The sequence below is a fragment of the Mustela lutreola genome, chromosome 2 (assembly GCF_030435805.1).
Source record: "Mustela lutreola isolate mMusLut2 chromosome 2, mMusLut2.pri, whole genome shotgun sequence".
Taxonomy (NCBI): domain Eukaryota; kingdom Metazoa; phylum Chordata; class Mammalia; order Carnivora; family Mustelidae; genus Mustela; species Mustela lutreola.
This window is the reverse complement of record NC_081291.1, coordinates 66407502-66545601: the sequence shown is the minus strand read 5'-3', so window position 1 is coordinate 66545601 and position 138100 is coordinate 66407502. Positions and strand designations below refer to the sequence as shown.

Below are 138100 nucleotides of genomic sequence, written 5' to 3'. Positions count from 1 at the left end.
CAGGAATTTGTGGAACTTTAAGAAGACATCTAATATTTGTGTCATTGTGATGTGAAATGGTGAGTATTGGAACTGTAGTCCAGAATAATTCTTGAGAGGTCCTTCAGCACAGTGGTTTTATTAAAGCATGGGGATAGGACCCGTGGGGGGAAAGAGGTGCACTGGCGTTGTGACGAATTATACTTTGGAGTTAAGAGAAGTAAAACAAAGGAAGTTTCCAAAAGGATTTTCATATTTAAAGAAGATTGGATCTTAGAGGTCAGGTTAGTATTAAGATAAGGTTGCCTTTTGTGTTTAGCATATTATCACTGAGGCAGCTAAGCTCCTTGAAGTTTACTCTGCCTGTCCGAAGTACTTGTCAACGAGCTATAAGTCATAAGATTTAATTTTATGTACATTTCCTTAGCCTTTGTTCTCCACATCAACTGGAATCCCAAAATTAGAGGAGAAAGAAGGTGGGGCTTTAAAAGTATTCAAGTAAGTATGGCTCAGTATTTTCCAAATATGGCAAAAGACCTAAGCCTACAGATTCAAGAAACTCATCAAATCCCAAACAAGATACTCACCCCCCCCGCCCCGCCAAAAAATCCACTCCAAGATACATCATAGTCAAACTTCTGAAAACTAAGGACAAAGAAAAAATCTTGAAAGCAGCCAGGGAGAAATGATACCTTCCCTATAATGGAAAAAGATTTTGAATGACATCAAATTTCTCATTGGAAGCTTTAGAGAGCAGAAAAAGTGACACAATATTTCCTTTCCTTTTCTTTTCTTTTTGGCACAACATTTCCAAGTGCTGAAAGAAAAGTGTCAACTCAAAATCCTATATCCAGTGAGAATTGGGAATAAAAAGAACATGGACATTCTCAGATGAAGAAAAACAATGAGAATTTGTCAACAGCAGAACTACCCTTAAAAAGTCACTACTGGAGGGCGCCTGGATAGCTCAGTGGGTTAAGCTGCTGCCTTCAGCTCAGGTCATGATCTCAGAGTCCTGGGATCGAGTCCCGCATCGGGCTCTCTGCTCGGCAGAGAGCCTGCTTCCCTCTCCCTCTGCCTGCCTCTCCATCTACTTATGATTTCTCTCTGTCAAATAAATAAATAAAATATTTTTTTTAAAAAGTCGCTACTGGAAGTTTTAGAAAGAGAAATTAAGTGATTAAAAAAATGATTGAAAAAAGAATCTTGAATCAAGAAGGAAGAACTAAAGTGTAAAAAAGTCTTTAAAAAGTTAATATGCTTTCCTTCCTTATTTGAGTTTTCTAAATGACATCTGATGGTTTAAGCGAAGAATTAGTGGTTGTGTGCACGATAAATTAGGGAAGTTGGTAAGTGTAGTTATAATTTCTCCTTCAAGTAACTGCATAATGAAAAGAAGAAATGAAGTGACAGCTGGCCAGGAGGAGGGGCTCTGTGGTCACCATGATTTCCTTTTTCCTCAAAAGATTAAAGCCCATCAGGCCCAGTCTAGTGTCCCCTCCCAGTCTAGTGTACCCTGTCCCACAACACTCATTCATTGTCTGATGTGATTCTCAATTTATGTTGAAGAAATATTTAAGACCGTTATAAACAGGGGAAAGTAAAGGGACTTAAAGGAAAGAGACTTTTTGTTTTGTTTTGTTTTAAATTTTTTATTTTTTATAAACATATATTTTTATCCCCAGGGGTACAGGTCTGTGAATCTCCAGGTTTACACACTTCACAGCACTCACCAAAACACATACCCTCCCCAATGTCCATAACCCCACCCCCCTTCTCTCAACCCCCCTCCCCCCAGCAACCCTCAGTTTGTTTTGTGAGATTAAGAGTCACTTATGGTTTGTCTCCCTCCCAATCCCATCTGGTTTCATTGATTCTTCTCCTACCCACTTAAGCCCCCATGTTGCATCACCACTTCCTCATATCAGGGAGATCATATGGTAGTTGTCTTTCTCTGCTTGACTTATTTCGCTAAGCATGATTCGCTCTAGTTCCATCCATGTTGTCGCAAATGGCAAGATTTCATTTCTTTTGATGGCTGCATAGTATTCCTTTTTTTTTTTTTTTTTAAGATTTTATTCATCTAAGAGCGTCTGGGTGGCTCAGTGGGTTAAAGCCTCTGCCTTCGGCTCAGGTCATGATCCCAGGGTCCCAGGATTGAGCCCCTCATCAGGCTCTCTGCTCAGCGGGGAGCCTGCTTCCCCTTCCCTCTCTGCCTGCCTCTCTGCCTACTTGTGATCTCTGTCTGTCAAATAGATGAATAAAGCCCTTTTTTAAAAGATTTTTTTCTGTCTGTCGTATTTAAAAAAAAATCTTTAAAAAAAGGGCTTTATTCATCTATTTGACAGACAGAGATCACAAGTAGGCAGAGAGAGAGAGAGAGATAGCGGGGAAGCAGGCTCCCTGCTGAGCAGAGAGCTGGACATGGGGCTCGATCCCAGAACCCTGGAATCTGACCTGAGCCAAAGTCAGAGGCTTTAACCCACTGAGCCACCCAGGCGCCCCAGGAAGAAATTTTTGATATCTCATTGAAACTGGTAATGTCAACACAAGTAGAATTGAGATAAATTATACACAGATAATATTATACTGAGTGCCTACTAAATATCTATACAAAGGAATACTCTCCAAACACTGTCAATAACTCAAAATAAAATTCTACTCAAAATAACCAAAATTATTTGGAGTGCCTGGGTAGTTCAGTCAGTTAAGCATCTGCCTTCAGCTGGGGTCATGATTCCAGGGTCCTAGGATGGAGCCCCGCATCAGGCTCCCTGCTTGGTGAAGAGCCTGCTTCTCCCTCTCCTTTTGTCTGCTGCTCCCCCTGCTTGTGTTCTCTCTTGGTCAAATAAATAAATCTTTGGGGGAAAAAATAACCAAAATTACAGAAATGGAGAATAGATTAGTCAGCTGTTAGGGCTGTTGGGGAAAAGGGTCAGTCTATAAAGAGGTAGCCAATAGAAATCTTGTAGGTAAGAGTTTTGTATCCTGATTGTAGTGATGGTAACACAGATCTCTACATGTGATAAAGAGGCAAGGAATTGTACACACACACTGTACCAGTGTCAAGTTCCTGCTTTGATATTGTATTACAGTTACTTAAGAGGTATCCATTGGGGGAAATTGTATGAGAGGTTCAGAAACTACTCTGTACTATTACTGCAACTTCCTGTGAATCTATAATTATCTCCAAAGATTTTTAAAAAATTTTAACATAAAAATGAAGTAAAAAAATTATGCAATGATCAAAGCTTACTTTTCTATCCTGCCTCCTTCTGCCCCATTTCACCGAGATGTAACTAGCATATAGTACTACATAAGTTTAAGGTATACAGAATAGTGACTTGACTTACATACATTGTGAATGATTACCACAGTAAGTTAACATCCATCATCTCATATAACATCCATCATCAAAAAATATAGATTTTTAAAAAGACTTTTTTCCCTCTTAGGATCCACTCTAACAAGTTTCATTATACTATACAGCGTGTTTACTATAGTCATCATGTTGTACACTGTATCCCCAGTGCTTGTTTATTTTATAACTGGAAGCTTGTACCTTATGACCACCTTCACCCATTTCCTCCTCCCCCAACCTCCCACCTCTGGTCACTGCACATCTGATTTCTAAGAGTTTGGTTCTTTGTTTAGATTCCACCTTTAAGTGAGATAACATAGTGTTTTTCTCTGTCTGATTTCACTTAACATAAAGCCCTCTAAGTCCATCCATGTTGTCTCAAATGGCAGGCTTTCTTTTTCAAAATGGCTATTTCATTGTGTACACACACACACACACACACACACACACACACATACCACTTCTTTACCCATTCATCTATCAGTGGGCACTTAGGTTCTTTCCATGTATTGGCTATTATAAATAATGCTGCTATGAACATGTTAGCGCAGATATCTCTTTGACACAGTGTTTTCATTTCCTCTGGATATATACTCAGAAGTGGAATTGCTGCATCATAGGGTAGTTTTATTTTTTGAGAAATTTCCATACTGCTTTCCATAATGGCTCGGCTATGGCCAACAGTCCACGAGGATTTCCTTTTCTTCACATCTCTGCCAGCATTTATCTTCTATCTTGTTTTTTAAAAAATGCCCTTCATTATAAAAATGATCCCTGACAATATATACTTATGTGTAAATAAAAGTCTTTGTATTTCCAACTAGCAATTTATGTTGGGAAAATGAACCAAACTATATTTTTTGAGGATCTACTTATTATATTGATCGTGATAAAAAGCAGAATTCAAACATAAACAAAACAGGGCTCTGTCCTCAAGGAACTTAAAGCCCAAGGAATCAATGCACAAATGCAGGAAAACGTTCATAACTCAGGAGTTAGACAACACAGCCCCTCCATAACAGATACTCTGGCTTGTGCCAGAGACAGTTCTAAAGGCAGGCTTCTGTGGGCCAGTCCTTAAAAACCCCCCACGGAGGAAGATAACCTTGAAGTGGGTTTTGAAAAGTGAAGATGGTGAAGCCAGAGATTCAAGCAGTAAGGGAATAACTTAGACAGATGGTGAAAGTGAGAGATACATTGGGGGCTGGTGGACTGGAAGACAAGACCCTCTGGGTTCAGTGGGGAGCCCCTGCTATGCAGGCTGCAATTGGGTGCATGTATCTGCGCAGGAAAGGGCTAAACAGAGTGTGGAGATTATTTTAGTGATTGCCGTGCAGGACAGATCAGGGAATTGGATAAGCACAGTGGTTAATTACTGCTTCAGACCACTGCATAAATAAGAATAAGAAATGAAGTGACTGCTGGTTGGGAGGGGCACCTCTGGGACCCCCAGAATCTCCTCAAACCTCAGCAGGCTTATTCCAGTGTCCCCTATCCTAAGCACTCATACATTAATTCAACCTGCAACTACCTAACCCTGAGGTCCTGAGGTTTGAGGAGTGGGCCAAGTTCAAGGACCCAGGAGGCAAATCTCACATGGTCCTTGTTGTATTAGGTTCTTCTGAGTATCCATAAGTGAAAATGAATGTGTTGAAAGACTACCACTCTTATCTACTTCATTACCTCCTTCTCGAGTAGCACTATCCAACAGAAACAGATAAGCCACATATGTATTTTTAAATTCTCTAGTAACAATGTTAAAAAAGGTATAAAGAAGTAGGTGAAATTAACTTTAAAATATATTTTATTTAACCCAATATATCTAAAATACCTTTTTAACATACAATCTATATGAAAACTATTGATGAGATTTTAACTAGTTTTCATATTAAGTCTTCAAAATCCAGTGTATATATACACTTACAACACATCTCAAGTTAGACTAGCCATATTTCAAATGCTCAATAGCTACACAGGTGGCTAGTGGTTACCATACTGGACTTTGTAGCTATAAAACCTTGCTACTCAAAGTCTGGTCCCTGGACCAGTAGCATTGACATCAATGTTAGAAATAAAGAATCTTGGGGCGCCTGGGTGGTACAGTGGGTTAAAGCCTCTGCCTTCAGCTCAGATAATGATCCCAGGGTCTTGGGATTGAGGCCCGAGTCCCGCATCAGGCTCTCTGCTCAGTGGGGAGCTTGCTTCCTCCCATTCCCCCACCTGCCTCTCTGTCTACTTGTGATTTCTGTATGTAAAACAAACAAATAAAATCTTTTTTTAAAAAAGGGGTGCACCTGGGTGGTTCAGTGGGTTAAAGCCTCTGCCTTCGGCTCAGGTCATGATCTCAGGGTCCTGGGATGGAGACTGGTGTCAGGCTCTTTGCTTGGCAGGGAGCCTGCTTCCCTCCCCCTCCCACCCTCTGCCTGCCTTTCTGCCTACTTGTGATCTGTCAAATAAATAAATAAAATCTTTAAAAAAAAAGAAAGAAAGAAAGAAAGAAGGAATCTTAGGCCCCACTCCAGAAGTAATTCATTAGATTCTTTACTTTAATAGGATCCCTGAGTAATCCACAAGTACAAAAATGGAACAGTTCTGCCTCACACATTAGAGAAGAGAGATATATGGTGCTTTGGCTATTCAACATCAACACTTCTCCTAGTCATTGAAGTTGCATGCCATGATTTAACTCAGTCCTGGCTCCAGATAGAGATCTAAGCCAAGCAGCACTTCTCCTTGGTGCTGAGCACTATGGTTGGTTCAGGCATTTCATATGACCCAACAAGAGTCAATGAGACCCAGTGAATCCTTTGATAGATTCATTTGATAGAATCCTTTGGTAGATTGAATGAAAAAGGCCGTGCATTCTGGAGCCATTTTTGAGCATGATGGGAGAGCCTGCCTGCATATATATGAAGCCTGTGAATGGAGGAAAAACCAGATACTGATGATCTCATTTGGGTTCCTGCTTCAGGGCTTACAGCTTGACTTTTCAGACTTGTGAGCCAGTAAATTACCTGTTTGTTTAAACTTGTTTGGGTTATGTGCTAGTTAGGTATCTGTCTCCTCCTCCACTTCTCCTCTCCTGGTTCTCTACCAGGCTCTGTGCCTCAGGGTATTGACCTTCAAGGATTACATCAATAGGCTCCCTTTGCCCTCTGGTTTTCTACGGAGCTTGGCCAATGGGAGGTACCAGCAGCAGCTCAGAGAGTAGGAAGAGACTGAAGCCGGGATATTTATTTGCTTGCCTCCCTCCTTGTGAGCTTGCTGAGGGCTAAATTAAGGCCTTTCTATCAAAGCTACTCTCAGGTAGCTTTCTCCTTCACTTACTTTCTCTGGTTCTAGTAGTCCTCTGTCTCCCTACTCCTTTATGGCCTACAGTTGTCTGCTCCCCAAGGTTGTCAGTCCTGCACTACTGCACATTCCTTCTGGTTTCCCTTTTCCCTGACCATGACTCTGCAGTAAGTTCCTTTATCAAACTCTCCTTGAGGCATCCATTTAGAGTGTGCCTTTTGGGATCTGACTGGTACAGTAATTAGTATCAGGAGTGGTCTTAAAATAGGATTCCGGTCAACTAATCTTTGACAAAAGAGGAAAGAATGTCCAATGGAAAAAGGACAGCCTCTTTCAATAAATGGTGTTGGGAAAATCGGACAGCCACATGCAGAAAAATGAAATTGGACCATTTCCACATGAAAATAGACTCAAAATGGATGAAGGACCTCAATGTGAGAAAGGAATCCATCAAAAATCCATCAAAATCCTTGAGGAGAACACAGGCAGCAACCTCTTCAACCTCAGCCGCAGCAACATTTCCTAGGAACATCGCCAAAGACAAGGGAAGCAAGGGCAAAAATGAACTATTGGGCTTTCATCAAGATCAAAAGCTTTTGCACAGAAAAGGAAACAGTTAACAAAACCAAAAGACATCTGACAGAATGGGAGAAGATATTTGCAAACGACATATCAGATAAAGGGCTAGTGTCCAAAATCTATAAGGAACTTAGCAAACTCAACAACCAAAGAACAAATAATCCAATCAAGAAATGGGCAGAAGACATGAACAGACATTTTTGCAAAGAAGACATCCAGATGGCCAACAGACACATGAAAAAGTGCTTCACATCACTCGGCATCAGGGAAATACAAATCAAAACCACAATGAGATATCACCTCACACCAGTCAGAATGGCTAAAATTAACGAGTCAGGAAATGACAGATGCTGGTGAGGATGCGGAGAAAGGGGAACCCTCCTACACTACTGGTGGGAATGCAAGCTGGTGCAACCACTCTGGAAAACAGCATGGAGGTTCCTCAAAATGTTGAAAATAGAACTACCCTATGACCCAGCAATTGCACTACTGGGTATTTACCCTAAAGATACAAATGTAGTGATCCGAAGGGGCACATGCACCTGAATGTTTATAGCAGCAATGTCTACAATAGCCAAACTATGGAAAGAACCTAAATGTCCATCAACAGATGAATGGATAAAGAAGAGGTGGTATATATACACAATGGAATACTATGCAGCCATCAAAAGAAATGAAATCTTGCCATTTGCAACAATGTGGATGGAACTAGAGGGTATTATGCTTAGCGAAATAAATAAATCGGAGAAAGACAACTATCATATGATCTCCCTGATATGAGGAAGTGGAGATGCAACATGGGGGGTTAAGGGGGTAGGAGAAGAATAAATGAAACAAGATGGGATTGGGAGGGAGACAATCCATAAGTGACTCAATCACACAAAACAAACTGAGGGTTGCTGAGGGGGAGGGGTGTTGGGAGGGGGGGTGGGGTTATGGACATTGGGGAGGCTATGTGCTATGGTGAGTGCTGTGAAGTGTGTAAATCTAGTGATTCACACACCTGTACCCCTGGGAATAAAAATATATGTTTATGTTTATAAAAAATTAAAAATTAAAAATTTTAAATTTTAAAAAAAGGATTCCATGGATAAAAAATGGTACACACACACACACACACATATACACACACAATGGACTATTATCCAGACCTAAAAAAGAATGAGGTCTTGCCATTTGTGGCAACATGTTTGGACCTAGAGGGTACTATGTTAAATGAAATAAGTCAGAGAAAGACAAATACCATATAATTTCACTTACATGTGGGATCTAAAAAACAAAACATATAAACAAGCAAACAACAAATAAACAAAAGAAACAGACTCATAAATGCAGAGGACAAATGGGGGGTTGCCAGAGAGGGGTGGGTAGGAGGATGGGTGAAACAGATGAAGAGGATTAAAAGTACAAACATCCAGTTATAAAATAAGTAAGTCATGGAGCTAAAAAGTACAGTATAGGGAATATAGTAAATGATACTATAATAACACTATACAGTGACTGATGGTAACTTCACTTACTATGGTGAGTACTGCATAATACATAGAATTATTGAAAAAAAAAAAAAAAAGAAGATTCCAGAATTGAGTTGCCCATATATTTGAGGAAGACATGGATAACCTCCTTGTTGTGGTGAAATGGGACCCTGGCAATCCATAACATGCAGTGTCATCACTGCATCACTGTGCATGGCACGGGATAAAGCACAGGTAGAGGAGAATAAAGACAAGAGGAGATTCAAGATTTAACCAACTTGAAAAACCTATCACAAACTGTGTATTATCTAGTCCAGTGAGCCACAAAATTGGAGAGGCATATCAGCCTGCCATTATAAAACAAAAATGTGTATACACTGGGCAGATCCAAAGGCACAGAGAACTACTTGATTTCTCAGGCACCCAACACCTCTGCCCGATTTTATCTCCTTCAACATTCTACCAATGCCCTCAAGAGAAACAAATAAGGTCAGTTAGTGGCAGAAAAGAAAGTACAGCCTTCTCTTCCAGAAGCAGCCAGAGTGTTGCACCACAGCCCACTCTGGAGTGGCTCCAAAAGCCTGGAGTGAAGAGATGTACAGTGAGCAGTACTCTGCTACAGATCTAGCTAAGGCTTAGATCTACCCTGATGTGTGGGGAGTAACTAATAGGCTGGCCAGCTGGTCAGGAATTTACAAAGAATAAGATCAGAAGACCAGGGACAAGGCAGTCAAAAGAAAGGTGGACTTCTTGCCATCCACAAAGGATAAAGATACTCATGTTACACAAAAATGCTCATCCAAAGGAAAAAAAAAAAAGAAAAAAAAGAAATGCTCACCCACGAGCTTCTGTTGTAGATGAGGCTTTCAATAATCAGGAGGATAAGATGACCCAACCCGTGGAGATCAGATGGCCTCTTCCTCAGATACTCTGATGCTTGGTCAATGGACCCGCTTAGAAAGTGGCCATGATGACAGGAAAGGAGACAATGATGGGCTTAACAATATAGACTTGCCCTCACCAAGCTCATCTGGCTACTGCCAACGTCTTCTGTGTGTGTGTGTTGGGGGGGAGGATTTTAACTACAAATTCAAAAATTTTGATAGTTATAACTTTATGCAGCTTATCTATTTCTTCATAAATGAGATTTGAGAGTTTTTCAAGAAAATGCATCCATTTTGGGTACCTGGGATGGCTCAGTCAGTTAAACACCTGCCTTCAGCTTAGGTTATAATCTCAGGGTCTTGGAATCAAGTCTCACATTGGGCTCCCTGCTTAGCAGGGGAGTCAGCTTCTCCCTCTCCCTCTCCACACTCATGTTCTCTCTCTCAAATAAAATCTTTAAAGATGCATTAAAAAAAAAAAAAAAAGCATCCAGGGACACCTGGATGTGGCTCAGTGGGTTAAGCTGCTGCCTTTGGCTCAGGTCATGATCCTAGGGTCCTGGGATTGAGTCCTGCATCAGGCTCCTTGCTCAGTGGGGAGCCTGCTTCTCTCTCCGTCTCTGCCTGCCACTCTGCCTGCTTGTGCACGCTCTCTCTCTCTGACAAAATCTTTTTTTAAAAAAGTATCCATTTCATTTAAATTGTTAAATTTATTGTTATTAAGTTGTTTATGAAATTTCTAAATTATCCTTTCAATATCTGTAAAAACTGTGATGATGATGTCAATTCAGTCATCCCAGATATTGGCAATTTGTGTTTTCTACACATTTTCTTGATCAAAACTACAGGTTTAATAACTGTAGGGATCTTTTTTTTTTTTTCTCAAAGAATCAGTTTTTGGTTTCATTGATTTTCCTCTACTTTTTCTTTAGTATTTCACTGAATTTCTCTCTGGTTATTATTTCTTTTCTTCTGTTTATTTTGAGTTCAAATTACTCTTTTCCCCCAATTTATTAAGATGGAGGCGGAGGTCATTGACTTTTGACTGATCTTCTGTAAATAGAACGTTTAGTGCTACACATTTCCCCTAATACTGCTGCTGGGTGCCCAGCATGTTTATTCAGAAGCTGTGTTGAGCCCAGCAATGGTACCACTGCCACAGGGACCAGCCAGCCACCCAGGTACTGAACCCCTTTCAACATGTTGGGGAAAGTTATTTGTCTTTATAGGAGTAGACACATAGCACGGGTATAGATTTGCCTCCCCTGCCTAAAGCATTTCTGCCAGAACCACCAGTTTATGGGATTGCAAAATGCCTTACCTCTTGCCACATTTATCTCACACGATGTTGTTTCCATCAAAGGGACACATTTTATTGCAAACCAAGAGGGAAAGTGGTCTCACTTAGAATTCTTAGAATTCCTGGTCTTACTACATGGTCTATCACCCAGAAAGAGCTAGTTTGGTAGAACAGTGGGTTGGCCTGTTTAGATCTCAGTTTATAACCTTAAGAATCAGCAGTCAGTCTACGGAGCCATCTCCCCATAGCCAGAATGCATGGCTTTGGGAAATAGGGGTAAAGGGGGGGGGGTGACCCTCCTCACTGTTACACCCAGAGCACTACAAAGAAATCTTTGTGCTTCTCATCTCTGCAAACTTGGGCTTTGTGGGTTTGGAAGTTCTAGTGTTAAAGAGGATGGTTCTTCCAGAGAACATATCCATAGTTCCATTAAACTATTAGGAGAAACTGCCTCCTGAGTGATAACACTGTGGCAGACAGTGTCCTCAAACTCTAGCTTCCTTTTCTTTCTTTGGGAATAGAACTCCAGAGTTTTAACTGGAGTTAATATGGCCACCCTGCTGAAGACCACAGACTAGATTATCATTTATAAGACATTTATTCCTTCTCTTCTCTCTTCCCTTCGTGAGCGTATACTTTCTGTCCTACTGATGTTGAGCTTGGGTATGTCACTTATGTGGGCCAATGGTATGTTAGCAGACATGATCCAAGCAAAGGCTTTAAATGTGCTTGTGAAATTGGTGGGCTCAGGCCTTCATCTTGCCATTCTGATTCTGGACGGGGAAGTGCAGAAGTAAAAGGATTCATACCTCTGCCAGGTCACCGATCTTGCTCTAAGACAACCTTCTCCACATAGCTTCTAACCTATGTACATGACTTACCAAGGTGTATGTATGCTGCTATTACCATGAAAGTCATTACTGTGAGGAACGCATGGCCAGGGAGCTTGCTGGTGGCAGGAGGATGACAGATACATCCCAGAGGATGAGATCTGAACCAAAGGTGCAGAGAGCCATGTCCAGTTGAATCCAACATAGACTAGCCAAACACCAGTTCATCCGTAGACTCGTGAATGAGAAGTTAATGCTTACTATGGGCTGCTACTGGTATTTGTGGTTGTTTGTTACACAGCATTTTTGTGGCACAGCCAACTGAGACCCTAAGTGTGGCCATGTGACTGTATTTTGGGCATCAGGATGAAAGAGAAAGTTATATGTGCAACTTTTAGTTCATGACCTTCACAGAAAAGTGTGTGCCCTCTACTTTTCCTCTTCTTCATGCTGCAGAAATGTGTGATGGGAGCTAAGAGCTGCATGCCGAGTGTGAGAGACACAAGGTAGGAAGGGCCTGGGACCTCCACACTATGGCAATGAACTATCAGCATAGGACTGCTTATACTCAGACTTTTATATCAGAAAGAAACAAATTGTAATTTTGGCTACTGTTGCAGCAGGAATGCTAGCACCCTAATGCAGCATTAGGTTTTCAACCAGTAGCAACCAGGAGGTCCTGAGAAAATGGGTTGTTGCAAGCCCCCTGCAGTATTCATCCAACCACAGTCCCACCATGCCTGCTGCTGGTCTCCTCCTTGCTCTACTGTGGTTCCTGCTCATTTTGCTGTTGACCACTGTACCCAAGGTCTGCCTCGAATCACTGCTGCCCCTGTCACAAAGGCCCCCATTTCCTGCAGCACTGCTAGTGGTAAGGGTCTATCTGGCTTGACTGAAGGGCTAACTGTAACTGGACACTTTATGTGCTTGCCCTATAGTCTAAAGCACAAAAAAAGTTAAAGCAGGGATGCATGTCTAAAGCACAAAAAAAGTTAAAGCAGGGATGCATGTTTATCCGATAAATTGGAGGTGCAAAGACAATGGAGCATCTTTGTTTTCTATAATCTAATCTTTCTCATAAGCACCTGCCCTGCTGGGTGCAAAGGGGAGATTTAGATTTGCCAGTAAATAGTAGGTGGGATTAGTTTGGTTCAAGCAGTGTCTTTGGGGGTAACTTGGTTTCTCTTAAGTAAATGCTGCTTCTCTTTCCCCTTCCCCTTCATCTTTTCCAGATGGTTATCTAGGAGTATGGAAAAGGAAAGGCACAAACATAACTGTGTGATAGAAGGAAAGAACTGCCTTGGATCCCTTTGAGTAGGTCCTTGTACTATCCTCTGGTTCTGCCATGAAATACTGGGTCTGATTCCTGAGTTCCTATAATTATCTGCTGAGATGCAGTGGGCCTAATCTGGTCTTTGGAGTGTGATGCCAGTACCCAGAATTGGTGTCCATGGTCCCAACATTTGCCTTCTGCCAGAAAGTCCTCCCTCTAAAGGCTTTTCATACTAGGTCTCAGTGCAAGCCTCTACAACACTTCCTTGTGTCTTCATGGGGCACAGTGAAGCTTTTGATCTCCTGCAGAACAAGTATAGGTTGTCAGAGACTGGGTATGGTATCCTGGTTTTCACTGGCCTAGATTCTGCCCTCCATTGCTGCTAAATTATTGTTCCTACAGTTTTTTTGGTCATGATGCAAAGCCAAGTGCAAGGCTTCTCCTAGCAGCCTACAGCCTCCCTCATGCCTTACCTGGGGAAGTGGTCCACAAGCCTTGGATGTTCTTGGATTCTTCATAGTCTCTGTATCTGTCTCCTATAGTTTCCTCTGGTCAAGATCTGGATGGACTGGGGAGGATGGACAGGGGAAAATAAGAACCCTGGAGCCTGCCTGCCCTCCTTCCTTTCCCTCCTCTGTTTCTCCTGTCCACATGCTTGCAGATTAAAAAACACAAGTGTTAATTTTATTTCCTCTTCCTTTTTTCCAGGGCAGTGACCCTTACGGTCTGGACACCATAGGTAGGTGGAGTTTCATCCCTGCAGTATGGAACAGGCACCATGCTCTGAGTGAATTAGGCATGACTTTTGATATAAGGGCTGCAGGGCAACTGTGAACTAGGGCTCTCTGAGAACTATTATATTGATAGTCGATCCCCTGAATGTTACCTGTTAAAAGGTTAAGACGCTCTGCTGGGGTGTTTGGTGCAAGCACCGAGCCTGGTTGCTGGCTTTTGTTTTGTGGGGTACCAGAAACATCAGTTCTTCTCTTTGTCAAATATTCACAGTGCAAATTCCTTTCTATCCTTTCTACATCCAGGGGTATGGCACAAAGATCTGCTCCCTTACCCCCCAGGCAATCTGTGGGCACATTCATCTCCTGGGAGTACCTTTCCTACAGCCTGGCTTACTTAGCCTAGAAGAATGCCATATTTGTATGTGCCCTTGCATATGCACCTGCTTCCCCAGCACCCTCCAGGGGGTTCTCGGCATTCCAACTTTGTTTTTCAAGGTCTCCCTGCCAGGTGAAATGTAACACCCCATGAGCACATTTACAGATGAAGTTACCCAACTCCTTACTGAGAAAGGCTTATTCCTATCTGTGACAGTCTCTACAGCTTTACTTTCTGAAGACCGGGTGTGTGTGTGTGTGTGTGTGTGTGTGTGTGTACACGCTCTTGCAACATGTGCAGTTAGTTCCTCTTTGTTTCCCTGCTCACAGGCTGTTCCCCAAGCCTTACCTGCCACACAGGAAGGCCTATGGGAGTGCCAACTGTTTTATAGTAGTGACCACTATGCTACCGAATCTTTAACTAATGTTCTCTCTGGGATTTGGGTGGGTTAAAAACTTTAGCAGAGCATACTGTAGTACACTTTTATGGAATTCTATGTAAGAAGTCAAGGTGGGCTTTATTATCTTCATGTCCAACTAGATGCTCTATGGGAGGATGGCATGGGGACAGGGCTAATGGGGTTAGCACTTACAGAAGAGAGATCAACTTTCCCCCCTAAGACTGAACCAGAAGAGTCTGTTAATAGTAGGATAACACCTTCTCTGTCTGCTGGATGAGGTGCTCAGACTCTGCTCTAAGATCATGGGGAGCCCTCCCTCTGTCATGGTTTGCTGCCATTCACTGGTGAAATAACACCAGTTCTGGGAGCCAGGTCCCTTTGGATGATGGGAGGCAATTTTCTCCTTAGGCAGACTGCTGACGGAGAACAGTTCATAAATGTCTGGGCACTCCATTTGATAGGGCATTTTTGTCCCCATTTCTTGGGTCCTAAATATTCCAACTCAATGTCCAGGCAGTCGGTAGCCTAAGTTTGGTAGACCTGAAATCTGCATTAACTTTTTCTATTTGGGTAGTAATGGCAAACAAGCCTTCAAAATTCCCTGAGAATCAAAGAGAAAGACTTTATTTCCTCCATCAGATTTTGCAATCAGAAATGAGACAGAGCCCGGGGCAGCAGGGGGGCAGCAGCGGTATGCTGTGAATGACATCACACACACGGTGGCGGAAACCTGTTTGTCCTGAGTAAGCAGACCTGGGTCAGACATACAACAGGCACTGCTGCTCAGCTTCCATCTCTGGAAAGCTTTCTTGCTTTATTCCCACCAGCTAGTAAAGGACATCCATTACTTATTCAGCACTTACAACAAGGCAGGTACTGTGCTAGGCATTTCCAAGAATTTCTGGAGGCAAGTTCCCCAAACTTGCTGAGTTTGTTTCCTCATCAGTAAAACTGGCTTAAAAACCTCACAAGGCTATTTTACTGGCTACCTGAGGTATTTACTTCCCTTAGCATGTTGTCTGGCACATTATGAGCATTTAAGTCTAGTTGTTGCTATAAAGATTTTATTGGGCTTTGTATCGGAATTTATATTAGGAAACTAGGCATTAAGTTCCAGGCTGTCTGAATCCATTCAGTTCCTGAGTTCAGAGAGGGAAGGATACTAACTTATCAGAAGATAAATGAGTATTAGGTTTCTGAGTTTAATAAGAGATACCTATATTTTTAAATGTTTTTTTAATAAACTACAGCTACCCTCAGAGATTCTGAAACCCCTACCTGAGGTTGAGAAGTAAAATGGCATACACCTTTGTGCAAACTTTCCCAGAGAGAAATGTGGTTCTTCGTACATTTCTAAACCATCATCATGCTGGCAGAGCTTAAGGTGGGCAAAAAAGCAAAACAAAATACCAAACCCAAAACTCCACAAAAATCCTTTACTTCCTTTCTAGTGAGAGGGTATTCCATACTCCTAATGTGTGACCCACAACCTAATCTGAAATACAGAATAATCATAAAAAGAGAAGACTATGGGTCCATGGCAGCACAGGCTCAATGCCCAGAAATGATTTGGGTGAGGCGGAGAGTGTACATGACTTTGCTCAGGCCTGGAACAATCTCAAAGCATTCAAAGTGGAGGTGGACCATCAGCCGAAGCTGATAGAGCCAGCAAGACTTGGACACATGGACAAGAAAGGTGGCGTCCCTGAAAAGAGGACCAGTCTGAACAGAGGGGCCAAGGGAGGCACAGTGAAACCAGGTTGAAGAGCGTGTTGGAAGTCCCCTCAGTTTTCAAGAAAAAAACAGATCGTGGGGTACCAGAAACATCAGTACTTCCTGATATGAGAAACCAAACTTCAAACTACAAAATATACTTTTTTTTTTTTTTAAAGATTTTATTTATCTGACAGACAGAGATCACAAGTAGGCAGAGAGGCAGGCAGAGAGAGGGGGAAGCAGGCTCCTCACCGAGCAGAGAGCCCAATGTGGGGCGTGATCCAGACCCTGGGATCATGACTTGAGCCAAAGGCAGAAGCTTTAACCCACTGAGCCACCCAGGTGCCCCATATGAAATATACTTTTAAAAGAGCACATATACAGATACAAATTTGTAACCCAAATTTTGAAAGTCTTCTGCGTACCCGCCCCTGGTAGCATCCCTCCCCTTTCCCTACAGCCAATCACCAAACTTGATTTTTTTGGTTTCCTTGCTTTCTATAAGTATCGAATACAGAAAAACTTATTCATTTGGGCCTACTTTTGACCTTTTTGTGAGTGCAGTCATAAGATATTTGTTCTTCTGTTACTGTGTTTCTACTGTTTTGGAGATTCCTCTGAGTTTTTTAATATCGTTGTATTAAGTACCTTTACACTGTATAGTACCCATTCTATAGAAGCTTTTACATCCCATTTGAGTGACTTCCTTTACTTAGCTAATTATTATAAAGCATACTGATATAATTATTTTTATATATATTACTTGGGATATATGCACAGGAGTTTATTGAGGATATAGACCACGGAGTGGAACTGCTGGGCTATGGGGGAAGCATAGGTTCTACTTTTCTAGGTAATACCAACCTGCTTTCCAAAGAGTTGTCTCAAGTGACATTCCAACCAGCAAAGTCATAGTCTCTGCTGCTCTTCATTTTGGCCAATACTTGCTGTTCTCTGGCTTTTGAATTTTGCGCAGCTGGTGAGGGTGAAATGGCACCTCACTTTAGATTTAATTTGCCTTTCCTTGATTATTACTGTGGCTGGGGTTTCTATTTCTGGGCCTCCAAAATACTGTTGCGGAACCAATCTTAATGAACTACTTCAATAATTTATATCATTAGTGCTATAAATTATTGGAATGTTTTGTTCTTACAGTTATAACAATACACATAAAGCAAATGTGTATTGCGCCCCCAAACATCTCCCAGACCTTATTCTCACATATATGTATGTTATAGACTAAACATTTGTGTCTCCCCCAAATTCATATACTGAAATCCAAAACCTGAATGTGCTACTAGGATTACCTATGGAAGGCAATTAGGTCATAAGGGTGGGGCCCTTAAAAATGGGATTAGAGCTTCCTCCTGCTCTCTGCTCTGTGCCATATGAGGAAACAATGAAAAGACAACCATCTACAAGCCAGGAAGCAGGCTCTCACCAGACACCAGATCTGCCAGCACCTTGATCCTGGACTTCCTAGACTCCAGAACTGTGAGAAAAAGATGTCTGTTGTTTAAACAAGCAGTCTATGGTAATTTGTTGTAGTAGCCCAAACTAAGCAATGCTGAAATCTCATTTATCTACAGCTTGCTTGTTTACATTAATTGTGGACCATCTCATTTCAGTATGCATGGACGTACTTCATTCTTTCTAGCTGCTGTGTAATAGCTCATGGTATGGATGGCCCATAATTTCACAATCTTCTCTTTATTAGTTTTTTTGAGCATGTACTATTTGGATTTATAAAACCCAGTGTGCACAAAAGCATATTCCTCCTACTCCTCTTCCTCAGGAACTCAGTAGCACTGGCCTGGAGCCAACCAAAGTTAGCGAATGCAGTAGAAACTGACCAGATGCTCACCACTGCCATTTCTTCTTCCTGAACACACCAGAAGCCATGTCCCAGTTTCCTTGACTTGGGTTGGGGTCAGACAACTCAGTCTGACCAACACCACATGAGAGGAAGTAACAGAATTTCCAGTGTTTGCTACCTTTCATGGTTTTCTCAAAGAGGCCCTAGAAGATGCTGCCACAAGACATTACATGCCAAAATCTCCAATTCTCTGCTTGAAGGAGAGGAACTAGGAACATCTGCATTAAGAAATAAGCTTTTGGGTTAAACCAGTCAACTTTTGGGGCTGTAATTTTAGCTAGCATTAATTATAACAATACACATATTTCTTATGTATCCTGAAATGTTTGAAGTAATAAGCAGTTGCCAGTCCTCTATCAATGAACACGTAGATTATTTCTAGCTTCTCCCTATTACAATGATGCTATAATAAACATTCTAATGAGGTAGGTTTTTAGACATATTAAACCCTTAAGTGAAATGGAGCAGGCACCTAGGAACCTGTTCCACCTCGATGAGGTATTTCCTATCTCTTGCTTCATTCGGCTGGAGCTCATCAAGTTGGCAGCATGGTGCCAGTCTGGCTGAGCCTCAAGCTACTCCCTGGCTCAGAATCCAGCTGATGCTGAGATTCGCCCTTCTGCACAGACTGACTTTTTTTTTCCTATAGTAACCTTTGCACCGACCTACTTCTTATATGCTCTGAGGGCCTGTCCCCTTGGACATTCACTTCTTGGGTAAGCCAAGAGATCAGCTTCGCACCAGGCTCCACACTCCTAGTTTGTGCATGTCTCCTGTAATCTCATGCTCCCACCATGCTGGAGTAGATGCTGTCTACACTATTTGGGATTACTCTGGAGTTTGCTTTCAGAACATTCTAGTACATGGGGAAGATTGCTTGTGTCTGTTGCCTGAGTACATTCTCCTGACTTCAGGAGCATGTTTTTTCCCCAGCACTGGGCTGGGTAGAAGTACAGGAGCATTAATCCCCTAAAGAGGGAAAGGAGGTGGTGGGTAAGTACCTCAGCTACCTTGCCTCTGCATGGGACAATTCTGGGATGTGTTTCTGTTTCTCAGACAGTTCAGAGCATGATTGAGCCTATATGGTAACCCCTCATGAATTCATCCTTTAGTGATTTTCCTTCCTGTCTCACTTCTCCACTCTGTCAGAGTGCCTCTTGGGGATACTTCCTAAATAAACTATTTGCATCCAAATCCTGGTTTCAGTGCCTGATTTTGGGAGAAACCAAAACTAACACAGAGTCTTCTTTGAAAATGTGAGGAAAAATATGGTCTCTTCCCCCAGGGAAATATGTCATACTTTCAAAAAATTTAGGTATGATTTGGTGAACTTTTGATATCAGGGCCAGGCTTCCAGAATCACCTAACTTCTCTCCCTCCTCCCACTCCTCATCTTCCAAAACATTACTGAGGGAGCCATATACAAGGACCAGCAGCAGGATACTAACAGGAATGAAAGTATCACTTTAATAGCTTCAAAAGTGCCTAAAACCCCTTTACCTATTTAAAATACTCTCTGTAGGGGCGCCTGGGTAGCTCAGTGGGTTAAAGCCTCTGCCTTCGCCTCAGGTCATGATCCCAGGGTCCTGGGATTGAGCCCTGGGATTGAGCCCAGGCTCTGCTCTGCAGGGAGCCTGCTTCCTCCCCTCCTCTCTCTGCCTGCCTCTGCCTACTTGTGGTCTCTCTCTCTCTGTCAAATAAATAAAAAATCTTAAAAAAAAATACTCTCTGTATGAAAGGCTTCCTCTAGAGTTTTCTCAAAAAGGGTGTTTGCCAAACTCCTTAAGTATTTTCTAGCACGGTATACACATGGTCTCCGACTTACAATGGTTTGACTTACAATTTTTAGACTTCATGATGGTACATTCTACATTTGGTTGAAACTACTTCAAATTTTGAATTTTAATCTTTGCCCAGGCTAGTGCTATGTGGGACAATCCTGTCCCATTAAGCTGGCCAGTGGCAGATGTCACAGCTCCTAGTCAGCCACATGATCACCAGGGTAAACAACCATACACTTACAACTATCCTGTACCCATACAGCCATTCTGTTTTTTTACAGTATTCAATTATATGAGATAGTCAACAATTATAAAACAGGCTTTGTGTTAGATGATTTTGCCCAACTCTAGGTGAATGTAAGTGTTCTGACCATGATTAAAGTAGGCCAGGCTAAGCTATGATGTTCAGCAGGTTAGGGGTAGGAAGCACATCTTCATTAACAGTATTTTCAACTTACGATGGGTTTTTTGGGACATAACCCCATCATAAGTTGGGAATCTGTACTGGCCTTTTCTGCATGATGCTTTGCAATGATTTACATATTTGCTTAGTTATTTACTATTTCTCTACTAGACTATATGCACCATGAAAACAGTGACTAAGTCACTTTGTTTACCACTGTATACCTGGAGTTTATGACAGTGTTCTCACATGAAAGATACGCCATACACTAAGAACGAGGTTGAGGTTTGGGCTCCTGGGCTCAAATGTCACCAATTCCTTGCTCATTAAGAACATGGAATCTTAATCTCTATCAGGCCACATGGAGAAAGCCCTGGAGATAGCCAAAATTAAATGACCAGATCTGCAGAGCAGATTCTGGTTCAACTACACCATCAGTCTATGTGTGGAGGAGGGAGAGAACTTACTGATGAATGTATAGTGAGTGACTCTCTCCCACCCACCAAAAATGTGAGTCAATTCATAAACTATTTTCACTATTAGGTTAGTAGCTCCTTTCCATTGGGGAAGGGGGAGGGAGGAAGGTGGGCAAAATCTCTCCCTCAAGTATATACTATTCTGCATATAATTTCAAGGGAGTAAAACAAAACAACAACAAAAACCTTACACAAACTTCTGAAGTCTGTCCATGGTCCATGCAGGCTAACAATTCCAGGTTAACAATCTCTATGGATTTTTTTTTTACTGGTACAAACCTCGAGATCTTTAATCTTTACCATCAGCTTTAGCTCCTATCTGATATATTTGATCCTCATCCCTCTTCTCCCTGCAAAAAGAAGGGCAACACATGGCAGTAAAGGTGTCAGTGGTGATGGCTGAACCCAATTGCTACAGCAAGGCCTGTGTTCTGCTTTCAAACTTGGGCAATGGCTCTTTGGCTGTCACTGGAATATTCCACCTTGTCAATTTCCACCTGTTGAAATCATGTTACCTTTGCAGGGCCTGGTACGAATGCCACCTTTTCCATGAGACACGTTCTCCAATTCCACCAACCAGGTGGAAACTAACAGTTCCACTCCTGCGGCTCCTAGTTGAGAACTTTTGTTTTGTGGTCATCGGCCCTTCTATGGCTGAGCTCAGCACAGGGCTTCCGGGCCTGGCAGGTCTCGGAGAAGGCCTCCTTCTCTCAATGACTACTATTGGCCTGAAATATGTTCAAGAGGGAACAGTTTCGCACCTGGCCCAATTCATGCCGATACTCTTTCTTCCATTTTACCAAGCGCGCTCAATTTTCACCTCATTTATTTCTCCAATGGACCCAAGTGGTCAACCTGAGAAAACTCAAGTTAGGGGAGGTCACACAAAAGCCGAGGCCCTTGCAACGATGTCAAGCCACAGGGACCGAATCTCACTTGTTTAATGGCCCAAGCCGCGGCAGGAGAAAAGGCCCAACTTTTCGAGCCCCGCCTCGAAAAGACAGGTGCTTCTTTGAGCTCTGGACTCAAAGCTGACTGGACAAGAACTCCCTCCCTGCCCAATAAAGTGACAAAGAGGGCGGCGATAGACGCTGCAGAGAGCACTTCCGCCTTGAAAAAGGTGTCGTCAAGGGGCAAGCTTCCAGTTCCATTCCTTCCCACTGCTCAAGGCCTTTCTTCGCGGGCTGTGGTCCACACCCCAAGGCTACCACACCCAGCTGCGCCCTCCAGCTTCTCCACACCCTCCGGAGCCGTTTGCACGTCTCGAGGGTGTGACGGTTACGCCGTGACATCACTCCAGGAAAAGGGCAAATCGACCAAGGTACTGGCGATCTTCATGCGGCCCCGGCGCCAGGAAGCGCGCGAAGAGTCTGGAGGCGGGACTAACTTTGACTGATGTCCACACCCACACATTGCCTTTCCGATCCCTTCTCAAACAAACCAATAACTGAGAGGACGGAGAAGGCAACGTGCCCCAGCCGCCAGGAGTGGCTCCGCCCCATCCATTGGGTCGTCTTTTGGTCGCCATGATTAGTGTGGCTGCCACTTTCTAGCTACTTTGGGCTCTCTGGCTATCTCATACTCTCTCTGAATTCCTTCTTGAGCCTTTGTTCCCTCTCACTGTCAACTTCCACTTTCCCGGGATTCTTGCTAGCTCAGTGCCTCTACAGCCACACTTGAGATGGCGGCCGGAGGCGGGGCCAAGGCGGGGCCTGCCCGGCGCGGTGACGTCAGCGCGCTGCGTGTCGGCAGGTGGAGGGAGAAGGGAAAGTTTGGCCCGTGCGTGGGCTAGGGTGGAGGGCGGGACGGAGGGGCTGGGCCCAGGCGAATACCCTGTCGCTGCTGCTGCGGAGGCCGAGGCCGGGACCTGAGCCGGGCAGGGAGTGCCGGTCGCCGAGGAGCAGGAGGCGAGGTCCGCCGGAGCTTCAAGCCCCCGCCGCTCTGCCGCGCGGTGACCCCGCGCCCAGACGCCGTCCGACCCGTGGTTGTTCCCGAGGCGGTTGGTGGGGGCGCGGCGGCGGCGGCGGCGGCGGCGGCGGTTGGGGGTGGGGAGAGGCGCGGCGAGGAGACTAGAGGTCAGCGAGTTTGAGGGAGGATCGCGAGCCGTGCAGCCGTCATGTCCGAGGACTCGAGCGCCCTGCCCTGGTCCATCAACCGGGACGATTACGAGCTGCAGGAGGTGATAGGTGAGCGCTGGCGCCGCTGAGGGGGGAGGCGCCGCGCTGGGCGGCGGGTGACACGCGGGAACGTGGGGACCCGCGGGAGCTCGGGGAGCCCAGGACTCACGGATACTCGTGGGCGCTCGTGGGGCCCGGGATTTGTAGGGCGCGTGGGTGAGGCTCTGGGTTTCTGCAGCGCGTGCGAAGCCGGGAGGGGATTTTGCGGCTAGCCTGTGAGGCCGGCGGGATGGGGTTGGAGCGGCTCGTGAGAGATTTAGATAGTGCCAGATGCTTGAACCTGAGCGATAGATGGGTTTGAGAGGGGAAGAAAAGTGCAGGCACAGGACAGGCCTTTAGCAGGCTGGGTGAGAATTAGGCTGTTGGAATTGTGGGCACAGCCACCTATTTGGGGGATTGTGGGACGGGGGTTTGAGTTCATTCCCGCGCGGGTGTGAGATCACTTGAGTGCTCACGAAGTGCCAAACATTACTGGGGTGGAGCTGGGGATTCTCTCCGGATGAAGCTGAAGGTACCGGGCACCGAGACAACGTAGGCACAACTTCCCACTGTTTGGGAGTGACTTTCTGGTCAAAGAGGTAGACATTGAATAACCAGACAAATGAAAAGAATTTCAAGGTTTGGCAAGTGCTAGAGAGTGACCTGAGGACCTAGTTACTGTGATTTCAAGGAAAATTCGTTTACGGAGGCATTGACATTTAAGTTGAGCGCTGAAGGATGAGTCGTCTTCGGATTCCAGGGAAGAGTTTTCCCTGTTGAGGGAGGAGGAAGTGCAAAGGTCCTGAGGAGAGAAAGAGCTTGATGTGTTTCAGGACCTGAGGGAATACTGGCACGGATAGAAAGGGGATCTTATCAAGTTTAGTAAGGATTTTGGAATTTTATTCTAAGTGTATTGGAGGGCTTCAGGCAGAGACAGGACGTCATCTGAGGGATCTGGCTGCTGTGTGGAGTGGATTTGAGGTCCAGGAATACCAGTTGGCCGAGACCAAAAATTGCACAAAGGTGGATTGTAATTCTCAGGCACAGTGATGGGGGGAGGGTGGGGATTTGGGATGAGGGGAGTATTTGTTGGACAACAATAATCCAGTGACTTTAGAAATCAAAAGGGGGTGGGTTTAGCTACACAGAAGCTCAATCTCACTGACATGAGCAGACCCCTCTGTATTGGAGGAAGGAGATTGTCTGCTTTGCTAGATCAGCATCCTGTCCTAAAATTAGTTTTATAACAAAGACTGGCTGAAAGATCTTTAGCTGCCTTAGAGGTGTGTTTATTGCAACGTGGCTATATTTCAGAGAAACTTTATCTCATATATATATATATATATTTTTTTTTTTTTTTTCTTTCTTTCTTTTTTTGCCTCTTGTTTCAAAACAAATCTGGGCTAAGTTTTATCTGAAAGAAATCACATCTCTTTCCTTAAGCCACATCGTGGGTGTCCTTTCTGGATATTTGACATACACTGGTTGGTTCTAAAGACAGCTCACAAGGTGTCTGTCTTGATTGATTGCTTCTGGGACCCTCAGTCAGTTTCACACTGAAGAAAGAAATTAAGTGAGAGATTTCAAAATGATGTCTGAAAAGTAAAGAAAGGGGATCCTGATCATTGTTTTAGGAGAGAATTTTGCTTCCTTTCTGGGAAGGTATACATCTTTCTGTGGTCATTTTTTATACCTAGCCATTAAGGTGGCATAGAGTTCCAGATGCTTAAAGACTTATTAATTTGGGCTTCTCAAGCCAATAGGGTGTCTGTAAGTGGGCAAAAGAGAGTCTTAGTCCTCTGGGATTGGGTTAGTTTTCATCTCATTCTTAAAGTGGGCCATGCTTAAAAGGTTACTCCAGTATGATTTGACCACCTTAGGTTTTTTGTTTCGTTTAAATTTTTAAATTTTTTTATAAACATATAATGTATTTTTATCCCCAGGGGTACAGGTATGTGAATCACCAGGTTTACATACTTCATAGCACTCACCATAGCACATACCCTCCCCAACTGACCATCTTAGTTTTAAAAGGAACTTTACTGAGGTATTATTTACTGCTATAAAATTCACCTATTTTTAAGTACAAAATTCTGTGGTTTTTAGTAGATTTACTGTGGTGTGCACCAGCCAGCATAATCTAGTTTTAGAGTATTTTCATCACCCAGTAAGATCCTTGTGCCTGTTTACAGTTAATCCCTGTTCCCACCCCCCAACCCAAGGCAACCACAAATCCTTCTGTCTCTATAGGTTTGCCTTTTCTGGACATTTTTCTATAAATGAGATCATATAACATATTGTCTTTTGTGTTTGGCTTCTTTCACCTCGCATAATATTTCGTCATTTGTAAAAACAATTTTACTGGGTTACAATTTCTATACCACAGTCCACCTGTATAAGTGTACAATTGTATAATTTTTTAGTAAATTTACAGAGTTGTTCAATCATCCCTACAGTCCAATTTTAGAACATTTCCATCATTCCAAAAAGATGCCTCATGTCCATTTGCAGTAACTCCCTGTTCCCACCCCCTGCTACAGGCAACCACAAAACTACTTTCTGCTGCTATAGATTTGCCTTTTCTGGATATTTCATGTAAATATAATCATATGATATGTGACCCTTTATAGTGGTTTCTTTGACTTGCCATGTTTTCCGAAATTCATCGATATTATAGCCTGTTACCAGTACATTATTCCTTTTTAGTGGATACCATGTGATGAACATTGGCTTGTTTCTGCTTTTTGGCTATTTGGAATAATGTTGTTATGAGCATTCTCTCAGCAGATCTTCATGTGAACATGTTTCCTTTTCCTTGTGTGGAATTTCTGGGTCAGTGGTAAATTTATGTTTAACTTTTTAAGAAACTGATAAACCTTTTCAAAATGACTCATTTTTCATTCCCACCAGGCATGTATGAGGGTTCCTATTTATCTTTGTCAGCTTTGTTGTCTTTGATTATAGCCATCCTAGTGGGTATGAAGTGGTATCTGGTGGTTCTGTTTTGCATTTCTTTAATGACTAATGATGGTGAGCGTCTTCATGTGCTTATTTACTAGCTTTTCATCTATCTGCTTTGGTGAAAAGTCTATTCAAATGTTCTGCCCACTTGGGTTGCCCCTGGGTTATTTTCTTATTGAGTTATAGGCTGTGTGTGTTTGTGTTCATTTGGTTGTCAGTCCTTCACCTGATACATGATTTCAAGTATTTCTTCCCCTGGTCTGTAGCTTGTGTTTTCATTTTCTTAATAGTGTCTTTTAAAGCAAAGGAGTTTTGAATTTTGACAAGTTTTAATTATCCCTTTTTCTTTATTGATTGTACTTTTGGTGGCGTATCTAAGAAATTTTTACTAATCCAACTTCACAAAGATTTTCTTTCCTGTGCTATCTCCTAAGTCTTAACAGTTTTAGCTCTTACATTTAGACCTTAAAGACATTTTGAGTTAATTTTTTAAGGTATGGTGTGAGGTAAGATGAACCATCTTGTTTCACAGATGAAGACAGTGGGGGCATAAAAAGGTAAAATGACCTTCTAAAGTCATAGAGCTAATTACTGGCACAGCTAATACCTGTGTCTAACTCTCCTGTTGCCTAATTCAGCATCCTCGTTCTATGTAGAAATTTGATTGGTTTTTGTATATAAAATGGAAGATAATAGTCATAGTCTGAAAGTTTAAGTAAAATTAATTAAGGGAAATATTCTTACAATGAAGGATTAAGGGAACTATCCTTACAATGAAAGATCAAATAGGAGCAGATATTTTGAAGGTGACCCTTTTGGATGTAGTAGAATTTTTCTTTTGTGTATCCTATTTTAGTTTTAAATGTCACCCCCTCATTTGTAAGTTCCTGAAAGTTCCTAATATCCTTCCATTCCGCTCCCAATAGGGAGGGGAAAAATTTTTTTTCCTTGAACTGTAGCTTATTATTTATTATTATAGATAATGTATTATATAATGATATACAATATATACACTATATACAATAATATTATATTACATATGTAATGTTATAATAATATAGCCTCAAAAAGCAGGTTTTTTTTTTTTTAATTAGTAAATTAATTTATTTGACAGAGAGAACAGCAGGCAGAGGGAGAGGGATAAGTAGGCTCTCTGCTGAGAAGGGAGCTGCACATGGGGCTCGATCGCAGGACCCTGGGATCATGACCTGAGTTGAAGGCAGCCGCTTAATCGACTTAGCCGCCCAGTCACCCCAAAGTCGTGTACTTATTCTGTGTTTGCTTCTGTGCTGAAATGTTTGGAATAAATGTTTGGAATAGTATTTTGAAATAAGCTATAATCTTCAAAATGAATCTTTGTGATTTCTTCAGATTACACGTAATTTTTTCAGGAAACACGTGATTGGCATTCAGAAAAAAAACATTTGGGGATCATTTGAATTTTCTCTTTTCAAAGAATTGTATTTTAAGGCAGTGGTTAAATGATGCCTCCTTTCTGATCAAAGCACGTGCATTTATTTGAAATGTAATTTTTTTTTTTTACACTTTCTACTTAGCCTGTAGTATTTGTAGGGTTGGTGCACCTGGGTGGCATAGTCGGTTGGGTGTATGACTTTTGGTTTCTGCTCAGGTCTGATATCAGGGTCATGGGATTGAGCACCTCTTCAGGTTCCATGCTCAGAGCAGAGTCTGCTTGGGTTTCTGACTCCTTCATGTGACACCCCCCACCCCCTACCCTGCTGTCTTTCTCAAATAAATAAGTCTTTTTTTTAAAAAATTTTATTTATTTATTTAAGAGTGAGAGTACTAGTCTGGGGTGAGAGGCAGATGGAGAAGCAGACTCCCTTTAGCAGGGAGCCTGACATGGTATGGTACTTTGTCCCAGGACCCTGGGATAATGGGTCATGGGATCATGACCTGAACTGAGGGCAGATGTTTAACTGACTGAGCCATCCAAGCATCCTGAATAATTTTTTTTTTTAAGATTTTTTTTGTTTATTTGAAAGAAAGAGACACAGCGAGAGAGGGAACATAAGCAGGGGTAGTGGGAGAGGGAGAAGCAGGTTTTCTGCTGAGCAGGACAGTGGGGTCATGATCTGAGTCGAACGTAGATGCTTAACAACTGAGCCACCCAGGCATCCCTATCCCTAAATCTTAAAACATATGTATATATTTGTAGGGTTATTTGCTTCTCACATTGTGTTTCGTGTTCTCTCTTTTTGGGAAAATCCTGTAGTGAAAAGAAAAATTCCCTTCCTAGAAAAGCATACAAATTGGGAATTCAAAGGATTTCCTTTTAAAGAATTGTATCATCTTAAGCATACTTTGGCAAGATTTGAAGTTCTTTAGTATGATTACTTGTAAAAGGTGTTAGTAGTATTGTCAGTATCGCTTACTCACCTTTTCAGTGTTTTTGAGCTCCTTCCTAACCATTATTATAGTATTAGAATTTCTGACCAGGTGTTGTACTATATTTGACATATTTTGAAGCAGCTGGAAGAGTATGGTCTTAAGGTTGTGCTGACCTAGATTCAAATCCTGGCTTTACCTTTTTGTTACCTATGTGATCTTGGGCAATTTATATAACTGATTTTAGTGTCAGCTTTTTGTCTATAAAATCGAGATAATGGACTTAAATTATTGAGGCTGTTATGTAGATGAAGCATAATTTTGTACAGAAAATGTTTAGTTTGCATTGAATACTTCTGTTTTAAAAAATTTTATTTATTTATTTGACAGAAAGAGATACCACAAGTAGGTGGAGAGACAGGCAGAGAGAGGAGGAAGCAGGCTTCTCCCTGAGCAGTGAGCCTGATGTGGGGCTCCATCCCAGGACCCTGGGATCATGACCTGAGCTGAAGACAGAGGCTTTAACCCACTGAGCCACCCAGGCGCCCCTCTTTATTTTTTCTTTAAGATTTTATTTATTTATTTGATATATATAGAGAGAGATCCCAAGTAGGCACAGAGGCAGGCAGGAGGGGGAAGCAGGCTCCCTGCTAAGCAGAGAGACTGATGGGGGCTCGATCCCAGGACCCTGAGACTATGACCTGAGCCGAAGGCAGAGGCTTAACCCACTGAGCCACCCAGGCGCCCCCACACTGAACGTTCCTTAACATAATGGTTTTTGTTATCTCTTTTTTTCTCTTCCTTATGTTTTGTAATTTTTGATATTACCGTGAAATATGAAATACTGTGTGATTTGTTGTAATGCTTATTGGAACATCACTGCATCTTTTTTTCCCTAGATCTTTATTAAAGTTTAGATGGATTTCAGGATTTACAGTGGACATGATAGTATAGCTTTATAAGACCCTGCTACCTGTGATATTGTCAACAATATTGTATGATGGCAGATAGAGAAAACAGTCTGGCAGTGACTGTGCCATGTGCCTTTTATTTTTCTACATTTTGAAAAATCTGCTTAAGTATTCACTGTTTACCTTGGATTAGATTTAGAAAATTATTCATTAAGATCTGTTTTTAATAAGGTATGATTTACCTAGCTTTGATATTTGGTGAGGGCAACTCATTAGCTTTTTTTTTTTTTTTTAAGATTTTAATTTATTTATTCGACAGAGATCACAAGTAGGCAGAGAGGCAGGCATTGAGAGAGGGGGAAGCAGGCTCCCTGCCAAGCAGAGAGCCCAATGTGGGGCTCAATCCCAGGACCCTGGGATCATGACCCGAGCTGAAGGCAGAGGCTTTAACCCACTGAGCCACCCAGGTGCCCCCATTAACTTTATTCTCTGCCTTCCTCTCTCGTTTTTTATTTTCTTTATTCACTAGCCACACATTTTGATGTCCGAAAGTAATGGTTGTCAATTCCAGGTTGTCAGATTCCAGGATCTCACCTCGAGGCTCCATAAATGTGAAAGACATGCTCTATCAATAAAATGATGCTTAATGCTTAGTGTATTTTCTCCCCATGTTGGGAGACTTCACTCTGGTGATATTATCAGTAAAGGCCAGCGTTGGGCCAACAAGTTCATAGGGCTGTATCAGGTAGGGCTTGCATTGGCTGCATGTGATGGATAACATATAATAGTGGCTTAATAAAGTACCTTTTTCCCCTTCTGTAACTGGAGTGGCAGCCTCTGTGCCCTAATTAAGCACGCAGGCCCCTAGTTTCTACTCCACTGCACTTAGCACGTAACTCTCATTCTCATAGTTGCAGCATAGTTGTACTCCTAGCCTCATTCTTGTGTTCCAGGTTGGAAGAATATGGCAAAAAGACAAAGGCATGTGATGACTGAGTTGGCTCCCTTGCAAAGAACTTTCTTTACTGGAAGCCTTACCCAGTGACTTCCATTTCTAGTTTATTGGCCAGAACCATGTAACTTGGTCATTTGCAAGGGAGGCTATGAAATAAAGCTTGCTGGGCACATTATTACTTCAAACAGAATAGGTTAAGTTTCTCTTATTAAAGAAGGAAAAATTTTATGTTGGATAGGCAACTAAAAATGTTGGCTTTGGTGGTATTTAAAATTAAAATAGTTAAATAATACATTACGAGTAAATAATTTAACCATAGTAAACAGTTAATAAATGTTAGCTTTAATCTAAGCAGGCAGTTGCTTACCGGTTAAGAGCATGGTATTGAGTCATCATGTATTTCTGGTTTCTAGACCCAACTCTGCCTCTTACTAGTTTATGACCTAAGTCTTATTTTTAAAATAATAATTATTATTGTATTAGATGAAAAAATTGAAATGCAAGTAAAGAAAGTTTTCAGCATAGTACTTGGCACACAGAATAAGTGTTTGATCCGTGTTAATGCTCATGATGGTAATAATGAGCTCATGCCCATGAAGACTGGGCCACTTTTGTGTTTGCTCTGCCTTAAATGAGTAATTTTTTCCTTGAAAATCTATGTCACTGCTTGGCCAGTTCATCTAGTCAGCAAGTATTTATTGAACTTCTGTTGTGTGCCAGGTACTGTTCTGGATGCTTGGGATACAGCAGCAAAATCCCTTTGGGATACAGCAGACGTAAATCCCTTTTTTATGGAGTTTAGAATCTAGTGGGGATAAAGGGCAAAAATCAAGCAGGGAAAGGGGTTGGAGACTGCTAGGGGTAGAGGTGAGTTTTTGTTTTGTTTTGTTTTAAAGATTTGTTTATTTTAGAGAGAGAGAGCGGTGGGAGGGGCAAAGTGAGAGAGTCTCCAGCAGACTCCGCACTGAGTGCAAAGCCCAACCAGGGCTTCATCGCAGGACCCTGAACCCAAATTAAGTCAGAAACCCAACCCATGGAGCCACCCAGTTGCCCCTAGAGGTGAGTTTAAAATAAGTCAGGGAAGTCTCACTGAGCAGATGACATTTGAGAAAAGACCTGAAGGAATTGGAGAAGTGAGTATTGTGGTTATCTGCAGGCGGCTTGCTCCAGGCAGAGGGAGCAGCAGAAGTGAACGCCTGAAGTGGAATAGAAGCATGCTCATGGGACTAAGGAATAGGAGGCAAGAGTGGCTGGAGCAGAGTAGAACGAGGTGTGGAGGCAGATGGGAAGAGACCAGAAGAGTAAGGCGGTACGGTTGTGTGGTCCTGACCATAAGATGGGGTGAAGCCATAGAAGTCATTATGGGTACCTGGCTTTTGCTTTGAGTAAGAATGAAAATCATTACAGGGTTTTGAGCAGGGGATTAAAATAACTGTGTTTCAGAAGGATAACTCAGGCTTCTGTGTAGAGAATAGTTTTGTAAGGGTGCAGGGGTGGAAGGAGAATTTATCCAGTGGAGAGGGGTAGTATTGGAGGTGGTGACAAGTAATCAGATGCTGGATATAATATATTTTGGAGTTAGACAGTTGCCATTGGTTTAGATGTGAAAAGATTCTAAGCGTTTTGGCTGGAGCATCTGGAAGGATGGAGTTACCATCAGTTGAGATGGGAGATTACCAGAGTGAACAGGGGACAGAGAGATGATTCATTACAAAACCATCATGCTGTGTGAATAATTACTCAAAGCATATGGCAGTGTGTCTTATTTTCATCTTTGTATGGAGAGAATAGCATGATTTTCATGATGACTATTCTTACAGCTGTTTTACCAGCTCTAGGAGCTTTAATTTTCAACATGATGCTGATAAGAGAAAAGGGTTTTCAAAATTACAATTTCCTTGTATTTTCCTTGAATCAGGTGACAAGGTGACAGTGCCTTAATCATCTTTCAGAATGAAGAGTCTGGCCTGGCCTTTTTTTTTTTTTTTTTTAAAGATTTATTTATTTATTTGACAGAGATCACAAGTAGGCACAGAGGCAGGCAGAGAGAGAGGAGGAAGCAGGCTCCCCGCTGAGCAGAGAGCCTGATGCAGCCCGATCCCAGGACCCTGCCACCATGACCTGAGCTGAAGGCAGAGGCTTTAACCCACTGAGCCACCTAGGCGCCCCTGGCCTAGCTTTTTAATTGAATGCAAAACCTTACTAAAGAACACTTTAAAAAAACTAAAAAATAAAATAGAAAAGAACACAAAATCTTTAGAATATGTATCTGTTGTAATGATGGCTGGCCAAAATTTGGAGGAAATTTATTTATTTATTTTTCCTCATGCTTAGGAATAATATCCATTTTTAACTTTCTTTCTTTTTTTTTTTTTTTCCAAAGATTTTATTTATTTATTTGACAGAGAGAGATCCCAAGCAGGCAGAGAGGCAGGCAGAGAGAGAGGAGGAAGCAGGCTCCCTGCTGAGCAGAGAGCCCGATGCGGGACTCGATCCCAGGACCCTGAGATCATGACCTAAGCCACAGGCAGCGGCTTAACCCACTGAGCCTCCCAGGCGCCCATTTTTAACTTTCTTTCTTAAATTTCTGGGTCTTCTAAAGTGGCCAGATACTAAAAATTTTTTTAGTCCTCGTCATGCCTTTGGGCATCTCCTTTCCTGTCTTGAGGGATGAAGTTACCCAATTTGAAGAGTTTTAGGAGAAAGGTCATTCATATTTTTGTATACTTAGTCCATTCTGTATGTAATGTATGTTAAGACTACAGTTTAAGAGCTCACTAGGCGGGGTGCTTGGGTGGCTCAGTGGATTAAGCATCTGCCTTTGTCTCAGGTCACTTGGTCCCAGGGTGCTGGGATCAAGTCCCACATCCAGTTTCCTGCTCAGTGGGGAGTCTGTTTCTCCCTCTGCCTGTTCCACCCCCAGTCTGCTTGTGTGCGTGCTCTCTCTCTCACTCACTTTCCCTCAAATGAATAAAATCTTTAAAAAAAAAAAAAAAGAGCTCACTAGGAGATGACAGAAGAGTAGAAGAAATGGGGAGGTAGGGAGCGATGCAGGGAGGATACAAAACTGTGTAAAGTATTGAAAGTCTGAATTAGGGTGTATTATTGGAAACTGATTTACATTTTCCATTATATTATTCTTAATATTAGTCCCATGCTTAGTATAGGGCATTAGAGCAGTAGCTTTTACACTTTTAACTAAAACGTTCCTAAGAGATCTCTTTTACAGTTGCATGTGTATTTATACTGAAGTAAAAAGTTAATACAAAATACCATTTACTTTTACTATGTGCTATGCATGCTGGTATTTTCTATTTGACTCTCTTCACTCTAAGAAAAATGATGGTTGAAACTCTGTAAATTGACTTGTAGTTTTTTGTTTTGTTTTGTTTTCATTTTTGTTTTCATTTTGTTTTAAGATTTAATTATTTATTTGTCAGAGAGAGCACAAGCAGACAGAGTGGCATGAAGAGTCAGAGGGAGAAGCAGGCTCCCCACTGAGCAAGAAGCCCAATGCAGGACTCAATCCCAGGTCTCTAGGATAATGACCTGAGCCAAAGGCAGCTGCTTAACCAATTGAGCCGCCAAGGCCCCCTTGAAATGTAGTTTAAAATTTTCTCATAAAGGAACATGCTTTAAAGAGTCGAGTATTTTAAAAATTTGTATCTCTCTCTTTTTAAAAAATAATTTATTTTATTTTTATTTTAAGTAGGTTCCACAGCTAACTTGGAACTTGAACTCAGGACCCTGAGATTAACAGTTCCGTGCTCTACCAACTGAGCCAGCCAGGGGCCCCAAAATTTGTGTCTCTAATCCTGTGTTTTCAAAGTCTTTTAAAAAATTGGTGAATAGGGGCGCCTTGGTGGCTCAGTGGGTTAAGCCGCTGCCTTCGGCTCAGGTCATGATCTCAGGGTCCTGGGATCTAGTCCCGCATCGGGCTCTCTGCTCAGCAGAGAGCCTGCTTCCCTCTCTCTCTCTCTGCCTGCCTCTCCATCTACTTGTGATTTCTCTCTGTCAAATAAATAAATAAAATCTTTAAAAAAAGAATTGGTGAATAGTTAAAATGATTATAAAGACATTTTAAAGGTATTCTTCCCTAACCTCTTTTATCTACATTATTGATATTTTCTGTGAGTAAATTTTTTTCTAATGAAGATAGAACATCATTAACTGTTCTGAATTAGTGGTATTGAGTTTTTACTGCATTGCCATAAGACTTTATGTTAGAACTTCAGAGTATTTTTCAATTGCTGAATAATGTTTTGGTATTTGGGGAAAATAATACGAAGGTCAATGAAAGTGATTTATTGTTAGCATGGTGGAAGTAGAGCCTGCAAGTCTCTTTTTATCATTAAATGTGGGAAATGCTGATGACTTTGTCTTTTGGCCTTTTATTAAATCACATCTTGCCTCCAGGGAGATTTATTAAATGAGTGATTCTTTGTGTAAAGGAAAGGTATTTTAGCGTGTAGACAATTATGATTGATAATACCTCGGTTTAGTGTTTCATTATTAATGAAATTAATTCTGTGTTTAATAATGACTAGGAATTAATAACAAGTGAACTCCCCAAATTGCTATGTCTGTATTTTTAATGCCAGCATGGTATTTGTTTATGTATCATATGACATTAGTATATTTAAAGCTAGTATTTCAGATTTTGTATAAATACACAGTAAATAATCAATGCTTGATTATCCTGGGGTAGAGTAACTGGTTTGAGAGTTAATGCCAATTTAAAAGAATACCACTAGGTAGCACATTTGCAAAAATTGAAATGAAAAAGCATCAGGGAATACATTTACATATTAGAAGACATCTGTTATTAGGACTGAAGGTACCCTGTAGAGGCCTCATTGTGTCTTCTGTGACTTGAGAATGCCTCTCATCTTAGCCTGACAGATACGTGACCTGCATGATTAGCGTCCCTCCTCTGGGGTTTCCCAGAGTGAGGCAGTAGCCTCTCATTGAAGGCAAGAGAGTTGTTAAATGTTCTAAAGGGATTCCATGCAGAAAGAACTTGAAAAGGAAAGGATGGGAGTGGGAGAATAGTTACTGTACTGCCTAATTCTGTCGCATACTCATGTGCAAAACAAAGGGAGTTCAGTGAAGAAGCAGACTGCAAACTATTTCAATAGAAGCCTGTTGGAACCTTCTTATCAAGGAATATGTTAGTAGTTCTAAGCTTTTGTCAAAATAATTCAAGTACACTATTGGATAATGTCATTGAATACACATGTGTTCTTGAATATTGGATTTTATTTGGATTTTGCATGTCATGAACTTTGTGCATAGTTTTGCTTAGTTTGTTATAGATGTAATTTGGGTTTATCTGTTTCAGTGTTGACTATGGATGTGTATAGCTTTGGTCAGGGACTTTCAAATGGATTTTGGTATAACAAATTCTGTTGAATTATACAATTGTATATGTAAGTTGTTTTCAAATTTTAATATCTGTAGCACATTTATATTATTAGAAATCTGATTTTATACTTAAAGAGATTTTTTAGTAACAGCTTTATTGAGATATAGTGTACATACTATGAAATTTGCCCCTTTGAAGTGTGAAGTTGTGTATTCATAGAGTTACGCAATCATCACCACTAATTCCAGAACATTTTCATAGCTCTTGAAACTCCATATCCATTAGCTGTACTCCCTATTTCCCTCTTCCTCTAGTTTCTGGCAACCTCTAATCTCTTTTCTGCAGATATGGATTTGCCTATTCTGGATATTCTACATAAAAAGAATCACACTAATATGAAATGTTGGGGTCTGGGGGCAAACGGTCAAGAAAGAATTCTTGAGACTTCTTCATTGCCAAAAAAGTGTGGTTTTATTAAAAACATGGGGACGGGACCTCTGGGCAGAAAGAGATGCACTGGAATTGTGAGGAGTGACTGATTATATAGTTTCAAGTTGGAAGGGAGTTAGGGATAGCATATCCCTAAAGAATTTGGATCCAAGGTTTCCAAGACCTTGAGGGGCTAGCTTTGTTAGGAAAAGGTCATTTACTACTGTCCAGTGAAACTTTAGTCATAAGACTCTTTAGATGTGTATCAGTGGGCCATATGCTTGAAAGATGATTGCTAACGTATATCTTGGGGGTAGAGATAAAGGTAGTTTCTAAAGGGATTTTTACAGGATCCTAGAGGTCTGGCTAATGTCAAGCTAAGGTTGCCTTTTGCCGTAGCAAAGTATTAATAACATTGAAGCAGCGAATAAGATCCTTGAGGAAGGTCCGTCAGCCTGTCTCAAGTAGGGCTGTAAGTTGTAAGGAACTTTAATTTTTTTTCTTTTACCTTTTGTGTCTGGCATATTTACTTAGCGTGTTTTCTTGGGTCATCCATGTTGTAGCGTGTATCGGTACTTCGTTCTTTTTATTGCCTAATGGTATCATTGTATGGATATACCATATCTGTTCCTCAGTTGGAAATTTGGGTTGTTTCCATTTTTTGGCTTTTATGAGTAATACTGCAGTAAACAACTGTGTGAAAGTATTTGTTTTTTGTTTTCTTGAGTATATACATAGGAGTTGAAGTGCTAGATTGTGTGGTAATCTATGCGTAACATTTTGAGAACCTGCCAGACTCTTTTCTGAAGCTAGTACATTACTGTACAGCCCTACCAGCAGTATAGGAGGTTTCTCTACATCCTTACCAACACTTGTTATTGTCTTTTTGATTATAGCCATGAAATGTTGTCTTGCTGTGGTTTTGTGAAGAGAGTTTTAAATTGAAAACTTCGTATTACAAAGTGTTAGTTACTGTAGCTTGTGTGTTAATTTTTATTCTGAAATATTTGAGGGAATATATAAGAACAGTAAGTAGTAATTAATGAAATAACTTTTAACACTGAAATAAATGATAATTACAGAGGGTAAATTTAAAAGACTGTGATGTTTGAGACTGACTTTTTTGGATATTTCACTACTGTTAGACCATATAAACAAAGGTAATTCTCAGTTCTTAGTCTTTTTTCATTCCCATAGTCTGGTGTTCATGTAAGTTGACTTGTAACTTGAAAATGATTTCAAAATCATTACCAAACTTTTTTTCTTTCCTAGAAAGAAATTTCTGAAATTTCCTAGAAATCCAGGTATCTCTGGAGGATTTGAATATTTCATTTTAAGATGATGTGGTATCTCTTGGTCTCACTCTGATGGGGCCCCCAAATGTGGTATGACAACCAGGTAGAAGCCAGCAGGGCAGTGAAAGGATTCACCCAAGACAGAATAAAGGAGACAGAAGTTTATTGAATATACCACAAAGGAGAAGCAAGATAGAGAGAGGGACAAGGGAGACGGGCAAGGACGGAGGGGTAGAGATTCACACACACACGTACAGAGACACAGTGAGAGATGGAGAGATGGATATAAGTAGATAATGGTTAGTTAGAGCCTATGGGTATTTTGATGTGGGTCACCCAGGGGCTTGTGGGTCACTGTAGGCCCTTTCTACATTCCATTGCTCAAGTTTGTTTGCCTAAAAGCGATCTCTACAGATGATAGAAATGGAAATTATTTCTTCTAGTAATATACATAATAGTATGACTTGTAAATTGGGGAAAATGGACATTTAAGGACAGAATACTGTGTATTTTTGTCTTCTGCTGATGATAAGCTCCTCCTCTCACTCTATCTCTGTTAACTACTCTTAATTGTTCCTGTGAATTTTTTCAGAAAACTTTAACACATATATCCTTTTGTAGAGTGTTTTTCTCTTCGATTTTTTCCACTTAGATATTTAAGTTTTAAAGCCCCAGGTGTTAAATTGCCATGTACTTAACTTAGATGACCTAATTAGCTCTTTTTTTTTTTAAAGATTTTATTTATTTATTTGACAGACAGACCACAAGTGGGCAGAGAGACAAGCAGAGAGAGATGGGGGGGGGGGCGTTAGCAGGCTCCCCGCTGAGCAGAGAACCCAGGACCCTGAGATCATGACCTGAGGCGAAGGCAGAGGCTCAACCCACTGAGCCACCCAGGTGCCCCTAATTAGCTCTTTTACAGACTGTCATATGGTCTTATTAAAGTTAGTACCTCATTCTCCAAACTGAATGCTCTCCCTGAGAATGTTTAAGTAGTATTTCCTCCCAAATATTGAAGTGTTGCATTTTACATGAAGCATTGTGCTCAAAGTTATTTTTCTTAATATACTGTGCAGTACATAGAGCACTTTTTCTTTCCCTGTTTTCCCTTTTGCCTACATTTTATCAAAATGTAGGAAGAGGACGAGAGAAAGGAGGAAGAAATGTAATGATTGGGGCGCTTGGGTGGCTCAGTGGGGTTAAAGCCTCTGCTTTCGGCTCAGGTCATGATCCCAGGGTCCTGGGTTCTCTGCTCAGCGGGGAGCCTGCTTCCTCCCCTCTCTCTCTCTGCCTGCCTCTCTGCCTACTTGTGATTTCTTTCTGTCAAATAAATAAAATCTTAAAAAAAAAAAAAAGTAATGATTGCTCATTTTTCCTTTTTTTAGTGTTTACAATTCAGTTTTCTTCAAGGTTGAGTATTTGTACCAGAGAATGTTTAGTCTGTGTTCATACCAATGATTACGATAGTGAGAAACCCAATTTGAATGGAATGGGTATAGATGGGGAGTTGGTGAGGGTAATTTTTCCTCATGTGTTTTGGTTAAGATTTAAGTACCTTAAAAGCATTATAAACCTGCCTTATGCCAAATATTTGAGACACAGCAATGTCTTTTAACAGTTTAAACATCTAACAAAAAGATAAAGGGTGAGGAAATGAACAATAGTGACATTTATTGAGCATTTATGTGCCCCCGGCACACAGGCAGGACATGAAGACTTAACTCTGCTAAGGGCAGTGGGGCTGAAGTTTGAATCTAAGTGTGTTTTCCATGGAGCTTCCTGAAGTTGGGTGAGTTACCAGTTGGGCTTTCAAAGGAGGGGCCAGTATGGATTAATACATAGAAAGCAGAGTGAATGGCTTCTACAGAGGCATGGAGATGGGGATAAATAAGTTGCATCTGGAGTGTGGAAAACAAGTTAACTTGTTCATTTATCCAGTGGTATAGTGTCAGGTAGCTGCTATGGTTGAGGGATCTGATGAGTGACGTTATGCAAATTGTGTTTGAAGATTATGTTATTAATGGCCAGAATGGGTTGAGGCCTGGGCTTTTTTTTTCCCCCAAAACACAGAACTTAACTAAAATTTTAGTAGTTATATGTATACTGTACCTATTTGTATATGTGTGGTCTGTATAGTTCTATGCAGTTTTATTACACATGTGCTTTTGTGGAACTGCCAGTAAACTCAAGATACTAAACTTTATCCCACCACAGAGTTCCCTCAGGCTACCCCTTGATAGCCATACTTAACCCCTCTTTGTATATCCCTATCCCTTGACAACCACTTATCTGTTCTCCATGGTTTTTGTTATTTCAAGAATGTTATATACAAATGGAGTCCTGAAAAAGTGTAACTTTTTGAGATTGGCTTTTTTTACTCAGCATAATGCCCATGAGGTTCTTTGAAGTAATTGTGCGTATTAGTAGTTTGTTCATTTTTCTTGCTGATAGTATGGATGGTTCTGTTCTGTATGGATGGTTCTGTTCTGCCAATACTGCATTTTCTTGTTTACTCTCTATCATAAGTCTTAAAAAAACTCATCAATCAGCATTTATTCTTTGAGAACCCAATGTGTGTTTTTTTATTGAGATATAATTGTCATGGAGTATCCTCTTAGTTTCAGGTGTACATTATAGTGATTTGGTACTTTATCCTTTTGAAGCAATGATGAGTCCCGTTATCTATTGCCATGTAAAATTATTACAATTTGACTGACTATATTCCCTATGCTGTACTTTATATCCCCATGACTTATTTATTTTATAACTGAAAGTTTGAACCTATAATAAGTCTTGAAATTAGATATTATGAGTCCTTCAACTTTCTTCTTCATAATTGTGTTGGCTATTCTAGGGCCTTCTCTTTTCATATGAACTTTAGAATGAGCTTGTCTGTGTACAAAATATCTTGCTGGTGTTTTGATAGGAATTCATTAAACCTATATATAGTCATTTTGGGGAGTATTGACATCTTTAGTGTGTTGAGTTTTCTAATACACGAACATAATAAGTTTCTCCCAATTTTTATATCTTCTTTGCTTTCTTTCATCAGTATTTTACATTTTTTAGCATACATATCCTCTTCATATTTTGTTGGATTTATACTTTAGTATTTCCTTTTGCGGGAGCAGTTATAAATGATGCTGTGTTTTAAAACTTTGGTTTCCACTTATTTGTGTTTGCATATAGAAATGAAGTTGATTTTCATGTTGATCTTGTATCTTGCAATGTTGCAAAACTGTCTTATAAGTTCTGGGAACTTTTCTTGTGCATTCCTTGGGATTTTCTGTATAGACAACGACACCATCTAAAATAAGGACAGTTTTATTTTTCTTTTCCAATGTGAATGCCTCTTCTTTCTTTTTCTTGCCTTGTAACGAAGGCTAGGATTTCTAGTACTGTGTTGCTTATGAGTGATGAGAATGGACATCCTTACCTTTTTCTCAGTCTTAGAAGGAGGGTATTCAGTCATTCACCATTAAGTATGTTGTTTGCTATAACTTTGCTATAACTTTCCTGTAGGTATTCTTCATGAAGTTGAAAATCCCCTCATTTCCTAGTTTTCCTAGTTTTTATTATGAATGGTGTAGAATTTTTTAAAAATATTTTTCTGTGTCAGTTGATAGGATCATACGATATTTTTCCTTTAGCTTATTGGTATGTATTGCATTGATTTTTTAAAAATATTATACCAACCTTACATACTTGGAATACATGTTACTTGGTTGTGGTGTACTAACTATTTTGGATTCAATTTGCTAATATTTTTGTAAGGATTTTGCAGCTAAATTCGTGAGATATACTGGTCTGTAGTTTTTTTTAATTCTTGTGATGTCTTTGTCTGGTTTTGGTATTGGTAACAATTGGTTTCATAAAATGAGTTGGGATGTGTTCCTGCTTCTTCCGTTCCTGGACAAGGTGTAAAATGGCAGTTAATTCTTCTTGTCAGTGTTTGGTAAAATTCTCCAGAGAAACCATCTGTGCCTGGGGAGTTTTTCAAGAACTTTTAAATTACAAATTTGATTTCTTTTTCTTTTTCTTTTTTTTAAAAGATTTTATTTATTTATTTATTTGACAGAGAGAGATCACAAGTAGGCAGAGAGTTAGGCAGAGAGAGAAGGAGAAGCAGGCTCCCCACTAAGCAGAGAGCCCGATGCGGGGCTCGATCCCAGGACACTGGGATCATGACCTGAGCCGAAGGCAGCGTCTTGATCCACTGAGCCACCCAGGTGCCCCCAAATTTGATTTCTTTAATAGTGTTTTTATTATTCAGGTTACCTATTTTATCTTGAGTGAGTTTCGATAAGTTGTTTTCAGAAAATTGGCCCATTTTTTTTCTAAATTGTGGAATTATGAGCTACAGTTTTTTTGTTGTTTGTTTGTTTTTTAAGATTTTATTTTAAAGTAATCTTTACACCCAGTGTGGGGCTCAGACTTAAAACTCTGGTTTCAAGAGTTTTATGCTCTACCAACCTAAGCCAGCCAGGCACCCTGAGCTAAAGTTTAAAGTTGTTTGTAGTATTCTCTTACCTTTTTTAAGAAATTGAGGTAGAAGTTGTATAACATAAAACCTACCATTTTAAAAGTGTACATTTTATTGGTTTATAGTATATTCATGGTATTTTGCAACTGCAGTCTAATTCCAGAGTATTTTCATCACCCCAGAAAGACATTCCTTTCCCATTAAGCAGTAACTTCCCATTATCTTCTTTCCTAGCCCCTGGCAACTAGTAATATATTTTCTGAATGGATTTGCCTGATGGGACATTTCATATAAATGGAGCCATACAGTTTGTGATTGGTTTATTCCACACAGCATAATGTTTTCATGTTTATCCATGTTGTTGTGTATATCAATACTCAGTCTTTGGTTCATGGTCCTATCACTCTGACCTCTACTTCCATTATCTCATCTTCTTCACTGACTTTCCTGCCTTTCTCTTATAAAAGAAAGACCCTTATAATTTTCTTGGGCCCACCCAGATTATCCATTATCTCATTCTTTTTTTTTTTTTTTTAAGATTTTATTTATTTATTTGACAGAGAGATCACAGCAGGCAGAGAGGCAGGCAGAGAGAGGGGAAGGGAAGGAAGCAGGCCCCTGCTGAACAGAGAGCCCGATGCGGGACTGGATCCCAGGACCCTGAGATCATGACCTGAGCCGAAGGCAGCGGCTTTAACCCACTGAGCCACCCAGGCACCCCATTATCTCATTCTTAATTTGACTTAATAACAGGTACAGAGTCTATTTGCAGTATAAGGTAACGTTAACAAGTTTCAAGGAGTATGACATGGGTATTTTGTGGGAGGCCATTATTTTACCTACTGCATGGACTTTAGATTTTTTATATTATCCACTGCTCCCTGAGGCTCTGTTCTTTTTTTTTTTCCCCAGTCCATTTTCTCTTTCTTGTTTATTTTTTATTTTATTTTCGGGGGGCTTGTCAAATTTTATATCAAGATAATGTTTAACAATATACACTTTTTTAAGTATAGGAAGAGATAATTCTAGCTGCTTGGAGAAACAAAGGAGTAAGTTGGAATTTACTGACAGCTTTAATTTATTTACTTAATTTATTATGTTATGTTAGTCGCCATACGGTACTTTTTTTTTTTTTTTTTTGTTTAAAGATTTTATTTATTTATTTGACAGACAGAGATCACAAGTAGGCAGAGAGGCAGGCAGAGAGAGAGAGGAGGAAACAGGCTCCCCTCTGAGCAGAGAGCCCGATGTGGGGCTCAATCCCAGGACCGTGGGATCATGACCCAAGCTGAAGGCAGAGGCCTTAACCCACTGAGCCACCCAGGCGCCCCTCACCATACGGTACTTTATCAGTTTTTGATGTAGTGTTCCATGATTCATTGTTTGTGTATAACATCCAGTGCTTATTGTAATACGTGCCCACTTCAATGCCCATCACAGGCTCACCCATCTCCCTATACCCTCCCATCTAAAACCCTCAGTTTGTTTCCCAGAGTCCTCAGTCTCTCATGGTTTGTCCCCCGCTCTGATTTCCCCTCCTTCATTTTTCCCTTCCTTCTTCTTCTGTCTTCCATGCTATTCCTTATGTTTCACATATAAGTGAGTGAAACCATAGATGAGTAAACTGTTGATCTTGTCCTCAGGACTGAATTTATCCTCCTTCATCTCCACTGTTGAACCTATATACATCACTATTTTTATTTTGGAAGTTGCATATTTCAGTTGTATACATAATTTCCATTTGGTAGTTTTTTAAAAAAATAGCTTCTGTTTCTTTGCTGAAATATTCTATTTTTTTTTTTTTTAAAGATTTTATTTATTTATTTGACAGAGAGAAATCACAAGTAGATGGAGAGGCAGACAGAGAGAGAGAGGGAAGCAGGCTCTCCGCTGAGCAGAGAGCCCGATGCGGGACTCGATCCCAGGACTCTGAGATCATGACCTGAGCCGAAGGCAGCGGCCCAACCCACTGAGCCACCCAGGCGCCCCTCTATTTTTTTTATTTGAGAGAATTCTTGATTATTTATTGAAGTATTTTTATGAAGATAGCTTTAAGATTCTTGTCAAGTAATTCCAGATTGTGGTTCATTTTGGTGTTGACATCAGTATGATTCTGTTTCTTACTCATGTGTGTTTTTCTTGGTGCGTGATTTTTTAAAAAAATTTTATCCTGGACATCTAAGATATTAATATGAAGAGAGTCTTTATCCTGCTTAAGTCTTCTATTTTAGTAGGCACTAACTCTATTTAGGGTTAGTGTGTAGGTTCTGGCCTGCTTTTGGGAGCTGTGTATTTCCTGTGATAATTTAGTTCTCAGAGCTTTTGCAGTGCTATTCTCTTTATTTTTCTGGCATCACAGAAGCTCTGCTTGATTTTTACAGGTGTTGCCTGGGCTGACTGGTGGTTTGGGTCCCCATCTCTGCTACTGCTAAGGGCAGGTTGGCTGGACATTGCCCCAAGTGTGGCAGATCTGGGCCACTGCTGTCTGGGGTGGAGACCCTGCTGATGCCGATGTTGTAGTGAATTAGGGTCCCCTGATATCCTGGATAGGGCCTGGGGAGTCCTGGGGAGGGTCTCTCTCCCTTCTAGGTCTCTGCTAAGCTAGGTCTCTGCTAATACTTTTACAGCCCTTTGTCCAGAAAGCAAGATTTTCTCTTTTGTCTATTTGTGTTGGTGGTTCTGGTTTCAGGCTGTTCATGGATTTGTGGGAGATAAGAGGAAAACCCAGTGAACTCACAGTGGTGCTTTTCCTTACATGGAAAGGCCCTTAACTCATCTACTTTCTTTCCACCTGTTAGGGTCATTGTATGATTGTTAAGTTATTTCTAGGGTATTCAGTTGTATTGAGAGGAGAGGAACAGGGAAGTGCGAGCCTGTGCCATCATAATCTAGAATTGGAACTGTAGCCATTTTGATTCTTCCTCCCTGCTGGTGTTTATTAGGAATTCTATGAAATGGTCAAGGCTTTGGCTTTTATTGACCGATACCTTACTTTTTAGGGTGTTATCTGTTGTTGAGTGTAGGAACAAGGTAAGAATTATTCTCTTGTTTATTTTATTATTTATTTTTCTTTTTAGAGAGAGAGCATGTGCATGAGCTGAGGATGAGGGGGAGAAGGAGAGGGAGAGAGAAAGTCTTAAGGGGAGCCCAGTGTGGGGCTCAGTCTCCCAACCCTGAGATCAGGACCTGAGCTGAAATCAAGAGTTGGATGCTTAACCCACTGAGCCACCCAGATGCCCTGAATTATTTTCTTGTTTAAATTGTGTGAGAATTAGAAATGTCATGTTCTTATCTATTCATCTATTTATTTACTCATTTATGTATTTATCTTTAGGGAGTGGAGCAACTGCTGTGGTCCAAGCAGCATATTGTGCCCCTAAGAAGGAGAAAGTGGCAATCAAACGGATAAACCTTGAGAAATGTCAAACTAGCATGGATGAACTCCTGGTATGCACATCTCATATTTTTTATTGAGAAATATACTCCTATTTGTATTCATGTTGGAGTGGGAAATAACTTGAAAATTTTAATTACTTTTCTAAAAATAAGGTATTTTGATTGGCTCAGTAAATAATTCTTATTGTAAAATATAGAAAAATCCAGGTAAATAGGAAAAATTGGTTGTAATCCTCCCATTCTGAGGTTAACACTTGCTATATAGTCTTTCAGAATATAAATACAAATATATTTCATACATTAAAATCTTTGTATTTTTATGATAATGTAATCATTTACTTGTTCTTTTCATAGAGAAATTTATCAAATTCTGTCTATAAATATGAATTAAAATGCCTTTCAGTATGTGTGTAATATTCTGTTGCATAGGCAGACCACATTTTATTTAACCTATTTCTTGTATCGGACAATTACCTTTTTCCTCTCTTTTGTTGTTTTAAATAATGCTTCTTTACTTTTCTCTTTCCTTAAACTAGTTTCATGCAATTGTGATACCTGGTCGATGGAATATGCTTTAAAATGCTTTAGCCTCCTAGGAACATGGTACCAATTTGCATTATGACCATTGATGCAAGATGGGAAGTAGAAGGTGGTGTTGCCTTCTCCAAAAGCTATGGAAAAAGAGAAGAAAGGGAGTCTTGGGGATTAATAGCTGTAGGAGATGTTCTGTGGCATTAAAAGCTAGACACACAGGGATTTTGTACTTCTTTATGAGCCACGGAACCCAGAATTGTTTGAAGTATGTAGTAAGTGCTCAGTAAAGGATATGAAGTAGATTTTCAAATCATTTAACCTTGTAAATCCTGTTTTTTTGGCTTAAAATGGAAATTATAACATCTGCTTCATGTACCTCATGAGGTTTTTATTTCTTTTTAAAAAGATTTTATTAATTAATTAATTTACTTACTTAGTGGGGAAGGGGTGGAGGAAGAGAAAATCTCAAGCAGATGTCACACTGAGTATGGAGCCCCATGCAGGGCTTGATCTCACAACCCTGAGATCATGACCTGAGCCAAAATCAAGAGTTGGATGCTTAACTGAGTGAGCCACCCAGGTGCCCCCTTCATGAGGTTTTTCTTTGAGGATGAAATGATCTAGTACTTGAAAAGTATAAACTGCTATACAAATAGGAACTAATGTTATTTTATTAAGTATTACTTTTATTAAGTATTTCTCTAAGGTCACATACAGCTAGTGATAGAGAGGCAGGAATTAGCACTGAGATGTTCTGACATTCCAGAAGTCATTGTGTTCCCAGGTTGGATTTAATTTCTGGTGGAGCCTGTACTGAGTATTAGGGAATATTGGAATAAAAGGAAAAGAGATAATAGAATTATACATTGAATTTTTAGGAGATTAAACAAAAGCATGTCAGGGCACCTGGGTGGCTCAGTGGGTTGAAGCCTCTGCCTTCGGCTTGGGTCATGGTCCCAGGATCCTGGGTTCGAGCCCCGCGTCGCGCGCTCTGCTCAGTGGGAAGTCTGCTTCCTTCTCTCTCTCTCTCTGCCTGCCTCTCTGCCTACTTGTGTTCTCTGTCTGTCAAATAAATAAAATCTTTAAAAACAAAAACAAAAAAACCCAAAAGCATGTCTTCAGGAGTTGGTAATATGTGAGTAGAAGCTAAAGAAAAAATTTGCTTTAGTGATCTTGAGCTGCTTTTGTGAGAGAATATACACTTGAAAGGACATGCCGACAGAAATCGTAGGTAGTGATCTTGCATTTAGAGATGCCTACAATCCCTTGGAGCATCATTTGGATATTTGAACTGCAATCATCATAAAAGGAGGCTGTAAATTGTAAACTAATTATTTTAAGGGAAAATCAGAATTTTTAGCCAATATATATTGACTGGAATTTGAGAAGCCAGGTATGAATTTGTATCATTTGCCAGTTATTTTAACCCTTAAGGATAGCATAAAGGTGAATGAAAGTCTCATTTATTACCTCATGACTAAAGAAATGAAAGTTCAAAGTTTAAATAACTTGACTGTGCTCACATGATAGTAACAACAAACATCTTTTTAGTGATAGGCCCTTAAGTGTACTTTACCCTCATAAGTGCCTCCATGCTCTTCTTTAGATGAATGCTCTTCCATTTACTTCCTTTAGATGAAGGAAGTAAATCATACAGTAAGTGACAGTCTGGATTAAAAATCAGGTCTTTCTCGGGGCGCCTGGGTGGCTCAGTGGGTTAAAGCCTCTGCCTTCAGCTCGGGTCATGATCCCAGGGTCCTGGGATCGAGCCCCACATCGGGCTGTCTGCTCAGCGGGGAGCCTGCTTCCCTTCCTCTCTCTCTGCCTGCCTCTCCGCCTACTTGTGATCTCTGTCTGTCAAATAAAGAAATAAAATCTTTAAAAAAAAAAAATCAGGTCTTTCTGAGTAAAGTCTGTTGTTTCCTACTTCATCTAATAGTAACTAATTATAATCTTGGTTCAAAAGTCAAAAGAGCATCTGTCAGATATTTGACATCTTGAAAATAATATTTGTGTTATTACACTAGGCCTTACTTGTAGAGGATTGCAAATTTGGTATAGCATAGTAAAAGAAAAAAATAAATTAGACCTTCATCATTTTGTCTGCATAGTCCAGTAAGCTTTATATTACAAATATAGTATTTATATATTTGGCAAATAAGTAAGGGGACGTGACTTTTAGTAAAACATCTAACAAATTTATTAATTTGAGAGAGAGGGAGCATGAGTGGTGGGGAGGGGCTGAGGGAGAGGTAAAAGCAAACTGTGCTGAGCACAGTGCCCCATGCAGGGCTCGATCCAAGGACCCTGGGATCATGACCTGAAGGCAGACACTTAAGGGACTGAGCCACCCAGGCACCCCTTAGTAAAAACAAATTTAAAACAATTGGCCTTTTTGGAGGGCAAACAAGTGAGATCCCACTAAAGTCTGAAGAAACATTGGAAATATAAAGAAGGCTGGTTTATTTGTGGTGTTTATAGTGTCAGGGACCTGAGATGTGAGTGAGAAGGGCTCAGTTTCCAAGAGATAAGAATTAGTTTTAGATCAGCGTACCAAACTTGTGGTGTCCTGATTTTAAGTTTGTTTTCAAAATGGTCTCTGTTATAATGTAGAAAGGGTGCTGATGTGAACTATGTTCTAGGTGTGTATCCTGTGTGACAGTTACTGGTGAGGAGGTGTAGTATATTGCTCCTTTCTCTTGTCAAAATGTTTTCTTACCTGACAACCTTTGCTAAGTGTGATGGGAAAATCAGCTATAAAATCTTACTACACTTACCTTTTCCAGAGCTGTTACTCACGGGACACTAGGCAGTGTTTTGAGCTTTTTCTCTTCTCTGGCAGTTGCTAGTACTAGATTCATTGGCCAGAGAGCTGAAGGGAACACAAGAGGCATAAATGTCTATCATTCTACTGGGAGGCTCACAATCCAGTTGAATGAAGAGTTAACACTCTTGTCTTCTGTACAGGACCAAGCAGGACAGATGCGTAGGAGAGGTGTCAACCACTGTGAAGTAAGAGGAGGAGGTGTACTCCTAGTTACAAAGATGGAGGCCTCTGTAGAGATTTTTATGTTCTGGCCCACCAGGGCTGGGGACACTTTGAATAGACAGATAGAACCTTACCAGGCAGAGGTTTAGAATTAGAAAAGAATTAGTTATATATATATATTCTAAATACTAATATATAACTGAAACAATATTTTCATAAAACAATTCTTAATTATATTCTGTAGAATGCACTCTGATTTTCTATTTCTTTTTTGTTTCTAACTTTGTCTACTTAGTTTGTGTCATGGCCTGTGTGGGTTGCATCCCATGGTTTGAGGTACACAGGGCCACACAAAGAGGTATTAAGACTCTAAACTCAGGCAGTGACAGTGATAAGGGAAAGAAAAACACATTCCCTAGACATTTTATAGATGGAGGAATTGTCAGTTTTATTTATTTATTATTTTTATTTTTTTTAGTAGGCAGCAAAGCAGGGTTTATTGAGCAATATAGCAAAGTGATAGCACAAAGCTCCCAAGGAGGGAGGGGACCTGAGAGGCGTGCCTGAATTGTTAGTTTTAGAATGAACATTCCATGAGGGCAGGGACTTTATTGTGTTCAGTCAATAGGAATGAATGAGTAAATTAACATTGCTTGGGGACTGACTGACTAGTGTGAAGTAGAGGTAAACTCTTTGTGTTGGGGTAATTAGAAAACCAGGAGTAAATGTTAGAAATCAAGATGAGTGAGTTTCAGGAAAGAATGAAAAGTCGTCATTAAGCAATGCTTGAGAAAGCTTCAGGTGGAGAACAGAGAAATCCACAGGAAAGCTCTGGCAGCAGAAGGTAACAGGGCTTTAAAGAAAGTCCTTTCAGTGAGACAGATGGAATTCACTTCAGTATGGAAGGGAGCTACTGGGAAACTTGAGTCAGAGTGAATATAGCACTTACATACTTATTTTTGCTTTTGAAAGGAAAGGGAAAAGGATAACTCCAATGGGAGTTAAGATAAAGGAACCCCTCTCTACCCCTACCTTTAAAGGAATAGAAGAAAGAAAAATATTTAAGGCCCTTTCAAGAGTTCAAATTCGATGGTTCTCTAATAGTCTCCTGTTAGAGGACCCTTGATGGTTCCCTCTCTCAGGGTAGAGCTGAAAATGAAAATCCTTAGCTTCACTTTTAAGACATTGGACCATTTGGCCCCAATTCTATGTGCATGAATTGTCACCCTCTGTCTCCCCTACCCTATCCAGTTGGTCCCCAAGTCCTGTAGTTTGTACCTCTTCAGTATATCTCATGACTCCTTCCTTTCTTTTCATTCATATTGCCATGTATTTTTAATTTATTTTAATTTATTTTTAAAAAGATTTTAATTTACTTATTTGACCGAAAGAGAGAGCACAAACAGCGGGAGCACCAGGCAGGGAGCCCAGGACCCTAGAATCATGACCTGAGCTAAAGGCAGATGCTTAACCAACTGAGCCACCCAACCATCCTACAATGTATTATTTAAAAGCTATTTTGAGGTAGTTTAAACTTCTGGAAGAGTTACAGAAGAAGTACAGAAAGTTCCCAGATGCTGTTCACCATCTTCTCCTAATAGTAATGTGATCACAGTGTGATTATCCAGACTGAGTGACTAGTTACCATTTTTTTTAGGCCACCGTCGTCCCTCACCCAGGTCGTAGCAATAGCGTTCAACAGTGTCTTTGGCTCTAGTCTTGTTTTCTCTCATTTATTTTCTATATTGCAGCCATAGTGATTTTTATGAAACAGTATATATAATTAAGCCTTTGATGCCTTCCCTTTGCTGTTAGGATGAAGCCTAAATTCTTGAACACAGTTACACGGTCCTTTATGATATGGCCCCATGTGATTAAACAGTCAAACCTATGAAGTCTAGTTACCTTTCCTGTGTCAGTGTAGTAAAACTTCTTATAGGAGGTTTTATTTTCATTCCTGTTTTCTGATAATTTGCCTCTCCAGTGAAGTCATGTAGTATTTGGTACTTCTCCTATCCAACTGTTTATCACTGTGTGTTGTTAAATTAATATTTGCCTAATGTCTTCACCAGACTGTAGGTTTCTTGAGGGCTCACCATTGCAGTCAATCATCTAGCACTGTGCCTGGCACCTAGTAGTAAGCGCTTGGTAGATATTTGTTGAAAGCATGAACCACTTACTCTAGACAGGTCTACTCATTGCATCCTAAAATATGTCTTGTATAGTTCATCTTTCTTTCTTTCTTTCTTTTTTTTTGGTATTTGTGTGTGCCTTGAAGTGCTGGAATTTCCCTATATCCTGTAGAACCAAACCTCCCCTGAGAGGACGTCTTGCCTACCTTCACTCTTCTTTCCAATGAATTCTTGTAATATTTACTATCTTTATGACTCACTGGGAATATATGTTGCCATATATTTCTCTCATTTCTCTCTTTTAATCTTTTGTAACTATGTCAACAGGGAGGTGCTTACTTTAATTCTACTTAGTTTTTAGTTCAGAAGACTGTGCTGGTGACTTTGGAGGTTGCAGAAATGTATATGACAAAGACCTTGCTATAAAGGAATTTACATTCAGTTAGAGATGAGACAAGAAAAACTAATGTTCATGGAGCACTGCTTTTGAATCCAGTTTTGGGCAACTTCTACACAATTTATTTTTACTATACAAATATCAAGGTCATAGGGCAAGTACAGTACTTGAATAAGTAAAAAGTTTTATAAAGCACTATAGGATTTAATTCATCCAGTAAATATTTATTGCAGGTGTACTGTGTTCCAGGCAGAGTGATAAGTGCCAGGAATACAGAGGCTCAGCTTTCACTGAGCTTAAAGTTTTGTGAAGGATACAGAAAAATAAGCAATTACAATATAATATGATAAGTTCTGCAGTATTTAGGGAATCCACCTTTTTTCATGGATGTTTTAAATTCAAGTACAATTAAGTGTTACATTAGTTCCAGGTGTGCAGTGTAATGATTCAACAATTCTGTGCATTACTAGTGCTCATCACGATAAATCTTCTCTTAATCCCCTTTATCTCTTTCGTTCCCCCCCCCCCCCACTTCCCCTCTGGCAACCACCAATTTGTTGTGTGTATTTAAGAGTCTGGCTTTTGTCCTTTTTATTTTGTTTTGTATTTTAAATTCCACATATGAGTGAGACCATATGGTATATTTGTCTTCCTCTGACTTATCTCACTTAATGTTATACCCTCTAGATCCATCCATGTTGTTGAAAATGGCAAGACATCATTCTTTTTTTGACTGAGTAACAGTCCTCTGTGTGTGTGTGCGCGGATGCATGGAATATACACCAGCTTGCATTTAGGGATCCACTTTTAAGTACTTGCTTTCTGGAGTTCTCAGTCTACCAGGGAGGGATAGATAAATAAGTACCCAAGGTACTGCCCAGTGCATATGTGCCATGATATAAAGAGATACACAGGGAGTTTGGAAGATAAGAGATACCTAACTCAACTTGGGGAGCTGATGGAATTGATATTTTGGCTAGATTAGAAGGAAGAATTAGCATTTTTAGCCAGGGTAAAATAATGAGGGGAGGTGTATTTGAGGTAGAGGGAGCAATGCCATTAAATGTCCATGGTTAGAAGAAGCATGGTCCCCTGAAGTTTACTGTGGCTGGATCGTAGAGGTATATTGGGGTTGGGTCAGTGAGATAGGAGGATTGAGATGAGAGAGTTAAGCAGGGCCCTGATCACTCAGGGCTCTATAAGTCCCTTTATCACACCCAAGCTAATCTAAATTCATAACCTGAGGTAGAGTAAGCTTAGAAGGAGCTCACATTTCTACTTTGGACTTGGTTTCTGACCTTGCCGTTTCAGGATATTTCTTATTAGACTGAGAATTGTTAATTATTTCACAAAAATGGGAAGAAATGGTATTTTTTTTCTAAAGATTTTATTTATTTATTTATTTGACAGAGAGAAATCACAAGTAGATGGAGAGGCAGGCAGAGAGAGACAGAGGGAAGCAGGCTCCCTGCTGAGCAGAGAGCCCAATGCGGGACTCGATCCCAGCACCCTGAGATCATGACCTGAGCCGAAGGCAGTGGCTTAACCCACTGAGCCACCCAGGTGCCCCAAGAAATAGTATTTTTTAAAATAAAACAAAACCCACAAACCAAAAAGCACCCTCTACCTGAATAGACATTTTTCTAAGGAAGACAGCCAGATGGCCAATAGACACATGAAAAGATGCTCAACATCACTCACCACCAGGGAAATGCAAGTCAAAACCACAATGAGGTATCACCTCAAACCTGTCAGAATGGCTAAAATCAAAAAGACAAGAAATAACAAGTGTTGGCGAGGATGTGGAGAAAAGGGAACCTTCTTGCACTAGTGGTGGGAATATAAATTGGTACAACCACTGTAGAAAATAGTATGGAGGCACCCCCAAAAATTAAAAATAAAACTACCATATGATCCAGTAATTAATTCTGCTCATGGGTATTTACCCAAAGAAAATGAAAACACTAGTTTGAAAAGATATTTGCACCCCTTTGTTTATTGCCATAGACAAGATATGGTGGCAACCCAAGTGTCCATCTATAGATGAATACATTAAAAAAGAGGTGATTTTACACACACACAGATACACACAGTGGAATACTACTCAGCTATAAAATGAATGGCATCTTGCCATTTGTGACATGGATAGGCCTAGAAAGTATTATGCTAGGTGAAATAAGACAGAGAAAGACAAATTTCTCTTACATGTGGAATCCAAGAAACAAAACAAGTGAACAAAGGAAAAACAGACTCTTAAATGCAGAGAACAATCTCACTGCCATCGGCTGCAGAGATGGGTGAGACAGATAAAGGGGGTTAAGAGATACAAACTTAGAAGTATAAAATAAGTAACTCACAAAGATGGAAAGTACAGCATGGGGAATATAGTCAATATAATAATGTATGGTGATAGATGTGACTACACTTGTGAGCAGTAAGTAATATATAGAATTGTCAAATCATTATGCTGTATTCCTAAAACTAATACAACATTGTATGTCAACTGTACTTCAGTACTTGAGTAATAAAAGTAAAGTAATGGGGTGCCTGGGTGACTCGGTTGTTGAGCATCTCCTTCGGCTCAGGTTATGATCTCAGGGTTGTGAGATTGACCTCCGAGTCTGGCTCCCCCACTCAGCGTGGAGTCTGCTGGAGATTTTGTCTTCCTCTCCCTCTGCCCCTCTGCCTGCACATGTGAGTGCATGCCCTTTCTCTCTCTCTCTCTCTCAAATAAATAAAATTTAAAAAGAAAATAGACACTTTAAGACACGATAAAACAAAAACAAAACCACCCTCTATTTATTAGTCATTATCCTCTGTGGCTGTAAAACCAGATTTCCCATGAGAGTTTTTCAAGGGCACCTTAAAGAAAAACATGTCCTAGTGGAGGCCTCTATGGTGCTGTGTAAGGCTGTGATAAAGCAGGCATGTTTCTAGTTAAAGAGGTTATGAGTGGAATGATCAGTCAGAATGGACTGAGGGAAATTGAGGAGTTTTTTGGTTTAATTGTAGATCTTGCAAAGGTTGTTACATAGTCTTGGGCTTTTCAAATCTGAATTCACTAACTTGTGGTGTTGTTTAGGCTTGCATCTAATATATTATCATGTTTTCTCTTCTTTGTAGAAAGAAATTCAAGCCATGAGTCAGTGCCATCATCCTAATATTGTGTCTTACTACACGTCTTTTGTAGTAAAAGATGAACTGTGGCTAGTCATGAAGCTGCTAAGTGGAGGTGAGTAGAGTACAATGAAATGCTAACTTCCATTGGTTGGAAGGTTACTAAAAATATTCTTCTTTATCCTGGTTTGGTGTTGATGGATATTTGCTTTTGAGGACATACTGAAAATATATATAGTATCTGCTAAAGATGCTGGTATATGAGCTGAGACAGGTTTCACACACTGCATTTGGTTGCAAGCTCTTAATCTGTGATGATTCCCTCCAGCTTCCTCTGTTCCATGACAGAAGTTTGTTGAAGGTTCTAGTCTGAAGGGTCTGAGAATAACTGTCTTGTAGAATGACCCACATTTTGGATTTATCTGCTCATATCTTTCTGGTGATATTTAACTTGATTTGTATTCCCCTCTTTATGCAAGTTGAAAATTGGACCAAAATGTTGATTAGATTTAAGTTAAAAATGTTTTTTTAACAATATTTTGTGGGTAATGCTGTGTATTCATAGTGCATCACACCAGGAAGTATTTGCTCTCTTGTTATATCTTTAATGGTGGTGTTACTTTTGATTGCTTAAGGTTTTGACAGCCAGACCTCAGCATGGAAAGGTTAACTTTTTTTCCCTTTGCAGCTAGCAGGTAATCTGTGAGATGATACTTGGGCACTTGTGAGTATCCAGTTTCCCACCTAAGTCAGTCAGTCTTTGTTTTTCTTTCTTTATTTCTCTTTCTCTTTCTTCATTTCATTTCATTTCATTCCATTTCATTCCATTTCATTTCATTTCTTTATTTGAGAGAGAGAGAAAACACAGGCAGAGGGGAGGGGCAGAGGGAAAGGGAGAAGCAGACTCCCTGTTGAGCAGGGAGCTAGACACAAGGCTCCAGTCCCACATGACCTGAACAGAAGGCAGATGCTTAACGGACAGAACCACCCAGGTGGCTCTCTCCCACCCCCCCCACCCAAGTCTTTCATTTAATAATTCTAGCATCCATTCACAATCCTTATTTGAGTCAGTTATTCTGTGAAGGTTTGCAGAATGGAGACTTATTGCATCCTTTCTTTTACACGTATAAACTAGCATTCTTCTGTGTAAAGGAACTTTACCTTATTAACTGGGGCTCTTTGATTAATCTGTATTGTAGTTCCTACTAAAAATGGAAGATACATATTTGATTCTTTTTATTTAAGTACCAATTTTCAGAGTAAAAAGTTGGTTTAGTATTCACCTCCAGTGGTAGCAAATGAGAGGGTTTTTTTTTTTTTTTTCCTTGTTGGGTAAGGCTTTCATTTTTTTTAAATGTCATTACATAGACACAAAGAATTTTACATATTTAGTGACTTCCAGTCAGTTTTACTCTATTTTTTTGATGCCCAGATTGTCTGAAACTTTGTCAGTGGGTCTCCCTTTAAGCTTACTCTTATGTCCTTTTGAGGTGAATCCTTTAGTTTTTGGTTCAAGATTTCTTAGGGTCACATTTATATTGCTTTTCCCAGACCCAGAATCAGCCAGTACTCTAAGGGGTTCTGATCTTTGTTAGAAGAAAGTTATTTAGAGAGCACAACTGGGATGTCGGGGATGTTGGGGATATTCATTGCTACTACGTTGTCATCATTTCAAGTTGTAATAACTTGGAAATATAGTGTATTAAAAATAATGATTTGGAATTAGTGTTTCCAGTTCAAGTTTAACATTATAGACTTTTAAAACTTCTTAAAATTGTACTTGAATCTCTTTTCTCTTACACAGAAAATTTTGATCCCCAATATTAACATAGTTAATTATGGTGCTTTATCCTGCAGTATGTATACAGTTATTTCTGCTCAAGCCTTTAGAATAAAATGTAAGTATTGCTGATTGCCAACAGCGGACCATTGTCATGTATAGATTGAACATTTTGTTATGGTTACCTGAAGGCCCAAGTCATATAGTACATTAGACATTTTGCCAAGGCATGGATTTGGATCATGAAGCAAGATTGGGAGGACTAGTGAGTGATGGAGCTACCAACCTTTCCATCACTATGCTTCTTGATTTTTGTTTCCATATGTATTTTGTATGGGAGCATGATTTTCCATTTTGGAATTGATAATACTATATTTCATTGAACACCTTACCTCCCTAGAGAGGCTGTCAAAGAGCTCAGGCTCTAGAATTAAATTCTGCTTTCCTACTTAGCAGGTTTATGTCTTTGGGCAAACTTTTTAAACTCTTTGAACCTGTTAACTTTTCTGTCAAAGGGGATACCTTTCTGTATTTTAGGGTGTTGGGGTGTAGTAAATGAGGTGACGTATGTCAGGTATCTTTCATTGTGCTGACATGTAGATGCACAGGAAATTTAGCCATTACTAATAATCCCGTGTTATTTGATGCTTTTCAGTGTAGCCAGAATCACCTTTTTGTTTCAATCCCATTAGTGACACACTGGAGAAACTGGATGGCTTTGTTAAAGGCCCTGTTCATATGATGGTTGGAATCCTTGCTAACACCAACCACCTTTCAAGATGGTGGTCAAGCATGGTTCTTTCAGTATGGACAGATATGGGAAAATTAGGTAATACTGTATCTTTCATTATTGATCACCTATAGCATAATTTGCTTTATTTGTAATTTACAGAAAATGTATAATACAAAGTTTTTACTGTTTCGCTATAAAGTCCTTATGAATAGGAATACATTGTCTTGCTTTATTCCTTCATCCATTCTGGTATGCAAACCCATCCTTTCTGCTACTCCTAAGCAGAATGAATATATATTTTTTAAAGAATCTCTGTTTTTCTCTCAGGGAATATATATCCTGATCTTAGAAGGGGCAGGACATGTAGCTGGGTGGGATGTCTTTTAAATGTACCTCTCTGCCTCCTGGTCTTAGGTTTCCTGGGACAGTGCCCAATTTTTCCAGCCCTGGGACTCAGCAGATTTCCTGGAAGATAATTTTCAAACATGTTCCAGCCATTAACTCTCTTTTTAATTACTTCAGTTTCTATGAGTCAATATAATCTTATATCTAAACCTTTTAAGATATTAAAGAATTGACATCTTAGAAAAATAAAGTCTTGCTTTTCTAGTTATAAAGTGAATAAACATTTAAATTGAACAGATACATTAAACACTTTTTAGAAAACAAAAGCTACAACTAAGCAGAACTATAAAATGCTTTTAAAATACAGAGAAACTGCCAAGATTTAGCGCTCAATTAACATTCCATTCATCAAATACTTATTGATCACCAATATATTGGTGAATCATACCCTTAGTTCCTTGCTCTTATGGGCCTCGTAGATAGTAAGGAAAAGTTACAATTAAATAATTAACTATGTAGAGGACCAGGAAGAAGTTTCAGGTGCCATGGGAACAGGTACCAGGAAGAATGTAACCCAACTGAGGGAGAATGGATGTGGAGGGGTTAATGAGGACTTCCCTCAGGAGGTGATGTTCAGCTGAGACCTAGAGAATAGGTTATAATTAGCCAGGTGAAGTGGGAGGTGGAGGTGGTATCAAGAGAGAGATGGGGAAAGTGATCCACATAGAGGGAACACTGCAGAGAAGGTTCTGGAGGCAGAATGGAAGAGTATGGTGTTAACTGATGGGGACCTGCACCTGGAGCCAAAAGAGTGAGAGGAGAAGACCATTGATAAGCAGAGGCTCCCTTTGAGTAATTAAATAATATAAATAACCAGAATAGACGGAAGTATGTTTAGGTGACCTTCTTTCACATCAACTTTTTTAGCCAAAATATTTAAAACAAAAGCATACTTTTCATTTAGCAACATTGCATTGATATAAAGTTTAATAAGCTAATAAAATCACAAGCTGCAGCTATCGTGAACTGCAGCTATCACTCTTATACCTACCAAGCAGGTGGACATCATGGTTAAAGTAAGTTTAGATTCAGTGTGTCAATATTATAGTCCTTTTTTTAAAAAACATTTATTTATTTATTTGACACACACACACAGAGAGAGAGAGAGATCACAAGTAGGCAGAGAGGCAGGCGGCGGGGGGGGTGGTGGTGGTGGGAAGCAGGCCCTCCACTGAGCAGAGAGCCTGACTCAGGACTCAATCCCAGGACCCCGAGATCATGACCTGAGCCAAGACAGAGGCTTAACCCACAGAGCCACCCAGGTGCCCCTATTATAGTCTTCTTATTGCTTCCATGTAACTGTGATACTCCTCTGTGAATTAAACTCTGATATTGAATATTGGAATTTATTAGTGTAAGAAGTTAATCTTCAGAAATTAGAAGCAGTGCTGATCTAAGTAAATATTTCTGCAGTTTATTAGCACCAAACTGCAAGTTTCAGAAATCAAAGTAATTAAGAAAGCTGCTGAAAGGAGAAGAGAGAATTATCTGTAGAAATTAGAGGTATAAATTGTGACCCTGAAGAAACCTAATTTAAAATCGCTATCTTAGTGAATTGATTTTGTTCTTCAGGGATGCTCTCAACTTTGTCATCTTCCATGGAACTTATGTAATCTAAGCAGGACCCAGGTAAAATACCTGGTATTAATAATAGTCACCAGCTTTGGTTGTTCAAGCAACAGTGTAGGGGCATGTCTGTTTGAAATGGAATACTGAGCCCAAGCAAATTTTGTCACCTTTGAAACCTTCCGTGGCTTAGGAAGACAAGATCAAAGCCCAGTGGCTAAATACTGGTTAAAGCTTCTTGGCAGAAATTCTAGTAACCAAAATGAGCTAATTTTGGATTCAAAGAGTGTTTTTTCATAAAAGTAAACTGAGGAAACGAACATGTTGACTGAGTAATTTGAGCTGTAATTATGACACTTAAGTGTCTAAACCAGCAGCTGTTTTGCCACTTTTTCAATATTATTTTAATATTTAATAATGATTTTCTGGGCAGTTAAAGGTTTCACATTGCTTTTTAAATGTTCTATGCCATGGGCTAGGAAAGCAGATATGAGATGGACTTTTTGGAATAGGTATCTACATTTTTACTTTTTGCTTTGTTACCTGATTTGTACCCATTGCTTCTTATTTTCTATTCTGCGTTTACTCAGAGAAATGCTTAGATTTCAGTGGACACTGTTCGTCAGGTAGTCAAGTTTGTTAAAATACATCTTTTGGGCCCACCTTCTATCTCTTGAATGACAGTCTGCAAGATCTGGAAATTTGCATTTTTAACCAATTTACCAACTAATCCCTTCATGTGTTAAAGTTCGAGAAGGGATTATCCCTGTGGAGTATTTTTTCCAGATTGCGCCCAAGGACTGAAGATTGTGTGTGCTCTTATAGCTTTCCCTCATTATTCCTACTTTGCCTGAGCTGTTAATTGAATCATCCAGTGGTAATCTGCAGTCTTTTTTTGCTTATTTTTTTACCTTCACATTTCTTAGTTGATATGAAGAGATCTGTGTAAGTTTGATATTAGAGGAAGGATGATTGTAAGCACCGTCATCATGTTAGATGCTGCAAGATGCTGAAGAAATCATACGGGAAAAAATGAACACCTTCTGGGACTAATATTTGTCAGTTAAAGATCAGGGTCTTTGTGGCATAAAAATCTTTCCACCTATAAGGGAAGACTGAAATGGAAAAGAGACTGTATAGGCAGAGGGGACTTCTTGGGGCACCTGGGTGGCTCAGTCAGTTAAGTGTCTGCCTTTGGCTAAGGTCATGATCCCAGAGTCCTGGGATTGAGTCCTGCCTGCATCAGGCTCCCTGCTCAGTTGGCACCCTGCTTTTCCCTCTCTACCACTTGTATTGTCTCTTGCATACATACTCTCTTTTCTCTCAAATAAATAAAATCTTTAAAAAAGAGAGGGAACTTCTTATATAGCTTATTCAGAATGTCTGTGCTGGACGCATAGACTGGGAGTGTGCACTGCTTTAATTTCCCTGTTGATCATTAATGATATGAAATCATTAAAATCGTGGAGGATTTTTGGGGCACCTGGGTGGCTCAGTGGGTTAAACCTGTGTCTTCGGCGTAGGTCATGATCTCATGGGTCCTGGGATTGAGTCCGGCATCGAGTTCCCTGCTCAGCAGGGAGCCTGCTTCCCCCTCTCTCTCTACCTACTTGTGATCTTTCTCTCTCTGTAAAATAAATAAATCAAATCTTAAAAAAAAATCATGGAGGATTTTAAGAAGGAATCCCTCCTTTAAAGTCATTAAAAATACAGATCTAATAACTTTCTGTATGCCCTGGGACACCAGGGTGGCTCAGTCCGTTAAGCTGCTGCCTTCGGCTCAGATGATGATCCCAGGGGTCTGGGATTGAGCCCCACATCAGGCTTCTTGCTTATCGGGGGAGCCTGCCTCTCTCTCTGCCTCTGCCTCCAACACTGCCTGCTTGTGCTCTCTCTCTCTCCCTCTCTGACAAATAAATAAATAAATAAAATCTTTAAAAAAACAAATACTTTATGCCCTAAGTCTCTATTACTCCATGTTTTGGATTCCCCAGATTGGAAGTTCCCAGAAAGTCAGCAGTTATACCATGAGTATCTTGACATATTTTGTGGTACCCAGATCTAGGTCTTGCATATAATATTGCCAAATTTTTGAATAGATAAGTTGTGTTAATTTTTAATTCCTAGTAGGAATTTCTCCCTTTGCATTCCTTATTTTAGATGTTCTTTACATTACAAACATATTCATTTGGCATTTATTTATTTATAATTCATTTGGCATTTAGTAAGAATGTCTTCTTACTAAGCAGTTCCTGTGTGGCCTGAGTTTCTCCGAATGAAACATATGACCTTTTGGTATAGTTACTTGGCTTTGGGGACTAATATGTGATTGATTAAACTAAGCAGAACAAAATGTCTCCTTTAGGCCTCTCCCTCTGTGAGTCACAGTCTCGTGAATCCCGGCAGTAAAGAGGGGAAAGTGTGTAATAATGTATTTGAAAATGCCACTTGGAATCTGGAGCCTTCCTGGTTCATTGTCTCCAGAGAATAAACTGTCTCCTGCAGGACGTGGGGAGCGGGAGGGGCTTCCAGAGAGAGGGGAGGAATTTGGGCATCTCTTCCTGGATAAATGAACTTTCAACAGTTTTCCTGGTTTCAGCCCTATTCTTCAATCTGCTTTCACTTCCCCTTAGGTAGACTTTGCTGTCTGTATATGTGCTCTGTAGGAGTATGCTGTTTCCTAATTAACATACTCTTCCACAGGCATCTGGGTTTCAGATGGCTCTACTCTGCATAGTTAGTTAACTTTTTCTGTTTTACTTACTCCAAAAAATGATTGATGTCTCTCCTCTTTATTTTCTTTGTTTTCTTTTTCATCCTGGATTTATACCTTTTTTTAAATCAAGTTAATCAAATTAGTGGATTTCAGGTGGAAACTGAAGTAAATGTATGTGTTTTGAAGGATTCCATCTAGACCCTTCTTTCCATCTATTTAGAAATACATTTTTTCTTGTAAGTGTGTGAAATAAAAGCCCCCACTAGGGCAAATTTTCAGCATAACCTTGTGGTTTAATTTCAGTCTTGATCATTGAGGTCTTGTGCCAAGAAATGGAAATCCAAACTTTTTTGTGCCATTTGTGTTATATCTACTCTTCAGCATGATTTCTGATATCAGAGATGATTTTGTTTTGCTTCTGTCGCCTTTATGGGCCATTGTACTGCCAAAAATCTTAAGAGTCTCTAGCAAACTTTTCTGATTATAATAACTAATTATGGTGGTCAGCAGTCTTTGATTTTAATTACTGCGTAGGGGTTTTTTTTCTCTGTCTCCCCCCAGTTTTTAGTCAGAGTGTTATTTCAGATCCGGGGAAGAATAGGAATGATAATATATCTGGGCTGTTATTGAAAGAGAACTGCTGTTTTTATCCTTTTCATTTTTTTTCTTGTTGTACCTATTTTATTATTATTTTTTAACCTGAAGAGTAATTTTAACCCTTAAGTTGGTTTGCATACACATGTGATCTTCACTTGCCAAGTGTTTCTTTTGTAATTTGACTTGCATTGTAATTGTATTTTTATGTATTTATTTGTACAGTGTTGCATAATCTGATCCAATATTGAAAACCTAAATTAGTTTGTGGTATCTTACACTAAAGTGTTATTGATGGGTATGGTTTACCTGGTATTTTTCAGATGTGGTTAAAAATTCTCTTACCTTTTCCAAATTCTTAATTTTAATAGTCTAAAGGAAATGCTGGTATAACACTGCTGTTTGGATATTAGGCTGCTTTCTGTTTTAGATTGCAATCAAGAATAAATTAATAATTTTATTAAACTTCCATATTTCCTTGTATTTGCTCTTTTTTCCTTTCCTACACATTTAAGTTTATGAAAAGGCTTACATATGGTTTTATTTCAAAATGTCTCTGAATTATATTGAACGATTCAAAAATTCATATCAAATTTTGTCTTCTGTTTTCAGGTTCTGTTCTAGACATTATTAAGTACATTGTGGCAAAGGGGGAGCACAAAAGTGGAGTCCTAGATGAACCTACCATTGCTACAATACTCAAAGAAGTGCTGGAAGGGTTGGAATACTTGCATAAAAATGGACAGATTCACAGGTACGTAAAAGACAACTCTGCATTTTTGGGAAAATGCAGTGGTAGTTGTGCTGTATCATTTTGTTGAGACCATTCCCCATTCTTCTGCAGAATTGATCATAATCTCTGAGTGTTATCATGGCTTTTTGTATCACTAGTTTCAGCACATTGTGGTTAGGGTTTTAGTTAAACAGCTAGCGAGTATTTAAAAAGTAACAAATATTTTAGTCAAACTGGAAAATACAAAAACATCATTTCATGCTGTCAAGAGGCAAGCATCACAGTCACTGGTGACATTTTGTAGTATTTCTTCGCAATTTCTTTTATATGGTTAAAAGATATATAAAACAGAACTATGTATAATTTTGTCTGTTGCTTTTATTGTTTTTTTTTTAATATTTTACCTTGAGTGTTTTCTCAAATTATTAAAAGCTCTTTATAAACTAATGTTTTATTAAGACTTCTTTTTTTTTTTTTAAGATTTTATTTATTTGACAGACAGAGATCACAAGTAGGTAGAGAGGCAGGCAGAGAGAGAGAGGAGGAAGCAGGCTCCCTACTGAGCAGAGAGCCCTATGCGGGGCTCGATCCCAGTAACCTGGGATCATGACCTGAGCCGAAGGCAGAGGCTTTAACCCACTGAGCCACCCAGGCACCCCCCCCCTTTTTTTTAATGTGAAAAGATATGTATCATTGCATCATCCAAGTATTCCTGGCTGCCTCTCTCTATTCAACCCCTACGTAGAGATAATAAGAATCCAAATGATGGAATCTCTGTTACCCAAATCTGTCTAATCCCTGGATTTGGCTTTCCTTCATATCAGGCAGTCTTTTTGTCATTCTTAAGGATAGTCTCACTGGATATAAGAATTTGCTGCTGACAGTGCTTTTCTCTCAGCAATTGAAAGATGCTGTATTACTTAATTCTGGCCTCCAGGGTTTCAGATGAGAAGTCTGTAGTTTGGATTGATCTTCTCATAATGTTATTTTTCCCTGGTGTCTTTCAAGATTTTTTTGTCTTTGGTTTTTGAAGTTTGTGATGTCTTGGTTATGGATTTCTTCAGCTTTATTCTGTGTTGGGTTCCCAAACTTCTTGAGTCCATAGGATTTTGTCTTTTACCGAGTCTGGGGAGTTTCTAGCCGTTATATCTTTGGCCAGTTTTTTCTTTTTTCTTTTCTTTTTTTTTTTTAAAATTTAATTTATTTGACAGAGAGATCACAAGTAGGCAGAGAGGCAGGCAGAGAGAGAGAGGAGGAAGCAGGTCCCTGCTGAGCAGAGAGCCCGATGCGGGACTCAATCCCAGGATCCTGAGATCATGACCTGAGCCGAAGGCAGTGGCTTAACCCACTGAGCCACCCAGGTGCCCCATTTGGCCAGTTTTTTCAGTCCATTAACCCATTAACCCCCCCTCAAAAGTGGGGGGTTAGAGCTCTTTTTCTGGGGGGTTAGAGCTCTTTTTCTGGGACTCTGTTAATACAAATGTTACCTGTTTTGTTATTGTACCTTAAGCCCTGAGGCTCAGCTCAATTTTTGTCATCCTATTTTTATTTCTCTGTTCAGATTGAGTAAATTTTCTTGCTTTGTTCTCAGGTTCTGATTCTGACCTCTGCATTCTGTGCTAGAACCCATTGAGTTTTTTCAGTTATTGTAATTTTTTAGATAATTTTATTCTTTTTTTATGACTTTTCTTTGCTGAGATTTTCTGTTTTTCATGTTTTGAAAATCCCAAACTGCATGTTGAAGCATTTTTATTATGGCTGCTTTAAAATTCTTGTCAGATAATTCCAAGATCTGATTGATCTCTGTGTTGATGTCAGTTGTCTTCTCTTTATTAAAGTTCTTCGTGGTTCTTGGTATGCTAAGTGATTTTTTAAATTGTATCCTGGATATTTTGGATATGTGTTCGGAGACTCTTGATCTCATTTAAATATATAATTTAGCAGGTGTTTTCCCTGTTTGGGTAAATATAAGTCTTGGTGTATTTTGGTGGGCTGTAGTTACAGTGACAGTTTGAGTTTTAGAGCTCTTACAGTGCTGTTCTGGTTTGTTTTGTTCACCTGGGGCTGCTGGGGGGTTCTACTCAGTTTCTGCTGATACAATCATAGAGACCAAAACTGTGCGTCCCCGGCTCTGGTGCTGCTAGGTGGAAGGTGGGAGATAGACGCTGTACCTGTGGGTCTGTGAGCACTTTTGTGGGCATACTCTATGGGCCAGGCCACTTGTGCCAGTGGGGCTCCCATTCATTCTCTGATGGTATTGCCTGTGAGATTGAAGGCATATGACTGAGCCACCTTTTGTTGCTGGGTTGAGAGTGGGGAGACACTGGGCCTGGGTTGTCCTTTGCCACTGTATAGAGGGCCAGAAAGTGGTGGGCCTGGAATGTTCTCTGCAGCTGGGTAGCAGGCTGGGGTTGCTGGTGGGGCTATTGGTGCTGCTGGTGTGGGCAATACGGCCCTACCTGCTGCAGTGGATATAGGGTGGAGAATGAGGTTTTCCATTTGGTTCTTCATTTAAAGGAACTGGTTCAGGGGATGCCTGGGTGACTGAGTTGGTTAAGCATCTGCCTTCAGCTCAGGTTGTAATTCCAGGATCCTGGGATTGAGTTCCGTGTTGGGCTCCGAGCTCTGCGAGGAGCCTGCTTCTCCTTCTCCCCTACTTGTGCTCTTAAGCTCTCTTTCTGTCTCTCAAATAAATAAATAAAATCTTTAAAAGCCAACCAACCAAACACCCAGTCTCTGGTTCTGACATAGTGGGCCAGCTTGCAACTCCAGCTATGGGTTCCTTTGCTAAGTCTGTGCTAAGTTGGCTCTTTGCTGCTCCTTTGGCTACAAAGAGGAGGCTTTGAGGGTTTTTTTCGCTTTTATTTTTGTTTGTTTGTCATCTATGCCTATTGATGCTAGAATCCAGTTCAGGATATGTGAGATGAAAAGAAAACTCAGAGAAGTTGTATAGTGCTCCTATAGTGCTGCTGTACACTTCGGATTAGTGTAAATGTTTATAGCAAACTCTAGGGCAGCTGCTAAAAAAAAGGAGAAAAGGATTGATATACTAAAAGGGGAGGAAAATGGAATCTTGTAAAATGCTTAGTTAAAATCAAGGCAGAGAAAAGGTAGAAGACAAAACAAGATTTTTATCTTAAAAATCATCTACCTTTAAGGAACTAGAAAAGAAAAATAAGAATAAATTAAGCCCTTGGGGCGCCTGGGTGGCTCAGTGGGTTAAGCCGCTGCCTTCGGCTCAGGTCATGATCTCAGAGTCCTGGGATCGAGCCCCGCATCGGGCTCTCTGCTCAGCAGGGAGCCTGCTTCCTCCTCTCTCTCTGCCTGCCTCTCTGCCTGCTTGTGATCTCTGTCTGTCAAATAAATAAATAAAATCTTTAAAAAAAAAAAAAAAAAAAGAATAAATTAAGCCCAAAGTTAGCAGAAAGAAATAAAAAGATCAGAATAGAAATACACGAAATACAGATGTTTTAGATGTGACACTAATAGCAAAGGCAACAAAAGAAAAATTAAACAGCTGGGACCACACCAAACTAAAAAGCTTCATGGCAAAGCACACCATCAACAAAATGAAAAGGCAGCCTATGGAATGGGAGAAAATATTCGCAAACCATATTATCCAATAAAGGGTTAATATCCAAAAATATACAAGGAACTCCTACAACTTAGAGACAGAAAAACCATAAATAACCTAACGAGATATGAGCAAAGGTTCCAATTGGACATTTCCCCAAAAATCGATATACAAGAAAAAGTACTCTACATCACTAATCTTGGGGAAATATAGTCAGAACAACAGTAAGATACCATCTCACATCTGTTAGGATATCTGTTTTCCAAAAAGAGATAACAGATCCTGGGTGAGGATGTGGAGAAAAGAGAACTTCGGTGCCCTGATGGTGGCAGCATAAACTAGTATAGCCATTGTGGGAAACAGTAGGGAGGTTCCGCAGAAAAATTAAAAATAGAACTACCATATGATCCAGCAATGCCACTTCTGGGTTTATACCCAAAAGCAGTGTGAAATCACTGTCTCAGAGCCAAGCTATGAAAATGACTTATTAAGTATCCATCAGTGGATGAATGGATAAAGATGTGGATTATTATTGAGCCGTTTAAAAAAAAAAAAAAAAAGGGAAACTTGCAGTTTATGACAACATGGATGAACCTGGAATGCGTTATGCTAAGTGAATTAAGCCAGACAGAGAAAGACAAATACTGCATGGTATCACTTACAAGTAGAATGTTAAAAAAAAAGTCAAATTCATAGGAACAGATAGTAGAAAAGTGGTTGCCAGCTACTGGATGGTCAGGGAAATAGGGAGACAGTGATAAAAGGTTACAAACTTCAGTTATAAGATGAGTAAATTCTGCTTAAAGGGTAGAACTTAAATGTTCTCACCGAAAAGTAAATATGTGAGGTAATGGATGTGTTAATTAACTCGATGAGGAGAATATTTTTCCAGTGTATACATATATCAGACTATCACACTGTAAATCTTTAAATATCTTACAGTTTTGTCAGTTTTCAAAAAAATCACCTAGTTAACCCTAATCTTTGCCAAAAATAAGCAAAGGCCCAGAAAAATAACTGATTAAAGATCAGGCAGCTGGGACTCCTGCATGGTTCAGTTAGGTGTCTGCCTTTGGCTAAGGTCATGATCCCAGGGTTCTGGGATCAAGTCTAGCATCTGGCTCCTTGCCTCTCCTGTTCCCTTTCCTTGAGCTCTTTCTCTCTCTCTCTGACAAATAAATAAGTAAAATCTTAAAAAAAAAAAAAAAATAAAGATCAGACAACTATCAGGTGCTAAAACTGAGGTTTAAAGAGTAATCAGGATATGTTGGGGGTAAAAAAGCAAGGTATCGCCCTCCCCCCCAAAAAAAAACTTTAATTAGGTTTTTCTGAGAATAGGACCATTTTAAAGAAATTACATCAGTGAAATTAGCCCATTTATAAAAGTATCTTTTTCTAGGAAAACATAAATAATGCTTTCTAGTTGTCTGAATTTTCCAACCAGCTTATATCTTAACAAAGAAAAATGAACTCCTCTTGTGGTTATGAAACAGAACAGTTGACTCCAAGGAATAATTGGTAAACTAGAAATCTTTGAAACATTGAAGGCATATTCTTCAGACAGTAGGATTTTTCACCTCAAATTATATCCATTCGTTTCTTATCTAGTTAAAATAATGTGTTAACAGATGACTGGATAAGGACATGACCAAAGATTTGGGAACATATTTCCTGCACTGTCAAGAGGAAAAGGTGCGCTGGGGTGCCTGGGTGGCTCAGTTGGTAAAGCGACTGCCTCGGGTCCCAGGATCAAGTCCCACATCAGTCTCCCAGCTCCATGGGGAGTCTGCTTCTCCCTCTGACCTTCTCCCCTCTCATGTTCTCTCTCTCTCTCAAATGGATAAATAAAATCTTAAAAAATAAATAAATAAATAAGGAAAAGGTGCCCTGAAAAACAGGATTCCCATCCTCTGGTAGTGGTAACCCTATGGATACATACTTTGATACTAGCAATTAATGTAATTCAGTTACTGATTTCATGTTCATCGAGCAATCTTCTAGAAAAAAAAAAGTGCCAGAAGCTGCTAATTTGCCCCTAGCCTGTCTCCTCTCCTTTTTGAACTATAAAAACATGACATCTTTACCATGCATGTGACCATTCAGAAGAAAGGCAACATTTCATAGCCTCCTGTGAGGATCAGATATCACCATATAAATTAGTTTCTAGCCACTGTGGTGAAAACAAAAATGTATATACTACTTCAGAGTTGTTCCTTTAACAGGTTTTGTCAACCCCCAGCCCTACTGACATTTGAGCTGGACAGTGCTTTGTTGCAGGGGCTGTCCTGTGCATTGTGGGGTATATTTAGCAACATCCCTGGCTTCTACCCATTATGCCAGTAGCTCCTCCCCTGCCCCAACCCAATGTGACAACCAAAGATGTCTCCAGACATTGCCAAATGTCCTGAGAACCACTGCTAATAGAAAGTGACATAACCTCTATTTCCTCTTTCCTTCCTTCCATTGAAATGTTGAGGTGGTAATAAGCCATCTTGGATTATGTAACAAGAACTTAGAGATGGTAGAATGATCAAATAGAAGGAGCATGAGTCCCTGATTCTGTGGAGTCACCATACTGAACTGATGTCACTTATGCCTAGACTATTACATGAGAGAAAACCAATCTACAGCCATATAGATCATCAGGGATCGACAAACGCACCAGTTAAATCAAGTCTGATGACTGTTTTTTTGTGAAAGCAACAGCAAAATAGTCATGCCCATTCATTTACAGATTGTCTATGGCTGCTTTAGCACTATGAAATTAAAGTAACAGTGACAGAGAGCATCTGGCCACAAAGTGTACAATATTTACTCTTTGGCCCTTTAAGAAAATGTTTGTTGATCTCTGGTGTAGATGATAACAAGCATTCACTGAAACTTGTGTGCCATATGGTATTCTAAGTGCATCCTGTATGTTACCTCATTTAATCTTTATAGTAATTTTATGAGCTATATACCCTCTCCTCCCCCATTTTACAGATGAGGAAACCAAGGCAAAGAGAGAGGTAAGTAATTAGCCAAAAATTACCCACCTAATGACGTAGCTGGGAACTGAATTTAGGCAGTGTGCTTCTAAAACCTATTAGGAAAGAAAGATGAAACTAATCCACGAATCTGGGTATACATGAATTTAATATCAATTACATTTTTTAGTTACTCAATAGAATTTGGATCTGTCACTAGGGTTGTTTTATTTAAATATTCTATTGTCTTATTTATTATATCCAATCCCTATTTTAAGTGTCAAAATCTTCACTTCAGAACATAAATAAAAGTATGTTCTTTATCCTAAAACTTTATATATACAGACTTTATGTAGTTAAAGGAAATTAACCCAAAATATACATTAAGGTCACTGTCTTTTTTAGAAAGCTAAGAATAGATTCATATCAAGTTCAGGCAAAAAGTCAGTCTCTGCTCAGTTTTGTATGACCGTAACATCTACTTTGAATATATATGACCGTAACATCTTGGACTTCCCAACCCCCAGAACTGCAACAAATAAATGTTGGTTGTTTAAGCCACCCAGTCTGTGTGCTAATGAAACATCTTCTTTAGCTGAATGAATAAAAGAGCCAGAAAAAATACTGGAAGAAATAATGGTGGAAAACTTCCAAATCATGAACCATGATGAGGACAAATATAAAGAAATCTATGAACAGACACACTGTAGTTACACTGTTGAAACCTAAACACACAGAGTATCTGGAAAGCAGTAAGATTTGGAAAACAACGCATCATGTAGGAGGAGTACAAAGACAGAATGTTTGTGTCTCCTCAGAATTCATATGTTGAACTCTAGTGAGCATTGTGCTGGTATTCAGAGGTAGGGGCCTTTGGAATGTGATTAAGTCATAAGGGTGGTGCGCCCTCATGAATGGGATTGTCCCTGTAAAAGAGACCCCAGGAAAAAAAAAAAATACCCCAGAGAACTCCCTTGCTCCTTCTGCCAAGTGAAGACATAGTGAAAAGATGACCGTCTTTTGTTAGAAGGTGGAGGAGGGTCAGTAATGTATCCTTCACATCGAGAAGGCACTTGGAGACCAAAAAACAGGCACCGCTCCAGCTGTTTCCACTGTTTTATTTGGAGTAACTTACTGATGGGGCATTGCATGGACTGACAGTCCAGGCAGCTGTGCAACTATTTTCTGCTCCCATTCTCTGTCTAGTCCAGATCTTAACCCACACTTTTTATAGTGTGAGGGGCATGGGAGTGATATCAAACAGTAGTTACCTAAAGTGATGCCTTCTGTGTGCGTCACTTTAGGGAAGATCAGAATGAGCCTTTCCACATCTGATCAGGGCATGCATTAATCTCTGCGGGGCCTGGAACACATGGCTCTGATGGAGAGAATTGGAGGAACAAATATGGAGTCCATGTTGTCAGCTCTCCTATGCCTATGAACCGGAAAGTGGATCCTCACCAGACACCAAATCTGTTACTCCCTTGATCTTGGACTTGCCAACCCCCAGAACTGCAACAAATAAATGTTGGTTGTTTAAGCCACCCAGTCTGTGATATATTTGTTATAGCATCCTGAATAGAACAAGCTAAGACAATAGCAATATGATTGAGAACTGACTTCCTATTAGAACAATGGAAGCCAGAGGTTATGAGAAGGAGCCCTACAGTTCAACAACCCCTTCAGGATTCTTTTTTTTTTTTTTTTTTTTAAGATTTTATTTATTTATTTATTTGACAGAGAGAGATTACAGGTAGGTAGAGAGGTTGGCAGAGAGATAGAGAGAGAGAGAGAGAGAAGGAAGCAGGCTCCCCGCCGAGCAGAGAGCCCGATGTGGGACTCGATCCCAGGACCCTGAGATCATGACCTGAGCCGAAGGCAGCGGCCCAACCCACTGAGCCACCCAGGTGCCCCCCCTTCAGGATTCTTATCTTTCTGGTGAATTATTCCCATTTTTAAGATTATATAATGGCCCTTTTCATTCCTAGAAATGCTTTTGTGTTAAAGACAATTTTATCTTACTTCAGTATGGCTATACTAGCTTACTTTTGCTAAGCATATCTTTCACTGTGGCTCATTTTTCTTCTAGGGTCCCAATTTTATGAAGGGGTCTCAAGTGTACTTTCAACCTTAAACTAGTCGAATGCCATGTTTTCTGTTTAGGGGTGGGTTTTAAAACCTGAGGTTCCTAGCCATTTGTCCCCTTTCTCCCAAGGCTTTCTGCTCTGGCTCTTAAGTGTCCCTTTGATTTCTGAAACTTGAGGATATCCTTGTCTTTATTGCATGTCCAGCTATGTGACAATTTCCCTTCCTAATTTCTTTGTTTGTAGCAGGGGAATGGTGGGTTTTCCCGTAAAGTCCTGGGCAGTAGTGATGACTGTTTGCCATGTTGCTAGAATGGATTCTCGAACTCACATTTTAAATCAAAGACTCTCATCCTTGGCTGCATATTGGAATCACCTGGGAAACTTCAGTAAGTACTGATTCCTGGATCCTTTGCAAGAAATTCATTTAGTTGGTCTGAGATGACACATTGACATTGGCTTTTAAAGGCTCCTCAAGTGATTCTAATGTAGCCAAGGCTAAGAACCCCTGCTTACACTTCAGCAGCAACCACTCCAAGCTGTGAGTTCCACAGAGGCTTCAGCAGGCTTGGGAGGTGGTGGTCTTACTAAGGCAACAGCTGGACCTGTTTCGTAGGTTTCTCCACTCTTCATCTTTATTTCTGGTCCATTTGTGTGTTATCCTGGTGGACCAGGTCAGATAATTTTTCTCCATCTTCAGTGTGTTCCCCGCTGATGTCTCTGAATTAGACTTCTGCTTTTCTCTCTGTATCTATCTACTCCAATATTTTTCCTGTTAAACAGGTCAGCTCTAACAGAAGTGATGGCTTGTTGGTTTAAGATGCCCCAATGCAGTGTATTTTCCAACTTTTCATTTTGATTCATTGCTGGTCTTGACTTTTTTCAGGTTTTCCACAAACTGTTCCTATTGATGAGTCATAAAAATGTCCTGGGCAGTAACTTGTGCTGTGTGCTAATGAAACAATTAAGCATGTCCATGATACTCCTTTTAATTTTACAAGGAATTTGTAGCTTCGGTGCAGTAGTGACATGTGAAAAGTGGCATTAAGCTGTGAAAAACAAAATTCACTGTTCTTATTTAAGAGTGAATGGTAGATTTAACTGTTGGGGCTGCTGGGTTGCTTGATACTCTTTGTGGCAGAGCGAAAAAAGGTTCTTAAGGACTCTACTGATTTCCAGATACTTAGTTAAAAATCTTTTCCTTGAAAGGTTAGCTATTCTGTTGGGTTGGAGGACAGACTGGTGTGTTTGATCGTCCAGTGAGCCATTGACCTTCATGATGTTCCTTTGCTTTTATTCCTGGAAGCTGTTCTACAGATTGCACTTTAGTTTCTTTCTTTTCTTTAAGATTTACTTATTTAAGAGAGATCGAGAGCATATGAGTGTGAGTCGGGAGGATCAGAGGGAGAGAATCTCAAGCAGATTCCCTGCTGAGCATGAATGCCAATGTGATACTCTATCTCACGACCCTGAGATCATGACCTGAGCCAAAATCAAGAGTTGGACGCTTATCTAACTGAGCCACCCAGGAGTCCCTGCACTTTGGTTTCAAATGGGAAACAGGAATTGGTTATGTGAAGGTTTGATAAGTAGTCACCCAAAGCGCATGCTCTACTGAAAATGGTTTACCCTGTCTTCATTTACGAAAGACAGAAACTTATAAAACATTTGGATAGGTAATACATATATGTGGCTTAAAAATTGAAAAAGCACAGAATGGTATATGATAGGGCACCTGGGTGGCTCAGTGATTAGGCTTCCACCTTCGGCTCAGGTCATGATCCTAGAGTCCTGGGACTGAGGCGCACTCAGGCTCCCTGCTCAGTGGGAAGCCTGCTTTGCCCTCTCCCTCTCCCCCTGCTTGTGTTCCCTTTCTCACGATCTCTTTCTCTCTGTCAAATAAATAAAATCTTTTAAAAAAATGGTATATGATAATAAACAGGTCCTGTCAGTGTCAGCTGTGCTAAATCATGTTGATTCAGTGTACTTTTTTTTTTTTTAATTTTTTTTTTAATAAACATATATTTTTATCCCCAGGGGTACAGGTCTGTGAATCACCAGGTTTACACACTTCACAGCACTCACCAAAGCACATACCCTCCCCAATGTCCATAATCCCACCCCCTTCTCCCAACCCCCCTCCCCCCAGCAACCCTCAGTTTGTTTTGTGAGATTAAGAGTCACTTATGGTTTGTCTCCCTCCCAATTCCATCTTGTTTCATTGATTCTTCTTCTACCCACTTAAGCCCCCATGTTGCATCACCACTTCCTCATATCAGGGAGATCCTATGATAGTTGTCTTTCTCTGCTTGACTTATTTCGCTAAGCATGATACGCTCTAGTTCCATCCATGTTGTCGCAAATGGCAAGATTTCATTTCTTTTTGGCTGCATAGTATTCCATTGGCTGCATAGTATTCCACATCTTCTTGATCTGTTCATCTGTTGATGGACATCTAGGTTCTTTCCATAGTTTGGCTATTGTGGACATTGCTGCTATAAACATTCGGGTGCACGTGCCCCTTTGGATCACTACGTTTGTGTCTTTAGGGTAAATACCCAGTAGTGCAATTGCTGGGTCATAGGGCAGTTCTATTTTCAACATTTTGAGGAACCTCCATGCTGTTTTCCAGAGTGGCTGCACCAGCTTGCATTCCCACCAACAGTGTAGGAGGGTTCCCCTTTCTCCGCATCCTCGCCAGCATCTGTCATTTCCTGTCTTTATATACTTATTTTTAATTACAAAATAAATACATGATTGCATTTCCACAACATTTTCAAACACTGTTTGCCTTGGCTCCCATTCCATTCCATTCCATTCCAGGGAAGGATCCATTTATTGCATCATTTAGTGTATATGGAAAATGTGTGTCTATGTATTTTGTGTTTTACATTTTTGTCCTACAAAATTTGTTCACTTAGTAAAATGTATTAGGTAATATTTCGGGGCATAACATGTTGATTGACCTTATTCCATTTTTATGGCTATAACAAAATTAGTTCAAACTTTCTGCTATTGTTAGCCTTCTAGATTGTTACCATTTTTGGTTTATGATTATGAATAGTGCTGTAGTGACCTCTTTGTACATTGTGGGGGTTTCTCTGGGTAATTAAGAAGTGATTTTTCTATTCATAAGATTTAGGGATTTTAAATTTTGCCAGATATTTAAATCACATTGTTAACATGAGAAACACAAGTTGTAGATTTGAATGGATATTGTCATATCATTTATGTTGGAAGAAAAGCCCAGATATGTCACAGGAACATATTCTATTGGCTAGACTGGTAATAGTTGAAAAACTTCAAGAAGATAACTAGATTTGAGAATGCTGGTCAAAGGGACTTTGGCCTTTTCAGTGATACTTAGGTTTTTATAAGAAGAATGTGTGCATGTCCTTTTCCAATTATATATAGTTACCAATAAAAATATAAAAATGTTTAAATAATTTTTATCTATCTTTATGCCTAAGGCATAGAATAGTCCTGTTTTTAACCACATACTGACCATTTAAAATTTTGATCATGTGTTAGGGTGTGGGAAAAAAAACTATTTTTCAAAAAATAGAATTAGGTGATGGTAGGTGAGGGACACGTTCTTTGGCCGCTGTTACCCCAGTCAAGTATTTAATCATCTTGGGTTTTCTGGATTTTACAGTAAAAAGCTATCTCTTATTGTAGCTTTCTGTTTATAATATTTAGATTCTAGTACAAGTGACTAAAATTTTAAAAATTTTTACTGTTGACCTTAATACTCTTTTAATGTAAAATAGAGTATTTAGATATTGCCAGTGTTGAATGAATACAGTAAACAATTGCTTAAACTATGTGATCCAGAGAATAAGCGTCTTTAATACGTAACTTTTTTTTTCTTCAAGAGATGTGAAAGCTGGAAATATTCTTCTTGGAGAAGATGGCTCAGTACAGATTGCAGGTAATGATTAGTACTTCATTGTATTTAATGGTCAGTAGAACCACCTTACCTATGTTTTGTGTTTTCAGGACTAGTTTTCTCCTCTAGTCCCTGGACTGTCTCTAGTCAAGAAGCCTGTATTGGCACATCCCTGCTGACTCTCAGGATATTCTCCACTATTCATTCTTCATTTTTTATCTCAGACATTTTTCTGTCCATTAATCATTACCTTCCAGTTATCACTCCTCACCCCTGTGAAGTCATCTTCTGTGGGTTCTAATAGCGTTCTGTGCTTTCTTTTGAAGGAGAGGTAGTCAGGAATCCCCACAATGTGTATGAAGGAATACTCTGTGGAGGAGTGATACTGAGCTGCCTCTGTCCTGGGGCAATTGGGTGCACTGTTGGCAGACTGAGAGCTGAAGAGATAAGAGTTGGCGTCCAGGGCCTACCAGAGGCGGCCATGCTGGTGAAATGCCCCTCCTGCAGGCTGAGACTCCAGAGTAGCTGTACCACAGGATTGTTGAGCAAGCCACTCATCTGAGGCCTCAGCTTGGTCCCACACCACTGGGATGGTCAGGTGTTTGGCAGAAGGAAAATAATCACCCAGACCCTAAATTGTTTCTTTAGCTTTAGAGGATAATTTAAGTGCACATCTTCATGTCCCAACCTAAGGAAATACTTTATCAAAGCCATATAATGCTTCAGCATAGAAGAAAATATTGATAAATTTGATTCCTTTAAAATTCATAGCTTCTATTTATTGAAAGAGGAACAAATGGTTTATCACCATTAATAAGCAGAAAGGCAAACCACATAGTAGTAGAGAGGATATTTGCAGCATGAAATAACTGATATCGGGCTCAAATTTAGAATACATAAGGAACCATTAAGTAAAATCAGATAAGGGCACCTGGGTGGCTCACTTGGGTAAGCAACTGCTTTTGGTTCAGGTCCTAGGGTCCTGGGATCGTGTCCAACATCCGGCTTCCCCTGCTCGGGCTGCCTGCTTCTTGTTCTTCTGCCTGCCACTCCCCCTACTTGTGTACTCTCTCTTTCTGTCAAGTAAATAAATAAAATCTTTTTAAAAAGAAAGAAAAAAATCAGAGTAAAAATGGGCAGAAGATGGGCACTTGGGTGGCTCAGTTGGTTAAGTGACTGCCTTCAGCTCAGATCATTATCCTGGAGTCTCAGGATCAAGTCCTGTATCAGGCTCCCTGCTCAGTAAGGAGTGTGCATCTCCCTCTGATCCTACCCCCCTCTTGGGCACTCTCTCTTTTCCTCTCTCAAATAAATAAATAAAATCTTTAAAAAAAAATGGGCAAAAAAAAAAAAAAGGGCAGAAGACTTCCCAAATGAAGACAACAAAACATAAATGTAATAAAAGGTGTTTAACATCACTAGTAATCAGTTAAATGCCTATATTATAGACATGCCTATAATGTCTGTCAAGTAAATAAATAAAATCTTTTTAAAAAAATAAAATCTTTTAAAAAAATAAAAATTATGTTAACACTATTCTATAGCCTGCTAAATGTGCAATTTAAAAAATGTATTTTAAAAAATGCTTACTTTAATTAAAAATACTTTATTGCTAAACATGCTAACCATCCATTGAGCTTTCAGTGAGTCATAATCTTTTTGCTGGCAGAGAGTCTTCTCTGTGTTAATGACTGCTGACTGATCAAGGTGAGAGCTGCTGAAGGCTGGGGTAGTTGTGGCAGATTCTTAAAAGAAGACAATGATATTTGCTACATCAGTTGTCTCTTCTTTTCACGAATGATTTCTGTGTAAGCATGCAGTGCTGTTTTACCCACAGAACTTCTTTCAAAATTAGAGTCAGTCCTCTGAAACCTTGCCTTATCAACTGAGTTTATGTAATATCCAAAATCTTTGTTGTCATTTCAACAGTCTTCACAGTATCTTTACCAGGAATAGATTCTATCTTGAGAAACCACTTTCTTTGCTCATCTGTAAGAAGCAACTCTTCATTCATTCAAGTTTTATCGTGAGATTGCAGCAGTGGGGTCCCATATGCAGCCTCCACTTCTAATTCTAGTTCTCTTGCTGTTTCCACCACATCTGCTCCTGTGTTCTCCACGAAAGTCTGAACCCCTCCAAGTTGTCCATGAGGGTTGGAACCAGCTTCTTATCGAATTCCTGTTAATGTTGTTATTTTGACTTTTTCCCATGAATCATGAATGTTCTTAATGGCATCTAGAATAGTGAATTCTTTCTAGGTTTTCAATTTACTTTGCCCAGATCCAGGAGAGGAATCACTAGCTTAATAGAATGTGTTTGTTAAATAATAAGACTTGAAAGTCAAAAGTATTCCTTGATTCATGGGCTGCAGAATGGTTGTTGTGTTAGCAGGTATGAAAATAATATTAATCTCATTGTACGACTCCGTTGGAGCTCTTGGCTGACCAGGTGCATTGTCAGTGAGCAGTAGTGTATATATATACTACTATATATATATATATTTAAGATTTTACTTATATCAGAGAGCGTGTGTGTGTGAACAGAGGAGAGGGAGGGGAATCTCAAGCAGACTTCGCGCTGAATGCAGAGCCCAACATGGGTCTTGATCTCATTAACCCTGAGATAAAACCTGAATCAAAACCGAGAGTCAGTCGAATGCTTAACCAGCTGAGCCACCCAGGTGCCCCAATGAGCAGTAATATTTTGAAAGGAATCTTTTTTTCTGAGCAGTAGGTCTCAACAGTGGGCTTAAAACATTTAGTAAACCTTGTTGTAAACAGATGTGCTGTCTCCACGTTTTATTCTTCCATTTACAGAGCACAGGAAGAGTAGATAGAGCTTTATTCTTAAGGGCCCTAGTATTTGTGGACTAGTAAATGAATATTGGTTTCAACTTAAAAGTCCCCAGCTGCATTAGCCCCCAGCAAGGGAGTCAGCTTGTCCTTTGAAGCTTTGAAGCTAGGTGTTGACCTCTCTAGCTAATTAAGTCCATCTTCTTCCAGTAGAAGGCTGTTTTGTCTACATTGAAAATAAACGTTGTTTAGTATAGCCGCCTTCATGAATTAACTTAGCTAGATCTTCTGGATACTTAGTACTTGCTGCTCCACCATGCACTTTTATATTATAGAGATGGCTTCTTTCCTTAAACCTCACGAACCAGCCTCTGCTAGCTTTGAGCTTTTCTTCTGCAGCTTCCTCACCTTTCTCAACCTTCTTAAAATTGAAGAAAGTTAGGGTCTTGCTCTGGATTAGGGTTTGGCAAGGAAATGATAGGGTTGGTTTAATCTTCTAAGAAAGACCACTAAGACTTTCTTCACATCAGCCATAAGGCTGTTTCACTTTTCTTATTTGTGTGTTCACTGGAGTAGTAGCACTTTTAATTTCCTCCGAGAACTTTTTCTTTGCATTCACAACTTCCCTAACTGGTACGAGAGACCTAGCTTTTTGCCTTTTTTGGCTTTCAGTGGGCCTTTCTTACTGAGCTTAATCATTTCCAGCTTTTGATTTAAAGAGAGAGACTGTGTGCCTCTCCCTTTCACATGAACACTTAGAGGCTCTTGTAGGGATCTTTAATTGTCCTAATTTAACTATCGTTGTGTCTTAGGGAATGGGGAGGCCTGAGGAGAGGGAGAAAGATGGGGGAATGGCTGGTCAGTGGAGCATTCAAAACACAACATATATTAAGTTTTCCATCTTATAAGGACCTGGTTTGTGGTGCCCCCAAAACAATTACAATAGTAACATCAGAAATCAGTAATCACAGGTCACCATAGCAAATACAATGATAATGAAAAATGTCAAAATATTGCAAGAATTAACAAAATGTGACAGAGACAAGAAGTAAGCAAATGCTGTTGGAAAAATTGTGTCAATATATGTGCTCAGTGCAGGGTTGCCATAGACCTTCAGTTTGTTTAAAAAAAATAAAAAAGCAAAAACCAACACAGTATTTGTGAAGCCTAGTGAGGCGAAGCATTAAAAAACGAGGTATGCCTGTGAAATAACATTAGGATACCAAGTTATTTCACAGGCATACCTCGTGTTTTAATGCTGTCCTGGCCTAAACATCTGATGCTGCAGTAGTTAGTGTCATTGTAAGCAAGGAAAAAAATCTCCTGTTCCAATGGTGAGAGAATAAATGAGGACAAACACTATATTAAGTTGAAGTATGCATATCCTAAAACTTTGGCTTCTAGGTGTATGGCCTAGAGAAGATCGTGGTTATGTGTGTCACAGTGCTCATAGCATTGAAATTGTGAAATAGTCCTAATACCCTTCAATAGTAGAATGAACAAATATAAATAAATTATGGTTAATTTATGCATTGGAATATATACAGTGATGAATGTAGATAGAACTACAGCTACATTCAAAAGCATTAATAAGTTATACAAAGATAAGGTGAAAGAAAACAGTTGAAATAGAATATATAGCATATGATTTCATTTACATAGGTTTAGAACCAAGCACAATTATGCTTATTGTTTAAAAAGGTAAAATCAAGTGGTAAAAACAAAACACATAAACTAAAGAAGAGGGGATTCTGGTGAAGTAGGAAACACCGGGAATCTCTCCACATCTGGACAACAGCTGAACCAGCAGAATGTGTCTGATGTAACTTCTATAATTCTGCAGTTCCTCCAAAGGTTTGTAAGTTCTAGAGGAAGATTTGGAAGGTAAATTGTGGTAAATTTCAGTCAATTTCAGAGCTGTGTATCCCCTAGCCATCAGCCTGCTGGCAGGCAAGCAGCTATGCACCTGTTTTTAGAGCAGCTTGCACACACTCTGTGGCACCCTCAGTGGACAAAATGGACCCTGTCTTCGAAATACCATGGATCTGTGCTCTGATCACTGATTGCTGCTTCTGATCACATTGGTGCAGATAAAGAGGCAGACAGCCATTGTTGTGGCACACCCCTCCCCAAATGACTTCCAGGGACTTAAAGGAGCAGCACCTTTTCTTTTTTTCCTTTGTTTTTCTCTTCTTCCCACTTTTAGAGCCAGACATTAAAAAATAACTACATTGGTGGGGAAAATTGGAAAATGACTGTACATGCCAGGAAAAGGTGCAGTAAAGTCCTGAGAAGAACTTGTTTATACTTTGGGTTTATGCTTGACACAAAGATAGTCTATAACAACCAAAATAAAACAGCAAAACTTAAGCATCAAACCCTGAGAAAGGGAGATAATCTGATTTCCAGAATAACTACATCATTAGACTCAAATGTCCAGTTTTCAACAAAAGAAATCAAAAGGCATTCAATGAACAGTAAAATATAACCCATTCAAAGGAAATAAATAATAGAAACTGTCACTGAAAAGGTCCTGACAGCAAATCTATTAGACAAAGAAAACTAAAGGAAGATGTGAATAAACTCAAGAAAACAATGTGTGATAGGAGCTACCAATAAGGAAAAAAGACCAAAAAACAAAAAAAATTCTGGAGCTATAAAGTACCGTACCTTGTATTATGAAATGAAAAACCCACTAGAAGGATTCAAATGCAAATGCAGATTTGAACTGGCTGAAAAAAGAATTGTTGAATTTGAAGATGGGAAAATGGACATTATCATGTCTAAGGAACAGGAAGGACAAAGATTGAAGATAAGTGAACAGAGCTCAAGGGATCTGTTTGACACCATTAGCAGACCAACACACATGTGGGAAGTTCGAGGAGAAGAGAGAAATGGGCAGAGAAAATATTTGAATAAATAATGGCTGTAAACTTGATGGAAAACATGAATATAAACATCCATGAAGCTCAGTGATCTCCAAGTGAGATGAACTCTTAAGAAACCTACACAAAGAGACATTATAATCAAACTTATAAAAGCCAAAGAGAAAGAATCTTGAAAGCAGGAAGGTAGAAGTGACTCACCATCTACGAGGTATCCTCAATATGGCTGTCAGCAGATGTCTTACCAAAACTTTGGAGGCCAGAAGGCAGGAGGCCAATATATTCAAAGTGATAAAAGAAAAAATTTGCCAATCAAGATTCTGTATCTAGTAAAACTGTCCTTCAAAATAAGGGATAAATTAAGACATTGCCAGATAAACGAAAGCTGAAGAAATTTGTTTCTGATAGATCTGTCTACAAGAAATGCTCTCGGGAACCCACAAGGTGGAATGAAAGGACACTAGACAGTAACTTGATGCAGTGTGAAGAAGTGAAGATCTCATAAAGGTAAATACATGGGCAAGTATAAAAGTTAGTATTATCATAACAGTGGTTTGTGACTTCACTTTTTTTCCTACATGATACATTACTAAAACCAGTGGTCCAAAAGTTAATATTACTGATAACTGGTTTGTGAATCCAAAACATGTTTTCTGCTTAAGAGACCAGTGTGTTTAAAAGAATTATTGGGGCACCTGGGTGGCTCAGTCATTGGGTATCTGCATTTGGCTTGGGTCATGATCCCAGGGAACTCAGATGGAGCCCCGCATCGGGCTTCCTGCTCAGCAGGAATCCTGCTTCTCCCTCTTCCACTCCCCCTGCTTGTGTTCCCTCTCTTGCTGTCTCTCTCTGTCAAATAATAAGTAAAATCTTGAAAATAAATAAATAAACTTTTTAAAAGAAAGAATTATCAGTTCATGTTTTTGAGCACAAAGTATGTTAAGATGTAATTTTGTGACAGTAACCAACAGAGGTGGGAATAGTGCTGTAAAGAAGAGATTTTTGTGTTATTGAAGTTAGGCTGGTATAAATTCAAGATCTTTTAAAAAAAAGTTTTTTTCTTTTTTAATTAAGTAATCTTTATGCCCAACATGAGGCTTGAACTCACAACCCCAGGATCAAGAGTTGTGTGCTCTACTGACTGAGCCAGCCAGGCGCCCCTAAGCTGGTATATATTCAGATTAGAGTGTTTTAACTTTAGAATGTTAAATGGAATCTCTGTGGTACCAAAAACAAAATAGTTACAGAATATAAACAAAAGGAAATGAGGAAAAAATTAAGCATTTCACAACAAAAAAGTCAACTGAACAGAAAAGCAATGCAGGAAATGAGGGACAAAAAAGCCATAAGACATATGGAAAACAAATAGGACAATGACAGAAGTCAGTCCTGTATCAGTAGTTGCTTCAAATGTAAGTGGATTAACTCTCCAATCAAAAGACAGAGATTGGCAGAAAAGGTAAAAATATTTAATCCAACTATATGCTGTTCATAAGGGACTCATTTTAGATCCCAGACACAAATACATTGAAAAGGAAAGGAAAGGAAAAAGATACTCCATGCAAATAGTAACCATGTTTCTCATATCAGAGAAAATAAACTTTAAGTCAAGAAAGGGTTACAGAACAAATAAGAACTAAAAAAACAAACAAAAAAAATAAGGACTTCACTATTAACAAAAGTTTCAGTATAGCAAAAAGATATAATAATTATAAATATTTGTATATATACTAACATGCCAATAAAATATATGAAGGAAATACTGACAGAACTGAAGGGAGAAATAGCTCCATATTAGTAGCTGGAGATTTCAATACTCCATTTACAATAATGGATACAATAGGCAGGAGGTAAGAAAATGAAAAACTTAATACATTATAGAATACCACCTAGAGCTAACAGATGTACAGAGCTCAACAGGATTAGGATGTGTATTCTTAAGTGCTCACGGGGCATTTTCTGGGGTAGACCATGTTAGACCACATATTGAGTCCTGATAGATTATATTTTATTTTATTTTAAGATTTATTTATTTTAGAGAAAGAGTATGCATGAGCTGGGGGATGGGCACAGGGAGAGGAAAAAAGAATCCCTAAGCAGACTCCTCCCCACTGAGCATGGAGCCTGATGTGGGCACCTGAGATCATGACCTGAGCTGAAATCTAGACTTGGCTACTTAACCCACTGAGCCACCCAGGTGCCTTGAGTCCCAATAGATTTTTAAAAATATTATACAAAATACTTTCCTGACCACAATTCACAAATTCACAGAAACTAAACACACGCTCAAACAACCAATGAAAAAAGGAAAGCTTCACAAGGAAAATTTAAAAATACCTAGAGATGAATGAAAGCAAAACCAATATATCAGAACTTATGGGACATAGCTAAAGTATTGCTAAGGGGCAAGTTTTTACCTAGAGATGAATGAAAACAAAATCAATATATCAGAACTAATGGGACATAGCAAACGTATTGCTAACGGGCAAGTTTATAGCTAAAGACACTTTATTTAAAAAATAAGATAGCAAACCAACAATCTTACTTTACACCTTAAGGAATTAGAAAAGGAAGAAACTAAACCTAACTCTAGCAGAAGGAAGAAAATAATAAAATTTAGAGAAGAGATAAAGGAAATAGAGAATAGAAAAGCAGTAGAAAAGTGATTCTTTGGAAAGATCACCAAAACTGACAAACGTTTAGCTTGATGGACAAGGAAAGAAGGAGAGACAAAAATTGCAAGTGAAGTAGATACATCAAAGTGGACTTCAGAACAAGATCAGAATAAGAGATAAAGTAGGGCATTACAAAAGGATAATGGAGTCAATCTGAAAAAAGAACAAAACACCTGTGAATATTTATGCACCCAACATTGGAAGCATCTAATTTTATAAAGTAAATATTAATAGACCTGAAGAGAGAAATAGCCAGTAGTACAGTAATAAGAGTAGGGGAGGGGGCTTTAATACCTCCACTTTAATCAATGGATAGGTCATCCAAACAGAAAATCAAGAAGGAAACATCAGCCTTAAATGATGCATTAGACCAGAGATAGACTTAATATACATTTACAAAACATTCCTTCCTAAAGCAGCAAATACACATTCTTCACAAGTACACATGGAACAGTTTCAAAACAAATCATATGTTAGATGACAGAATAAGTCTTAATAAACTTAAGAGGCCTGGAATCAGAGCAAGCATTTTTTCCAGACATGCCTTTTAGAAGCTAGAAATTTATGTGAAGAAAGTGGGAAAATTTACAAATATGTGGGAATTAAACAACATGCTTCTGAACAACCAATGGGTCATTGAAGAAACTAGAAAATACCTTATGACAAATGAAGTGGAAGGGTAACATACCACATTTGTTGGATGCAGCGAAAGCAGTTCTTCCCTCCACCACCTCAATCACCACTTGGTTCTGAAAATAAAAGCAGTTCTTTTTCTTTCTTTCTTTTCTTTTTTAAAAGATTTTATCTATTGATTGAGAGAGCATAAGCCAGTGGGAAGAGGGAGAAGCAGGGAGCCTGACCTGGGGCTTGATCTCAGGACCCTGGAATCATGACCTGAACTGAAGGCAGGTGCTTAACCAACTGAGCCACCCAGGCACCCCAACAAAAGCAGTTCTAAAAGGGAAGTTCATAGTGATAAATGCCTACTCCAAGAAATAAAATCCCGAACAACTTCATACCTCAAGGAACTAGAAAAAGAAGAACAAATAAAACCCAGTTAGCAGAAGGAAGGAAATAAAGATTAGAACAGAAGTAAATGAAATAGAGACTATAATGACAATAGAAGAGGTCACTGAAACTAGAACTAGTTCTTTGAGAGGAAAACAAAATTTGCAAACCTTTAGCTTCGATTCACCAAGAAAAAGAATACTCAAGTAAATAAAATGAAAAATGAAAAAATAGAAGTTAAACTGATAGTTTGCTGTGAGCAATCATATGCTAACAAATTGAACAATTTAGAAGAAATGGATAAATTTCTGAAAACATACAACCTACCAAGACTGAATCATGATGAAATAAAAAATCTGAACAAACCAATTACTAGTAAAGAGATTGAATCAGTAATCAAAAACCTCCCAACAGGGGCGCCTGGGTGGCTCAGTGGGTTAAAGCCTCTGCCTTCGGCTCGGGTCATGATCCCAGGGTCCTGGGATCAAACCCCACATCGGGCTCTCTGCTCAGCAGGGAGCCTGCTTCCTCCTCTCTCTCTGCCTGCCTCTCTGCTTACTTGTGGTCTCTGTCTGTCAAATAAATAAATAAAATCTTTAAAACAAAACAAAACAAAACAAAACAAAAAAAACAAAAACAAAAAAACTCCCAACAAACGAAAGTCCAGTATCAGACAGCTTCACTGGTGAACCAACCATTGAAGGAAAAATACCAATCCTTCTCAAACTCTTCTAAAAAATAGTGAGAGATGAGAACTCTTCTAAACATATTTTATGAGGCCAGCCTTACCGTGATACCAAAAGCAGACAAGAATGCCAAAAGAAAAGAAAATTACAGGTTAATATTCTGACGGACATAGATGCAGAAATCTTCAACAAAACTATAGTAAACTCAGTTCAGCGGTACATTAAATGGACCATACACCTTGATGTAGTAGTGGTCTTATTCCAGGGATGCAAGGATTGTTTAACTTACATAGATTATTCAAGGGGATATACCACATAAACAAAGTGAAGGATACAAATTATATCATCTCAGCAGATGTGGTAAAAGCATTTAACAACATTTAATATCCATTTCTAATTCTCTGTAAAGCTGGTATAGAGGGAGCATAGCTTACAGCAAAGGCCATGTATGTTAAAGCCCACAGCTAACAATATACTTACTGGTAGAAAGCTGAAAGGCTTTCCTGTAAGATGATGAACCAAAACAAAGATGCGCACTTTCGCCACTTTTATTCGGTATAGTACTAGCAGAGCAGTTAGGCAAGAAAGAGAGATCAAAGGCATCCAAATTAGAAAACAAGAAGTAAAACTGTCACTGTGCAGAGGTGACATGATATTAAATTTAGAAAATCCTAAAGACTCCCATCAGAAAACTGTTAGAATGATCAAGTTGCAGGATACAAAATCAGTACATGAAAATCTGTTGCATTTCTGTACATTAATAACTATCAGAAATTAAGAAAATAATCCTATTTGTAGTTGCATCAAAAAAATAAAAATACCTAGTAATAAATTTAACCAAAGAGATAAAAGACCAGTACATAGAGAACTACAAGACATTAAAGAAAGATGTTGGAGACATTAATAGATATTCTGTGCTTATGAATTGGAAGCGTTTATATTGTTAAAATGTGTATACTACCTGAAACAATACACAGATTTAGTATAATTTCCTTTTTTTTTTTTTCTTTAAAGACTTAATTTATTTATTTAACAGAGAGAGAGAGAACGCGTGCGCGTATGAGCAGACAAAGTGGCAGGCAGAGGGAAAGAGAGAAGCAGGCTTCCTGCAGAGCAAGGAGCCTGATGGGGGACTCGATCTCAGATCTTAGCATTATGAATCTGAGCCAAAGGCAGCCACCTAACCAATGGAGCCCCCAGTTGTCCTGATTCAGTATAATTTGTAACAAAATTATAATGGATCATTTTTTCAGAGAAATAAAACAAATAATCCTAAAATTTGTGTGGAACCATGAAAAACCTCATATAGCCACAGCAGTGGTGAGTAAGAACAAAGCTGGAGGAGGCATCATGCTCAGTGATTTCAAAGTATGTAGTTCAGTATATTGTAATAATTAAACAGTGTGATACTGGCATAAAAGTGGACACAGAGATCCATGATACAGAATAGAAAGCCCAGAAATAAACCCACACATGGGTAATTAATATATCCTAGAGGAGTCAAGAGTATACAGTGGGTATACAGTCTTCATAAATGGTGTTGGGAAAATTAAACAGTCACATGTAAAAGAATGAAGGTAGAGCACCATTTTATATGATGTGCAAAAATTAAATAAAAGATCTGAATGTAAGACATGAAACTATAGGGACACCTGGATGGTTCAGTCAGTTCACCATCTGCCTTCAGCTCAGGTCATGATCTCAGGATTCGGGGATCAAGTTCCTCATCGGGCCCCTACTCAGGAAGGGGCCTGCTTTTTCCTCTGTCCCCTCCCCCTGCTTATGCTTTCTTTTGGTTACATACATTCACTCTCTTAAATAAATAAATAGATAAATATCTTAAATTAAAAAAAAAAGACATGAAGCCATAAAACACCTAGAAAACATGGATAGCAGGCTCCTTGATATAGGTCTTCGTGATGTTTTTTTGAATCTGACACCAAAAGCAGCTAAGGCAAAAATGAACAAATGGGAATATCAAAATAAAAACGTGCACAGCAAAGGGTATCAACAAAATGAAAAGGCATCCTACTGAATGGAAGAAAATATTTGCAAATCATACATCTGGTAAGGGACTAATATCCAAAATACATAAAGAACTTGTACAACTCATTATCAAAGACTGAACTACCTGATTAAGAAATGGGCAGAAGATCTGAAGAGACATTTTTCCAAAGAAGACATACAGATTGCCAACAGATAAACTGAAAAGATGCTATACGTCATTAATTCTTAGGGAAATGCAAATCAGAGTCTCATATACAAGATACTGTTTCACACCTGTTAGAATGATTATTATCAAAAAGATTGGAAGCAACAAGCATTGGGAAGGATGTGGAAAAACCAGAACCCTTGCGCACTGTTGGTGGGAATATAAATTGGTGCAGCTAGTGGAAAACAGTATGGAGTTTCCTTAGAAAATTAAAAATAGAGCTGTTGTATGACCTAGTAATTCCACTTCTGGGTATTTATCTGAGGAAAATGAAAACACTAACTCAAAAAGAAATATGTGAGTTAATTTCATGATTATTTATAATAATGAAGAATATACAATGGGGAAAGGATAGTATCTTCAGTAAGTGGTATTGGGAATATTGGATAGCCACATGCAAAAGAGTGAAGCTGGATTGGATCACTCTGTTACACTATAAATAAAAATTAACTCAAAATAGGTTCAAATCTTGAATATAAGACCTGAAACCTTAAAGCTCCTAGAAGGAAATGTAGATAGTAAGCTCATTGATACAGGTCTCAGAATGGATAGACAAATTGTGGTGTATACATACAGTGGAATATCATTCAGTCATAAAAAATAATGAAATCTTTCCATTTGTGACAACATGGATAGACCTTGAGGGCTAATGTATCTATTCAACACTAAGCTCACATAGATAACAGAGAACAGATTGGTGGTTACCAGAGTCAGGGGTGGGGGACAGGAAAAATGAATGAACTGGTTTGGGTTTTAGTTTAAATAAATTGAATTTTTTAGAATATGGGCTTAAGTAGACATTTCTCCAGAGAGGACATACAGATTGCTAATAAGCATGTTAAAAATATGTTCAACATCACTAATCATTAGGGAAATGCAAATCAGACCTATAGTGAGATCCAACCTTGGATCTATCAGGATGGCTACTATTCAAAAAATCCCCCAAAATTAGGAAATAGAGGATATAGAGAAACTGAAATCTTTGTTCACTGTTAGTAGCAACATAAAATGGTACAGCTGCTCTGGAAAATAGTATGGCAGTTCCTCAAAGAATGAAAAGCAAAATTACTATGTAGTCCAGCAGTTCCACTTCTGGGTATAGAATCCCGAAGAACTGAGAGGAGGGGCTCAGACAATTATTGGGACACTCCTTTTCACAACAGCATATTCTCCATGGCTAAAATGGGGAAGCAACCCAAGGGCCCATTAACACATGAAAGAATACACACAATATGGTATATACGTATTACATCAGCCTATAAAGGAAGGAAATTCTGTAATATGCTGCAAAATGGATAAATGTCAAGGACATTATGCTAAGTAAAATAATCCAGCTACAAAAGACAAATATGATTTTACCTATATGAAGTCCTTAGAGTATTCAAAGTCATAGAGAAAGAAAGTTAGAATGATGGTTGCCGCTGGCTGGGGAGAAGGAGAATTAAGAATTATTGTGTAGTAGGTACAGATTTTTAGTCCAGGGGATGTTAATTGAATGGACTGGAGCAAGGAGGAAAATCTGTTGAGATAATCATGTGTGAGGGTGGAGAGCGGAGTGAGGGACCTGGTAAGCTATGTCGTTAGTCAAGAATTTCAGTGGAAAGAAGAGAAAGTGTCATGTTGTTTGTATGTAGACTATATTATTTTCCTGTCTGCCTGAGTTGATATACTTCTAATACCTTGCTCTTTTATCTATTTCAGACTTTGGAGTTAGTGCTTTTTTAGCAACTGGTGGTGATATTACCCGAAATAAAGTGAGAAAGACCTTTGTTGGAACTCCTTGCTGGATGGCGCCTGAAGTTATGGAACAGGTACTTTGTCTTTCATTTTTTTTTTTTTTTAAGATTTTGATTTATTTGACAGATCACAAGTAGGCAGAGAGGCAGGCAGAGAAAGAGAGGAGGAGGAGGAAGCAGGCTCCCTGCTGAGCAGAGAGCCCGACGCGAGGCTAGATCCCAGGACCCTGGGATCATGACCTGAGCGAGCAGAAGGCAGAGGCTTTAGCCACTGAGCCACCCAGGTGCCCCTGTCTTTCATTTTTTTAAAATGGTTTATGGTTTTGTACAGAATGAAAAAAATAACAGCAACATTTGCTTTTGTTTGGTGTACAGTTGTGCAGGTATCCCCCACTAATGGAAAGTAGTTTGTTCTGTGAAACCCTTGTAAGCTGAAATGGCACAAAGGAAAGAAACAGTGACCACTAATTTATTTGTAAAAATTTTTTAGCATTTTCAGACACACAAAAATAACCTCTTCGGCCTTTCCGATACCATAGAACACATCTTGCTATTGGATACAGAAAATAAATTGAGTTAAAACAGATACTCACATAATTCAAAGCTCTGGTGGATTGACCTGAATGTGGTTCCCCAGGAAGGAGCTGAGCTACACTAGGCTTGTTGCTCAGCCCGGGCGCTGCCTCTGTCATGGCAAGCACTGAACGTCATTTTCACTTTTTTTGTAAAAGGAAAACCCTTTCCCGATTTCTTTCCATAGTGTAAACAGGAACTACTATAGGTCTTTCATATAAGCCAAATGGCTTAATGGGGTCTTTGAAAAAGTGGGGATATGTATGCTGGATTAGCTTCGGGAAATACATGTTTCTGTTCCTCGGTTAGGATTTGGGTCCCACCCTTGGAAACAGAACTCTAGACCTTTACAAATGATATATGAAACTCAGGATTTGTAACAAATACAACCTAAGGAATAATATAATGAAGATTGGTTTAGTAAAAGTTTCTGTGTTACAAATTAAACGACCTAATCTTTGTACACGTAGATTCACTGCTGTGGTTCTTGAAGGACGAGTTTCGTCCACAACCTCATTTCCCATTTGCTTTCAAACAACTACAGTCAGATGTTGCTCATGTAGTCATTTTATGGAAACTCTGCTAATTCTGAAATCAGGGCTCATTTCTTATTCCTTGCCTTACTTGTTCTCTTGTCATTTGAAACAGTTGATCATTTCCACCTTTATTTACATCTTCAGCTTTTCTGTTTACATCTCAGCAGTTGATCATTTCCACCTTTATTTACATCTTCAGCATTCTTCCCCTACCTGTCCTGCCAGGCTGTGTCTGACTTCTTTTCTGCCTTCCTTCTACTTCCCAGGACCTGTTCTTGAATTCTTCTCTCACTAATTAGCCTCATCTCTGCTTTCCACCCATTCTATTTTCTTTGAAGTTTTTTATGTTTTTTTGAAAGTTTTATTTATTTATCTATTTATTTTACCTTAGGTAGTCTACACATCCAGTGTGGGGCTTGAACTCAGCAACCCTGAGATTTGAGAGTTGTGTGCTATACGGACTGAGCCAGCCAGATTGCTCCTGAAGAGCAGCTTTAGGAGTGCTTAAACAAAATTAAATTTTTTTAAGATTGTATTTATTTGAGATAGAACGTGAGCCAAGGCAGGGGGTAGAGGGGGAGGGAGAGGGAGAAGCACTCTTCACAGAATGCAGAGCCAAATGCAGGGCTTCATCTCATGACTCTGAGATCATGACCTGAGCTGAAATCAAGACTGGGTTGCTTAACTCACTGAGCCCCCAGGCACCCCCTCAAGATTTTATTTTTAAATAACCTCTACAAAAATAAATCTACATTTATTTTTAAGTAATCTCTACATTTTAAGTAATCTCTACATTTTATTTTTAAGTATTCTCTACATCTATTTTAAGTAATCTTTGCTGGGTTGTGGCTCTAATCCACAACCCTGACATCAAGAATCATAACACTCCACCAACTGAGCCGCCCGGCGCCCCATCTATTATATTTTCCAAAGTATAGTCATGCTAGTCTTATTTCCTAAACCCCTAGATGGATGTTTCAAACTTCCTCTAGGTGTTTTACATGGGTATCTTTTAAGTATATCAAAGTCAGTATGTAGAACCGAATTCACTTATAACTCTTACAGTGCTTGTGTTCACCCTGTTGGTGAGGGAAGCATTCCTACTCTAGGGTTATGCAGATGCTGGACACCTTACACTGGACTGGTAAGACTGACAGCAGTTCATTTGTCACGTACACACAGAGCTGCAGGGAGAGGACGCAACATGACACTTGAGGCTCCTCTCGGGAAGAGAGTAGGTAAACGGTTGCTGTGGGAAACAGACCTTGTAGTATCAAGAGAGTGAGGTGCCCCTTGGTTTCCTTGCGAGGGTGATTGGCTCATTTGAATAATTCTGAGGGCTGGTGGGAAACTGAAACCTGCTACTCAAGGCTGAGCAGGAACTTGGCCTGGTCCAGTTGAGCAGGATTGTTGGGCTAAGGGACCTTATCCTTAGGAGCAGACTTGGGAGGGGAACTTGCACTTAGTTTATTAGGGGCCCACCCTCTTTTGCCACATTTCAAGGCAGCACATTATATGGAGCTTTAATTTCAGGTCCCAAACCACATACACCCCCCATATATTTCTTCTCCTGTGTTGCTCAAGATAGAAAATGAAAATATTTGGGGTGCCTGGGTATCTCAGTTGGTTAAGTGACTGCCTTCTGCTCGGGTCATGGTCCTGGAGTCTCAGGATCGAGTCCCACATCGGGCTCCCTGCTTGGTGGGGAGTTTGCTTCTCCTTCTGACCTTCCCTCTTCTCATGCGCTCGCTCTCTCTCTCTCTCAAATAAATAAAATTATTTTAAAAAAGAAAATACTTAATTTTATAATGTGCTCATTATAGTATAAAAGGACAAATTTGGCCACATGTTCACATCAACAACTGAAAATATTCAAACCCCCTTGTGTCTTTTTTCATTATAAAAATTAAGGAGATTAAATAAGACTATAACATAGAAAATTTGGAAAACCAAAGACATAACACTACTGCCTAATAGTTTTGTTCTAGTTCTATCCTTTTCCTTAAAAAAAAAAACAAAACAAGATTATACACTTTTGTAATGAGTATCAAAACTTGTGAGGAATTTTGTATTCTTTTTTCTTCATAAATGCTTTATCACACGTGGTTTTCCGTATTTTCATGTAGAATTCATTTACATTGTTTTTAGTTGACTATCGTTTCTTTTAAGTGAGTATTCCGTACTTAACAATTTCCCCATTGTTGAGGAACGTACATTCTGATTGCTTTTTCTTTCGTCTGTTACCAAATATATTTAGCCTTTGCCTACTCTAGATTACTTTATTGATTTAAAGCGAATGAACAGTTTAATGGTTCTTGATATGTATTAGAAATTACGTTTTAAAAGTGCTTTTAGGGGTACTTGGCTGGCTCAGTCAGAAGAGCATGCTACATTTGATCTCAGTCATGGGTTCAAGCCTCGCATTGGGTGTAGAGATTACTAAAGAAAAAATAAATTTAAATTAAAGTGCTTTTAGGGTGTTAAAAGTAATCATGTATATCTTTATATTCTTTACAGGTTCGAGGCTATGATTTCAAAGCTGACATCTGGAGTTTTGGGATCACAGCAATTGAACTGGCTACAGGGGCAGCTCCTTACCATAAGTATCCACCAATGAAGGTGAGGTTCATAGTCAAAGTACTATCCCAGCCCATGTCCCAGTTTCTTTTCAGAGCCTACTCCTAGGAAATAAATGGTTTTGAAAATGGTGAGTTTTTAGAACTATAAAGTGGGAAGCTATTTTAAGGCCAAAGGAATGGTTTATTTTTTAAAAGGAGGTGGGGGAGGAGATGAGATTTATTTTTTATACACCGAAGGCAGTGAGTCCTATAATTGTAGCCAGACATACACATGTTAGCCTATTCGCCCAGAATGAGAAATACCTCCATCTTTTAGTAATTCCATTTCAGTAAATACAAATTGAATCTGAAAAGCAAGTATTAGTTCTGACTACAGCCCCCTTTTATTCTTTAGTGTTAACTTTGTGTTTAGAAAGTGGCTTATGTGAGGCGCCTGGGTGGCTCAGTGGGTAAGCTGCTGCCTTCAGCCTAGGTTGTGATCTCAGGGTCCTGGGATCGAGCCCCGTATCAGGCTGTCTGCTCAGCAGGAAGCCTGCTTCCCTCTCTCTCTGCTTGCTGCTGTGCCTACTTGTGATCTCTTTTTCTATCAAATAAATAAATAAAATATTAAAAAAATAAAAAGAAAGTGGTTTATGCTTCTATAAAGAAGTCATACAATTTAGAAATCACTCCGAATCTCATTATATAAATATGACCTTCCTTATTAACACCTATGTGCATCAAACTAGTATGTTGCCATGAAAGTCAAAGAAGGAGAGATTTAGGATGGACAGAATAATCAAAACTGTCAGTTACCACAGAGAAGGTAGGAGGAGTGAAAACTGAAAAAGGCTGCTGCTCTGTTAACTAGGTATTATCAGTGGTTTCTCAGGAATGGCTGAGGAGAAAACATGAACAGATATCTCTGCAAAGAAGACATCCAGATGTCCAACAGACACATAAAAAAGTAGTGCTCAGCATTACTCGGCATCAGGGAAATACAAATCAAAACCACAGTGAGATACCACCTCACACCAATCAGAATGTCTAAAATTAACCAGTCAGGAAACGACGCGTGTTGGCGAGGATGCGTAGAAAGGGAAACCCTCCTACACTGTCAGTGGGAATGCATACTGGTGCAGCCACTCTGGAAAACAGTGTGGAAGTTCTTCAAAAAGTTGAAAATAGAGCTCCTCTACAACCCAGCAATCACACTACTACCCTAAAGATAACAAATGTAGTGATCCAAAGGGGCACGTGCACCTGAATGTTTATAGCAGCAATGTCCATTATAGCCAAACTATGGAAAGAACCTATGGAAAGTCCATCAACAGTTGAATGGATAAAGAAGATGTGGTATGGGACGCCTGGGTGGCTCTGTTGGTTAAGCAGCTGCCTTTGGCTCAGGTCATGATCCCAGCGTCCTGGGATCAAGTCCCACATCAGGCTTCTTGCTCAGCAGGGAGCCTGCTTCTCCCTCTGCCTGCCTGTGCTCGCTTTCTCGCTCTCCCTCTCTCTGACAAATAAATAAAATCTTTTTTTTTTTTTTTTTTTTTTAAAGATTTTTTTTATTTATTTATTTGACAGAGAGAAATCACAAGTAGGCAGAGAGGCAGGCAGAGAGAGAGAGAGGAGGAAGCAGGCTCCCTGCTGAGCAGAGAGCCCGATGCGGGACTCGATCCCAGGACCCTGAGATCATGACCTGAGCCGAAGGCAGCGGCTTAACCACTGAGCCACCCAGGCACCCAAATAAATAAAATCTTAAAAAAAAAAAAAATGATGTGGTATATGTATATAATGGAACACTACCAAAATCTTGCCATTTGCAACACCGTGGATAGAATTAGAAGATATTATGCTAAGTGAAATAAGTCAGTCAGAGAAAGACAGTTATCATATGATCTCTCTGATATGAGGAATTTGAGAGGCAGGGCCGGGGGGAAGGAAGGGCAAATGAAATAGGATGGGACCAGGGAGGGAGACAAACCATAGGAGACTCTTAATCTCAGGAAACAAACTGAGGGCTGCTGGGGTGGGGGCGACAGGGTGAGGGAGGGATAGAGTGGCTGAGTGATGGACATTGGGGAGGGTATGTGCTGTGGTGAGTGCTGTGAATTGTGTAAGATGATGATTCACAGACCTGTACCCCTGAAACAATATGTTATATGTTAATTAAGAAGAAAAAGTAAGGAGTGGCTGAGGAGTTCTGGGAAGAGAAGGCCAGATTACAAGGGGTCATGTTCCAACAGAGCCATGAATAGGTAGAATCAGCAAGATGACATTTTTAATTTTGCTATGGTTTTATTTATTTATTACTTGATGGTATTTTATTTTTAAATTTGCTGTGATTTTAACTGTTTTATAAAGTTTTTTTTTTTTTTAAAGATAAAGACTTTTTAAAAAAGATTTATTTGTTTATTTGTGACATAGAGAGAGAGAGAGAGAGAACAAGCAGGGGAAGCAGCACGCAGAACAGACAGAGGGAAAAGCAGGCTCCCCGCTGAGCAAGGAGCCTGATGTGGGACCCTTAACCAACTGTGCCACTCAGGCATCCCTGATTTTAATTTTTTTTGCAGGTAGTTTGGCAGTATAAGAATGGGGACAGAGGGCATGAAGAAAGGGTTCTTACTAAAGGGCATTCAGTGCTGATACAGTTGAACCCTTGCAGCCACTTTACCTGGGAAACCAACTATCTGTAGGATATTACTTGTGTGGAAAACACCTAAATAACTCTGTGTCCAAATAACTGGTCTAGAGTGAACTGCTTATATATTGGGAGGTTGTCTATATTGAAGAATGTTGACCACAATATTTAACTTAATGAGGCATCAGAAATTTCGTATTGAAAAATTTTCCAGGTTTTAATGCTGACACTACAAAATGATCCTCCTTCTTTGGAAACTGGTGTTCAAGACAAAGAAATGCTGAAAAAATATGGAAAATCATTTAGGAAAATGATTTCATTGTGCCTTCAAAAGGATCCAGAAAAAAGGTAAAATATGAGATAAAGCTTACATTTCTCTTCACCTAATACTGTAAACCATTGTGGGATGTCTAAGTATTAGATACATACATTCATGTGCAGGAAGTTATTTGTGCATATTCAAATGCATTTGTATTTATTTAAATATAAACTTTAAAAAATATATACAGGGACTGTTACACTAGATTGGAAATGAATGAATTACTTTCTCCCTTCTTTAGTATATAGTGTACTTTAGTATAAGGTGTACTCTAATACTTCAGCTAGTTCCTGGCTCATTTTTCATATATTTGTGTTTTGTGAATTCTGTGTTAATAAAATATGTTAGTGGGAAGGCTTGTTTTTAATGCATTTAAAAGTCATAAGCAAACAAATATTTTGATGCTGTTTACAATTTTAATAACAAAGGAGATACACAAAAAAATGTTATATGTAATACCAAACAATCATAAGTATTTCCTTAAAGGAAAGATATTTTGATGAGTGGACCAAAAATGCAGAGCACTTACTTGTTAACACTAGACAGATTGGAAGGCAAGTAAGTGAATAAACATGATCATCTAGTGTCTGTATCTTTATGAATTAAACAGATCAAATGGTGTTGGAAGTCATTGAGTACAACCTTTTATCTTTAAGGTCAGTCAGCTACCTAGTCATTGAGGTAGGACTTGAGTCCAAAACTCCTGATTCTTTACCTAGGACTGTTTCCACTGTATCTCATTTTTCTGTTTCACACATATATTCTACTCAGTTTTTTAGCACTAAGAGTTTTTAAATTTTGGTTTCTCTAACAGTCAACAAAAGTAATAGATTTTAAATGATACCCTTAGTCACGTCCTTAGTATATTTCATGGGGCTTCAGAATTTACTGTTTGAAATACTGGAAAGGAGAAGAAAAACAGGTAGCAAAGTTCAAACCTGTGCTATTAGAACTTTTTTTTCTTTTTCTGAATAAATTAGTATTAAAAAAACAGGGAATACTTTGGCTTTAGCTTAGTTAACTGACTAAAATAACAGGATTTTTTGGTCACAAATACCCAGAAGTGCTGAATAAATTTATGAAACTTAAAAACCAAACCCAGAGATAAGCTTCCACCTCAGGTGCTAGAAATGATGAGGATGACCTAATTCAGAGAAGATATATCATGAACTGATCCTGGGCCACCCTTAGTGGGACACTTTTCATTCCAATGACATACTCAGTTAGATTTCGGATTTCCAGGTGGGGAAAATGAGATACTGGCCCAGCCAATGCAGATTCTGAACTGAGATCCCTGCTTATGGCTGGGACCTTTACAAGTCTGTCTTTTGAGTAAGAAGACAGACTGGAAAACAAAATATGGTCCATCATCACAAAGACACAACAGAATTTCTCCTGAATAATCCAGTCCTCTGACCTAGACATTCCATAAATTGACAATCAGAATTTATATGGCCCATATTATGCAGGAGCCCACAAGATTAGAGAATAAAATACGTTTTGCCAAGCCAGTTTTATTTCTGGCAGAAGCAATTAGAAAACTATACCATTCGAATTGTTCTAAATTCCAGATCCATGAGATTCCTGCAAATAATGCTCCACTGAAGGGACCAGAAGCTGAAATTATAAAACACATAGTAAAATGCTACACAGCAGGTCAGAGTCAGCAGACACAGCAAGCAGAAGGATTAGTGCTCCAAGAACTTTGGATAATGCAAAGATACCTGAAAAGTTATAAGTATATTTAAAGTAATTAAAATCCTAATGGAGGAAATCAAAACTGTAGGAAGAGAATATGAGTATGACCAAGAAGACAAAACAAATGGAGCTACTAGAAATGAAAAATACAATAACTAAAATTTGAAAGTGGACACCTCCTTCACAAGTGATCCAGGTTAGCATTAGCAGTAGTAAGACATACTTATTATTCCATACTCCCAGATATTGATACCAGGTGCAGGACATAGCACTCCTGAGGTATTTCTTCCCCAGATCTTTAACTTCAGTTTGTAATGAGAAAACATAGACAAAGCCAAATTGAGGAATATGCTGGAAACTCCCTGACCACCACTCCTTTAGAGTGAGGAAAGGGGTGACTGAGAAAGTGGCACAGATTGGAGGAGATAAAGGAGACACAAAGACTAAAAACAAAATGATGTTCTGGATTGGATCCTGGAGCAGAGAAAGGATGTTAGTGCAAAAACTGGGGAAACCTGAATAAAGTTTATAGTTTAGAATGTGGTACCAGTATTAATATTTTAAAGTCTGTAGCAATGTTAATATTTTTAGTTAATTTCTTGATAATTATATCACAGTTATGTAAAATGTTAACATTGGGGGAAGCTGGTGACAGGTATGTAGGACCTCGATATTATCTTTGCATCTCTTCTATAAGCCTAAAATTATTTCAAAAGAAAAAGAAGCTGTAAAACATCTTATTTCCAGCTTGTAAACTAAAATTACACCTTGTTTAGAACATTCCGAAGTTAAAAAGGAAACAAAACTTCAGTGGATTGGTTAAATAGAACAGCCAATAAAACAAAAAAGAGATAATTGTTGACTACTAATCAAGTTACCAGGCACTTCTGTAAACTGACAACATACATCATCTCATTTAAGTTTTACAGTACTTGTATGAGGAGGGTGCTATTATTTTTCCTGTTTTACAAATGAAGAAACTGAATCACAGAGTGGTTAAGTAACATTGCCCAAAGTCACACAGTTAATAAATGTTGGAGCTAGAATTCCAACCCATACAATTTGACTGAGGACTTTCTGCTCTTACTTAATCACACTGTACTGAGGAAATTGCTCAGAATGAAGCACAGAAAGAATTTTTAAAAAATGGAAATATAGGGGCTCCTGGGTGGCTCAGTGGGTTAAGCAGCTGCCTTTGGCTCCGGTCATGGTCTCAGGGTCCTGGGATCGAGCCCCACATTGGGCTCTCTGCTCAGCAGGGAGCCTGCTTCTTCCTCTCTCTGCCTGCCTCTCTGCCTGCTTGTCATCTCTCTCTGTCAAATAAATAAATAAATAATCTTAAAAAAAAATAAAAATGGAAATATAAAAAGAAAGATGAATATTTGGGGGATAGAATGGGAAGGTTCAGTGTGTGTGTGCACACACATATACATGTATATGTGTCTGTAGACTTTAAGGAGAGATTAGGGAGATCAGGAGAAGCAATATTTAAAGCAATAATGGCTGAGAATTTTCTAGAATTGATGAAATACTTATAGTCTCGGGTTAAAGAACCATCCCTCCACCAATTCCAAGCAGTATTTCCCTTTTCCCATTTGTACACAAGTCTCTTAAACTGCTGGATTCAAAGGCAAAGAGAATCTGTTAAATGCAAGCTAAGGGGGCAGATTACTGACTGAGGAATATAGCAGGTAGACTGACAGCCACTTTCCTAATGACAGTTAAGGCCAGAATATACTGGAACAGTTCTGAGAGAAAATAACAATGCAGAATTCCTAGTTTAGCCAAACTATTATTCAAGAATAAGCATGAAATTAAGATTTTTTAAAGACAAAAATTGAGTTTCCAGTCGTGTATATCACTTAAAGAAGTCCTAGAAATGGTACACTAGAAAGAAGGAAATGAACTCAGAAGAAAAGTATTAATCATATAAAGCAATGTGGTGCAAACTATTGAACATACTGAAATCTTGATTGAATGAGAAAATAGGAAGGATAATGTCTGCTTTCAGTTTGCGTAGCACTTTTACATCTCTTCTCTTAAACTGTACAATAGTCCTCTGAGGCCCTGGTTCTTAAGTGTGAGCGTACATTAGAATCACTCGGGGAGTTTTAAAAACCAATGATGTGTGGGTTTGCCCCCACATATTCTGCTTTAATTGCTATGGGCCTCGGGATTTGTTTTGAAAGTCCTAGCTTATTATATTGTACAGTAATGTTTTAGAACACTGCCTGCAGGAACTTGACCAGGTTATACAGAACCTTGGAGAAGAGATTTGCTGAGGGTTACCTGGTAGGTGTATGGTGTAATCAGGTCCAGTGTCTTAAGTGTAGTATTGTTTATTCTTTATTCCCTGTCATACTACTTACGAGTTTGTATAATTGACAATGATGATGCCTTTATTCAAGCAAAGAAAGACTGTACAATCGAGCAAAAAACTGAGTATAGATTCAATATATATATTGAATATATACATTACTTTCAGAATCTTCAATTTTTTTTTAAAGATAATTGTTAGATTTATTTTTAAGACTGTAGTTTTCTTTTTTTAATTTTTTAAAATTTTTTTAAAGATTTTATTTATTTATTTGAAAGAGAGACAGTGAGAGAGAACATGAGTGAGGAGAAGGTCAGAAGGAGAAGCAGACTTCCCATGGAGCTGGGAGCCTGATGTGGGACTCGATCCTGGGACTCCAGGATCATGACCTGAGCCGAAGACAGTCGTCCAACCAACTGAGCCACCCAGGCGCCCCAAGACTGTAGTTTTCTAAGTTGAAGGCTGGCAAGCTGGCATGTGTCAAGAGGCGCAGGACTTGAGTTGGTCCATTTCCTCTTTGTGAGGTTACATGTATTTTTATGCCTTGTTAAAGTAGATACTACCCACTGTTTTTGGGAAATGATATTTCTTGGCAAAATAATAGCAAATATATTGAAAGCCACGAAGAAGTAATGATTTCAGAATAAACATTTCACTAATGAATTTTGCAAAGGATCTGTAATAGTTATCAGATCATTTCTGTTTGAGTTTTCTTCTCTACTCCGTGTCTCGTACCGAGTTAGTTTATCCTGCTTTTTGCTTTTTAGCCCGTTAAGGAAAGTGGAGAACACTGAGATTATATCTCGCTGCTCAAGAAATCCTTTTCTCATTTTTGAAGATGGAAACCCACAATTACACTTGAATTAACTATTAAAACATTCTTTTCTGGTTTTAGACCAACAGCAGCAGAACTGTTAAGGCACAAATTTTTCCAAAAAGCAAAGGTAAGAAATTCTTTTGATTTTTATGTGTTCATGTAATCCTCCTCATTGCCTAATTAGATTTACTGCTAAGAAGTTGCTTTTTCTTAAGGTGATGTTTGGAAAAATGAGGGTAGATCAGATAATTGCTGGGGGCATTATCTCTATGACCTTTGGTAATTAAGACACATGCTTTAGAATTAGTAAATGTATTTTTCGTATAAATTAATTTGAACATCAGATTAAATTTTAACAGGAACAATTGATACTAAATTTCGCCAATAGTAATATAATCTATGAAAAATACTCAACTCTCATTTTAGAGTTTGCTACTGAGTTAGTTAACATCTCATTTCCCAAAGAGGAATAGATAAGTGGGATGTTACTGTAGTTGAAAATGTGGGACCATGATCCTGAAGGAGATATGGTAAAGCAAACTTCTCATATATAATGGCTCATACAGTACAGTAAAGCTTTGTTTCAATCTGTGAAACTCGATTTGTGAAACTCCTTTTCTAAAGGAGCTTTAGAATTAAAGAAAAAAGAATCGAAACTTTCTTCAAACTTCTTTATAAAACAGTTACTATATCACATTTTAATTGTAGTGAATATTTGTGTCAGCTTCTTTGGTTCAATAAAAACTTGTAAGAAGAAAACTTACTTTTCCTCTCCAGAATAAAGAATTTCTTCAAGAAAAAATACTGCAGAGAGCACCAACTATTTCTGAAAGAGCTAAGAAGGTAAATGGAGATTTTACTCTGGTTTCTTAGGAAATTGGTTAAATTTACTTCTGCATTTTGAAAGTATATGGTAAAAAATGCTTTGTTATGTTATGTATGTGTTAAAAATGCTTTTTTTAAGTGTTACTCAGTTTTTCCAACTCTCTCTTTAGTATTCTTTGATATATTCATTCAAAAAATATTAGCCTGCAGTATGTCTAGGTGTGCTGTCTACTAGAACGAAAAGGTATGTTACACAATTGATTAATTAATTCTAGACTCTGTTAAGTCACTGTCTGTAGCTACCAGAGTGAGTTGTGAAGTTCAGCCCTTTCCTCACATTACGCGGAAAACAATGAAGACCCATTAGGATGACTGTAATAAAAAAAAGACACAGTAGTAACTGTGATAAAGATTAAGGAAATTGGAACCTTCACACACTAATGATGAAAATGTGAAATGGTGCAACCACTTCAGAAAGTAGTCTGGCAGTTTCTAAAAACACAAAACAAAGCTGCCATATGACCCAGAAATTCTGTTCGAGGCCTACTTGGGAGAATTGAGCACATGTACACACAAAGCTATGTACATGAATATTCCCAGCAGCATTATTCATATGAATGGATATATAAAATGTCATGTGTCCATAATATAGAACATTATTCAGCAATTAAAAATGAAGTACTGGGGGCACCTGTGTGGCTTAGTGGGTTAAACCCTCTACCTTCGGCTCAGGTCGTGATCTCAGGGTCCTGGGATCGAGCCCCGCATCTGGCTCTCTGCTCAGCAGGGACCCTACTTCCTCCTCTCTCTCTGCCTGCCTCTCTGCCTACTTGTGATCTTTCTCTCTCTGTCAAATAAATAAATAAAAATCTTTTAAAAAATGAAGTACTAATATATGATAGAATATTATTGAGCAATAAAAAGAAATGAAGTACTGATGCATGTCATAGCATGGATAAACCTTTAAAACATTATGCTAATCATGGAAGCTACTTACAAAAGACCACATATTATTCTGTTTATGTGAAATGTCCAGAATAAGCAAATGTATAGAGACAGAGAGTAGACTCAAGGTTACCCAGGACTGGGATTATATGGAAATGGGCAGTAACTACTAATGGGTCTGGAGTGTTGTTTTTGCCATGTGGAGCAATGAAGAAAGTGATCTAGATTTAATTATGGAGATGGTTACACAACATGGAATATATTAAAAACAATTGAACCTTAAATGGGTCAATTATATGGTATATGAATTTTATCTTAACAGAGCTGGTACTTTAAAAAGGAGCATTTGGACACTGACACCACCATGAACAAAAAGCTCTTAGAAGTGGAAAATATTGGGCGCCTGGGTGGCTCAGTGGGTTAAGCCATTGCCTTCGGCTCAGGTCATGATCTCAGGGTCCTGGGATCGAGTCCCGCATCGGGCTCTCTGCTCAGCAGGGAGCCTGCTTCCCTCTCTCTCTCTCTGCCTGCTTGTGATCTCTCTCTATCAAATGAATAAATAAAATCTTTAAAAAAAAAAAAAGAAAAGAAGTGGAAAATATTATAGAAGAAATGAAAATAGTTAATATGGTTGTATGGTAAAGCTAAGAAAATTTCCCAGAAAATAGAGCCCCAAACGCCAAGAGATAAATAACAGAAGAAAAAAGACAAGAGCGTTAGAGGATCATTTGAGAAGGTTCAGTTTTGAGTAAATAAGTTCCAGGAAAGCAGAATGGAGGAAAATAGAAGAAAGAGAATCACTGAAAAAAATAATTCAAGAGAAATTTTCAAATGGATAGTCACAAATTTCCAGACTAAAAAAGCACAAGTACGTAGCAGAATGAATGGAAATAGACCAGCACTAAGACACATTGCTGGAATACTAGAGGCAAAAAGAGGGTTCTCTAGTTTCCAGAGAAGGGGGAAAGATCATGGATGGTGTTGGATATCATAATGACGTCAGTTGCTCCCCTATAAGCCAGGTCATAGCAAAGCAGTTACATACAGCGTTATGAAAGAAAATGATTTATACTAACCCAGACTTTTTTTTTTTAAACCAGGTAAACCATATGTTCTGGGGATGGAATCAAAGTTGAAAAATGCATGGCTTTAATTAGTGTGCCATGCTAATAATGCAGGAAGTACTTAAACTGAGAAAGAGGAAGTCATGTGGCAGGTGATAGAGGGAGAGCTGAGAAACCAGTTTAGGCTGGAGCAGATTAGGAGGCTGGGGTAGCATCTTCCTCTAGAAGGTGATCCTGAGAAGTACCTAATGTATATGAATATGGTGAGAGGAGAGTTACACAACTGGGAGACAGTTTGGGGCTAAATATGATAAGTACATGAAAATAAGCAAATATTAATTCCAAGGGAAATAAGAAGGTTACAGGAGAGAGAAAAGTAATTGTAATATAAATAAGGCTTAACTGTCTCACTAATGAAATCATGTGGTGGAAACACTGAATTTTCATTTAACCAAAATTTCACTGTATCTTGAGAAAAGAGTTATGGGGGGTTGATAATAGGGTTAAATTCTCATCTTTAATAGTGGGAAGTCCAGTAGGTAATTCTTAAAACCAAAGAATCAAGGGGTAATAATAACACATTACTTAGAGGAATATGAATTTAAAAAGAATATGCTGGAATGAGTTGAAAGTGGTTCCCTGTGAGTAAGAGGATAAAAGAAGATTGCTGTTTTTCTTAACAAAACTTGCACAGATAACAGTGCTCTTGGAACTGCAGGTATAATTGTGATTTTTAAATTTAAAATTTTAAAAAAGCCAGAATCTTCTCTGTCTTGGGTTTATTTATTTTGGGGGCTGAAGAAAATTTTTTCAAATCTCAACATGAAACCATTAATAAGATTTGGTCTGTGACTTCACATAGGAAGGATTTGGATGGTGCTTGGGCCCAAGAGTATAGATGTATAGGGAAGGGGAAGGTCAGTGGTTGGAGTAAAGACAGGTAGGTAGTGGAGCACAGAGAGCAAGGGAGGGGTGCAAGACACATACAGTATATATAGTAAATACCAAACACTACCATAATCCACATCTCTCTTCCTCATGTGCAGGTTCGGAGAGTACCAGGTTCCAGTGGCCGCCTTCATAAGACAGAAGATGGCGGCTGGGAGTGGAGTGATGACGAATTTGATGAAGAAAGTGAGGAAGGGAAAGCAGCAATTTCACAACTCAGGGTAAGTCTTATTAAACTCTGTGCTTAAGATAGAGCTCTGTCTTTTTGTTTGAAGCCTCTGAGATACGATATTCTCTGATTCTGTTCAGCTTAACCATCTAAAACATAGAAAATACAAGTGTTAATAACAGAATTTCCTTGAAGAAGTTATTAACTGTAGGAGCCCATTTAATCCTACATGGAAGAGTGGACTGACACATCTGTTTGGATATGATATTTACGGATATAAAAATGGCCAAAGTCTAGAGATGTAAACTGTGTCTGAGATGAGAGTACACTGGATAGGACTGATGATTGATTAAACATTGAGGAAGAAGCGATCACTGAATAGTATACCTTTCTTTAGTTGCTATATCCTGGATGGTTGTGTTTGTCTGTGTATGTGTTTGCTTGAAGCAGTGAAGACAAAGCTCATTTTGTTTTTCTCCCCCCACTCTTTCCTAAAATTAATACCTCAAGTTGATTGTTAGGACTCATTCCCAGGAATAGAAATATAAATGGGAAATATTAATGTTTGAGGTTCATCACAGCCCTGCATTGGGCTCCCAGCTCACAGGAAGTCTGCTTCTCCCTCTCCTCCCCATTTGTGCTTTTTCTTGCTATCTCTGTCACTCAAATAAATAAGTAAATAATCTTTAAAAATAAACAAAAATAAAATTTTGTAGTTCTGAAATACTTATAGTAGCTTTTTTATAAACTAATACACTGGTATGTAAATAGCTTAGAAAATTACAGAATTTGTTCTCAAAATGAGTAATATTCTGTATTTCTCATAATCTGTAACTATTTTTGAGGACATGAATTCTTTTGTAAAAGGGAAGTCTTGTTTGAATTGAATTACATTGAAAATGCACACTATCATCATTATAGCCATTATATTTTCAGATATTTTCTTCTGCCCTTCATGCACTTTGGAGACTCTAGTAACTTGTATATTAAGCTGCTTTAAAATTGCCAGCTCACTGATTTTCTTTTCATTCTTTAAAAATTCTCTTTTTGGGCGCCTGGGTGGCTCAGTGGGTTAAAGCCTCTGCCTCCGGCTCGGGTCATGATCTCGAGGTCCTGGGATCGAACCCCACATCGGGCTCTCTTCTCGGCGGGGAGCCTGCTTCCCCTTCTCTCTCTGCCTACTTGTGATTTCTGTCAAATAAATAAATAAAATCTTTAAAAAAAAAAAATTCTCTTTTTGCTCAGTCCCATTTTGCAGTTTCTGTTGCTGGCTTTCAAGTTCATTCATCTTTTCTTCTGCGGTGCTTAATGCTGCTAATCCCAGTCAGTCCTATTTATATCACAGACATTAAATATTTTAAGTTTGATTTTGTGTCTGTTCATTTTTATACCTTCATGTCTTACTTTTTGAAGATAATGTGAGATGTAGTAATTATAGTATAGTTAAAATAGCTACGTTAGTGTCCTTCTCTGCTCATTCTAACACTTATGTCAGTTGTGGAGCAGTTTTGTTTGATTGATTATTCCCTTCATTATAGCTTCCTCAACTCAGCTTCCTGAGTTGAGGAAATAGGCTAAGGGTCCAGGGATACCAAGGCAGATGAAATCAATAAGGTAGCGTACCAGGGAGGAGAGAGCTATACAGAGAGAGAAGTTTAGAAATCTACAGAGCTTCCTTTTTGAGTGTACAGCAGAATACTCTTTAAGAAATACATGTGAGAAAACCACCTGAGACTGGGTGACAGTGCCCATTGCTCACAGAGAGCCAAGAACAGTGCCTCTTCCCACCAGTCAGTGGAGAAGCCTGTATTCACAAGGCATTGGGTAGAGTTCTCAGAAAGGTCTTAGGTCTAAGTATTGGGGAGCTTATGGCCCTATACTGAGCCCTGCTGCAGATCCAACTAACAGCTCATAAAAGCAAGATCCAAAAGGCTTAAGCCATTTCCAAGTAACTTTACTGTATTCCAGAACAAAGCTTGAGAAGATTTATAGCAATACAAAATTATCAGCTTGCAACAAAGTAATATTCACAGCATCGGCATCTAATCAAAGATTATCAGGTATGCAGAGAGTCAGGAAAGCAGTAATATTGAGCTCATTTTATGCCCAGATCTTGGTCTTTAATGTCATTCTCTACTAAAAGAATGAAGGCTCCTTGGAGAAATGGATGATTCTGAGGCTTACATGGCGAAAATACAAGATGAATCTGGAATATCTTCTTTGTGAAAAAGGTTATTTTTATTAAAAAAGAAAGTCATAATTTGATAACAGGTGCACCAGGTTGAATGAGCTTCCACTCACCAAATTAGAATTTAATTATCAAAAATCATTAAGTGTAGTAATAAATTAATTGTAAATCATTTTAAAAATTGGAATCCATGAATCCATGCCAATAATGAATAGATAGATAAATAAGTGGGGGCCGGGGCGGGGGTTGCTAATTCTTCATTATAGTAAATTGCCAGTGCTGACTGGTAAATGTGGAAGAGTATTGGAGAGGAATATCGTCATTTTATAGCCATGATAAAGCAGTCAATAAAGATTAGGTCAGACAAGGATCATCAGCAGTTGCTAAATATAGGGGAAATTTTTGATGAGCAGGATATTTACAGGGTCTTGAAGTGTCTCTTCAAAATAGCCATTAGTTGGAAGGGGAATATAATTACTACATACTGGAGAACTTGGAAAAGCCTTGACTAAAGGTGATTAAAATTGACATTATTGTGAAATTTACTGAAGTTGATAGCTTTAGTAGTGTGAATTTACATAAGAGGATATCTCTGTCTTCTGAAATACACAGTGACTGTTCAGTGGTAGGCAGCTAGGACATATGCAACTTACTCTCAAATGGTATAGGAACAACATGACCGGTTAAATATATATCTATTTAAAAAGAGAGAAAGTGAACATCTTAAATAGGAAAGCAAATAAGGAAGAAAGGTTAATGATTCTCATTCTAACAACTTTTCTGTAAGTTTGAAATTATTTCCAAATACTAAGTTTTTTTTAAAGGTTTGGTTTGGCCAGTATAGTTGCTGTGGTATGTTAGTTATCACCTGAACCTTGATTCTCCTTAATAAAGTGGTGATGAAAATTCACAAAAACCTAAGCTGAATAATCTGACCTTTTAGGTAGTCTAATTTGATACTTGGTAGCATTGACCATAAATTGGTATTTGTTTAGATATAGGGTAAGGGTGTTTTGTTTTGTTTTGTGTTTTGTTTTTGTATTCTCCAATTGCATGTATCCAGAATCACTGATGTAATGATTTACTAAATAAATTTAGCTTAGATGTTCATAAAGCAGATTACAACTGGTTTTTCAGTTTTGACTCAAGAGTTTTCTTCATTAAATCCCATAACCTGAATTACTCTGCCTTGAAGATGTGTTGGATAATTAGCTTGAAGGCTTTACATTTGGTCTGGGATATTATATATATAATATGTTCATGATAACACTGGATGTTAAACACAACTGATGAATTATTGAACTCTACATCTGAAAGAATTATGTATTTTTTGTTTCTAATTGAATTTAAATTTAAAAAATAGTATGTTCATCATTAGTAGAAGGAATTGTACTTTGAAGAATGTGACCTCCTATTGCCTGAGAACTCAGTCCCATTATGTTTGGTTATAAACCTCAAGTTGTGGGGCACCTGGGTGGCTCAGTGGGTTAAGCCTCTGCCTTCAGCTCAGGTCATGATCTGATGGTCCTGGGATGGAGCCCCACATCGGGCTCTCTGCTCAGCAGGCAGCCTGCTTCCCTCTCTTTCTCTGCCTGGCTCTCTGCCTGCTTGTGATCTCTCTCTGTATCAAATAAATTTAAAAAAACAACAAAACAAATAAACCTCAACAAAACAAATATTTCAAACATGCAAAAGTATATATATATATAAGTTGTGAACTTTTGAAATACCATAAGACATTGATGTATTAAAGGCTACCTGGACAAAAATACAATAGTATCATGGTATTTTCTTTTTCCAGAAAACTCACTAGAGTTACGAGTGACTTAACTTATGGATCAGAATGAAATGGAGTTTACTTGCATTTCAACATTCTGTGCAGTTTGGAACTGACTACAAGTAACCTAAGTTTTGAGTTAATAAGCCTTTTTTGTATTTCTTTTAGTCTCCCCGAGTGAAAGAACCATTATCAAATTCTGAGGTAAGTAGTTGTGGTTTTTGAATCATTAAAAAACCAGTCATTTTGTTTTGGTTTGGTTTTAATGTTAAGCACATCTTTTTATATGGGCCTAAGTGAGAATGGGAATTTATAGCAATCAGATTTCACCGGAGGTATTGATTCTGAGTTTTAAAAGACTTCTCCAGTAAGTTGGTGTTGTTGCACTCATTTAATATTAACCTAAAGGCTCAGAAAGCTGTTCCTTCCTTGCTTGCCTGATTTTATGAATTACTTTTCTGGGTTGGGTAGCTTGATGTGGAAAGTCGTCTTATTGCATCAATCTGTCCAGGGATTTGTCATATGCTACTTTTTCCGGTCCCCGCCTCCCATTGTTTTTTGTCATGTAGATTCTGTTGTCTTTAGTTCTTGCCTTTTGGTGATAGGAATCCTACTAAACAGAGTCCTGTTAGGCTGGCCTGCCTTATGCTCATTTTTTGAAGATAACAATTATTTCTGGAGATACATTCTGTGATACATTCTTCCTTCTGGCAGTCCGCATTGCAAGCTCAGTATTTGGTTTAATGATACACGTCTTGACCCCTTAAATCATTTTGATTTTGCCCCGTTGCTTAAAAGTACCTATTTTTCTACTTGATTTGTGTGGATGGCATACGATTTTTGCACACCGTTATGTACAGGATTTGTGCATATTGTATTAAGACTAAAATACTGTACTGTAGCATATTTATAGGCTGGTATCTGACACCTTATAGCAGAACTGCAGTTCACTAGGATTTCTGGCTCTTCTTGCTACATTGGAATTGCATCTCCCTACCCCTTGAAGTCACTCATGCTCATAGCAGTGGCTTTGGTCAGGGAAATGCCAGCAGGAAGAAGAGCCCTTCTGTTGTTCCCTGGGTTCTCTGGCTCCTGCCACCACAGCCTGTATCCCCGAATGAGGGTGGTACCAAATTTAGCCTCTGCTGGCCAGAGATAGAGATGAAGTGTGTGCAAGAAATAACATTTCTTCTTGTAATCTTCTGAGAATTTAAATTATTTTTTACTCTTACTTTATCTTGACTAATTCTTAGTTTCTCCACTGTTGATGGAGAGGGCATTTTATAGTTGATCCGGAGTTGTTCTATGATCTTATCATTGTCCCTTTGCCTCATTAGCACCCCCACGTGAACTCTCAGGTCTCATACTCATACTCCTGCACTCCTTATTTTGTCGTTGGGTTTGAAATCCCTGGTGAAGTACACATAACATAAAAGTTAACATCTTCACCATGTTTAAGGGTATAGTTCAGTAGCGTTTAGTACATTCACACTGTTGCACAGCTATCCACTGTCCTTCTCGAGAAGAACAATCATCCCATGTTCCCACCCCCTACCCCTGGCAGCCACAACTCTACTATGTCTGAATTCTACTGCTTTCTGTATACCTCATGTAAGTGGACTCAGAGAGTATTTGTCCTTTGTGACCAGCTCATCTTACCCAGCATAATGCCTTCTAGGTTCACCCATGTATTATGTGTCAGAATTTCCTTCTTTCCTCCCTTTTTGAGACTGAATAATATTCCATTGGATATATCTACCACATTTGTTTCTCTGTTTGACTGGATGGACACTGGCTTGCTTTCACCTCTGGGCTATTGTGAATAATTCCACTGTGAACATGGCTACATAATAAATATTTGTTTTAGTTCCTGCTTTCAATTCTTGGGGGTCTGTATCCAGAAGGGGATCATTCTATTTTTAATTTTTTTTTTTGAGGAATCACCTTACCATTTTCCATAGTGGCTGTACCATTCTCCACTCCCACTGCAGTGCACAAGGTTCCAGTTTCTCCATATCAGTTCGTTTCTTGATTTTGTCTAACATTTCTGTTCTTATTATAGGTAAACATATGTATGCAATTTGGAGGCTCCTTTTGAAATAATGCTAATACTTAATGTTAACATTTTCAAAAGTAATCTTAATGTTCTGTTTTTCTGTCAAAATCCAGAACCAGAGTTACTTTTAATTTCCTCTCTATGAAGCTAAAGGATCACAAAATTATACTACTTTATCTCTTAACTTTGTTTATATAATATCAGCTATTAGACCTCTTTCAGTTTTTTTCTCTTTCAGTTCTAAATTGTAGTCAACTTTATATTTTTTTCACCAACTTATAATTTTGAATAGTTTAATTTTATTTTCAACTCAACATCAGTTTTTTGTCCCCACATTACATAATTAAAATTTATAAAATATTTCAAACATGCAAAAGTATATATATATAATGTCTGTGTTGGTTATAAAGCTTTATATCTGTTTTGAAAAGCATTTCAGATTCGTTAATGAATCACTGATTACTTGTCTTTCTTTTTAAGTAGTGGAAGGTTTTCAGACCTAGAAAAATGTAGCTCCTGTAGAAGAAGATTTACTACTTAAGTCTGTGTCTTAGAGGTGCTATTTTATTGGGCAAAGGAAATAGAATAGATGTAGTTAAAAATAAATATGATGCAATGAAATTTTATTATGAAGGAATTAAAGCAAACTATGGGCTATAATATGGCTAAACCTCAGAACATTGTGCTAAGTGAAATAAGGCAGACATAATAGAGTGCATGCATTTTATTTATATGAAGGATCCGGAAAAGGCAAACTGATGGGGACCGAAAGTAGGTCAGTGGTCACCTAGGGCTGGGTGTGGGAGCAGGAATTAAATGTAAATGCGCACAAGAGAACTTTCTGAGTTGATGAAAATGTTCTAAAACTAGATTGTAGTGATGTTTGCTAGAAACATCATCATCTAGAAATCATCCAGTTGTATACTTAAGAGTGGGTGAATTTAGTGGGATATGAATTACACCTCAAAAAAGTTGTTATAAACAATATTTGACTTCCATTTGAAATAGATGTATTCAAGAGAGGTAGGGATGTGGCAGTAAACTACACAAAAACTACTTTGAAAATGTCACCCTGGGAGGCTCTGCTTGCCCATCAGTAGACCTGCCTCCTTTTCCACTCAACTAAGCAGCACTGTGTGTATGTTTCTGTTACAGCTGTTTCCAACAACTGATCCCGTGGGTACTTTACTCCAAGTTCCAGAACAGATTACTGCTCATCTACCTCACCCAGCTGGGCACATGCCTGCACAGCCAACTCAAGTCTCTCCCCCACCCCCAGCAGAGCCAGCAAAAACAGCTCAGGTAAAGCAGGAGTGCACTTCAGTGGCCGGTCTTCTGGGTAGAGGAAGAAAGCAGAAATTGGTGTGGAGCAGTGCCTTATGTAACAAGGTTGATGTTGTGGTAGTTTTTAAAACAAGTTAGAAATTCTGTTTTCACAGTTTTCAGTGTATGCAGGTAAGAGAACTTTTCAAGGATCATACAGACTTTTAAGCAGCAAAATAAGTTAACAATGGAAACATTCCAAATATCAGGAAATTGGGGAGTTGGTTTTTATTGTAGTTATGTATTATAATCTGTGAATGCCCATCATCAGTCACACACAGACATCATTAGCTCCTCATACACTGAAAGTAGTCAAGGGAAGGAGGGCAGTGGCCTCCTTGTCTGTGAATTGCTCCTTGTCTTCCCTCAGGAAACTTCAAATACTGTACATAACACATGATGTGAGGTTTCCAGAGTCTGTTTATTTATTAAATATTAGAAACTTAATTTTTTTGTTCTAACATTTTAGATTAAAAAAACGTAAAGATGGGGGCACCTGGGTGGCTTAGTGGGTTAAAGCCTCTGCCTTCGGCTCAGGTCATGATGCCAGGGTCCTGGGCTCGAGCCTCACATCGGGCTCCCTGCCCAGTGGGGAGCCTGCTTCTCCCTCTGCCTGCCTCTCTGCCTACTTGTGCTCTCTGTCTCTTCTGTCAAATAAATAAATCAATAAATCTTGGGGGGGGGGGGAAGAGAAGGAAAGGAAGAGGAAGGAAGGGAAAGGAAAAAGAAAGAAAGAAGTAAAGATGAAGTTCTCTGATTTTTTCCTTTTGCATTGTGGTGGTGATCTGCCTTTGGAGGCCACCACTCTGAGAGCTTCCAGTTAGTCATGGTGTTGGCTTCATGTAGTTTTTTCATCAGACCCAAGCTTTCCATTTCTTTCCTTCATATCTGAAAAGATACAGTTGTCTTAGGAAAACTGATAGAAAGATTGGATTTACTTTATAAACTACTTAAATAGCACACAGGGGATAGCTTACAATGCAGAAAGGATTAATTTACCCATTAAAAGAGCTGGAATCTCAGGCTGGGTGGATTCCTAAGGGGCAGGCGATTTTAGAGCCTATGTTGTATATTGCTACATGATACACTGGCAGATTTAAAGGAAAGAACCCCAATTTTAGTGTCTTTCACCCTTGTGGATGGAAAGAGGGATCTGACTAAACAAAATATAAATGTGGCTGTGTATGGAATTTCATGTGGGTTTGAGAATTCTCTTTTTAATTGTGCTTGCCTCAGGTTGACATTCAGCTCTTGCTGCTGTCTCAGAGTGCATGTCCTGCCACAGCAGGGAATGTCCCAGCCACTGGTCTGGGTCTGGCCTCACCGAGAGTGAAGGAAATTGCTGCCATGTGGACATTTCCTCTGCTGATGACCATTAGTCACCTTCATGCTTAGTAGTCCAGACTCTGACTTTATACCTTTCGATGTTTTTTAGGCTCTGCCTTCAGGAGCAGGCTCACAAGAAACCAAGATCCCAATCAGCCTAGTACTCAGATTAAGGTAAGTAAACATCTTCTCTTTGTTTTCTGCATACTCTAAATGTGCTATTTTCTCTTTGAAAGGGACTCTTTTTTTTAAAATAGTCTGTGCATGAGAGTAACTGGATAAGATTGTGTGCCCCCCCAGTATCAAGTGCCGGGCATCGCAGGAGTATTGTTTCCCTCAGAAGTAAGAGCTACAGAGCCCCTGGGTGGCATAGTCAGTTGAGCGTCCGATTCTTGGTTTTATCTCAGGGTTGTGAGGTCAAGCCCTATATCGGGCTCCACACTCACTGCCTAACATTCTCTCTTCTGCTCCTCCCAAATAAATAAATAAATAAAATCTTAAAAAAAAAAAAAAAGTAATAGCAACATTGCAAGGACCTGGATGTTAACACATTCTCTTAGCTGTTTTCCCACTAGTCGTTTTCAGTACAGCTAGTTTAGGTTCTGTAATTGAGTATGGTCTGTAACTGGGGAATAGTTTTTAGGGAAATAGCACTGGTTGGCTTATCTGAAGATTAGGTTTGTAATTTACCATATATCATGGACTCTGCAATCAACTGACCCAAGAATGGAGAGCATTCTGATTGTGATAGATGATATTAAGGCCTTGTTCTCAAAAGATGAAAGGAAAACCCTCTGAGAATATATCTGGTCTTTTTGTTTTACAGCAGGTGTTCTGAATTCGTGGTTCTTGGTGGGGTTTATAGCCAGGCTCTGACGGATTGCTCACAGAAGTGCCATAAGTGGCAGTCTGTTCATTCTGACCCTCTCCTCTTGGAGGTAGTTGGGTTAGGATTGCAGAGCTTTCTTGTTAGACTAGCAGTGGCTGTTGTATTGTTCTAATTGGGTCTCGTTCTGTTTGTGAAATTAAAAGTATCACCTGAGACAACTCAGACCTTCATTACTACTAACATTTTTTAAAAGGGTTTCCTTAAATTACCATGGACTAATTCCTCTTCCCACATAAAATTCCTAATCTTCTTCTCAATATGACCATAATCAGAGATAGAAGCAGGGAGACCTTTTTTGAGAATGTTTTGATTCTACCACCCGGAGCGATGAAACTGTGCCATCAATGTGAAGAAAGCAGATTGGGTTACCTTTCCTTTACAAAAGCCTAGTCAATATACCTAGTCTCATCACAGATAGTTTTGGATTCATTAAAGTGTCTTGATAATCTTGTCTAATTCTGATTGTGCAAAAAGAATACCATTTGTCTCTTTTAAAAACTTTTTTTTTTTTTTTAAATCATGTAGCAGCTACTAGTACAAAAATTATATTTGACCTGTGCTTCAGGAAGTTAGAGAAGATACTTACTTGTAAGTGATACAACTAGCTTTTTGAGAGAGTGGTTTTTTAGTGGGCTGTGTTCCAGACTTATTTATGGAAGAAGAAACTATGTTCTCTCTCTCACTGATGAAGACTCTCAGCTGAAACCACTAGAAGAGATGGTAAACATATTTAGTCCAGTTTAGTGTCTTGCTGTCTCTGAAGGATTTGTGCTTAGCATGCCAGCTAAATCACTAAAATGATGCTGAATGTTCAATCTTTTTATTCAGCTTTCAGAAAGAATGGATTGACCAATTATGTATCAAAAAGACTCTATATCACACTGTTGGTTATTGTGGCAGGATACCAAGTAAAGAGTGAATAAAACACCTCACTTGTTAGTCAGATCTAGGTTGGAGCTGATTTGCATTATGTACTTAGCACAGGTTAAAGACACTTCGGGTGGTATACATGCAAAAGTATAAATCTGTATACAGGTACAAAGAGAAGGCAGTCGAAGGGGAAAATCATCTGGGCATAGGTTGTGTTAGAGACGGGTAACTACATTCTAAACACAACTTCAGGAATATTTTCAAGTATCCATCCGGTAGACCTAACCCTCTTCATTGTTTAGATAAAGTGGATTTGGGTCCTTAGTGATCAAGCATGTCTGCCTTTCCGTATAGTATTCTAAATGCCCACCTTTAACCAGAACCTCCAGAGAGCCTGGTTAATCTCAGTATATGGTTTGCTGAGTGATTACAATAACTGTCCCTCACCAGGCACACATTTAAATCTCTGGAGCCATGTATTAACTCTGCTGCCAGTATGGGTCTAACTCCTTTTCTCATCTTTTCCTTCCCCCTCATTGTCCGAACTCCTGTGGAATTTGGGGGAGCATCATGTATTTCATTTTGTGAGGCTGCCAAGACTGAGCACGTATAGTGGGCAAGGCATTCTTCTGGGAGAGCCTGGGGTGGGAGTAAGGAGGAGAAGGGTATCCTCTATTTTTTTTTTTTTTTAATGCTGCCACATATTTTTTAAAAAAAAATTTAATTCCAGTATTAAAATAATTTAATTCCGGTTAACATTTGGTGTTAGTTTCAAGTATATAATATAGGGATTCAATAATTCTGTATATAGTACTCAGTGCTCAAGATAAGTGTACTCTTAATCACCATCTATTTCTCGGTCCTCCTTCCCACCTCCCCTCAGGGAACCATCAGTTTGTATAGTTAAGAGTCTGTTTTTTGGTTTGTCTCTTTTCTCCTTTGTTCATTTGTTTTGTTTCTTAAATTCCACATAGGAGTGAAATCATAAGGTTTTTGTCCATCTCTGACTAAGTTCCCTTAGCATTATACTCTGTAACTCTGTTCATATTGTTGTAGAGGGCAAGAGTTCATTCTTTTTTATGGCTGAGTAATATTCCATTGTATATACACATATCTTATCCATTCATCAATCGATGGATACTTGGGTTGCTTCCATATCTTGGCTATTGTAAATAATGCAACAGGAAACATAGGGGTGCCTGTATTCCTTTCAATCAGTGTGTTTCTGTTCTTTGGGTAAATACCAGTAGTGTAATTATTGGATCATATGGTTAATCTATTTTTAACTTTTTGAGGACTTTCCACGCTGTTTTCCATGGAGGCTACACCAGTTTGCATTCCCATCAACAGTGCACAAGAGTTCTATTTCTCTACATCCTCGTCAACACATGTTGTTTCTTGTGTTGTTGATTCTAACCATTCTGACAAGAGGAAGGTGATATCTCATTGTGGTTTTGACTTATAGTTCCCTGATGATTAGTGATATTTAGCATCTTAACATGTGTCTTTTGGCCATCTGGATGTCTTCTTGGGAAAAATGTCTGTTTATGTCTTCTGCCCATTTTTAAATTGGATTATTTGGGGGTTTTTGGTGTTGAATTGTGTAAATGCTTTGTATTATTTTGGATACTAATCTTTTTATCCTGTATCATTTTAATTATACTTTCCTGTGCACATACATTTTCCTCTTAGTTTATATGATATCTTAATGGGACTAAGGATGGAAGTAGGCGTCTAAGAATCTCAAGGGGTGCCCGGGTGGCTCAGTGTGTTAAGCCTCTGCCTTTGGCTCAGGTCAGGATCTCAGGGTCCTGGGATCAAGCCCTGCATCGGCTCTCTGCTCAGCGGGGAGCCTGCTTCCCCATCTCTCTCTCTGCCTGCCTCTCTGCCTACTTGTAATCTCTGTCTGTCAAATAAATAAATAAAATCTTTAAAAAAAAATAAAAAGAATCTCCTCAAAAGCCTGAGGGCATTTTGTTTTTGTTTTTTTCTTACTTTGTGCGAAGGTAGTTTTTTTTCCCCATTTAAAGTATAGTGCTATATTAGTTTGGGTGTATATAATATAATGATTTCAGCAGTTCTGTGCATTACTCAGTGTTCCTCACAATAAGTGTAGTGTTAGCATGAGGTTTCTATATTGACTACTGGAGGACATAAATTAAAAGGGTTGTAGGACAGTTAGATGGTCACTCTGAGTAGTTTGCTCTGAGCCCTGCAGTGTGAGCTCATTAGGATAAGTCATAGGATCTATGGAAATAGAATGGTTTTTCTTGAGGCACGGCTTTCCTGTTATATGTTGGCAGAGTCAGTATGCATAAATCCAGAAATTTATTTTACACATTCCCTTTTCTTTTGTAGGAATTCAAAAAAAGAACTAAATGATATTCGATTCGAGTTTACTCCTGGGAGAGGTAAGCCATCAAAAACATTGAAAACAAAATAACGTCTAATTTATTTAATGAAATGTGTTGTGATGTTTTTGTCCTTTAGATATATTTTACTTTTAAAAGATGATGAAAATGTTCCTGGTTTAAAGGGTGTGGGTGGCATATGAATAAAATAAAAACTCAATTTATTTACTACTAACCTCACTTGTAAACCTAGTATAATACAAACAGTAATGAATGTAGCTCTAATTTACTGCCTACCATAGTAGGCCAGGCATTGTGCTAAGCTTTCTATCATTAAGTTCTCAGAATTCCTCTGAGGAAGATTATTGTCCCCCTTGTGTAGATGATGAAACAAGGCTTAGAGTGAGGGGAGGTAAGTTGTTGTTCACACAGTCGGAAGAGGTGCCTCTGGAATTCATATCCACACTTGTCAGGGTGCAGAGTTCTCGCTCTCAGTACTGAACATGGTTGTACTTCTCCATGACAGTAAAGAAGAAACAAGGCTTCTAGCCTCCTCTCTTCCCAGGCTGAAGTGGAGTCCTGTCAGGCATAGTTTCTGGCCATGAACTTCTCCCTGGGATGAGACTTCTTTCTTTCTTGCCTTTGTTACTCAAGCGTTCAGACTAGGGAGGTGGCCAGCAGCCAGCACATTCATCCTGTGTGCAGTTCTCATTCTTCATGCTGTCTCAGTATCATCAGCAACTAAGTATGAAAGAGGACGGAAGCCAGGTGTGCAGAGGTGTATCCATTTCACTGTTTAAAACCAGGAAGAGTCCCATTTCAAGGAACTAATTCAAGTTGCTGGTCATCAGCACAAATGTGTGCCCACCCACCCCCAGAGGTCCTCCTGTTCTTTCAGGCTGTGTTCAGCCCTCAGGAAGCAGCAGCACTGACTCGGTTGGAGAGGAGATCAGTTAGGAATACTGTGTCCCTGTCTTTTCATTTCTATTACAACCATTGATCAGATTATATGAGGTAAAATCATTAGATATGAAGAAAAGCCCACCAGAATAAAAAAGAAAATGATGTTAGCAACAAACTTGGGATGTGATCTCTGAAGAGAAGAGATTACAATTTGTTCTTTCAAGATGTGCTTGAAAAGAAATCATTCCATTATACTAGCCTTGAAGATGTTGCACACACATCACATCTCAGAGCTGGTGGGGTTTGGGGCCAGGGCTGCCCTCACAATGGGACTTTTCCTCTGTAGCATCACTGTTAGTGCAAGTTATCTTTACAGTGAGTTGATACTGGCCATCTGGTTGCTAGAGGTTCTGTGCTCTAGCTACACCTAAGAGAATCTCCCACTTGAGGTAACCCCAGTGGTAGGAGAAACCTTTGTGTGGAAGGAAGATCCCACCCCCACCCCCGCCTCTTTGGTTGTGTGAATTTAGCAGCTAGCTTGGGCCTGCCAGTGCCAACATCTGCTCTAGGAGTTCACAGTAACGTGCATGCACAAGAAATGGAGCACCTTCTTTTTTTTCCTCGCAGATACAGCGGAGGGTGTATCTCAGGAACTCATTTCTGCTGGCCTTGTCGATGGAAGGGATTTAGTAATAGGTAACTACTTTGTACTCTGCCCTGCACCCTGGTGTCTCTGTCTTTGTATTTAGGACCTAGAAAACAGGCTTTGATTCCACTGAGCGGATCTCACGGGTCTTGGAGGGTCTTGGCATTGCTGAAATACAGGTATTGGTAATAGTTCCTCACAAAAAAGAAAATCTCATTTCAGAGTTCACTTTCTGACTTCCTGTGACAGTAGGTGAAAGCTGGGAGACTCTAGTAGAATTGATGATGTAATCACAAGTTAAAGTATACTTAGCCATATCCAGTTCATTTTGGAGGGTGAAACTCTGCCCTTAACAGAGCAAGAAAGAAGTAAGCAAAACTTGTTAGAGGCTTATTTCTAGAATAAGCAGAAAGTAAGAAAAGGTATAATCGGCCCATGTGTACATGTTATTGAAGGAAAAGACCATTGTCTAGGGCCAGTCAGCAGAGTTTTTCTGTAAAGGACCAGTTAGTAAATAGTTTAGGCTTGTGGGCCATTCATGGTCTTTAAACTATTCTTAGCCCACAGCCAGACTAGAAATAGGCTGCAGGCCAGAGTTCAGCAGCTCCCAGGATAGGGCTTTCTGGCCCGTGAGTAGACATATCCTTCCTCTTTGACCTGTGTGTCTTGCCCCATTTAACATAGCATCTTAAAGAAAGTTACTTTGAGCATGATTCAAGATTTATTTGTGCTACTTAGAGAGAGTTGAGTTTAAAAGATAATTTTTGTTTGGGGAGTGAGTTATCATTCCACTTCCATTTTGGTTGAACATAGAAGATTCTGAGCTATCATTTAGGTTTTTAAAATATGGTAGGAAATGGATTTACTTAGCTTCTTAATACTTTCTGTTTGTATGATTACAGTGGCAGCGAATTTGCAGAAAATTGTGGAAGAACCTCAGTCAAATCGATCTGTCACTTTCAAACTGGTACTCATTTCTTCCTCTTTATTAAACTGTCCTTACATAGCAGCAGCTTCTGTAGACCAGCTTGTATATTCCCTGAGTGCTGAGAATATTAAAATATGGTGGATTGTGTTCATTTAGCCTCCCTAAGGCCTTAGGCCAGTGTCTCCTTTTGAATGGCTTCCCTCTGTTCTCCCTCCAGGAAGCCTCCTATCATAGGCCCTTGACTCTTAAGAGAGAGTATTTCCAGTCTGACTCCAGCTTTGTACCCAGACCCCACCTTTTCTGAAAGAGACACCTTCATTTGCATCTTCATATCCCAGGGACCTGTACCCTGCTGTCTTCCTCCCCATAGTCCTTATATCAATTTTAATTGCTACGTGCAGTTTTGTTTACAAATAACCACAGCTTCTCATTTTGTTTGGTTCTTAGGCATCTGGTGTCGAAGGCTCAGATATTCCTGATGATGGTAAACTAATAGGATTTGCCCAGCTCAGCATCAGCTAAACCACAGCCTTGAAAGAGGCGGCCTAAGGAGATTCCACACATGCGTATCTCTGTTGCTTCTGTTGGCCTAAACCCACTACTGCCAAAGAACCCAGCAACAAACCTCCCGGCTAGGAGCTTTAGAGGTCTTTCTTTATGTTCTTCCTGCCATCATTCCCCCCTTTTCCCACAGGGAAAGAAAAGTTGGATCACCAGTGGCCAGCATCCCTTTAAAGACTTCCGTTAGTAAACTTACTGCGCATGTCCCCTGTCTTTCTCCAGCTGAGAAGGGGACTGTGCCTCAAGGCTCAGGAGGGAGATCTGGCAGCTCATCTTGCCTTACTCCAATGATGGCGCTGGGTGGAAAGTAGCAGCTATATTGGGCTTCCTCATCCTGCCTCTTCTCCCACACCTGACAGGATGTGGGCATCTTGGGATATATCTTCACCACTGAAGTAGCAATTAAAAGTTGATTGTTTATCTGGAGCCCAGAGAATTTAATTTAGTAATTTTTTTTTTTAAGCTGATGTGAATTCGAGCAACCTTTGTTAGGAAAAAGCACAGCCTCAGAAAGAGGCAGCCTAAACTGTGTTATTATTGTTTTGTTCATGTTTCTAAGCGTTTTGCTGAAGCTGCTCTCAGGCACCCCTCTTCATCACTCCCTCCAGAAAGGGTTGCTAGCCTTAACTTCAGCTGGTGCAAAACATCTGACTGTAGTCGAACTTCAGCCATCAGATCCTAAAAAGTGGAACTTTGGACTGTTTTTAGCGAAAACATCAAGTAATGGCTTCTAAAAGTGAATTTCCCCAGCAGTGGTTTTGAACAGGAAGAATAATAACTCATATCATTTTGGAAGTATTTATTTTCAAATCTTAAAAAATTCAATTGAAGAAAAACTGCTCCTCAATCCTCCCATGAAAATTTGCCTGGCCTCCACGTCATAAGGAAATGCAAGGCTGAGCTTTCTACAGCAATAAAGGAGACTCACCAGGCCAGCGAGGCCTACCTTCTGGCCCTGTCCTGCACTGACCCTTTGGAGGGGCTCCATACTTCTGTGCGCTGAACCTGACCCAGGATGGAAAGTGAAACCACATGTGCCGAGACTTTTAGGATTTTTGAGTAGACAGTGTTCATTTGATTTTCTATAGAAATAATATAAATTATTCTTTAGGTTTAAAAACGAGCACTCATAATGCAATATGTGAGTAATCGGTGGGGCTGATTTTCTTTCTTACTGTTTCACAGTCAACCTCTGTCTAACTGCAAGTAGCCCTAACAGTTTTTGTCTAAGAAAGGGACACTCAGTCTGGCCTTAAAACGACACATGAAGATGGGCTTTGGCACCATGGAAAGGGGAGTGCTGCCTCTTACAGAATCACACAAGCCCTTTCCAGTACTGTTGGTCTGTGAATAACGAGATCACTTCACCTAGTTGTTTCTTGGAATATCTCTGGAAGCTTTCCCCACAACTGAGTTGTTGCAGCTCTTGTTTGCTTCTGAGCTTGTTGTTTTAGTCATGGGCTTCCTTTCCCTGCCCTAGGTACAGAGGCATACTGGAAAAGGAGTGGATGTGGGGGAGAAGGATGGGATGGGTTTGGAGTGGCCGTTGGGAGGAAAGTAGATGAGAGGATCAGACACCAAAGTCCAGGGTCCCAGCAGGATTGGTAAAAAGTGGGAGGCCTGCCAAGCCTAGAGAGGGAAAAGATTGATAGTTTGCTGGAAGAATACTTAGCTTTTCTTTTTCTTTTCTTTTTTTTTTCTTTTTTCTTTTTTTAAATTTTTTTTAGAGGGATGGGAATAACATGAAAAGGAGATAGTGTCCCTTTGGCACAAGGCTAATCGCTTCTCGGCCTTTTGGCTAAGATCAAGTGTGGCACAAGGCTAGTGGCTTACCTTTGAGTATGTATTTTTGTCTCAGTCAAGCCATCATCATCTACATATTGATAAATCCGGAGGTGGTGGCCTCACTCTGTTCTAGCATTCTGTTTGGAAGTGGTCTGGAGCCCAGGCAGGAGGTGAGCAGCAGCCCATTGCCGTGTTCAGTTTCCCCAGCCAGCCATGACTTTTAAACTGCAGTGGGACAAGGATGCCAATGGAAGTGGCCTAGGGTTTTCTCTTTCTTTTCAGTTCATTTTTTGCCCTGCTGGGAATTAGGAGTCAGACACCAAGACCCAGGACAGTGTTATTTCTTCTGCATGATGTATGGTGGACTCCCTTTGCTGACTTTCACAGCGATGCTGAGAGAATACGTGAACAGAAACTTCCCAGGATGGACAGCACGTAACCTAGTGAGTGACCTTGCTCCTTTCAAGGAGCAGTGGTCCAGGGTACACCTCTGTCTCTAGGTCTCTAGGATCCCTTGGTCCCTGGGGGTAGGGACTAATTTAGCACAAGGTAACATGTGCCAATGCTGTTTGTGAAATGTATGGTCTTATTCAATATGACTAATGGATTTCTTTGGGTTTTTTGCTTAAGTTTTGAACCAAATCCTAGAGCCAGCTGATACTATTTAATAATCTGAGGATAGAATAATGGTGTATCAGTAAATGGAGGTTCCTCCTTATGATGTATGCTAGATTATGGAAGATGTAAAATATTTGACCTTCCCTTCTCCCTTTTTTTGACTTTGTATTTTGCTGCATGTTTCCTTCATTTTTAATCAATAAAGAGTAAATTGTCTGTGGTGGTGTAAGGATTCTTTACTTCAGTGCTTGCTGGTGGGGAGCATGAGGAGTGGGTCAGAGAGTCACTACTAACTGGAGGAAAAACTGGAGGAGTGGGTCAGGGAGTTACTACACAAATGGATGAAAAAGTGGGCACAAGCTAAAAAAATGTGTGTATTGACCTACAAATTATCTAGAACAGCTGAAAATCATTGTACAAATGGGGAAACTGAAATCTCAAAAGGGAGAGATAAGATATGGCCAGGGAAATTTCATAGCACGGGGCACAGAACTCCTCGTACTGTTGTTTCTGTTTGATTCTCCTTATGCAGTTGGATAGAGAAAAGAGGCCACATTCAAGGCTTTTTGAGTCCATTTTGGAAAACAGAGCAGGGCTGAGCTTCTCACTATTTGACTTTGCTATAGAAATGGTGGGATTACATGTGAGAGTCTAGGCTCCTCTGTATTCTTCCACCTCCCATGTAAGTAATCTTGGTCTTAACACCTCCATAGAAGGGTCCTTCTAGGACAGGACTGCTTGTGGATTCTTGTAATTCAGAGCTTAGGCATTGACAGGATTGTATCTTAGTGATTTTGCTCTCAAGATAAGCAGGTTGGGGCGCCTGGGTGGCTCAGTGGTTTGGGCTGCTGCCTTTGGCTCGGGTCATGATCTCAGGGTCCTGGGATCGAGCCCCGCATCGGGCTCTCTGCTCCGCAGGAAGCCTGCTTCCCTCTCTCTCTCTCTCTCTCTCTGCCTGCCTCTCTGCCTACTTGTGATCTCTGTCTGTCAAATAAATAAATAAAATCTTTAAAAAAAAAAAAATAAGCAGGTTGTGGGGCCCCTGGGTGGCTCAGTGGGTTAAAGCCTCTGCCTTTGGCTCAGGTCATGATCTCAGGGTCCTGGGATTGAGCCCTGTGTCAGGCCCCTCTGCTCAGCAGGGAGCCTACTTCCCCCCCCCTCTCTCTGCCTGCCTCTCTGCCTACTTGTGATCTGTCAAATAAAGAAAGTTAAAAAAAATCTTTAAAAAAAAAAAGATAAGCAGGTTGTAAAAGTGGACTCTGAGGCACCTGGATGGCTAATGATCTCATTCACCTTAAAAAAGTGAGTTTAAATTATGACTCACATTTTCTTCTCAGAGCAGATTGTAAATAATAGCACAGAATTTCAGTTGGCTTAGATAAAATTGTTTGATTAATTAAAAGTTTGACTGATGTTCCTTTTGTGTGAAATATACTTAGCAGTTCAAAGTGAAAAAAATCTAATCCTGGAAAGGATTGTCATCATAGAACTTGAAAGAAATACTGATTTGGGGGTGCCTGGGTAGCTCAGCAGATTAAGCTTCTGCCTTCAGCTCAGGTAGGGATCCTGGGTCCTGGGATCAAGCCCCACATTGGGTTCTCTGCTCAGCGGGGAGCCTACTTCCCCTTCTCTCTGTCTCTGCTTGCCTCTGCCAGCTTGTGATCTCTGTCAAATAAATAAATAAAATCTTAAAAAAAAAAAAGAAAAGGGAATATTGACTTGGTAGTTTCCTAGTTTATGCTCAATATGAAATTCAATTTTATTTGGTTTCTCAGGAATGTCAACTATCCTTTAAATATGAAAGATGATTATGCGAGAAGAAAGATGTCTTATGACCAGAAATCTAGAACTTGAACATATTCTCTAATTTCCCAGATGCTAAGGGCCACTCATAGTTTACTGAGCTCCATATTGTACGGATTACAGGCTTTTTGTCCCTTAAATTGAAAGACTAAAATCTTAAAAAAAAAAAAAAAGCAGATTGTGAAAGTGAACTCTGAACTGCCTGGATGACTCAGTTGCTTAAGTGTCCAGCTCTTGATTCTGGCTCAGGTCATGGTCTCAGGGTTGTGAGATGGAGCCCCCTTGTTGAGCCTCGTCATGTTCCATCCTCAGGGCAGGGTCTGCTTGAGATTCTCTTCCGCTTCTCCCCAACCCCCCCCCCCCACTACTCTCCCTCACTCTAAAATAAATAAAATCTTTAAAAAGTGGATTCTGACTATTGTTGGGACAGAGGAGGTGCTAGTTACTCTAAAGTGACCGTGGTGCATGTGGGGAGAGGTGGCAGGGCAAGAATAAATGGAGCCTTTCTGCTGGCCGTTCTTTAACAAGTTCAGGCATTCTCAAGAGGCCTGCTTCCTTAGCTCTACCTCCTCATAGTATCAATTTTCAGTGCAACAGTTTATGCATTTCTCCTTCAGATCAGTTCATCTACACCACACTTTCTGCCCTTTAAAAAAAAAAAAAAGCCTTCATCTTTTAGAGTAGTTTTAGTTTCATAGTGAAATTGAACAGAAAGTACAGAGTTCCCATATCTAGTCACATATCTTGACCCCATCTAGTCACAGCTTGCCCACTGTCAACAACCTGTGCCAGAGTGGTACACTTGTTACAACTGATGAACCCACATGGACGTCCTTATCACCCAAAGACGGTAGTTGACATTCATGTTCACTCTTGGCTGTTGTATATACTATAGATCTAGACAACTGTATAGTGACACATATCCATCATTGTATAAAATAGATTCACTACCCTAAAATTCCTTGTATTGCACCTATCCATCTCTCCCTTCCCTCTAGTCCCTGGCAACCACTCATCTTTTTAGTGTCTCCATAGTTTTTTGCCTTTTCCACAGTATCATGTATTTAGAATCCTACAGTATGTAGCCTTTTCAGAATGGCCTCTTTTGCTTAATAATATGCACTTACAGGTCTCCATTTTGTGTGTGTGGTGGGGGTGGGGTTAATAGCTCTTTTTTAGTGCTGAATAATATTCTATGCCTGGATGTACCACAGTTCATTAATCCATTTACCTATGAGTTGCTTTCAAGCCTTGACAAATTATGAACAGAGCTGCTGTAAACATCTGTATGGAGGTTTTGTGTGGATATGAATTTTTTAACTCCTTTTGGTGATTACCCAGGAGCTCAATTGTGAATTGTTTGGTAAAGGAATAGTTTCATAAGAAACCATCAGTTGTCTTTCACAAGGGCTGTATACTATTTTGCATTCCCACCAACGAATGAGAGAGCTTCTGTTGGTCTATATCCTTGCCACCATTTGATGGTGTCAGTGTTAAAGACTGGCAATTCTGATAGGCCTGTAGTGATATCTTGTTTTAATCTGCAATTCTTTAGTGAGGTGATGTGGAACATCTTTTCATATGTGTATTTCCTTTCTGTATTCTTAAGTGAGGTGCCCATTAAAGTCTTTTGCTCATTTTTAGTAAGATTGTTTTCTTATTGTTGAGTTTTAAGAATTCTTTGTGTATTTTGTATAAAAGTCCTTAATCAGATGCGAGCATACCTCATTTTTCTGCATTTTACTTTATTGTGCTTTGCAGATAACTATGTTTTTTAGAAGTTGAAGGTATGTGGCATCCCTGCATTGGGCATGTCTCCCGGTGACATTTTTCCAACAGCATTTGCTCACTTTGTATCTCTTTGTCAATAAAGTCTTTTCAATTAAGGCATGTATATTGTTATTTTAGACATTATGCTATCACACAGTTATTATACTACCACATAGTCTAAACATAACACTTATATGCAGTAGGAAACCAGGAAAGTCATGTGACTTCCTTTATTGCAATGTTGGCTTTACTGCAGTGACCTTGAATCTAACCCTCATTATCTCCAAGGTCTGTCTGTTCATATCTGCAAATATTTTCTCCAGTCTGTGGCTTGTCTCTTTCTTTCTTTCTTTCTTTCTTTCTTTTTTTTTTTTTTTTTTGGCAGAGCAGGAGGTTTTAATCCTAATGAAGTCCAGCTTATCTATCATTTCTTAAATGGATCATATTTTTGGCTCTATGGCTTAAAAAATCATTACCATACACAAGGTCATCTAAATACTTGCTAGTGTTGTCTTCTAAGAGTTGTATGGTTTTGAATTTTCTTTGAGATCTATGATCCACTTTGAATTAATTTTCTTGAAGAGTATAAAATCTGTATCTAGAGTTATTTTTTTGGCCTATGTGTGTTCAGTTACCTACAGGTGTCCACCACCATTTGTTGAAAAGACTGTTTTTCCTCCATTGTATTGCCTTTGCTCTTTGGTCAAGATCGTTGAATCTATGATTTGTCTCTGTTTTCTGTGCCATTGATATGTTTATTCTTTTGCCAATACTATACTCACTTGATTACGATAACTTTATATAAATCTTGAAGTCAAGTATTGTCCTTTGATTTTGTTCTCCATCAATATTGTGTTGGCTCTTCTTGGTCTTTTGCTTCTCCATATAAGCTCTAGAATCAGTTTCTCAATTTTCACAAAAACTTAGTGGAATTTTGATTGGAATTGTTGTTAGTCAACAGATCAAGTTGGGAAAAACTGACATAACTGTCCATACACATTGAAATCTCTCCATTTTCAATTCATTGATTTTCTTTATCAGAATTTTCTAGTTTTTCTCATGTAGATCTTTTACCTATTTGTTAGATTCTATTTCATTTTTGGGGTGCTAATCTAAATGGTATATTTTTTATTTCAAATTCTACTTGTTTGTTGTTGGTATATAGGAAGTGATTAGCTTTTGTATCTTAACCTTATATCCTGCAAACTTATTATAAACATTTAGTTCCAGGAGTATTTTTGTCAATTCTTTTAGGTTTTCTAATAGATGCTAGTATCTGGTGGATTATTATGTCATTTGTAAACAAAGAGCATTTTCATTCTTCCAAATCTATATAAACCTTCATTTCCTTTTGTTGTTGTTGTTGTTAAGATTTGTTTATTCTTTAGAGCATGCGTGTGCAAGTGGGGTGAGAGGAAGAGGGTGAGGATCTCAAGCATAGAGCCCAATGGAAGGCTCAATCTCAAGACCCTGAGATCATGACCTAAGCAAAATCAAGAGTTAGATTCAACTGACTGAACCACCCAGGTGCCCCTCATTTTCTTTTCCTGTATTGTGTTAGCTGGGATATATAATAACATGTTAAAAAGCAGTGGTAAGAGAGGATATTCTTTTCTTGGTCCTGATTTTAGTGGAAAAGCTATTTTCTCATTAAGTACGATGTTAGCTATAGGATTTTTGTAGATATTTTTATGTAACATTTTTTTAAAGATTTTATTTATTTATTTGATAGAGATCACAAGTAGGCAGAGAGGCAGGCAGAGAGAGAGGAAGGGAAGCAGGCTCCCTGCTGAGCAGAAAGCCCGATGTGGGGCTCGATCCCAGGACCCTGGGATCATGACCTGAGCTGAAGGCAGAGGCATTAACCCACTGAGCCACCCAGGTGCCCCTTATATAACATTTTAAAATTTGAATTCAATTAACATTGTGTATTATTTGGTTCAGGGGGTATGGCTCTGTGATTCATCAGTCTTATATAATACCCCATGCTCATTACAACACATACCCTCCGCAATGTCCATCACCCAGTTACCCCATCCCTCCACCCCTTTCGCCTCCAGCAACCCTCAATTTGTTTCTTGTGATTAAGAGTCTCTCATGGGTTTCATCTTGTTTTATTTTTTTTCCTCTCTTCCCCTATGATCCTCTAATGTGTTTCTTAAATTCTACATATCAGTGAGATAATATAATTGTCTCTCTCTGATTGACTTACTTCACTTAGCATAATACCCTCTAGTTCATGCAGGTCATTGCAAATGGTTAGATTTCATTTTTGATGGCTGCGTAATATTCCGTGTGTGTGTGTGTGTGTGTGTGTGTGTGTGTGTGTGTGTGTGTACACATATATATAATATATGCCACATCTTCTTTATCCATTCATCTGTCCAATAGAGCAAATAAAATCTTTCCATAGTTGGCTATTGTGGACATTGCTGCTATAAACATTGGAGTACAGGTGCCCCTTTGGATCACTACATTTGTATCTTTGGGGTAAATAACTTGTAGTGCAATTGCTGGGTCATAGCATAGCTCTATTTTCAACTTTTTGAGGAAACTCCATACTGTTTTCCAGAGTGGCTGCACCAGCTTGCATTCCGACCAATAGCGTAGGAGGTTTTCCCTTTCTCTGCATCCTTCCCAACATCTGTTGTTTCCTGATTTGTTAACTTTAGCCATTGTGACTGTTATGAGATGGTATCTAACTGTGGTTTTGGTTTGTATTTCCCTGAATCAAGTGATGTTGAGCACTTTTTCATGTGTCTGTTGGCCATTTGGATGTCTTCTTTGCAGAAATGTCTGTTCATGTCTTCTATCCATTTCTTGATTGGATTATTTGTTCTTTGTGTGTTGAGTTTGATAAGTTCTTTATAGGCTTTGGATACTAGCCCTTTATCTGATATGTCATTTGCAAATATCTTCTCCCATTCTGTTGGCTGTCTTTTTGTTTTGTCAACTGTTGCCTCTGCTGTGCAAAAGCTTTCTATTTTGATGAAGTCCCCGTAGTTCATTTTTGCCTTTGTTTCTCTTGCCTTTGGAGACATATCTAGCAAGAAGTTAGCTGTGGCTGAGGTCAAAGAGGTTGCTGCCTGTGTTCTTCTTAAGGACTTTGGTGGATTCCTGTCTCATATTGAGATCTTTCATCCATGTTGAATCTATTTTTGTGTATGGTGTAAGGAAGTGGTCCAGTTTCGTTCTTTTGCATGTGGCTGTCCAATTTTCCCAGCACCATTTGTTAAAAAGACTGTCTTTTTTCCATTGGATAGTCTTTCCTGCTTTGTCAAATATTAGTTGGCCATAGAGTTGAGGGTCCATGTGTGGGTTCTCTATTCTGTTCCATTGAGCCATGTGTCTATTTTTGTGCCAGTACCATACCGTCTTGATGATTACAGCTTTGTAGATAGAGCTTGAAGTCCAGAATTGTGATACCATCAGTTTTGGTTTTCTTTTTCAACATTCCTTTGGCTGTTCAGGGTCTTTTCTGCTTCCATACAAGTTTTAGGATTATTTGTTCCAGTTCTGTGAAAAGAGTTGATGGTATTTCGATAGGGATTGCATTGAATGTGTAGATTGCTCTAGATAGCATCAACATTTTAATAATACTTATTTTTCCAATCCACAAGTATGGAACATTTTTCCATTTCTTTGTGTCTTCCTAATTTCTTTTATGAGTGTTCTATAGTTTTCTGAGTACAGATCTTTGCCTCTTTAGTTGGGTTTATTCCTAGGTATCTTATGGTTTAAGGTGCAATTGTAAATGGAATCAGCTCCTTAATTTCTCTTTCTTCTGTTTCACTGTTGGTGTATGGAAATGCCACTGGTATCTGTGCGTTGATTTTACATCCTGCCACTTTGGTGAATTCCTGTATGAGTTCTAGCAATTTGGGGGTGGAATCTTTTGAGTTTTCCACATAGAGTATCATGTCATCTGCAAAGAGTAAGAGTTTGACTTCTTTGGCAATTCAATGCCTTTTATTTCTTTTTGTTTTCTGGTTGCTGAGGCTAGGACTTCTAGTACTATGTTGAACAACAATGGTGATAGTGGACATTCCTGCCGTGTTCCTGACTTTAGAGGAAAAGCTCTCAGTTTCTCCCCATTGAGAATTATATTCACTGTGGGTTTTCATAGATGACTTTTATGATTTTGAAGTCTGTACCCTCTGTCCCTACACTGTAAAGAATTTTTAATCAAGAAAGGATGCTGTACTTTGTCAAATGCTTTTTCTGCATCTATTGAGAGTATCATATGGTTCTCATTGTTTCTTTTATTACTGTAGTGTATCACATTGATTGATTTGAGCATGTTGAACCAACCTTGCAGCCCAGGAATAAATCCCACTTGGTCATGGTGAATAATCTTTTTATTTTTATTTTTAAAATTTTATCCATTTATTTGACAGAGAGAGACACTGCAAGAGAGGGAACACAGGCAAGGGGAGTAGGAGGGGGAGAAGCAGGCATCCCGCTGAGTAGGGAGCCTGAGTAGGGCTCTATCCAAGACTCTAGGATCATGACCTGAGCTGAAGGCAGATGCTTAATGACTGAGCCACCCAAATGCTCCATGAATAATCCTTTTAATGTACTGTTGGATCCTGTTGGCTAGTATTTTGGTGAGAATTTTTGCATCGTGTTCATCAGGATATTGGTCTGTAATTCTCCTTTTTGCTGGGGTCATTGTCTGGTTTTGGGATCAAGATAATGCTGGCCTCATAGAGTTTGGAAGTTTTCCTTCTATTTCGATTTTTTGAGACAACTTCAGAAGAATAGGTATTAATTCTTAAAATGTTATGTAGAATTCCCCAGGGAAACCATCTGGCCTTGGACTCTTATTTCTTGGGAGGTTTTTATTACTGCTTCACTTTTCTTGGCTGGTTATGGGTTTGTTCAGATTTTCTTTTTCTTCCTGGTTCAGTTTGGGTAGTTAATATGTCTCTAGGAATGCATCCATTTCTTCCAGATTGTCTAATTTGTTGGCATATAGTCGCTCATAATATGTTCTTATAATTGCTCATACTTCATTGGTGTTGGTTGTGATCTCTTGCATTCATGATTTTTAAATTTGGACCTTTCTCCTTTCTTTTTGATAAGTCTGAGCAGGGCTTTATCAATCTTATTAATCCTTTCAAAGAACCAGATCCTAGTTGTATCTGTTCTACTTTTCTTTTGGTTTCTATTTCATTGGTTCCTGCTCTTATCTTAATTTCTCTTCCCCTGCTGGGTTTAGGTTTTATTTACTGTTCTTTTTCCAGCTTCTTAGGTGTAGGGTTAGGTTGTGTATTTGAGATCTTTCTTGTTTCTTAAAAAAGGTTTGTAATGCCATATACCTCCTTTTTAAGACCGCCTTTGCTGCATACCAAAGATTTTGAACAGTTGTGTGTTCATTTTCATTTGTTTCCATGAATTTTTTAAATTCTTTAATTTCCTGGGTGACCCATTCATTCTTTAGTAGGATGCTTTTTAGCCTCCATATATTTGAGTTCTTTCCAGCTTTCCTCTTGTGATTGAGTTCCAGTTTCAAAGCATTGTAGTCTGAAAATATGAAGGGAATGATCCCAGTTTTCTGGTATCAATTGAGACCTGATTTATGACCCAGGATGTGATCTATTCTGGAGATTGTTCCATGTGCACTTGAGAAGAGTGTGTATTCTGTACTTTGGGATGGAGTGTTCTGAATACATCTGTGAAGTTCATCTAGTCCAATGTGTCATTCAAAGCCCTTATTTCTTTGTTGATCTTCTGCTTAGATGATCAGTCTACTGCAGCGAGGGAGGTGTTAAAGTTCCCTTCTATTATTGTATTATTATCTATGCGTTTCTTTGATTTTGTTATGGATTGTCTTACATAATTGGCTGCTCCCATGTTAGGGACATAAATACTTACGACTGTTAGATCTTCTTGTTGGATATACCCTTAAATTATCTCTTCATCTCATTTACAGTCTTTGGCTTAAAATCCAATTTGTCTGATTTAAGGATTGCCACCCCAGTTTTCTTTTGATATCCACTAGCATGATAAATGGTTTTCTACACCCTCTGTCAATGTTCTTTACCAAGTTGAGAACGTTACCTTCTGTCCCTAGTTTATTGAGAGTTTTTGTTATAAATGGATATTGAATTTTATCAAGTCCTTTTCCTCATTATGTGATTTTTTTTTTTAGCCTGTAGATGTGATAGATTATATTAGTTGATTTTTGCATTTTTAACCAGGCTCATATATCTGGGATGTCCTACTTAGTCGTGGGATATAATTCTTTTTTTACATTGTTTGAATTGCTGTACTAATATTTTGTTGAGGATTTTTGCATCTTTCTATTTTTCTTGGAAGTCTTTGGTTTTGTTATTAGATTAATGGGGCTGGCCTCATAGAATGAGTTTGTAAGTATTCCCTCAGCTTATCTTCTGGAAGAGATTGTAGAGAATTGGTATAATTTCTTAAATGTTTGGTATAATTCATCAGTGAACTCATTTGGGCCTGGTGATTTCTGTTTTAGAAGATTATTAATTACTGATTCAATTTCTTTTTTTTTTTTTTTTTTTTTTTTTTTTTTTAATTTTATTTATTTATCAGAGAGAGAGAGGGGGAGAGAGTGAGCACAGGCAGACAGAATGGCAGGCAGAGGCAGAGGGAAAAGCAGGCTCCCCGCTGAGCTAGGAGCCCGATGTGGGACTCGATCCCAGGACGCTGGGATCATGACCTGAGCCGAAGGCAGCTGCTTAACCAACTGAGCCACCCAGGCGTCCCACTGATTCAATTTCTTTAGTTGATAGAGGCCTGTTCAGATTGTGTATTTCTTCTTGTGTACGTTTTGACTTGTATCCTTCAAGAAATTGCTCCATTTCATTTAGGTTATCAAATATGTAGGCATAGAGTTATTTACAGTATTATTTGTTATCCTTTTAGGGTGTATTGAATCTGTAGTGATACCTCTTTCATTTCTGATGTTAGTAATTTTTGTCTTTTCTCTTTTTTTCTTAGCCTGACTGGAAGCTTATCAATTTTATTGATCTTTTCAGAGAATCAACTTTTGGTTTTATTGGTTTTCTCTATTATTTTCATGTTTTCTGTTGCACTGATTTCTCTGATTTTTACTTTTTTCCTTCTGCTTTCTTTGGATTTAATTTGCCCTTTTTTTTCTATTTTATTAAGACTTAGAAATACTGTGTTTGGATCTTCTTTTCAGTGCCATAAATTTCACTCTAGACACTGCTTTTGTGGTATCCCCATGATTTTAATATGTTGTATTTTCATCTTCATTTCATTCAAAATATTTAAAAATATCTGTTAAGATTAATTTTGGGGTCCATGTGTTATTTAGAAGTATGTTGTTTAATCTCCAAGTATTTTGAGATTTTGCATCTATCTTCATTTTGTTGATTTCTAGATTAATTGATTGTGGTCTATATATATATATTTTTAACTTAAGGTTTTTTAAGTTTAAGATGTGTGTTATGGCCCAGAGTATGGTCTCTCTTGGTAAATGTTCTATGTGAGCTTGAAAGGAATGTGTATTCTGCTATTGTTAAATGAAATTAGTTATAAATTTCAGTTAATTCATGGTGTTTCAGGTGTGTCCTTACCGATATTCTGCCTGCTGGTTCTGTCCATTTCTGATAGAGGGATGTTGAAGTCTCCAGCTGTAATAGTGGATTAATATCTTTCTCCTTGCAGTTCTATCAGTTTCTGCCTCATGTATTTTGATCATTTGTTTTGGTGAATACACATTAAGAATTGTCCTCTTGGACTCAAATAAAATCAGTAACGGAAGAGAAGAAACAACAGTCATCACCACAAAAATACAAAGGATTATAAGAGAATGTTATAAAAAATTATATGTCAATAAGTTGGACAAATTAGAAGAATTACATAAATTCCTAGAAACATACAGCCTTCTAAAACTGAATCAGAAAGAAACAGAAAAGTTGTACAGAGTGATGTGATGAAATTGATTTAGTAATAAAAAAACCACACACACACACACACACACACACACACACACACAAAACTCCCAAAAACAAAAGTCCAGGACCAGCTGGCTTCATGGGTAAGTTCTACCCAACATTTAAAGTGTTAATACCTGTTCTCAAACTATTCCAACAAGAAGAGGAAAGAAAGCTTCCCAACATTTAAAGTGTTAATACCTGTTCTTAAAACTATTCCAACAAGAAGAGGAAAGAAAGCTTCCAAATTCATTCTGTGAGGCCAGAATTACCCTGATATCAAAATCAGATAAAGACACTACAAACAGGGGCGCCTGGGTGGCTCAGTGGGTTAAAGCCTCTGCCTTCCGCTCAGGTCATGACCCCAGGGTCCTGGGATGGAGACCCACATCGGGCTGTCTGCTCCGCGGGGAGCCTGCTTCCTCTTCTCTCTCTCTCTGCCTGCCTCTCTGCCTACTTGTGATCTCTTCCTGTGAAATAAATAAATAAAATCTTTTTTTTTTTTAAGATTTTATTTATTTATTTGATAGAGATCACAAGTAGGCAGAGAGGCAGGCAGAGAGAGAGGAGGAAGCAGGCTCCCTGCTGAGCAGAGAACCTGATGCGGGACTTGATCCCAGGACCCTGAGATCATGACCTGAGCCGAAGGCAGCGGCTTAACCCACTGAGCCACCCAATAAATAAATCTTAAAAAAATAAATAAATAAAATCTTAAAAAAAAAAAGACACTACAAACAATGAAAACCACCACCTATTTTCTCTGATGAACATAGATGCAAAAATCCTCAACAAAATGTTAACAAATCAAATCCAACAATACATTAAATAAGTCACAGGATCAAGTACGATTTAATCTGGGGATACAGGATGGTTCAATATTTGCAAATCAATCAGGGTGATTCATCAGATTAATAAGAGAAAGGATAAAAACCATATGATCATCTCAGTAGATATAGAAAAAGCTACAGTATCCATTCTTGATTAAAAATTCCCAACATAGTAGGTTTAGAGGAAACATGCTCAACATACTTAAGGTCATATATGAAAAACCCACAGCTAACATCATACACAATGGAAAGAAACTGAGAGCTTTCCTTAAGATCAGGAAAAATAAAAGGGTGTTCACTCTCACCACTTTTTTCCCACATAGTACTGGAAGTCCTAGCCACAGCAATAAGACAAAAAAAAGAAATAAAAGGCATCCAAATGGGTAATGAGGAAGTAAAACTGTCACTATTGGCAGATGACATGACACTACATCCAGAAAATGCTAAAGATTCCACCAGAAAACTATTAGACCTGACAAATGAATTCAGTAAAATCTCAGGATAAAAAATTAATATACAGAGACCTATTGTATTTCTTTATACTAATAAGGAAGTAGCAGAGAGAGAAATTAAGAAAACAATCCCATTTACAATTGCTCCAAAAATAATAAAATGCCTATGAATAAATTTAACCAAGGAGGTGAAAGACCTGTACTCTGAACATCATAAAACATTGTTGAAAGAAACTGAAGATGGTACAAGCAAATGGATAAGTATTCCATGCTCATAGATTGGAAGAACCAATATTGTTAAAATGTCCATACTACTCAAAGCAATTACAGATTTAGTGCAATCCCTTTCAAAATATCAACATTTTTCACGGAACTAGAATAAATAATCCTAAACTGTGTGTGGAACACACAAAGGACCCCCAAATAGCCAAAGCAAATAGCCAGATGTTGAAGAACAACAAAAAAACTGAAGGGTGTTATAATCCCAGATTTCAAAATATACTACAAAGCTATAGTAATCAAAAGTGTTGCTCTGACACAAAAATAGACACACAGATCAAAGGAATAGAATAGAAGCCCAGATGGAAACCCACACTTAATCTATGACAAAAGAGACAAGAATATACAATGGGGGAAAGACAGTCTCTTTAACAAATGGTGCTATGAAAACTGTACAGCTCCATGCAAAAGAATGAAACTGGACTGCCTCTTATACCAAACACAAAAGTAAATAAAAAATGGATTAGAAACCTAAATGTGAGACCTGAAACCATAAAACTCCCAAAAGAAAACAGGCAGTAAGGTCCTTGGAAACATTTTTCTAGAACTTTCTCCCCAAGCAAGGGAAACAAAAAACAAAATTAGACTATTGGGACTATAGTAAAATAAAAAGCTTTTCCATCAGTAAAACAAAAAGACAACCTACTGAATGGGAGAAGATATTTGCAAATTATATATTTGATGAGGGATTAATATCCAAAATAAATAATGTATATAACTCAACACTGAAAAAACTTTCCTATTTTAAAATGGGCAGATGACTTGAATAGACATTTTTCCAAAGAAGCCCTATAGATGGCCAACAGACACATGGGAAAAGATCCTCAACATGACTCATCATCAATGAAATGCAAATCAAAACCACGATGATATATCACTTTACAACTGTCAGAATGGCTAAAATCAAAGAAACAAGAAATAACAAGTGTTGGTGAGGATGTGGAGAAATAGGAACCCTCATACATTGTTCATGGGAATACAAACTGGTGCAGCCTCTCTGGAAAACAGTAGAGATTCCTCAAAAAATTGAAAATGGAATCACCATATGATACAGTAACTCTACTAACTGGTTATTTGTCCAAAGAAAATGGAAACACTAATTTGAAAATATATGCGTACCTCTGTGTTTATTACAGCATTATTTACTAGCCAAGATATGGAAGCAACTCAAGTGTCCATATAGATGAAAGGATAAAGAAAATGTGGTATTATATGCAATGATCTGTTACTCAGTCAAAAAAAGCATGAGATCTTGCCATTTACAGCAACATAGATGGACCTATAGGATATAATGCTGAGTGAAATAAATCAGGAGTATGATTTCACTAATGTAGAATTTAAGACAAAAAACAAATGAGTAACAAATAAAAGACCACTCTCAAATACAGAGAACATATTGGTGGCTGCCAGAGGGTAGGTGGTTGGGAAGAAGGGGGATAAAATAATGAAGAATATTAAGAGTAGATTTACCTTGGTGGGCACTGAGTAATGTACAGAGTTAATGAATCAGTATACTGTACACCTGAAACTAATATAACCCTGTATGTTAATTACACTTAAATTTTTTAAAAATTGTCCTTTTGGAGTATTGACCCCTTTATCATTATGTAATACTTTTCTTTTTTTTTTTTTTTTAAGATTTTATTTATTTATTTGACAGAGAGAGATCACAAGCAGGCAGAGAGGCAGGCAGAGAGAGAGGAGGAAGCAGGCTCCCTGCTGAGCAGAGAGCCCGACGCAGGGCTCGATCCCAGGACCCCAAGATCATGACCCGAGCCGAAGGCAGCGGCTTAACCACTGAGCCACCCAGGCGCCCTGTAATACTTTTCTTATCCCTAATAAAAATCCTTGCTCTGAAGTCTGCTTTCTGAAATTGATGTAGCTATTCTTACTTTTTGGGGGGATTACTATTTGCATGATATATCTTTTTTCCATTCATTTACTTTTAATCTATATGTGTCTTTATATTTAAAGTGGTTTTCTTTTAGACAGCATAGAGTTGGTTCTTGTTTTTTGTTTCTCTGACAATCTCCATCTTTTACTTGATGAAGTAGACCATTAATAACATTTAAAGTGTTCATTAATATAGTTGAATTAACTATATTTACTATATAACTATATTTGTTTTCTATTCTTGCCCTTGTTCTTTGTTCCTATTTTAATC

The 138100-nt window shown here is 39.0% G+C and overlaps 1 protein-coding gene across 3 annotated transcripts; it reads left to right on the top strand.

The window, feature by feature from the left end:
- Positions 1-22479: 22479 nt before the first annotated feature.
- On the top strand, positions 22480-123087 carry OXSR1 (oxidative stress responsive kinase 1). 3 transcript variants are annotated; one of them, XM_059162074.1, is made up of 18 exons: positions 22480-22920; positions 44973-45085; positions 54210-54318; positions 62610-62751; positions 75230-75285; positions 89203-89312; positions 92864-92965; positions 95763-95896; positions 100778-100826; positions 101477-101542; positions 104580-104702; positions 108784-108819; positions 111827-111973; positions 113430-113494; positions 117438-117490; positions 118961-119029; positions 119882-119946; positions 120355-123087. In XM_059162074.1, exons 1-18 carry the CDS (start codon positions 22851-22853, stop codon positions 120427-120429), a joined length of 1584 nt encoding a protein of 527 aa, XP_059018057.1. In that variant the 5' UTR covers positions 22480-22850; the 3' UTR covers positions 120430-123087. The 3 variants fall into 3 exon arrangements, with proteins under 3 accessions (XP_059018057.1, XP_059018058.1, XP_059018059.1); XM_059162075.1 differs by lacking the exons at positions 22480-22920; positions 44973-45085 and adding an exon at positions 56676-56812; XM_059162076.1 differs by lacking the exons at positions 22480-22920; positions 44973-45085; positions 54210-54318 and adding exons at positions 55953-56101; positions 56676-56812.
- The last annotated feature ends 15013 nt before the right edge of the window (positions 123088-138100 follow it).

Excerpts from the sequence above, each read along its gene's own strand:
- OXSR1 (XM_059162074.1), top strand. The coding sequence starts at position 22,851 with ATGTCCGAGGACTCGAGCGCCCTGCCCTGGTCCATCAACCGGGACGAT. Across the intron at positions 62,752-75,229 it reads AAAAATGGACAGATTCACAG|AGATGTGAAAGCTGGAAATA; the intron begins GTACGTAAAAGA and ends TTTTTCTTCAAG. Across the intron at positions 119,947-120,354 it reads GATCTGTCACTTTCAAACTG|GCATCTGGTGTCGAAGGCTC; the intron begins GTACTCATTTCT and ends TTTGGTTCTTAG.